This window comes from Microcaecilia unicolor, chromosome 11 (assembly GCF_901765095.1).
Source record: "Microcaecilia unicolor chromosome 11, aMicUni1.1, whole genome shotgun sequence".
Lineage (NCBI taxonomy): Eukaryota > Metazoa > Chordata > Amphibia > Gymnophiona > Siphonopidae > Microcaecilia > Microcaecilia unicolor.
In genome coordinates this window covers 170,799,739-170,943,917 of record NC_044041.1, presented here as the reverse complement: position 1 = coordinate 170,943,917, position 144,179 = coordinate 170,799,739, and the positions used below count along the sequence as shown (strand labels likewise).

The 144,179-nt window shown below is 43.7% G+C and overlaps 2 protein-coding genes across 2 annotated transcripts; both read right to left on the bottom strand.

The window, feature by feature from the left end:
* Window positions 1-36,609: 36,609 nt before the first annotated feature.
* Window positions 36,610-75,438, bottom strand: EGLN2 (egl-9 family hypoxia inducible factor 2). The gene is made up of 6 exons (XM_030218677.1): window positions 75,334-75,438; window positions 74,006-75,144; window positions 56,394-56,513; window positions 52,334-52,470; window positions 51,859-51,926; window positions 36,610-37,884 (listed from the first exon to the last, which is right to left on the bottom strand). Exons 2-6 carry the CDS (start codon window positions 74,996-74,998, stop codon window positions 37,805-37,807), a joined length of 1,398 nt encoding a protein of 465 aa, XP_030074537.1. The 5' UTR covers window positions 74,999-75,144; window positions 75,334-75,438; the 3' UTR covers window positions 36,610-37,804.
* A 9,811-nt stretch (window positions 75,439-85,249) lies between these two features.
* RAB4B (RAB4B, member RAS oncogene family) lies at window positions 85,250-137,487 on the bottom strand. The gene is made up of 8 exons (XM_030218216.1): window positions 137,355-137,487; window positions 112,838-112,918; window positions 112,384-112,498; window positions 109,454-109,516; window positions 105,943-106,097; window positions 104,421-104,516; window positions 88,860-89,021; window positions 85,250-88,394 (listed from the first exon to the last, which is right to left on the bottom strand). Exons 1-7 carry the CDS (start codon window positions 137,368-137,370, stop codon window positions 88,906-88,908), a joined length of 642 nt encoding a protein of 213 aa, XP_030074076.1. The 5' UTR covers window positions 137,371-137,487; the 3' UTR covers window positions 85,250-88,394; window positions 88,860-88,905.
* Window positions 137,488-144,179: the final 6,692 nt, after the last annotated feature.

The following is a 144,179-nucleotide window of genomic DNA, read 5'->3' as shown; positions in this document are numbered from 1 at the left end:
GCATATACTTTTGCATTCTGGAGGAGGGGAGGGGGAGGGAAGGCAGTTTTAGTTACCTGAGCAATCTTCTTTGAAAATTGCTCTCTTGCTGTAGCACAAACACACTACATTGTAAAACCGTTTACTCTTGGTTTGTCCTGATTTACCCAATCCTTGAGTCTAATCCAAAAGTTTCTTACAGCTAAGCCAATATACAGCAAATGTTTGGGAAAGGAAAACAAGTGAATAATGCTGGAATTATTACAGCTCTATTTCCTGGCCGTGTATCAGCTTGGATGCAGTTTACAGATTAATAGGAAACATAACATATCCGATGACATCAGCAGACTGAAAGTGGCTGTCGAGGTTGTAGCCCACGGAAGAATCAGCTCAAGAGAAACACAGAATGAACTGGTTGGTAAAGAATAGTGGATCACCTGGGCTGCTCATTATCCCTTCCTGTAGAACACTACAAAAATCTCCAACTTCACCTTCAGTTTTTGACTCTCAACTCAAAATCTTTTGTGCTTATCCTATGTATTCTTGAATTGCTTTACTGGCTTTGCTTCCAGTATTTTCTCTGGGAGGCTAGTCCATTCACCCAACTGTCTGGAATAATGAGACAAAGCCAACATGGATTTAGTGAAGGGAAATCTTGACTCACCAATCTATTACATTTCTTTGAAGGGGTGAATAAGCATGTGGATAAAGGTGAGCCGATATCTGGATTTTCAAAAGGCATTTGACAAAGTACCTCATGAAAAACTCCAGAGGAAATTGGAAAGTCATGGGATAGGAGGTAGTGTCCTATTGTGGATTAAAAACTGGTTAAAGGATAGAAAACAGAGAGTAAGGTTAAATGGTCAGTATTCTCAATAACGAAGGGTAGTGGGGTTCTCCAGGGGTCTGTACTGGGAATGCTGCTTTTTTACATATTTAGAAATGATCTAGAGATGGGAACAACTAGTAAGGTAATTAAATTTACTGACAACACAAAGTTATTCAAAGTTGTTAAACCACAAGAGGATTGTGAAAAATTACAAGAGGACCTTACGAGACTGGGAGACTGGGCATCTAAATGGCAGATGACGTTTAATGTGAGCAAGTGCAAAGTGATGCATGTGGGAAAGAGGAACCCGAATTATAGTTATGTGATGCAAGGCTCCACATTAGGAGTACCCAACCGGGAAAGGGATCTAGGCTCATCATTGATGATATGTTTACACCCTCCACTCAGTGTGCGGCCGCGGCTAAGAAAGCTAATAGAATGTTACGTATTATTAGGAAAGGAATGGAAAACAAAAGTGAGGACGTTATAATTCCTTTATATCGATCCATGGTGAGACTGCACCTCGAATATTGTGTTCAATTCTGGTCACCGCATCTCAAAAAAGATATAGTGGAGTTAGAAAAGCTACAGAGAAGGGCGACGAAAATGATAAAGGGGGTGGGACGGCTTCCCTATGAGGAAAGGCTAAACCGGCTAGGGCCCTTCAGCTTGGAGAAAAGACAGCTGATGGGATATATGATAAAGGTCTATAAAATAATGAGTGGAGTGGAACAGGTAGACGTGAATCACTTGTTTACTCTTTCCAAAAATAGTAGGACTAGGGGGCACGCAATGAAGCTACAAAGTAGTAAATTTAAAACGAATCAGAAAAAATATTTCTTCACTCAATGCATAATTAAATTCTGGAATTCATTGCCAGAGAATGTAGTAAAAGCGATTAGCTTAGCGGGATTTAAAAAAGGTTTGGATGGCTTCCATTGACCATTATTAAAATGGATTGAGGAAAATCCACTGCTTATTTCTAGAATAAGCTGCATAAAATGTATTGTACTCTTTTGGGATCTTGACAGGTACTTGTGACCTCGATTGGCCACTGTTGGAAACAGAATGCTGGGCTTGATGGACCTTCGGTCTGTCCCAGTATGGCTATACTTTTGTACTTATATCTGTGAAGAACTATTTCTAACAACAAAATATAATGTATACCAATGTATATTGGTATACTCAATATTCAATATAATGTGAAGGTGCTCAGTAAAAAGTGCTTGTTCAATCAAAAGAATTTTGATACTATCAGGCTTATTTTCGAAAGAGAAGGGCGCCCATCTTTAGACACAAATCGGGAGATGGGTGTCCTTCTCCCAGGGTCGCCCAAATCGGCACAATCGAAAGCCGATTTTGGGCGTCCTCAACTGCTTTCCATCGCGGGGATGACCAAAGTTCACGGGGGAGTGTCAGAAGCATAGCAAAGGCGGGAGTAGGGCGTACCTAACACATGGGCGTCCTCGACCGATAATGGAAAAAAGAAGGGCGTCCCTGACGAGCACTTGGCCGACTTTACTTGGTCCATTTTTTGTTACAACCAAGTCTCAAAAAGGTGCCCGAACTGACCAGATGACCTCCCCTTATTCCCCCAGTGGTCACCAACCCCCTCCCACCCTAAAAAAAACTTTTTAAATATATTTTGCCAGCCTCTATGCAGCCTCAAATGTCATACCCAGCTCCATGACAACAGTATGCAGGTCCCTGGAGTAGTTTTAGTGGGTGCAGTGCACTTCAGGCAGGCGGAGCCAGACCCATCCCCCCCCCCCCCCCCACCTATTACACTTGTGGTGGTAAATGTGAGCCCTTCAAAACCCACCACTGTACCCACATGTAGGTGCCCCCCTTCACCCCTTAGGGCTACGGTAGTGGTGTACAGTTGTGGAGAGAGGGGTTTGGGGGGGGGGGCTCAGCACACAAGGTAAGGGAGCTATGCACCTGGGAGCAATTTCTGAAGTCCACTGCAGTGCCCCCTAGGGTGCCCAGTTGGTGTCCTGGCATGTGAGGGGGATCAGTGCACTATGAATGCTGGCTCCTCCCACGACCAAATGGCTTGGATTTGGTCGTTTCTGAGATGGGCGTCCTCGGTTTCCATTATGGCCGAAAATGGGGGACGACCATCTCTAAGGTCGACCTAAATTTCATGATTTGGGCCTCCCCAACCATAATATTGAAACGAAAGATGGACGCCCATCTTGTTTCGATAATACAGGTTTCCCCGCCCCTTCGCCAGGACGTCCTGCAAGGACGTCCTCAGGAAAACTTGGGCACCCCTTTCGATTATGCCCCTCTTTGTGACCATCCTTGTCTCAGATAGAGGCATAACATAAATGGGTTGTAGAAGTTGCTCAAGCTTTGATTTGATATTCCCTGAATCCTTTACATGGAAGTCTTCTGTATTATACCAGTGCAACATACACTCTGTGAGCTATTTAGACATGGTTGTTTTAGCTATTGATATCCCAACCTGTTACCAGCACATGAGGCTTGTTCTCCCTGGTCCTAAGCTCGCCCACTATGAATCTACTAGGCATTGCGCCTTGTTCTTCTTGTCCCCCCACACTTGGAACAATCTTCCCCACCCCCTCTGTGCAGAATCCTCCCTTAAGATTTTCAAAGCTGAGCTAAAAGCATGTTGTTTAGGCAGGTGTTTGAAGTGCCTGATTAAGTGGTTTTCCACCAACTGGAGGTCCTCTACCTTTTCTTTCTTTCCTATCTCTCTCTCTCTCTCTCTCTCTCTCTCTCTCTCTCTGATTTCCTCCTGTGTGTTTCCTCACTCCTTTTCTTTGTATGAATGTTTATCTTTCCTCAGTGGCGTTCCTAGCGTGGATGGCACCCGGGGCAGATCGCCGATGCGCCCCCCCCCCCCCCCCCCACCTGCGAAATGACACCTTCCCCCCTCCCCGGCGAAATGACACCGCAGGAAGTAACCTGTTCCGGGGCAGAGGGAGCTACAGCGAATGAGTGAAGTTCGCGAAGTCGGAGCCCAAAGGCTCGCGCCGCGGCACCCCCCAGCGACGTGCACCCGGGGCGGACCGCCCCCCCCCCCCCCTTGGTACGCCACTGTCTTTCCTATTATTAATGGTGTTCCTTTCCTACTGCTTATTTGATTAGCCTGTACACTGCTTTGCTCTGTCATGGCAGCTTGAGCAGTCTAGAAAGTTAAAATAAACCAAACCAAACTACAACAGCACTTATCAAACTTTCTGTGACTGCGATCCCACTATCACAGACACAGATAGCACACAACCTCCAGAGCCTACCATTTCATCTGTGCTGTCGCTCCTGGCCCTCCTACATAGTAACATAGTATGACGGCAGATAAAGACCTGTACAGTCCATCCAGTCTACCCAACAACATAAACTCATTATATGTGATACTTTATATGTATACCTGACCTTGATTTGTCCTTGCCAATTACCGGTGTTGCCACCCAATGTCCTCTAAGCTTCTGAGGATCCATTCCTTCTGAACAGGTTTCCTTTGTATTTATCCCATGCATTTCTGAATTCTGTTACGTTTTCATCTCCACTACTTCCCGCAGGAGGGCATTCCACGTATCTACCACCCTTTCCGATAAATAATACTTCCTGACATTTTTCCTGAATCTACCCCCCTTCAACCTCAATTCATATCCTCTAGTTCTACCACTTTTCCGTCTCCAGAAAAGGTTTGTTTGCAGATTAATACCTTTCAAATATTTGAATGTCTGTATCATGTCACCCCTGTTTCTCCTTTCCTCCAGGGTATACATGTTCAGGTCAGTAAGTTTCTCCTCGTACGTCTTGTAATGCAAATCCCATATCATAAGTACATAAGTACATAAGTAGTGCCATACTGGGAAAGACCAAAGGTCCATCTAGCCCAGCATCCTGTCACCGACAGTGGCCAATCCAGGTCAAGGGCACCTGGCACGCTCCCCAAACGTAAAAACATTCCAGACAAGTTATACCTAAAAATGCGGAATTTTTCCAGTCCATTTAATAGCGGTCTATGGACTTGTCCTTTAGGAATCTATCTAACCCCTTTTTAAACTCCGTCAAGCTAACCGCCCGTACCACGTTCTCCGGCAACGAATTCCAGAGTCTAATTACACGTTGGGTGAAGAAAAATTTTCTCCGATTCGTTTTAAATTTACCACACTGTAGCTTCAACTCATGCCCTCTAGTCCTAGTATTTTTGGATAGCGTGAACAGTCGCTTCACATCCACCCGATCCATTCCACTCATTATTTTATACACTTCTATCATATCTCCCCTCAGCCGTCTCTTCTCCAAGCTAAAAAGCCCTAGCCTTCTCAGCCTCTCTTCATAGGAAAGTCGTCCCATCCCCACTATCATTTTCGTCGCCCTTCGCTGTACCTTTTCCATTTTTGTAGCTTTTCTTTGCACTGCTTCAAGTCTTTTTACATCCTTAGCAAGATACGGCCTCCAAAACTGAACACAATACTGCAGGTAGGGCCTCACCAACGACTTGTACAGGAGCATCACTGCGGTTGGCTGCTGAGGGAACATCTGGGAACGGAGTGGATATTGTGCCATTTACGGAAGAAATAGTTCATAAACAGCTGGAGAATCTGAAGGTGAACAAAGCTATGGGGCCGGATGGGATACATCCCAGAATACTGAAGGAGCTCAGAGAGGTCCTGGCAGGACCTCTTAAAGATTTATTTAATAGATCTTTAGAGACGGGAGAGGTTCTGCGAGATTGGAGATGAATGGATGTGGTCCCTCTTCACAAAAGTGGAGACAGGGAAGAAGCAGGAAACTACAGACCGGTAAGTCTCACGTAGGTGGTAGGAAAAATAATGGAGTCGCTGCTGAAAGGATAGTTAACTTTCTAGAAACCGACGGGTTACAGGACCCGAGGCAACATGGCTTTACCAAAGGAAAATCTTGCCAAACGAATCTTATTTTTGACTGGGTGACCAAAGAACTGGATGAGAGACATGAGCTAGATGTAATCTACTTGGACTTCAGCAAAGCCTTTGATACGGTCCCCCACAAAAGACTCATGAATAAGCTGAAAGGGTTGAACTTAGGACCGAAAGTGGTGAACTGGATAAGAAACTGGTTGACCGACAGGTGGCAGAGGGTGGTGGTATATGGAATCCGCTCGGAGGAAAGGAAAGTGAGCAGTGGAGTTCCTCAGGGGTCGGTGCTGGGGCCTATTCTGTTTAATATATTTGTGGGAGATATTGCTGAAGGGTTGGAAGGAAAGGTTATTACTATTAGCATTTGTATAGTTCTACCAGATGCACGCAGCACTGAACACCTGATACAAAGAGACAATCCCTGCTCTAAAGAGCTTATAATCTAAGTAATTCAGACAAACAAGACAGTTACGGGTGAGGGAAGTAATGGGTGAGAAGGGAGGAAGGGACAAGGGGAGGGCAATTTGGGCTAGGAGCTAAAAGCAGCAGTGAAAAGGTGGGTTTTCAGGTGTGCCTTTTTGTAGATGACACGAAAATAGCCAATAGAGTGGATACCCTGGAGGGAGTAAAAACGATGAGAAGGGATCTCCGAACGTTAGAAGAATGGTCGAGGGTCTGGCTTTTAAAATTTAATTGAATTCATTCAAAGTACTCCAAAATACCATCCATATATAGATATCATTTATTAAACATCATGTGTCCCATAGGCGGTCGGTGGCCCAACTGTTTGGGGAGGCTAAAGGGGGCGGGTTAGGGGTGGGGCCAGGGGTGGAGCTTAAATCCATAATTGTCTGATAACACACAGAAAAAATAAATAAATAAAAATAAAAGTCACAATTAATACCTTTTATTAAATTTAGATATTAGATATGTATCATATGTCAAAGAATAAAGTGGTTGCTCAAAGCATATACTAACCACAATCGTTCAACTGCAAAACACTATGCACAACTTTGTGCAAAAACACACTCAGAACCTTACTGTACCATAAATATTACAGTGGGCAGAACCTAATACACCAATATACCACCCATACGGAAAATGCAGACCGTCAACAGTTTGAAACAAGGGATCATAATATCACAATTCTCATGTAGAGCCACAAAACATCCTAATTCATGTTTAATGTGGGATAAAATGCCATACATAAGTAAATAAATATAAACATTTATTGTTGAGCACCTGATTCTCAAAGTGGACATATTCCAAGCACTATAATGAAAATAAAATTATCTTTTCTATCTTTGTTGTCTGGTGACTTTGTTTTTCTGATCATGCTGGCCCAGTATCCAATTCTGCTGCGATCTGTCCTCTTAACTCCATTTCCAGGGCTTCCTTTCCATTTATTTCTTTACTTTCTGCCTTTCTTCTTCATTTCTTGTCTTCGTTCCCCTGCCTCCCCTCCAGCCATCCATACCCACCCATTGATTCTCTCTGCTCCCCTGCCCCCCTCCAGCCATCCACACCCACCCACCCATTGATTTTCTCCTCTCCTCTCTGTTCCCGGGCAGATTTTCTAACAGGAGCTGCTCATCCAATCAGAGAGCTCTATTTGAATGCAGATTAACATACAGACACTCTAATGGGAATTTTTAGTCAAAAACACTAGCTAAACCCTTCATTTTTGGATCAAAGTTCACATTTTTGATCAGAGCCATGCCCTAACATTAAGGCTGTAAACATTTCCAACAATTTTTACCCATAAATATGCAAATGAGAACCTCCCAAAAACGGACTAATCTGCATATGGCTTGAGCAAATTTGAGTACTTGCATACCAATCCCACTTCCTAGCACCTAAATTCTGCAATTAGATTTAATGCAAATACTTTTAAAACTTATTTTTAGCACTTTTAAAATTTCAGGGGTCAGTGCAAGTCTCTTTGGTGTGAACTGCTCATGTGCAGGAATTCATGATCCTAGTTAAATATCTCCCTGGCAACCCAGGACACCTCCAGCCAACCCCCCTGCTCTGCTCTCCCAGCAGTAAGATGATCAAATTACAACTGGTTATACACAAGGCTAGAGACCGCTTTCACTGCAGTTGCTGCTGCTATTTAAACCCCCCAGAGCAGCAGGACTGGCAGGAGAACTACTACTAATACTATTTAGCATTTATATAGAAACAGCTGATCCATCCTGCTGTGGCTCTCCCCAAGCCTCTTATACCGGGCGCCTATGATGTGTCCATACGATAAGTTAACAAATACTTCGAAACTCACAACCACTCGCCCAACATCAATCATACCTGATATACTCTCTATGTGAATATATAATGACACTCACATTATTCTTAATCTAGACAAAAAACAAACTGCCTGTTCTCATATAGTCCATATTAGAAATAATTTATCTCAAAACCTCATGAAGCAAGATTCCTTCACTAATGCTTCATATAGCAGTGCTGTTATTGTCCATAATCTAATATTCCAGCACTCATGAATATGTCAATCGACCTTTTCACAAATTGTTCGGGTCTAACTCCAAGTAGAAACAATGTTCAGCCCAGGGAAGGCTATCGAAGAGATGTATTCACAGTAGATCAATGCAGCCGATTGTCTTTTAATCCTTGAGGACCACAACCGATTCTTTTGCCAGCTTCTTGCTTTTAAAATACCTAAAAAAAAATCTTGCTATGTGTTTTTGCCTCCAACGCAATCTTTTTCTCAAAGTCCCACTTTGCCTTCCTTATCAGCACTTTGCATTAGACTTGACATTCCTTATGCTGTTTCTTATTATTTTCAGCCGGTCCCTTCTTCTATTTTCTGAAGGATTTTCTTTTAGCTGTAATAGCTTCCTTCACCTCACTTTTTAACCATGCCGGCTGTCATTTGGTCTTCCTCCCTCCTTTTTTAATGCACGGAATGTTTGTGGCCTGGACTTCCAGGATGGTATTTTTGAACAGCATCCATGCCTGATGTAAATTTTCGACCCTCGACTCTAAATTAAATTTTCAAAAACAAATCTCTGTAGTAGTTTCAGCCAGTTTTCTTTCTCTCTGAAGTTTGTGCTACCTGCACAATTTTGTCAATTTTTCGGCATTACACATTCTTAAACAGGCTTTCCTGATATCCCAACTGGATTACTGCCATATATTCTATGCCAGTATTCCTTCCTATCAAGCCAAATGCTTTCAGATTCTCCAAAACAGGTCCCTTTGACTCCCTTGTCATGCTCGAAATTTTGTCCATCTCACTCCCCTTTACCTTAATCTTCATTGGCTTCCCTTTTACTTACCTAAACATTCTATCATGTAGGTGTCCCATTCTGTGTGTCCTCTTTGATTCTTCCTTATACCCCCACAAGGTCATTAAGATTGCTCGATTCTCATTGTCTTGTTCTGCCTGGACCTAGGTTAGCTCGCTATGAATCCAACAATCTGCTTTCTTTTTCCTGACCCCACAGCTCTGGAATGATCTCCCTCTGGATATCCATGAGGAACATTCATTCACAAAGTTCAAGACAGCTTTAAAAACAAATCCTCATTTTTTCCACAAGGCATTTGAGGTTGTGCCAGGGTGGCCAACCAGATGATTTATCTACTTGATTTGCACTCAATAATCTATTCTACTTCACGGCTGCTTTGCACCATTAATGACCAATGTATGGTGCTTCCTGGCTCTTGATTGGCTAGACATGAAGGCACCAGATGGAGTGCCTTTTACTTTTTGGCACCTGCAACTCGGAATTCTCTCCATTTTGAGATCCGCTGTGAATTGTCTCTTCGAAAATTTAAAAAGGCTATTAAGACCTGCTTTTCAAGTAGGCTTTCGAGGCTTTGTGATAGTGGTCCTACTTTTTTCCTTGCCTTTTTATACTTTTCCCTACCTTTTCCTCTTGTGCTCCCTCACATTTCCTTTCCTTTGGTTTGTCATGAATCAGTTTGTTTTTGCCTGCTTCCCTGCTTTCCTATCCAAAAATTGTAATTCTTTTTCTGATTTTTCTGTTAATTTATAAACCACTTGGTTCTATGTGTCAGTCAAAACAGTATAGTAAATGCAAATAAAGGATATTGTTCTTCGAGAGAACATTTGTGAAATCTTCCTATTTGTTAAGGATTTCCTTTCCAATTTTATGTATTGTGGTTTTTATTGTTAAACACGTTAACCCACCCATCAGACTTCGCAGTATACCAAATCTTGAATAAACTGTAAATTGCAGGCTGTAGATTGTAAACCAGTTTGTGCAGGGAAATAAATTGTGTACCTGAATATGAAACCAAGCTTGAGCACAAATTTTAGGTCATAAGAAACATAACATAAGAATAGCCATACTGGGTCAGACCAATGGTCCATCTAGCCCAGTATCCTGTTTCCAACAGTGACCAAGCCAGGTCACAAGTACCTGACAGAAACCCAAGTCATGGCAGCTTCCCCATGTCTGTCTCGACATTTTGGAAAGCAATAAATTCAAAGGGATCCACACCTTCTAACCATCCCACCAAAATAACACCAAATTGGTAAATCAGACAAAAAATAGCAAATTCCCACAGGGGTGACATAATACAGATGTTCAAATATTTGAATGGTATTAATCCGCAAACAAACCTTTTCCGGAGACGTGAAAGCAGTAGAACTAGAGGACATGAATTGAGGTTGAAGGGGGGCAGACTCAGGAGTAATGTCAGGAAGTATTTTTTCACAGAGAGGGTGGTGGATATGTGGAATGCCCTCCCGCGGGAGGTGGTGGAGATGAAGACTAATGGAATTCAAACATACGTGGGATAAACACAAAGGAATCCTGATTAGAAGGAATGGTTCCATGGAATCTTAGCGGAGATTAGGTGGCGACACCGGTAATTGGGAAACAAAACTGGTGCTGGGCAGACTTCTACGGTCTATGCCCTATCGTGACTGACTAGATAGGGATGGGCTGGAGTGTAAATGTTAAGGGGTTTCAACATTAACCTCAGAACTTAGTACAAGAACAGTGCTGGGCAGACTTCTACGATCTGTGCCCTGAGAATGGCAAGGACAAATCAAACTCGGGCATACATATAAAGTTATCACATACTATGTAAAATGAGTTTATCTTGTTGGGCAGACTGGATGGACCGTACAGGTCTGCTGTCATTTACTATGTTACTATGAAAGGCAATGCATAGCAACAATTCTTAAATTAAGATGTTCTGCAATACTGCCCTATGGCCAGAAGGTGGCAATATACTCCATGGTTTTATAACCATTCAAATGAAATAACTCACTATTAACTGCAGCATTTCTGGTACCTGAAAATTCACAGACAGTTCTTGCTCCACTGTAAAAAGTAGGACACTGCAGAGGGAAAACAGAATGCAAAGTTCAGGATCCATTGTCTTCTTAAAAAAAAAAAACATACAAAAGAAAAATGAACAGGAGCATGGCTGTCGGAGACAGGACAAAGAGCACAGGCCTAGATACTGTGGGGCCCATGCTGAAAACCTGTTGCGATACAGCTAGCTCAGCATGTGGCTTTACCACACCATTAGCTGCACTTCAAAAATACTGTGGCGTGCTATAAGCAATGACTATTTTTTTAACCCATGCTCTTCATGGAAGGCAGAAAAAAGTTGTGGCTCTTTATGCTCACAGTAAAGACATAAGTACATAAGTATTGCCATACTGGGAATGACCAAAGGTCCATCAAGCCCAGTATCCTGTTTCCAACAGTCGCCAATCCAGGTCCCAAATACCTGGCAAAATCCCCCAAAAGTACACAACATTCTATACTGCTTATCCCAGAAATAGTGGATTTTCCCCAAGTCCATTTAATAATGGTCTATAGACTTTTCCTTTCGGAAGCTGTCCAACCTTTTTTAAACTCCGCTAAGCTAACCACCTTTACCACATTCTCTGGCAATGAATTCTAGAGTTTAATTACACGTTGAGTGAAAAACGTGTTCTACGATTCATTTTAAATTTACTACATTGTAGCTTCATCGCATGCCCCCTAGTCCTAGTATTTTTGGAAAGCGTAAACAGACGCTTTCCCATCTACCCGTTCAACTCCACTGATTATTTTATAGACCACTATCATATCTCCCCTCAGCCGCCTTTTCTCCAAGCTGAAGAGCCCTAGCAGCTTTAGCCTTTCCTCATATGGAAGGCGTCCCATCCCCTTTATAATTTTCGTCGCCCTTCTCTATACCTTTTCTAATTCCACTATATCTTCTTTGAGATGCGGCGACCAGAATTGAACACAATATTCGAGGTGCGGTTGCACCATGGAGTGATACAAAGGCATTATAACGTCCTCATTTTTGCTTTCCATTCCTTTCCTAATAATGCCTAACATTCTATTTGCTTTCTTAGCCGCAGCAGCACACTGAGCAGAAGGTTTCAACGTATCATCAGTGATGACACCTAGATTCCTTTCTTGATCCATGACTCCTAATGTGGAACCTTGCATGACGTAGCTATAATTCGGGTTCCTCTTTCCCCACATGCATCACTTTGCACTTGCTCACATTAAACGTCATCTGCCATTTAGACGCCCAGTCTCCCAGTCTCGTCAGGTCCCTTGTAATTTTTCACAATCCTCCCACGATTTAACGACTTTAAATAACTTTGTGTCATCAGCAAATTTAATTACCTCACTAGTTACTCCCATCTCTAGGTCATTTATAAATATGTAAAAAAGCAGCAGTCCCAGCACAGACCCCTGGGGAACCCCACTAACTACCCTTCTCCATTGAGAATACTGACCATTTAACCCTACTCTCTGTTTTCTATCTTTTAACCAGTTTTTAATCCACAATAGAACACTACCTCCTATCCTATGACTCTCCATTTTCCTCTGGAGTCTTTATGAAAATCCAGATACACAATATCAACCGGCTCACCTTTATCCACATGTTTGTTCACCCCTTCAAAGAAATGTAGTAGATTGGTGAGGCAAGATTTCCCTTCACTAAATCCATGTTGACTTTGTCTCATTAATCCATGCTATTGAATATGCTCTGTAATTTTGTTCTTTATAAAATAGTCTCTACCATTTTGCCCGGCACCGACATCAGACTCACCGGTCTATAATTTCCCGGATCTCCTCAGGAACCTTTATTAAAAATTGGCGTTACATTGGCCACCCTCCAATCTTCCATTACCTTGCTCGATTTTAAGGATAAATTACATATTACTAACAATAGCTCCACAAGTTCATTTTTCAGTTCTATCAGTACTCTAGGATGAATACCATCCGGTCCAGGAGATTTGCTACTCTTCAGTTTGTAGAACTGCCCCATTACATCCTCCAGGTTTACAGAGAATTCATTAAGTTTCTCCGACTCGTCAGCTTCGAATACCATTTCTGGCACCAGTATCCCACCCAAATCTTCCTCAATGAAGACCGAAGCAAAGAATTCATTTAATCTCTCCGCTACGGCTTTCTCTTCCCTGATTGCCCCTTTTACCCCTCGGTCATCTAGCAGTCCAACCGATTCTTTTGCCGGCTTCCTGCTTTTAATAATCCTAAAAAAATTTTACTATGTATTTTTGCCTCCAACGCAATCTTTTTTTCAAAGTCCCTCTTAGCCTTCCTTATCAGCACTTTGCATTTGATTTGACATTGCTTATGTTGTTTCTTATTATTTTCAGTCGGTTCCTTCTTCCATTTTCTTAAGGATTTTCTTTTAGCTCTAATAGCTTCCTTCACCTCACTTTTTAACCATGCCGGTTGTCGTTTGGTCTTCCATCCACCTTTTTTAATACGCTGAATATAATTGGCCTGGGCTTCCAGGATGCTGTTTTTGAACAGCATCCACGCCTGATGTAAATTTTTTACCCTCGCAGCCGCTCCTCTAAGTTTCTTTTTCACCGTTCTTCTCATTTTATCGTTGTCTCCTTTTTTAATTTCCTATGTATACTTACATCAAAGCTAATATCAAATCCGGTCATATTATGATCACTGTTATCAAGCGGCCCCAGCACCATTACCTCCCGCACCAGATCATGCGCTCCACTTAGGACTAGGTCTAGAAGTTTTCCTTCTCTCGTCGGCTCCTGTACCAGCTGCTCCATAAAGCTGTCCTTGATTTCATCAAGGAATTTTTCCTCCCTAGCGTGCCCCGATGTTACATTTACCCAGTCAATATCAGGGTAATTGAAATCACCCATTATTATTGTGTTGCCCAGTTTGTTTGCGTCCCTAATTTCCTTTAACATTTCTGCATCCGTCTGTTCATCCTGGCCAAGCAGACGGTAGTACACTCCTATCACTATCCTTTTCCCCTTTACACGTGGAATTTCAATCCACAGTGATTCCAAGAAGTGTTTTGTTTCCTGCAGAATTTTCAATCTATTTGATTCAAGGCTCTCCTTAATATACAATGCTACCCCTCCACCAATTCAATCCACCCTATGACTACGATATCATTTGTACCCCGGTATGACAGTGTCCCACTGGTTATCCTCCTTCCACCAGGTCTCAGAGATGCCTATTATATCTAATTTTTAATTTAGTGCAATATATTCTAACTCTCACATCTTATTTCTCAGGCTCCTGGCATTCACATATAGACATTTCAAACTATGTTTGTTGTTCCTATTTACATCATGCTTAGTACTTGACAGTATTAATTTGCAATCTTTTGTCTGATTTTTATTTAAGGACACCTGATCTACTATGCTCTCTTTTGCAACCTCACTATCAGGATACCCTGTCTTCCCTGTTTTGGTGATATCTTTGAAAGATACCTTATCCCGAACTATGCGCTTTTGAGCGACTGTCGGCCTTCCCCCCGTTTCTAGTTTAAAAGCTGCTCTATCTCCTTTATAAATGCCGATGCCAGCAGCCTGGTCCCACCCTGGTTAAGGTGGAGCCCATCCTTTTGGAATAGGCTCCCCCTTCCCCAGAATGTTGCCCAGTTCCTAACAAATCTAAAACCCTCCTCTCTGCACCATCGTCTCATCCACGCATTGAGACTCCGGAGCTCTGCCTGACTCTTGGACCCTGCACTTGGAATGGGTAGCATTTCAGAAAATGCTACCCTAGAGGATCTGGATTTGAGCTTTCTACCTAAGAGCCTAAATTTGGCTTCCAGAACCTCTCTCCCACATTTTCCTATGTCATTGGTACCCACATGTACCAAGACAGCCGGCTCCTCCCCAGCACTATCTAAAATCCTATCTAGGTGATGCGTGAGGTCCGCCACCTTCGCACCAGGCAGGCAAGTCACAAGGCGATCCTCACATCCACCAGCCACCCAGCTATCTATATGCCTAATGTTCGAATCACCAACTACAACAGCTATCCTAACCCTTCCCTTCCAGGCAGCACTTGGAGTCATATCCTCGGTGCGAGAGGATAGTACATCCCCTGGTGGGCAGGTCCTAGCTACAGGAGTACTTCCTACTTCACCAGAGTGATACTCTCATTCTAGGAGATCTCCAAGGTAGCACAGGGAAACAAGGGAAAAGTAAAAGAAAATGGGATGGGATTTGATAGACCGCCTTTCTGTGGTTACAATCAAAGTGGTTCACATATGATATACAGATACATATTTTGTACCTGGCATGAAATACTCACTAGTGCTACCAAAAAACAAGCTGACCTTTTACTTGTTATATGTTCCCTTAGGCCTCCGCGGCTGGCGTCATGATTGTTGCAATTGTCCAAGTCTTGTCATGTCTGATTTAGCCATCATGCTGTGCCTTTCTTCAGGGTATGCTGAAGAAAGCCACAGCATGATGGCTGAAACATCAGTTCCATTTACTCAGACGCAGCAAGACCCAGAAAACTGCAACAGTCATAACCTTTTACTCCTTCTCAGACCCTGGCATTGCGCTCACTCTTTGTTTTCTGTGCACTTCTCTACATCTAATAGCTTCCTTAGCATGGATTTTATGCAGGGGTGGACTGACAGTGATCTGAGGCCCCAGGCAGAAAGGGTCATTGGGCCTTCCCCCAGGCCTCCACCACCATCTCCTTGTTTCCAGCACCCTCCTGTACACTACAAGCCCCAGACCTACCTTGAAGAGCCCTGGTAGTCAAGTGGCCTGTTCAGGAGGTAGGAAGGAAACCCATTCTTACCTGCCTGCCGCCGCTTCTTAATGGCTGCCAAGACTTCCTGCGACAGTCTCGCAGGTCTCGGCAGACATTTTGAAAATGCAGCAGTGCCAGACAGAGCAGTGTAGTGAGCAGGAAAGAGTACTATCCTGTCCCCGAAGAGGCTACTAGACCACCAGGGCCCTTCAAACTAGACTCAGGGCTATAGTGTGCAGGGGGGGGAGAGAGGCACTGGGCCCCCCAGAACCTCTGGGCCCTCAGACACTTCCTGGTTGCCCGTATGGTCAGTCCATCCCTGATTTTATGTGCTGTGTGCCAGGGGTGTAGCCAGACTTTGGCGGGAGGGGGGTCGAGCCCAGGTGAGGGGGCACATTTTAGCCCCCCCCCCCACCGACGACCCCCCCCCAGCCGCCGCTACCACCACCAACTTTGCCCCCCTGCCGACGACCCTCTCGACCCCCCCTCCCGCCGCCAACCCTCCCCCACCACCGCCATCGCCTACCTTTGCTGGCGAGGGACCCCAATCCCCGCCACCGAGGTCCTCTTGCTTCCCGTGCAAGGCTTCGTTCTGTTTCTGTGAGTCTGATGTCCTGCACATACAACGTGCAGGATGTCAGAAACAGACCGAAGCCTTGCGTGGGAAGCAAGAGGACCTCGGCTGGCAGGGGTTGGGGTCCCCCGCCAGCAAAAGTAGCCCACAGCGACGACGGGGGAGGGTTGGCGGCGGGAGGGGGGTCGAGAGGGTCGTCGGCAGGGGAGTCCAGGACCTAATCTATGGGGGACCAGGCCCCCGTGGCCCCACATAGCTATGCCCCTGCTATGTGCTAAGGCTTCGTGCATTTAGCGCATGTACCAGTTAAATAGCACTTAGCTGGCTAAGCGTTAGTTAATATTCAGCATGAGATAACCTGTTATGTCCACTGAATATAAGTATTTAGCGGCTAACCGGCTAGTCGTGAACAATCAGCACTTCACTAGCTAACTTTAGCAGCCAAATCTGACTGCCTAAATAACATCCTTATCTTTGACCACTATAAACTTAACTGAAAAATACTTCATGGAGAGAGTGGTGGATTCTTGGAATGACCTCCTGAGGGAGGTGGTGGAGATGAAAACGGTAACAGAATTCAAAAAAGCGTGGGATAAACATAAAGGAATCCTGTTCAGAAAAAATGGATCCTCAGAAGCTTAGCAGAGATTGGGTGACAGCACCGGTTGTTAGGAGGTGGGGCTAGTGCTGGGCAGACTTCCACGGTCTGTGCCCTGAAAATGGCAGATACAAATCAAGGTCAGGTAAAGTAGCACATATGAGTTTATCTTGTTGGGCAGACTGGATGGACCATACAGGTCTTTTTCTGCCATTACTTATTATGTAACTGTTTCGTTCCTCACCTGGTTCCAGGCCTGCACGGCTGATTCGCAGGCGAGGCGTGGTCCAGCAGACGACTATTTTGGATGTGGTTTCTCCAGGATACGTCTGTTTCTGTTTCCTATTTCTGGCAGCTGTCATCTTGGTTGGATCAAGGACAGTAGCCATCTTGGCTAGCTCAGGAGGGGGCAGCCATCTTGTATAAAAGAACAGGAAGGAAGCCCATATTTGGGCGTTGTGCTACTCTGCTGATGGGGGCAGCCATCTTGGATCAGCTGCACATGTTTGAGACTGATTCATACCCTTTTTTTTTGTTTTGTTACATTTGTACCCTGCGCTTTCCCACTCATGGCAGGCTCAATGCAGCTTATATGGGGCAATGGAGGGGTAAGTAACTTGCCCAGAGTCACAAGGAGCTGCCTGTGCCTGAAGTAGGAATTGAACTCAGTTCCTCAGTTCCCCAGTACCAAAGTCCACCACCCTAACCACTAGGCCACTCCACTCTTTGTGCCTCCAGTCCTTCATTGCTTTGGCCTCAATTGTGTTTGAGGTCCACACCGGTGCTTCTTATCTTCAGTTCCAGTGTTCCAGACCTCGGCTTGTTTCCCGGACCTCGCTTGTTTTGCTGCCTGCCTAGACCGTGGACTGTTTTTGACTACTCTTTGCCCTATGGATTTTCCTGGCTTTTGGACTGTGTCTGTTTGTTTGCCTGCCTGTCTGGTCAGTGGTCGTGCAAGCCCACCGGTTCCAGAAGTCCTGGTGGCCACCTGCAGCTGGGAGCTCAACTCCTGGTGAACGGTGGTCGCTTCCTAGGTGAAGCTAGGGGTTATCTGGCTGCCTGACCGAGTGCGTTGTCACTCCATCTCTGCCGTGCTCAGTCGGGGCACAGGGGCTCACTACTACCAGGTCATAAGAGTAACTGGCCAGTGCTGAGTATTAACTTGGCCAGTTAAGTTTAAGCCGGCCAAAAAAGAAACGGATATTCAATGCCGGTCACCAGAAACAGGCTAGCATTGAATATCCAGGCTCAGCACCGATCACTGAACTTAGCCAGCCTGCCTCCTCCTGGCTGAATATAGGTCGGCTTGTTTCTACAAAGGTCACACACAAAATTGTACACAAAAGCCATGCTAACCTATGTGCAAATCCTAAAACACTTTGCTGCATCAACCCCAGGTTCTGAGTGCTGCTGGCGTCCCCCTCACCACAAGAACAGATAGGACAGCTAGACATTTATAGGCAAGGGGGTTCTTCCAACAAAATGTATCAAGCATAAGGGAGGGGTAGCTCCAAGTGAGAAGATGTTCAAAGAAGAGTGACCAAAGTGATAAAGGGGATGGAACTCCTCTCATATGAGGAAAGGCTAAAGAGGTTAGGGCTCTTCAACTTGGAAAACAGACAACTGGGCGGGGGGGGGGGGGGGGCGGTTATGATAGAGGTCTACAAAATCCTGAGTGGTGTAGAATGAGTAAAAGTGAACAATTTTTTACTCTTTCAAAAAGTACAAAGACTAGGGGACACTCTTGGTAATACTTTTAAACAAATAGGATGAAATACATTTTCACTTAAACAGTTAAGCTCCTGAGCTCGTTGCCAGAGGTTGTGGTTACAGCCATAGGCATCGCTACGGGGTGGCAAGTGCCACTGAAAAAAATGGCTTGCCACCCGTTTTGCATGCAATCCAGCATTTCTCTCCACCCGCCCAGTTCAGTAGCTCTCTGTCTTTCCCTCCACTGCCTGATACAGTAGCTCTCCGTCTCTCCTCCCCCCACCCCTTCTTTCCCTCCTCCCTTGGCAGCAGGGCCGGTCTTAGGCAGAGGCGAACAAGGCGGCCACATAGGGCCCCGTGCGGCGCGCCTCAACTCTGCCTCGCCAACCGACTCCCACTCGGACTGCATCATGATTTGATCCCGCTCCCACCACCGTTCTGGTGCCCATCCCCCGCTAAGCCCGCCGTCAGTTCCCGCCTCCCCAGACCCCGACAGTTGCAGCGACGGCCCCGGCCCCCGACACACAGTTGCAGGCTTGCAGCGACGGCTCACCCCAGCTTTTCACTTCCCGCTCAATGTCCCGCCTTCTGATGATGAGGTATTTCCTGTTTCCACGAGGGCGGGCGGGAGTCACTGAGCGGGAAGGGAAAAGCCTGGTCGGAGGTGAGCCATCGCCATCCCATCGCTGGTGCGAGTGCGACGCACGCGAGTGCGACTTAAAATAAAGTGAAGTGGAGAAAATCAGCCTTTTATTTTTTAGCACCTTCTTTGTTGAATAACCTGCCCTCGGGACTTAGATCTGAGCTCTTCCTTCCATGTTTTAAAATCCTGTTGAAGACCAAGACCTATTACTTTCAACTGACTTTCAGTTGGCCTTCGGATTGAGCATTTTGTTGTCCCCCCTGTAATATAGAGCAATTGAAGCTTTGCTACTTATAATTTAAACTTATTGTATGATTGAATCACTTGTTGAATTTGTCTTTCCTATCCTAAAATGGAGTTGTTTTCCTTGCAATATTCTTATTATTGTTATTGTAAACCGCTTTGACCTTCTTAGACAAGTTGGTATATCAAGTACCAATTAAACATTAAACATTGTGGTCCCACAGGGAACTCAACTAGATTAGTGGGTCGCTGTAGAAAGGTTAAGCTAAGCAGAGCAAATCAGGGTGCACCCTTGTGCTGCAGCACCCCCCCCCCCCCTTGGGAGGTCGTTGAAATGATTGCTCCAAATTCTTTAATAACGAGACCCCCTTGTGAGAGTGGCATAAGTTCAAATGAGGGGCCCCACAAACAAAATGTTGTTAAGGCCCTCATGATGGTGGTGGTGTCAACAGGAATGCCACCTCCCAACCCCCACCCCACCCCAGTTCTTTATTCTCCTTTGTTATGAGAATTGGAACTACTAATTGTAGTGGACTTGAACTGAATAATTTCTGGGGGGGGGAGGGGGGTTCATGATAGCATTGTACTTATTGTTTCAATCAGTTTTTGTACAAGTTTAGCTTCATTTGTCTTTATTTGAAATTTCATAAATAATTTTCTAAAAATGGAATAATCTTTTCAATGGGGTGGAGCTAGGGTGGGGGTGGAGCTAGGGTGGGGCCCCACCAAATTGGTCTGCATAGAGCCCCGCACTTGCTATGACCGGCCCTGCTTGTCAGTGTTCCTGCAGACTTCCATCAGCATCAAAAAAGAAAACAACCTGCCTCCAACAGGCCTCAGAAGTGCCCTCTGCTTTGTCCTTCCTCCTCTGACAACTTCCTGTCAGGGTTGCCAGGTGGAAACTTTTTTTTTCCCACCCAAACCAGCCTAAATCCAGCCCAAAACCTCCCCCGTCATCGGCCCCGCCCAAAACATCACTAACCCCGCCCCCGCGGCCGAAAAAAAACACCCAAAAAACAGCCCAAAAGACCAAAAACCAGCCCAAAAAAATGCAACCCGCCGCGGGCAAAAATTTCCCGCGGCGGGTCGCGGAAAACCGCCCACCTGGCAACACTGCTTCTTGTGTCTGCACAGGCGGGACAAAGCAGATGGAACACTTTTGAGGCCGGTTGGAGACAGGTTGCTTTCTTTTTTTATGCTGCCTGCTGGAACACTGCCAAGGGGAAGAGGGAAAGACACCAGATCTACTGAACCGTGTGTGGGAGGATGGAAAGACAAGAGAGATAGTGAACAGGAGGGGGGAGGAAGGAAAGGAAGGCTAAAAGAGATGAACAAGGGAAGGAAGATGCCAGAATGTGGGGAAGGGATTCAGGGACAGAGATGATAGACCACGGAGGGAAGGACTGGACTGGAGAGAGTGTGGAAGGAAGAGAGCTCCAGTGAGAGGGATAGACACTGGACCCACAAAAGAGAGAAAGAGAGAGATGCAGTACCATGGGGCAGTGGACAGAGAGGGCGAAATACTGGCTTTGGGGTGGGGTGGGGTGGGGAGCAAAAGAAAGGGAAGAAGCTGTACACAAGGAGGAACAGGGACAAGAAGGGTGATACTGGACACAGGAGGAGGGATGGGGACACAGAGGGCAGATGGTGGACATGGGGAGGGATACAGAGACACAGAATGGAGGTGCTTTACAGGAAAGAGGAACACAGTGGGAATGATGGTGGACATGGGGAGAGAAAAAAATGTTGACTGGACAGAAGACCCTGGAAAGAGCAGAAGATGGATGGCACTTGGTGAGGGGGACAAAGCAAAAAAACAAATGGCACTTAGGGAGGGGGGCATGGGATAGAGCAGAAGATGGATGGCACTTGGGGGGGGGGGGGAGAACAGAGCAGAAAATGGATGGCACTTGGAGAGGGGGGAAAAACAGAACTGAAAATGGGACTGGGGAAAATAGAGCACAAGATGGATGGGACTAGGGGATGAAGGAGAAAGTGAACACAGCAAAAATGAGAAAGGGGCAAGGCAGTGGGTGTGAGAGAGAGAAGGGAAACCAAGCACAAGATGAATGTGACTAGGGGATGGGGAGGGAAGAAGGGGAACAGCAGAAAAGAGAAAGGGACTAGGGGGTGGTGGAAGGAGAAGGGAATCAGAGCAACTTGATTGAGTGGGAAAGCATTGGGGAGGCAGAGTTGGGAATTATGGATGAGAGAGATGGAGTGGGAATTTTGAGAGCAAAGTGAGGACTTGGCAATTGGTAGCTATGAGTGATGGTGTTTTGGTGGGTTGAGAGAATGAGTGAGGCTATGAAATGGGGGAGGGGTTAAGAGAAGGGAATAGCTTATAGTTTATTAAAATGCACTATATCTCTCAACTGACAGGCAGAGCAGAACAGTGTACAGGCTATAATATAAAGCAGGAAAGAACTCCAATTAAAGACAGGACAGTAAGTTCACTCACACAGAAAGAGCGCAGAAAGGAAAAGAAGGAAGTAGGGAGGGATAAGGGAAGGTTCTAGTGGTCCAATGCTAGACGATCCAAGAGTTCAGCAAGGGTATTATGGGCTTGTCATTCTTGAATAACATATTACCAGTAGTATTCCTTGGTCTGCTGCCACCCGAGGCAGATGGCCGCTGCGCCCTCCCCCCCAGGTGCAGCACCGTCCCTCCCTCCCAGGCATCGTCACCCCCTGGCGCATCACCTTTAATTCCCCCCCCCCCCCCCGGCCACAGGTGCATTGTTCTTACCTGCTGGGGTAACAGCAAAGGGAGCAGGGAACTGGCAGAGCCTACAGCCACGTGGCTGCTCCCTGCACCCCTCCTGCAGCGTGCACCCGGGGCAGACTGCACCCACTGCCCCACCCTCTGTACGCCGCTGCATATTACTACAGAGTGCAAGGCTGCCAGAAAATAAAAGGCAGAGTGCCTACTGGATTCAAATTGTGCCACTTTAGGGTAAAACTATGTGGTGGTCGTTAAGGGAACGAAGGGTCCTGCTAGGACAGTAGGGTATAGTTAGGTTAGATAAATAGTCTGGGGTCCCAGACCTAAAAGCCTTAAAGATAAGAACTGCAACTTTGAACATAATCCTCTGTTTAACTGGTAACTGGGGAAAATCTAGGGATGGTTATTAGACTTGGGAACCGCCTCTGTGCTAGTGATTTCTGAGAGCAAGATGACTTCCTTCCCATTTGTTAAAAGAACATAAGAGTAGCCATACTGGGTCAGACCAATGGTTCATCTAGCTCAGTTTCCTGCTTCCAAAAGTGGCCAAGCCAGGTCACAAGTACCTGGCAGAAACCCAACTAGTAGCAATATTCCATGTTACCGATCCCCGGGACAAGAAGGCTTTCCCCATGTCCATCTCAATAACAGACTATGGACTTTTCCTCCAAGAACTTGTCCAAACCTTTTTTTTTTTTTTTTTAACCCAGATATGCTAACTGCTGTAACCAATGATGTGTCTAGACAGAATTATTTGGGGTGGCAACAAGGGGGCATGCTAGTTATGGAGGGTGGCAAGCCAAAGCTGCATTTCTGCACATCACCCCCCACATACACACATGTATGCTTAAATTAACAATGGCCTTCTATACATTAAAAATCCTTCACCTCCAGCTAGTTTCAGCTACCAGGTACCTGTAAAACCACCATTATAACTGATAGCATCATTCAACAAATTCTGTATGGGAATGAAGTCTGGATTTTCTACAAAATTTGATAGAATCTCAATATAAAATCTGCACCTCCAGTTCTATATCACAAATTCCATATTCCCCATCAACATAGCTATCCCTCTTACATCATATAAAATATTCAGATTGTCATTATCACCTCAAGAAAAGCACACACTCCTTCCACTGCCAGATGCCTTGTTTAAAACGGATTTTTGTGTGCTTCTCATCGCAGTCAGTTTTGCAGGATATCCACAGTGCATATGCATGAGATTTGCATGCACTTCCTCCATGGTATGCAAACCTATTCAAGTATATGCATTGTGGATAACCTGAAAACCCAAGTGGCTGGTCTTTAGAATTTTTATTTTGGGTGGCAAGGTCCTGCTTTCAAATAGGGCCAAACACTTTCAAAAATAACACAAAAACCCAGCAAAAAGACACTCAAATTTAATTTGCAATGGGAACAATATCGATCCTGGAGATTACAAAATGGGATAGACTTAGATGCGCCTAAGATTATCCCAAGACTATGACTGCTATTACACAGACTTCACACTACGACACTCCACTAGTAACAAGGGGGGAGGGGGGTTTGCTGCAAGGGATAGGGGGGTAGGGATGAAGGGGGGATACGCTGTTCTCCGTTTTTGATGTTCTAACGTTCTGTACGTGATACATGACAGTTATGAGGATGTTGTCAATATGCTATTGTTTAAAAACTTCAATAAATACAATTAAAAAAAAAAAAAAAAAAACCTATACAGCAAACTTACCAATGCTAACAGCCCTAACCCACCTATGAAAAGATAGTGCTGTAAATATTACACTGGGCCCTAGAGCTCCAATATACCTACTACTGGGAAACTAGAACAAGCTGGACTGTTAAAGATTCCTACATAAATGCTACACACTAACACAGGGGTAGGCAACCTTGGTCTCAGGATGGCAATCCAGTCAGGTTTTCAGGATTTCCCCAGTAAATTCTTCTCTCTCGTCTTCTTCTTTTCCTTCTTCATGTCTGCCACTGATTTTTCTTTTTTTTTTTGTTTTACTTTTCTCTTCTATGTTTATATCTGTCCATTTGATTTTACCCTCATTCTCCCTTTCTCTCATCCTTGGTCTAGTCCTTAGTCTCCTTTTTATCTCACCTACCCACCAGCTTTTCCCATCTCCCTCTCATCTCCTCTACTTCATCCCTGTTGCCCCACCCCCATCTCTCTTCTTCCTCAGTCTTATCATCCCACCCTATCTTTACCCCACTCCCTAGTCACCCATTTCCATGCTGTGTACTCACCTTCTCATCTCCTCACCATCCCCAGCTCCATTCCTATCTTCCTTTCTTTCCTTCTCGTGCCTCCAGGCCATTCTTCTCTTACTCTCTACCCCATCTCCTATTACCTCTTTCACCATCTTTGTAACTCCATTTCTATCCTCACTCAACCCCTTCAGAGACTCATCCCCTTCCTCTTATACCCCTTCCCCAGTACCCCCATCCATTTTCAATGCCTCGCATCTCACCAGTCTTCCAGGTCATTCACACCATGTGTCAATCTTTCCCCTACTTCATCTTACTCAACCTGTTTTTGAGCCCCTTGCCTCACTTATTCAATCCTTCAGGAGCTCCTCTTTTTTTTTATGCTGATGATATCCTTCTGGTTTTTCCCATCATCCTTACCTACCTCCTCTCCAGGCCTACTTGCACAATGTGAACAAGTGGCTGCAGGAGGGTAGACTACTACTTATCAAGGACAAAAGAGTCGCTTGCTGGTTCACCGGCACCCAACCACAACCCTCCATTCCAGTAACACTGTTCGGTTCTTCTATTATCCCAGTTACTAGCTTTCGCTATCTTGGCGTCATTTGGGACTCCTCCCTATCATTCCTTCCCCAAATCTCTAATCTATCCAAATCCTGTTTCCTCACATCTTGTCAGCTATAAACAATTCGTCATCTCTTTACTCATAACTTTCATAAAGACATACTCTCATTTTTAATGACAAGAATATACTAGTGTAATATGGTTTATGCAGGTTTGCCTGGCTACACTTTAAAGAAGCTCCAAACACTTCAAAACATAGCTATTAGATTGCTCTGCCATGCCCGCTGCACAGATCATGACAGACATTTACTTAAAAATCATCACTGGTTAGCATGAGGTAATGTAGCTGTGCTGATAAGGGCTGCAACATCTACTCTCGGCCCCACTGACACACACTCAAAAATTTTTTTTTAAATATCTGTTACTGTGTGCTAATTTAGCAGTTACTGCAGGATACCTGAGCGCACCCCACAGTACACAATTTAAAGCTGCATTAGACGTGCGTTGCAGCTGTCAGTGCAAACTGAGGGGCAGCTTAGTGAAAGGGCCCCCAAGTTTGCACTGACCACGTATGAACACACCAGGCTTGATTCTAAAAAAATTGCCTAAAACTGCACGCGCAGATTTAGGCACAGCCCCAATTTGAATGCACAATAAAATATTGAGCCATTAATTGGCTTTTCAACAAGCAAATATTGGCACTGATTAGATTTAATTGGAACTTATGCACCTAAAATTTATGCGTAGCCCGAAAAAGGGGTTGCAGAAATGGGAGGGTTATAGGCATTGTAGGGTGGATTGGGGGCATGGTTTTGAGTTATACATATAATTATAGAATACTAGTAAAAAAGCCCCGTTTCTGATGCAAATGAAACGGGGGCTAGCAAGGTTTTCTTCAGAGTGTGCATGTGGGAGTGTGTGTCCCTCCCCTCTGCCCTCTCTCCCTCCCCCCTCCCCCCTTCGAGTCCAGTCCTTCAGTGTTAAGTTTCCTGCTGTTCTGTGTTTGTGTTACAGAGAGAGTGAGGGCATCTCTCTCCCCTCCCCCTCCGACTCCTTCACTGTTACAGAGAGAGGGATTTCGTGCTGTGCTGTTTTCCTTCACTCATGGGGAAACCGGATATCTCTGGCGCTTCACACTTCCGGCTGGAGGCTTCAGAACGTTGGTCTTGCCTTTTATATATATATAGATGGCTGCTCCACGTGTAAATTTAGGAGTGGGCATTTGCTCCACGTTTTCGTTGGTGCAAAAGGCGGTGCCTAAATTTATGCACACTCTTGACTTCTGCGTTATTCTTAGAAAGTTGACCGTGTGTTATGCCATGCAGCGTACATCGCGCCAGTGTTTTTTTTTCCCCCATTTACAAACTCTCAGAAACCGATTTATCTGGACTGCTATGACCCCTGAGAAAGGCGCTTAGCCGAAACACAGCCTATGTAGGGTCTCCTTGGGTTAGCTGACTTTCAGGCTCATTTTCGAAAAAGAAGGGCGCTCATCTTTCGACACAAATTGGGAGATGGGCGTCCTTCTCCAAGGGTCGCCCAAATCGGCATAATCGAAAGCCGATTTTGGGCGCCCTCAACTGCTTTCTGTCAGGAGGACGACCAAAGTTCCCGGGGGGCGTGTCAGAAGCATAGCGAAGGCAGGACTGGGGCGTGCTTAACACATGGGCATCCTCGGCTGATAATGGAAAAAAGAAGGGCGTCCCTGACGAGCACTTGGCCAACTTTACTTGGTCCATTTTTCTTGCGACCAAGCCTCAAAAAGGTGCCCAAACTGACCAGATGACCACCGTGGGGAATCAGGGATCACCTCCCCTTACTCCCCCAGTGGTCACTAATCCCCTCCCACCCTTAAAAAAAAAAAAAAAAAAAACCTTTAAAAATATTTTTTAGCAGCCTCAAATGTCATACCGAGCTCCATGACAGCATTATGCAGGTCCCTGGAGCAGTTTTAGTGGGTGCAGTGCACTTCAGGCAGGCAGACCCAGCCCCCCCCCCCCCCCCCCACACCTGTTACACTTGTGGTGGTAAATGTGAGCCTTTCAAAATCCACCAGAAACCCCCTGTGCCCACATGTAGGTGCCCCCCTTCACCCCTTAGGGCTATGGTAGTGGTGTACAGTTGTGGGTAGTGGGTTTTGGGGGGCTCAGCACACAAGGTAAGGGAGCTATGCACCTGGGAGAAGTCCACTGCAGTGCCCCCTAGGGTGCCCGGTTGGTGTCCTGGCATGTGAGGGGGACCAGTGCACTACGAATGCTGGCTACTCCCATGACCAAAGGGCTTGGATTTGGTCGTTTCTGAGATGGGCGTCCTCGGTTTCCATTATCGCCGAAAACCGGGGACGACCTAAATGTTGAGATTTGGGCATCCCCGACCGTATTATCGAAACGAAAGATGGCCGCCCATCTTGTTTCAATAATACGGGTTTCCACGCCCCTTCACTGGGACGTCCTGTGAGGACATCCTCAGGAAAACTTGGGCGCCCTGTTCGATTATGCCCCTCCACGGCGAATAAATTCTTGGATAGTCTTTCTCCTTGTTTGCCTCAGTTATTTGAAACACTCCTCAATTTCACCCATTTTTGCTTACTTGACTTCTTTTCGAAACTGTGAGGATCCCCTGTATTTTTTGTTTGGATAGCAATTCTACAAACCGCACCAAACTTTACGCGCAGCTTACAGAATACCGCTTGTTGAACAAAAGCATAAAAATGTTGAATAAAAGTATAAAAAATTGAAGTGGAATGCTTCAAAAAAACATGCAGAGCTAGCTGTTTCAACACTAAAACCTCCTGGGACATGATGGGGCCCACATTAGCCAAAGGCAGGCTCCAGAAAGTCTGTGGATAATGGGAACCAGATGCAGCATATGTTCTGCTATACATTAAGAATTTATGGTATGTTACAGCCTGCCTGCATACAGCCTGCAAGCACGTGATATCAGGAGAAGATTATAAGGAGAGGGAACAAAGAAATAAGTAAGCATTTTGAATTTCTCTTTGTCTGTGTATAGCATTTTGATTTGCCTTAAGCTTGCTGTATATTGCTTGTGTGTAGATATGCTTTGAGTACAGAAATGCTTCCTGACTACCCCTATTGATGGTAATCAGTTTGTACACTAAACAAATGAGTAAACTTTTTATATTAAATATTTGTTTAGCCTTTTCTTCAAAGTGGCGAGCCAGCCAGGAGTAGGAGTAGGCCGCAAACGGAAAAGAGAAGGCGAGACGAAGGACAAATTAAGTGTGTGTTGTTAATGAAGTTTTTTACAGGATTTTGAGAGAGCAAGCGTTGTTTACGCCTGATTACTGTGTACCACTGATGTGGGATTGATCAAACTACTGACGTGGACATACAGGTGATAACTCCTGGGCTTGCTAAAAAGAGAAATAAGAAGACGCGTGAGTAAGCTTACACTGTGGCCTTATATATTTGTTTAGTTTTGTAGTTTTCTGTTTTGTATATTTTCTTTGTTTAGGTGCAGTAGTATATTTTTGTAGGTTGTGGCTCTATAGGAGAAATTGTAATAGTCAGAATAAAATGAAAGGGAAAGGGGCAGATAAGAAAGAACAGCCTCCTGTATATGCTATGTATTTAGATTTAGATAGTTCAAAAAAAATGCTCCCCTTTGCAGCATGTCATAGAATTATTCCCATTAGAAAAAAAACAGATTGAAAAAATACATGAGAAATGGGTCAAATATGAAGGAAAAGATTCTGTTTTGAGCTGGTCTCAGGATGGATCGTTTGATCGTCCAAAATTATTATCTCTCCTGAGCTACTTACAAGAAAATAAAAATAAAACTAGGCAGAAGAAAAGCTTAGAGAAGCATCTTACAATTTGGAATTTATTTTCTTTAGCAGCAGATCTGTTTCATGCTGATGTAGATAGGATACAAAAAGAGGCAGAAAGAAATAATCCCCCGTCATATGAATCTAGCAGGGACACGTTGTGCCCCCTAAGGGCGACTGATAAAATGAAGGAATCAAAGGCAAAGCGCCCTGTGCCATGCGCTGGGTATTCGGCTCTTGATGACCCCCCCAGTGATTCAGAAGGTGAAAAGGGAGGGGATAATGAGGACAGTGATGTGGGGACTAGGGAACAGAAAAGGAAAAAAAACGGGTGAGACAGAAAGAAAAAGGAAAATCTAGTGCAGAATCAGGCACGTACCCTGATTTGAAAACCCTAATTACATCAGAACAATATGACCTGGCAACACAATTTGAAATTGAGGGACGGCTTCGGCTATGTACCGAGTCACCCCCTGAACCTTCCCTTAGAGTGGATCCTCAGACACCCACGTTTAAAATCAGGGAAACACCGCCCAAATTGACACCCAGACCGTCAAAGGCAATTTTTAAGGAAACCTATGTAGCTGCAGAACTTGTGAGATTGGATAAAACTAAATATGGGGCAGAATGGTGGGGAGTTACTAAGAACCTGTTGGAAGTTAAAGACCTCCTTTTCCCCTGTGATAAGGAAGGACCTACCTCACATGAGGATGTACAGAATTTGACAAAAGTAATAAATAAATATTGCCTCAAGGCGGGAAGCCTGGGCTTTATTAAAGAAGGGCTGGAGTACTGGGACGATTGGTTTTACAAAATGAAACAGGCTGAAGAAGAGGTGGAAGAGGAAGGTAAACAGGATATTTGTAGTGCTTTAGATAGTAGTGCTTTACACATGCCAGTTATGACGCGCTTGGACGCAGCTGGCAATCGAATACAACATTACAAGCCATACACCCCCGTAGATGTTACAACTTTAGTTGCAAAAATTCCCAGTATAGTGAAAGGAGCCCGCATGTGGTTAGAAGGGATAGAACAGGTCACAGCAGGCACTCTATTGACTATAGGTGATTTTAAAGCTTTGTGTGCAGCCTCGGGCATTAATATTTCTCAATTGGCAGTACAATGTGGATATCCGCGCCTGCCGTTATATACGGGCGACGGGGATATCTACGCGGGACAAATTAAGGCGCAGCTTTCTGCAGCGATGCATATTATGTACCCAACCCCAATTGATTTTTCAGCCATTACCGGTAGTAAGTGGGATCCAAAGACTGATTTTGCAGCCCACTTAACGCAGTGTTTGACCTTGTATAAAGCACAGACAGGGCAGGATGCGGATGTAGCTCATAATGTTGCCGTGTTTTTTGCATCTTTTTATGTCTACCTTGCCTGGTAATATGCGTAAAAATTTGGATGCTGTTATTGCTCTGTCTTCAAAACCATGGCCAGAAATAAGACAGACTTTGATGCATTTTAGTAATGTGCATCGTAAACTGATAGAGACCCCACAGAAAGAACAGGCAAAATTAACTTCTAAGTTAATGACTATGCAGTTAAAAGATTTGGAAAGCAAGGAACAGGATAGAAATAAAAAACAGGAAACAATGGTAATGCCCTCTGCCTCACCACAGGTCATTTACTATGTACAACTGGGATATAGCCGGCCGTACCAACCAAGGGGACGAGGCATGGTTAGAGGCAGGGGTAGAGGTCGAGGGATGCAAGGATCAGGACCATCACCTAATAGAAGGGCACATGTACAATGTTGGGGATGTCAGCAATTTGGTCACTATGCTTCAGAATGTTATCAGAATGCAGGAATGCCCCAAGTACAAATGCAGACGCAGCAAGGATTAATGCCACAAGTAGTAGGGATACCTGCGAGTGCCCCGCAGACTGCAATACAGCAGCCAGCGACGCAATCACAGGGACCAGGAGCGGCAGTACAGAGACAGGGTACTGTAAATGCTTTTCCAACTTGGCAGAATATTCCAGACCAATGCTATTGACTGGAAGCAAACCCGTGTCAGGAAGAGGGAATGATTTTCAGATTAGACACAAGGGAACCCTTTATTACATTGACAATTGGCAAATATGGAACTCCTGTGAGATTTTTGATAGATACAGGGGCGAGTACCTCTGTGTTGTGTGCAAAACCACTGGGAGTTAAGCTTTCAAATCAATATAGAACAACAGTGGGATTTACGGGGATAGAACAAAGAAAAAGGCTAACGGAACCGACTCTGGTGCGCTTGGAATGCCAACCGCACGGTTCAAGGGAGGCTGTGGTACCCTTCTTAGTGGCACCTGATTGCCCAGTAAATTTGTGTGGTAGAGACTTATTGTCTCAATTAGGATTGTGTTTAGATTTTGGAAATAAAGAAATACCAAGTTTGCTCACCATGGTTCAACAGTTGAATAATGAAAATAAAGTAAGGGTTATGGAAGAATTACCACAACATATTTGGAGTACAAGTGATTCACCATATGGACTAGCCATAAATGCAAAACCCCATAAGATAGAATTAATAGAAGGGGCAAAGGGGCCGAAGCAAGACCCTTACCCCATACGACCTAAATTAGTATCCAAAACCTTGGAACACATTGATAAATTATTGAAATGTGGTATTATTGAACCTTCAGTATCCCCGTACAATACCCCATTGTTTCCGGTCCCGAAAGGGGAAAACAATGTAAGGATAGTACATGATTTAAGAGAGCTAAATGAGATTACAAAAAATCAATTTCCGATTTGTGCAAATCCTGCTACTCTTTTGCATACCCAGAATATATATGCATATAACACTGTTATTGACTTGTCTAATGCATTCTTTTCAATACCTCTTCATCCAGAGTCTAGGGATTTGACGTCATTTATAGTACAGAATGAGGCATACAGGTGGACTAGGATGCCTCAAGGCTTTACTGATAGTCCATCGGTATTCTCAAAACAACTGATGATGGATTTAAAGGATTTCAGGAGTCAATTGCCTGACACGGTGTCATTGTTTGTCTATGTAGATGATATTCTACTGTCTGCTGAGACTGAAGCAGAATGCCTAGATTGGACTACAAAATTATTTGTGTTATTAGGAGAGTTAGGATATAAATGTAACAGGGAAAAATGTGTTATAGCTCAGTCTACTGTCACCTTTTTAGGACAAAATGTTTCAGCAGAACATAAGGTCATTATACCGGAAATTATATCTATTTTAAATGAAACCCCGGTACCGCAAACAGTTACCCAGTTACGTGCTGTTTTGGGAATGTTAAATTACTGCAGACAATGGATACCAAATTATACACAAAAAGTAATGAGACTTTATAAACATTTGAAACTGCCCGCAGCCACACCAAAGAATACATTAATTGTATTGGAAGAGCAGGATAAGATAATATTGGCTAAGATTGTGAGGGATTTATTATCTCCAGGACCGTTAGCAGTAATAGATATCCAATCACCTGTGCATCTGTGGGTAAAAGATATGGGAAATAGTTGGGCAGCTATGATTAATCAAAATAATGAAGTAAATGCACCAGTAGCTTTTTTGTCAGGCTCTTTTAATCATGTGGAAAAGGGAATGAAAGAAATACCAAAGTTACTGACAGCTATAGTGGCTGCAGTAGGTAAATGGAGAGCACAAATGCCTTTTGTTCCTATTGTAATACATACCAACCACACGATTAAAACACTGTTGAGCCCTAGCCAGACTGCATTGACAGCCACTAGATTTGGAAAATATCAAGCAGTACTTTTAGGACAAGATATAAGAATAATACCATTAACTAAAGAACAGAGAAATAAGATAGATCTGCTTTTTCCTGTCAATCTAGAGGGTGAGATCGATACTATAGAAATCCCTACATTTCACTGTCTTACTTTTGAACCCTTATCTGATGGATTAATATGGTTTACAGATGGAGCTTGTGAAAGGACTGTTGCAGGCTTTGCCTGCGTGCAGGTAGATGAGAATCTAAGAAAGATAATGCAAGTACAATATAAAACCCCTCCTGATCATACTGCACAGCATGCTGAACTTTTAGCCGTTATTACGGCCTTACAACACACTGATATGACTCAAAATGTCACTATATATACTGATAGTGGTTACGTTGCAAGTTCACTACAGTATCATATATTAAAATGGCAGCGTAGGGGGATGATAACCAGTGCAGGTAAAAATTTACAACATTACACATATTGGAAATTGCTGTTTGAAATTTTGGCAAGAAGGGAACGTGAAGGTAGAAAAACTGCAGTTGTGTGGACCCCGGCCCACACTGAAAAGTCAACCTTTGAGGCACTAGGTAATGCAATGGCTGATGCAGCAGCAACGGAGGTGGTTAAGCAAAGTGAAAAGATTTTGTATAATACTAGACAGACACAGGAAGGGCCACTTACGAATGTAGATAAGATTGAAATGTGGCAGCCAGAGGGACAGGAAAGTGAAAAATGGTTGAAGAGAGGATGTATGAAATTGGGAAGTGAATGGTTTAATGCAGAAGAAGGATTACCTTGCATGCCAATGAGCCAGGCGATTAAGGTATTGGCTGAGTGGCATGCAACCATGCATTGGAATAAGGAAACAATGAAGCAACAGTTTGAGCAAAGATTTTGGACTTTAAAAATTGATAACTTGATTCAACAGGTTGTGCAGAATTGCATGGTATGTAATATTAACATACCTAAACGAGGTCCTAAAATATCGCCTGGGACACTTCCAATACCAGAAGGCCCAGCAAAAGAATGGTATATTGATTTCACTGATATGATTATTCCAGTGCAGGGAAAAAGGTATTTGTTAGTTTGGGTGGATGCTTTTTCAAGATGGGTAGAAGCATTTCCATGTAAAAGGGAGACAGCACATGAAGTGGTACAATGCCTGGTAACTCATATTATGCCAAGGCATGGATGTCCATCTAGAATAATTTCTGATAACGGGACACATTTTAATAACAGTGTTTTGAAAGAAATGGAAACGATTATGGGTTTAACACACAGAAAAGTATCAGTGTATCGCCCCACCTCCAATGGTTTGGTGGAGCGCTACAATGGTATTTTAAAAACTAAATTGAGAGTATTACTGAAGGCTTTAAACAAGGAAACAGCAGGTAAACCATATACCTGGCTTGATTTGTTACCATTAGCTTTGATGGTTATAAGGGCCCAACCTAATGGGCGTACTAAATTGACCCCATTCCAAATTCAGACAGGACGTCATTTTTTCCCGATGCAGACAGCAAGTACTGATAGCACAGCTCAGTACTGGCAAAAGCTACAACCTATGTTGAACCTGACAAGTGATATGATCCGAACAAATGTAGTATCACAGGCAGGAACTACTAATGATGTTTGTGCTTTTAAAGTAGGTGACCTAGTGCTACGAAAGAACTTTACACATAAAACATGGAAGGATCCTGTGTATGTAGGACCTTTTGCTATCACGGCCCTTACTCAGACCGCTGCCTGTCTGGAAGGTCATACTTCTTGGATACATTTAGCAGATATTCGACGAATTAATAACATTGAAATGGACAAAGAATAAACAAACATCATGTCCCTAAACATGATGGTATTGGACTGTTGTTGTTTGTTAATGGACAATGAACACATATGATAATAGACTTGTTACAGTGGCCAAGATGTTGAATTTGACTGATTGTATCATATGTGCCCACTGACTGACATCATCCTTGTCCTTGCCAGCTATGATATATGGGACTACAATGATAAAATTGAGTGGGCACCATGACTGTGATCCCAATAATACCTGTGTAAGAGATGATGAAAACCTTCATTGGACAAATGAGACTATTTATAAGCAAGCCTTGCTTATGGACAAGTATCCACAGACATCATGTTGGTGTCTGATGAATAGTATGACAACTGAACACATTCCCCCGATAAAGTGCACTTACATGCAGAATGTTGTAACAACTGATTCAATGAATGTTATGCTTTTAATTTGTGTAATTTTTAATGCCACATTAATTAATGCAATTGGGCATTATCCTTATAATTGTTCTTATATGAAACATAAGAATGACAGTGTACTTCCCTTTGATGAAACTCACTGTCTGTATTCAAAAGAAATATAAATTTTGTACCCTAGTACAATTGAATCTGTTTAATGCAACATGTATTAGCATGTTTGCAAAGATGTGCCAGGATGCTTTTAAAATGATAATGGTAACTGAAATCCAGAATGAATAGAACTTTAATATGTCAACAGATTGAAAGATGTATGATAAAGATGATGAAAAGACAGAGCTTGCAGGCACAGCATATCATAAATAACAAGGGGGAGGAGATTTAGAAGGGAGGAAAGGAAACAGACTGGAGCTAAAACAGATGTTTGAGGCCTGAAACAATCAGTCCTCAAAAGGGAGGATTTGTTGAACAAAAGCATAAAAATGTTGAATAAAAGTATAAAAAATTGAAGTGGAATGCTTCAAAAAAACATGCAGAGCTAGCTGTTTCAACACTAAAACCTCCTGGGACATGATGGGGCCCACATTAGCCAAAGGCAGGCTCCAGAAAGTCTGTGGATAATGGGAACCAGATGCAGCATATGTTCTGCTATACATTAAGAATTTATGGTATGTTACAGCCTGCCTGCATACAGCCTGCAAGCACGTGATATCAGGAGAAGATTATAAGGAGAGGGAACAAAGAAATAAGTAAGCATTTTGAATTTCTCTTTGTCTGTGTATAGCATTTTGATTTGCCTTAAGCTTGCTGTATATTGCTTGTGTGTAGATATGCTTTGAGTACAGAAATGCTTCCTGACTACCCCTATTGATGGTAATCAGTTTGTACACTAAACAAATGAGTAAACTTTTTATATTAAATATTCGTTTAGCCTTTTCTTCACGCTTAAGCAGGTTTTTTTTCAGCGCCATTTATAGAATTCACCCGCAAATGTCTTAAAGCACCAGGCAAAGCCCAGCTCTGTGTATTCCTCTGCTAAAGTACTTTGACTGGTAGAGACCAACAACCGGTCTTTTTTTCATGGCTGGCTCTATCGCTTATGACGAAATCTCCCGCTCTGGTTTTCATTCCAAACCAGACTCCCTCCATTGCTGGAAAAAGGTTAAAAGCCCTATTTGTGTAAAAGCCTTTGATTTTGTGCTTCCACTTTATTTCTCTGTTTCATGCAGCTAGAGCAAACTGTGATCAAACCTTTTATATTCTTCCGTCATGTTTGCTTCAGTGTTTGGCAAACAAACGCAAAACTCAAGGGTAAAGGTAAAAACCCCTATATATAATCTAACACACGGGGTGGGCCAAAAATCTTGGCAACCAGAAGATGTAATAAACCTTATTCAACACAAACCATATATATGACCCAATACAGGGCCGTGTTTCGACAGGATACACCCATCTGCTTCAGGGGTCTTACACTTGAGTAGAAACACAAAAAGAGTCGATAAAGAACAATGAAACTTGTATTTGAAAAACCACTGACTCGCAGTGAATTTCAATTGGACGCTTCAAGCCTGCCCAAATAAGCTGGCTTGACGGCGTCCGATTGAAATTCACTGCCAGTCAGTAGTTTTTCAAATACAAGTTTCATTGTTTTGCACTGACCTTTTTTGTGTTTCTACTGCGAGTGTAAGACCCATGAAGCAGATGGGTATGTCCTATCGAAACACGGTCCCGTGTCGGGTCACATACACAAGTGGTGCTGAATAAAGATTTTTTTGGTCCACCCCTACTCTTTGGATTGTGCTTCAGTGTTTAGGACATTAAGCACAAGTTTTATATTTTATATTCCTTGTAATTTAAGAAAAACAAGTGAAGTAATGGCTATAAATCAGCTGAAGAGATAAAATAAAGTTGGGCAGGGAGGGTAGGCAGCAGAGTTATTTAATAAATTCTTTAATGACCGTAGCGCAAACACACATACACAGACTCATTTGGTGCATAATACGGCCCCAGTGATACTTGACAGAAGCTCTCTATCTCAGGCAGGATGCACACTCATGATGGCCACCTTACAAAGATTAAAGTTCACACATTTTAATTTTCTGTGAAAACTTGAAAAATTCAGGAGCATCATCCTACAGCAAGCTCTGTGCTTAGGAGAAAGTTTACTATGAAAGTAAAGCTGTCGGCATCTCATCTACATCCCTCTACAGAGGCTGGAAGGGATGTACCAGCTCCCAAAGCAGCTCTCTTACATATCCAGGAGAGCAGTCGCATACCTCCCCCAATTTTGGTGAAGCTAACCTCTAATTTAAAAGGTAGCTTCCTACTGCTAAGGACACACAATACCATACAGAATTACAAATGTTTGATGGCATATCATAACCCAATCAACTTTTGGTATAATCTAATCCAGCAGCGCTTCTTCAGTGCTGGCATCATCCTTACCTTGATTCAACTCATCTCTTACGCCTCAAACATTAGAAAATACTCACATACAGCCTCTCTCCCACTTACAGGAAAACATTTTTCCCACCCCAAAAACCCACATCACAGCAAGGATAAGAGAGGTTGGTGTCCTTTTATTTTTTCAATTACTTCATTACCCGGATTGTGGAGCCGAAATCCAGCTAGCAGCATGTTGGACAAGGGATACAGGGGTCTCTTCTAGTCGAGTAACCATGTATCCAAAGCACAAGGAAGGGCCCTGAGGCTCCCCCCTCCCCTACCCCAAAATCTGTAAGCCATTTTCGCATTCAGCGGCAACGTATTCTTCAATTTTCACAGTTGCTGTCTTCAGACGACAGAGAAGGACAGTACACAGCCCCTGTGCCATCAGGCATGCACTTGCTGCACCCTCCACCTCCCCCCACCCCACGAGAACCTGTTCATGAGGGTTACCCCCGTGCCGTTTCCAACTCTGGAGGGAGTGTGCTTCAAGCGACTGAAGAAATAGCACAGACTGCAAGCTCATCAACCAAATCTGCAAGCTCATCAGATGACTGACTGACAGACAGACGTGCCGTGGCGGATCAGAGCAATGGTCCATGAAGCCCACCATCCTGTCTTATCCAGGAGAAAAATGGCACCTAAGCAACACGGTTCAGTCTTTAATCCGCTTCAAACTTCTCTGCTGCTGTCAACTCGTGAAGAGGTGTTGGCTTGGGACACTGGCAGGTGGGCTTCTTTCTGGCCACCAGCTGTTGTGGTAAAAAGAAAAATTACACACAATCAGGTCAGAGGGAATCAACAACGCACCAAAGAACCGAAATGGGCCATGAAGTAGGAAAACGGAAGCAGATTTATTGAGAATTTATTGAGGATTGTGCCAATTCTGAGTTACCGCCTGGCTATCACGTGGCTCGTGGCGGTAATTTAATTTTTGACGAGTGTCAGAAAATATTTTTATTTTCTGGTGCGTGGGCGGTAATCGGCATTTTGATGTTAATTGGGCAGTAACGGTCAACAGACATGCGAGACTTTACCGCTAAGTCAGTGACTGGCGGTAAGGTGTCGGACCCAAAATGGATGCGCGCCAATTTTAATTTTTTCCACATGTCCATTTTCCCCCCCCCCCCCCCCAAAAAAGGCCTTTTTTTTTTTTACAGGTGCGCTGAAAAATGATCTTGTGCACGACCAAAACACGCGCCTATGCTACCTCAGCGCACCCATTATCTCTTGTAGGTTTGTTGTATTAGCTTCATTTTACTGCATTGGCGTCTGCCTCTGTGGTGCATTATAAGCCACATTGAGCCTGACACTGTTGGGAAACTGGGGGGTACAAATGAGATAATAAATAAATACATTTTAATGTAGTTCTTACATATGATACATTTTAAGTTTATTTTCTTGTTTTCATTGAGTATTGTGACATTTATACTATTTATTTATTTATACTTATATAATAAATTCACTGTGGTTTGCATATTTACAGATTTCTACTTTGTTTAGGTGTTACGCAGACACCTGACACAGGCAATATGCCAACATACGGTCCGTTGTCAGGTCCTCAAATCTGCTTCCATTTCCCTATTGTGTGGCTCACTTCACTTCTTCAGTGCATTACAGAAGAAAGATTACATCACATTTCACACCTCCACAATTTCCAGAAGTAGTGACCAGAGCAAGAATTCAAACACAAACAGTTAATATGAAAGAATGGGATGAGTCTATAGGAAGGTTTGCAGAACTGTGCTAGAGCCTAGCAGGAATTTTACTGGAGAAAGGGATAGAAGAGAGAGAGTGTCTCAGAGGCTGAAATGCCATAGGATACTCAAAAAAAAACAACAAAAAAACACATGGGAGCCTGACATTCAAAAAAAGCTGAGCTCCTAAATTTATACTCCTAAGGGCTCACACATAGGAGCATAACTATTTTCATAGTAAATGACGCAGATAAAGACCTGTATGGTCCATCCAGTCTGCCCAACAAGATAAACTCATTTACATGGTATATGATACTTTATATGTATACGAGAGTTTGATTTGTCCTTGCCTTTCTCAGGGCACAGACCGTAGAAGTCTACCCAGCACTGTTCTTGTACTAAGTTTATTTATTTATTTATTTGGATTTATTTACCGCTTTTTTGAAGGAATTCACTCAAGGTGGTGTACAGTAAGAATAGATCAAACATGAGCAATAGGCAATTAGAACAGTAAAAATATTCGAACAACAATACAAAGTATGGCATGGTATACTACTTGCAATGACAACACAATGAGGCATATTTTCAAAGCACTTTGGGAGGCTAAGTTCCATAGGTTTCTATGGAACTTTGGGAGGCTAAGTGCTTTGAAAATGAGCCTCAATATGTACTAGAACATTATAATTGGTAGTGAGGGGTAAGGCAAAGTTGTAACATATAGATGAGTAAGAAAGTAGGAAGAATTAGAAAGTAAGGTGATTGATTTGAAGAAAGTTGCACGTGTGGTCAGAGAGATGGTTAAATATTATCTCAGCTAGGGTAGGAGTGGATAAACATGTCCCGCTGCAGTATGTGCAGCCCGAGTCGATCCTTGTGTGTGTGAGTGAGACTAACAAGTTAGTTACTTCTTCCATTAAAGGCTTGGTTGAAGAGCCAAGCTTTCACCTGCTTCCTAAAGAAGAGGTAGTCTTGTGTTAAGCGGAGCCTTTCAGGCAATGCATTCCAGAGTGTGAAGGCTACTCCGGAGAAGGCTCGCTTGCGGGTAATCACATCATGTAATGTCTTTTGGAGAGGGTGTAGTTAGTGAAAGTCCTTGGGAGGACCTTCGTGTCCTTGGCAGTGTGTGGAGGATCATTTTATTCTTCAGATACTCGGGGCCATTTCCTTTCAGGGCCTTGATCAGAGTTTTAAATTTAGCCCTGTATTGTACTGGTAGCCAATGAAGTTTTTTTGCAAAAATGGTGTGATATGTTAACGTCGCTTGCAACCTTCTATGAGTCTTGCTGCTACATTCTGAATCAACTGGAGCTGGTGCAGGCCCTTTGTAGTCAGACCATTGTATAGTGCATTGCGGTAATCCAGTCTTAATGTTACCATGGCATGCACAACTGGGATAAGATTTACCTTCTCGATGTAAGGTGAGAGGCAGCGTAGCTGTCGCAAATAGTAGAAGCAGCTCTTGAAGCTTGCTTGGATTTGGGGAATCAGAGTAAGTGTTGAATCTAACTGTATTGCAAAGTTCCTGACGTGATTTGAGGAGGAGTTCATACTTCCCAAAAGGGATTTTGATGTTGGGTATGTATCCACATGTGTTAGGGACCCAGAGAAGCTCGGTCTTACTTGGGTTCAGGCAAAATTTGTTGTGTTTAGCCCATTCTTGAATTGATGTTAGACAAGTGATCAGTTTATTCAAGGATGTAGGTAAGTCAGGTTCAATGGGTATGAGTACCTGCACATCAGCTGCATACATGTAGAACTGAGTGTCCATTGACCGAATCAGCTCAGCTAGTGGTTTGAGGTAGGTATTGAACAGAATAGGTGACAGCATCGATCCATGTGGTACCCCGCAGGTCAGTGTCTATGGTGGTGATGAGTTGCTGCCAATCATTATGGATTGTTGCCTGTCTGATAGATAGGATCTGAACCAGGCAAGTACTGTTCCATTGATACCTGTTTCTGTCAGTCGTGCTAGCAAGGTATCATGATCCAGTGTCAAAAGCTGCTGAGAAATCTAGCAGTACTAACACCAAGGCAAATCCCTTGTCTCGGTTTCTGTGAAGATATCTAGCAGGGATACGAGGACTGTTTCTGTTCCATAACCAGGTCTGAATCCAGATTGACATGGATCTAGCCAGTCACTTTTTTCTAGCCATTCATTGAACACAGACTGTTTGTTCTAAGAGTTTCCCTAGAAATGGGATGTTGGATACTGGCCTGTAACTTTCAAGTTTGTCCTGGTCAAGGTTGTATTTCTTCAGCAGAGGGTGCACCACTGCCCTAATTAATGCTGTTGGTATTTGCCCATTAGAAAGAGAGGTGTTCACAATTTTTGTGGCGCCTTAAGGCCCATACTTGCCTGCTGCACTATCTTTGATGGGCAGGGATCAAGGGAGCAGGTAGTTGGTCGAAGGTCTCTTAGGATTTTGTCAAGGCTCTCCTCTGTCATTAGGTTAAAAATGTTCCATCTGTCTCTGTTAGGAGGGGGTGAGTTTGTGCACCCCTGGTTGACTGGTTGGGCACTGGGTGGGATTGCCTGTAAACCCTGCTGGAGACTTTTAATTTTGTTGGCAAAGTATGCAGCAAAATCATTGCAGTTCAGTTTAGACTGGGCAGGCTGTTGTTTTTTTTTTTTTTTGTTACATTTGTACCCCGCACTTTCCCACTCTTGGCAGGCTCAATGCGGCTTACATGGGGCAATGGAGGGTTAAGTGATTTGCCCAGAGTCACAAGGAGCTGCCTGTGCCTGAAGTGGGAATCAAACTCAGTTCCTCAGGACCAAAGTCCACCACCCTAACCACTAGGCTGCAGTAGGCTGTTTACTATACTGAACAGCTGTTTGGTTGAATTGGCAGCCTGTGCAATGCATTGAGAGAAATGCTGTTTTTTGGTTGCTGTTAAGGCTTGGCGGTACTTTGCCATGTGCTTCCTGCAGTTTAGCTTGTCTTCATCCAGGTGCTATTTGCGCCATCTCCTTTCTAGTTTTTGTCCTTCGCGTTTAAGGATTCGAAGTTCTGGAGAAAACCAAGGTGAGTGTTTGAGAGTGGGGCGTAAGACCTTTTTAGTGGTGCTGTTTTCTCTAAGGTCTTGGCTAGGTGTGTATTCCAGATGTCAACTTGTTCTGCCACTGATGTCTTTTCATCTACATGCGGATAGTCCAAGGCCTCTAGGAAATTCTCAGCGGTCAGCTTTTTTTTGTCTCTGATCTCCTTCCAAACTCTGGGAGGTGCCATTTGTTTCAGGTGGTCACTTAGGGAGAATTTAATTAGAAAATGGCCTGACCATGATAGGGGTGTTATTTCAATACTGTTATCCCAGAATTCTGGGATATCCACCCCTTTGTAGAATGCCAGGTCTAGTATGTGACCCTTTTCGTGGGTTGGAGAATTGATCACCTGTGTAATTCCTAGTGCTGTCATCATGTCCAGAAAGGCAGCTGTGGTGGTATCTGGGGTGTTGATGTGTTGATTGAAGTCTCTCATGATCACCAGCCTAAGGTAATTCAGGGTCACTTGAGTAATCATGTCCAGGAGTTCTTGCACAGATAATGTGTTGTTACGAGGTGCTCTGTAAATCATGAGCAGCCAGATTGGCTTCTCCTCTTCAAGTTGGATTAGAAGAGATTCTGATCCATGTAGCTGGAGGATGGATATTCTGCGCAGTTTGATTGTGTCCCGATCAATACTGCTACCCCTCCACCCTGTCTTCCTGGTCTTGGTTGATGTTGGATGTTGAAACCTGTTGGGCATAGTTCAGCCAGTGGTAAACTCCCACTTTCATCTAGCCAGGTTTCACTTATTCTTAGGATGTCAAGATGCTGTTCATTTATGGCATCATGAATCACTGAGGATTTCTTTGCAGCTGATCTGGCATTCACCAGTCCTATAGTTCCCAAGGGTGGTCTTGGAGTGCTGTGGGTAGCTTTGGTGTGACAATGAAGTGATCTTTTAAGTACTGTTATGTAGGTGTTTGACCTCTTGCACTTTTGCCTTCTCTTTAGTTTGTGGAGGTTATGGTTTCCTCTCCCACACACCAACTAGGGTGCTTGCATGACACTTTTTTGTGTCAGAAGCTAATTAGGCAAAATTTCACTGGGTGGTGCTGCAATAAACTCTTTGGAGTACACCCTGTAGATCAGCAGTCTTCCTAGCTGGCAATGCAGGGTTAAGGCTTTAATAGCTGAAAGAACAGACCTTTTAAAGTTGTAAATTCAGACCAGGCCTGTGAGATCAAAGTATTCCATCAAATAGAGAAACAAATGGCTGCACTTAGCACTTCTATGTGAAATTATTGGAGAGTTCTGAAGCTTACATCGAAGCCCCTTAAAATTTACACTCCAGCCCATCCCTATCTATTCAGTCACAATCAGGGCATAGACCGTAGAAGTCTGCCCAGCTCCCATTCTGTTTCACAATTACCGGCGTTGCCATCCAATCTCTGCTATGATTCCGCGGAACCATTCCTTCTAAACAGGATTCCTTTGTGTTTATTCCACGCACATTTGAATTCCATTACCGTTTTCTGCCACACTAATAAGCTTTTAACTGAAAATTCATCTTAATTTAGGCGCTTAAAAGTTGTTGCCCTTATTTTACAAGCTTTATTCTGGATTAATACATGCATAAACATCTTAAGTCCCTATTTGGCAAAGCCTGTAATATGAAAGTATTAGACTCGACATGCAGATGTAAAGGGGGTGGGGCAAGGCCATGGTAAATTCTTAGACATTTAGTCCCATTTCAGCCATACTGGTCCATCTAGCCCACTATCTTGCTTCCAATAGTTGCCAATCCAGGTCACAAGTACCTGGCAGAAACCAAGTTAGTAGCAACATTCCATACTACCAATCCTAGGGCAAGCAGTGGCTTCCCCCATGTCTATCAACGACGACTGTGGACCTTTCCTCCAGGAACTTGTCCAAAACTTTTTTTAAACCCAGATACGCTAACCACTGTTACCACATCCTCCAGCAGCAAAGTTCCATAAGTACATAAGTATTGCCATACTGGGAAAGACCAAAGGTCCATCAAGCCCAGCATCCTGTTTCCAACAGTGGCCAATCCAGGTCACAAATACCTGGCAAGATCCCAAAAATGTACAAAACATTTTATACTGCTTATCCCAGAAACAGTGGATTTTCCCTAAGTCAATTTAATAACGGTCTATGGACTTTTCCTTTAGGAAGCCAGCCAAACCTTTTTTAAACTCCGCTAAGCTAACTGCCTTTACCACATTCTCTGGCAACGAATTCCAGAGTTTAATTACACGTTGAGTGAAGAAAATGTTTCTCCGATTTGTTTTAAATTTACTACATTGTAGCTTCATCACATGTCCCCTAGTCCTAGTATTTTTGGAAAGCTTGAACAGACGCTTCACATCTACCCATTCAACTCCACTCATTATTTTATAGACCTCTATCTCCCCTCAGCCGCCTTTTCTCCAAGCTGAAGAGCCCTAGCCGCTTTAGCCTTTCCTCATAGGGAAGTCGTCCCATCCCCTTTATCATTTTCGTCGCCCTTCTCTGCACCTTTTCTAATTCCACTATATCTTTTTTGAGAAGCGGCGACCAGAATTGAACACAATATTCGAGGTGCGGTCGCACCATGGAGCGATACAAAGGCATTATAACATCCTCATTTTTGTTTTCCATTCCTTTCCTAATAATACCTAACATTCTATTTGCTTTCTTAGCCGCAGCAGCACACTGAGCAGAAGGTTTCAACATATCATCAACGACGACACCTAGATCCCTTTCTTGGTCCGTGACTACTAACATGGAACCTTGCATGACATAGCTATAATTCGGGTTCCTCTTTCCCACATGCATCACTTTGCACTTGCTCACATTAAACGTCATTTGCCATTTAGACGCCCAGTCTCCCAGTCTCGTAAGGTCCACTTGTAATTTTTCACAAATTTATTTTATTTATTGTGAACATTTATATCCCACATAATCCCACCAAGGCAGGCTCTATGTGGCTTACCTAACATTCTATTTGCTTTTTTAGACGCAGCAGAAAATGGAGCAGAAGGTTTCAACGTATCAACGAGGACACCTAGATCCCTTTCTTGGTCCGTAACTCCTAACGTGGAACTTTGCATGACGTAGCTATAATTCGGGTTCCTCTTTCCCACATGCATCACTTTGCACTTGCTCACATTAAACGTCATCTGCCATTTAGATGCCCAGTCTCGTAAGGTCCTCTTGTAATTTTTCACAATCCTCCCGCAATTTAACGACTTTGAATAACTTTGTGTTGTCAACAAATTTGATTACCTCACTAGTTTCTCCCATCTCTAGGTCATTTATAAATATGTTAAAAAGCAGCGGTCCCAGCACAGAGCCCTGGGGAACCCCTCTAACTACCCTTCTCCATTGAGAATACTGACCATTTAACCCTACTCTCCGTTTTCTATCTTTTAACCAGTTTTTAATCCACAATAGAACACTACCCCCTATCCCATGTCTTTCCAATTTCCTCTGGAGTCTTTCATGAGGTACTTTGTCAAACGCCTTCTAAAATCCAGATACATAATATCAACCGGCTCACCACATGTTTGTTCACCCCTTCAAAGAAATGTAGTAGATTGGTGAGGCAAGATTTTCCTTCACTAAATCCATGTTGACTTTGTGTCATTAATCCATGCTTTTGAATATGCTCTGTAATTTTGTTCTTAATAATAGTCTCTACCATTTTGCCCAGCACCGATGTCAGACTCACCAGTCTATAATTTCCCAGATCTCCTCTGGAACCTATTTTAAAAATCGGCGTTACATTGGCAACCCTCCAATCTACCGGTACCAAGCTCGATTTTAAGGATAAATTACATATTTCTAATAGTTCTGCAAGCTCATTTTTCAGTTCTATCAGTACTCTGGGATGAATACCATCCAGTCCAGGAGATTTGCTACTCTTCAGTTTGTAGACTGCCCTATTACATCCTCCAGGTTTACAAAGAATTCATTAAGTTTCTCTGACTTGTCAGCTTCGAATACCATTTCCGGCACCGGTATCCCACCCAAATCTTCCTCGGTGAAGACCGAAGCAAAGAATTAATTTAATCTTTCCGCTACGGCTTTGTCTTCCCTGATCGCCCTTTTTACTCCTCGGTCTTCTAGCGGTCCAACCGATTCTTTTGCCGGCTTCCTGCTTTTAATATACCTAAAAAAAAAAAAAAAAAAAAATTTACTATGTGTTTTTGCCTCCAACACAATCTTTTTTTCGAAGTTCCTCTTAGCCTTCCTTATCAGCGCTTTGCATTTGACTTTACATTCCTTATGCTGTTTCTTATTATTTTCAGTCGGTTCCGTCTTCCATTTTCTGAAGAATTTTCTTTTAGCTCTAATAGCTTCCTTCACCTCACTTTTTAACCACGCCAGCTGTCTGGTCTTCCATCCTCCTTTTTTAATGCACAGAATATAGTTGGTCTGGGCTTCCAGGATGGTGTTTTTGAACAGCATCCACGCCTGATGTAAATTTTTGACCCTCGCAGTTGTCCCATCCAAGTTTTTTTTTTCTCCATTCTCATTTTATCATAGTCTCCTTTTTTAAAGTTAAACGTTAACATATTTGATTACCTATGTATACTTACTTCAAAGCTAATATCAAATCCGATCATATTATGAGCACTGTTATCAAGTGGCCCCAGCACCATTACCTCCCGCACCGGATCATGCACTCCACTAAGGACTAGGTCTAGAATTTTTGCTTCTCTCATCGGCTCCTGTACCAGCTGCTCCATAAAGCAGTCCTTGATTTCAACAAGGAATTTTACCTCCCTAGCGTGCCCGGATGTTGCATTTACCCAGTCAATATCGGGGTAATTGAAATCACCCATTAATATTGCGTTGCCCAGTTTGTTTGCGTCCCTAGTTTCCTTTAACATTTCTGCATCCATCTGTTCATCCTAGCCAGGCGGACAGTAGTACACTCCTATCACTATCCTTTTCCCCTTTACACATGGAATTTCCAAGAAGTGTTTTGTTTCCTGTAGATTTTTCAATCTATTTGATTCAAGGCTCTCGTTAATATACAATGCTACCCCTCCACCAATTCGATCCATCCTATCAGCACGATATAATTTGTACCCCGGTATGACAGTGTCCCACTGGTTATCCTCCTTTCACCAGGTCTCAGAGATGCCTATTATATCTAAATTTTTCATTTAGTGCAATATATTCTAACTCTCCCATCTTACTTCTTAGGTTCCTGGTATTTGCATATAGACATTTCAAACTATGTTTGTTGTTCCTATTTACATCATGCTTAGTACTTGACAGTATTAATTTGCAATCTTTTGTCTGATTTTTATTTTTATTTAGGGACAAGCTGACCTACTACGGTCTCTTTTGCAACCTCACTATCAGGATACCCCAATCTTCCCTGTTTTGGTGATATCTTTGAAAGATACCTTATCCCGAACCATGCGCTTCTGAGCAACTGTCGGCCTCCCCCCCCCCCCCCCCCCCCCCGTTTCTAGTTTAAAAGCTGCTCTATCTCCTTTTTAAATGCTGATGCCAGAAGCCTGGTCCCACCCTGGTTAAGGTGTAGCCAATCCTTTCGGAATAGGCTCCCCCTTCCCCAGAATGTTGCCCAGTTCTTAACAACTCTGAAACCCTCCTCCCTGCACCATCGTCTCATCCACGCATTGAGACTCCGGAGCTCTACCTGTCTCTTGGGCCCTGCGCTTGGAACGGGTAGCATTACAGAAAATGCTACCCTAGAGGATCTAGATTTGAGCTTTCTCCCTAAGAGCCTAAATTTGGCTTCCAGAACCTCTCTCCCACATTTTCCTATGTCACTGGTACCACATCTACCAAGACAGACGGATCCTCCCCAGCACTATCTAAAATCCTATCTAGGTGATGCGTGAGCTCTGCCACCTTCGCACCAGGCAGGCGTCACCAGGCGATCCTCATGTCCACCAGCCACCCAGCTATCTATATACCTAATGATCAAATCACCAACTACAACAGCTGTCCTAACCCTTCCCTCCCGGGCAGCACTTGGAGACATATCCTCGGTGCGAGAGGATAGTACATCCGCTGGTGGGCAGGTCCTGGCTACAGGAGTACTTCCTACTTCACCAGGGTGATGCTCTCCTTCTAGGAGACCTCCCTCCCCCAAGGTAGCTCAGGGGCTACCAGACTGGAAGTGGGACCTCTCTACAACATCCCTGTAGGTCTCCTCTATGTACCTCTCTGTCTCCCTCAGCTCCACCAAGTCTGCAACTCTAGCCTCAAGAGAACGGACACGTTCTCCGAGAGCTAGGAGCTCTTTGCATCGGGCACAGACATATGACATCTCATCAACTGGGAGATAATCATACATGTGGCACTCAATGCAAAGACTGGATAGCACCCCTCTCGCTGTTGGACTGCTGACTCCATCTTAGTGTTTTTGAGTTTTTCAATAATTTAAAACTTGCTACAGTATTAAGGATATTAGCCTAATATAAATGTGTCTTTTAGTTTATATAGTATATTGTATGATTTATTTAGTGTTTCCTTCTTAGATAGTAATGAAATGTATTTAAAACTCTGTAAGAGCACTCCTTGCTTGTTACCCTAATTACAAAAACTGACTATAAATGAAGAGTTGTCCTAGAAGTGGGAAGACACATGGCAGAAAATTTTAGCATATTTTCTACAATTACACCTAGATCTTTTGCTCATGTGCTGACCCTAGCATCAGGTAACTATGATTCGGATTATTCTTCCAAATGTGCATCACTTTGTATTTGTCCACATTAAATTTCATCTGCCATTTGGAAGCCCAGTTTTCCAAGTGTCCTTAGTTCTTCCTGCAATTTTTCACAATCCGCATGCTTTTTGGCAGCTTTGAATAGTTTTGTGTCATCTGCAAATTTAATCACCTCACTCAGTGTTCCATTTTCCAGATCTTTTACAATTATGTTAAATACGACCAGTCGCAGTACAGATCCCTGTGGCACTCCACTATTCATTGAGAAAAATGGCCATTTAACCCTACCCCTCTGTTTTCTGTCCAATAACCAATTCCTAATCCATTACCACATGTTTATTTACACCTTCAAAGAAATGAAGCACATTAGTGAGGCAAGACTTCCCCTGGCTGAATCCATGCTGACTGTCCCATTAAACCATATTTGTCTATATGTTCAATGCTGTGGAAACCATTATAAAGAATAAAATTACAGAATTCAGGCTTACTGGTCTGTAATTTCCTGGATCACCCCAGAATTCTTTTTAAAAATTGGCATTACATTGGCCACCTTCCAGTCTTCTGGTACTACTTATGATTTTAAATGACAGGTTACAGATCACTAATATATCGGCAATTTCATGCTTGAGTTCTTTCAGTAGCCTGGGGTGTATGCCATCCAGTACAGGTGATTTATCATCTAACTTGTCATTTGGCTCAGTATATCTTCCAGGTTCACAGAGATTTCTTTCAGCTCCTCCACATCGTCACCCTTGAAAACCATATAGGTATAGGTAGATCTCTTACATCTTCTTCTGTAAAGACCGAAGCAAAGACTTTGTTCAATCTCTCTGCTGTGGCCTTGTCTTCCCCGAGTGCCCTTTTGCTCCTTCATAATCCAATGGTCCCACGGATTCCTTCACAGGCTTTCTGATGTACCTGAAAAAAAGGTGTTACTGTGAGTTTCTCTCTCCATAGCAAGTTTTCTTCATATTCTCTTTTAGACTTATCAATGCTTTGCATCGAGCTTGACACTTCTTAAGTTGCTTCTTATTTTCTTCATCTGGATCCTTTTTCCATTCTTTGAAGGATGCTCTTTTGCCTCTAATAGCCTGTTTCACTTCAGCTTTTAACCATGCTGGCTATTTGCTTTTCTTTCCACCTTTGTTAATACGTGGAGTTCATGTGGTCTGGGCTTCCACGATGGTATTTTTAAACATCCATGCACCTGATTTAAAGTCCTAACCTTTATGACCAACCCTTTCAGCTTCTTTTTAACCATTTTCCTCATTTTGGCACAGTCACCCTTTCGAAAATGAAATGCTGCTACAGTAGATTTCTTTATTAAATTCACTCCAGATATCAGCTCAAATCTGATCATGTTATGGTCACTGTTTCCCAGCGGATCCAACACCTCCTGTAAAATACCCTCCATTCCACTAAGGACTAGATCTCAAATAGCAACCCCTCTTGTTGGCTCTTGGACCAGTTGCTCCAAGAAGCAGTCATTTATTACATCTAAGAATTCTATCGGCCCAGCACTCCCTGTTCCACCCGTTTCCAAGCACACTTAGGATTTAGAGATCAATTGCTATTGAGCAGTATTCCACGGGGAGGAATTGCCCCCTTAATCCCCTCAGCAGTTTTTGACCCCCCCCCCCCCTCCCGTAAATGCCAAACCAGCAAGGTTAACAGGTCACTGTGACAGCATTGGGAACATAACTGGGTATGTTTCTAAGATCGCAAAGATAACTAGTTCTGTGTCGGCACATATTTATCTGTGCAATCTTAGTTATGTGCCAGCTTATTAAACCTCTAATCTACACATGCTTTTTTTCTTTTTAAATGGATGTTTATGCTGCACACACCCACCGCATAAACATCCATTTCCTTGTATTTTTGAAAAGGCTCTACGTCAGCAGATTCATTTCTAAAATACAAGTGAAAATTAAGATGCACTGATGGCTCTGCATGTGGCAGACCTAAATTTTATACTCAAGAGTTCACCGTGGCTGAAAGGACTTCATTGAAGTAGTCAGCGTTGTCAAGGGCAATAACAATGACTCGACACAGCTGCAGTTTAGCAAGGTCTGCCTGCATCAGGAGTATTACACTGTCCAACACACATCACAATGTCACTGTAATTATTACTATGAAGAGACAGTACATATAATTATTTTAATTTGTGTATGTGTCTTGGCATGAATGACAGTGCAGTTGACTTCTGTTCTTTAACTCTGGCGTTCTTTTCTTTGACAATTTTTGTGTTTTGTAAACCACTGTGACTTTTTAATAGTAACGGTGGTATATCAAGTAGAACAATAAACTTAAAACACAATTTACCTCATTTATGGGTCTAGTTTATTAATTTAGTGGTGAAAATCAGTGTTACGCTCTTAACATTTTTCCCCACCCTAAATTCAACCCTACTGCCATCCACTTTTTATGCTCCTAAATTTAGAAATTTAAGGCTTCTTTTACAAAGCCACGCTACCAATTCCCGTGCAGCAACCGAGAGAAAGCTCATAGGGACTGGACTTCCTCTCGTTGGCTGAGCAGGAATCGCTAGTACAACTTTGTAAAAGAAAGCAGTTAGTGCAATTTTAAACAAACGTTTAGGCCCAAAGCCCTAGTAAATTTTCAAAGAGGCCAATTTATAAGCTTAGCTATCAAAGTTTTGTTTTTTGTTATTTTAAATTTACATTTCCAAAATTTGCATCAAAGAAAATCAGCTCTCAAAGTTAGGAGCATAAATCCTTTTGAATATTGGACCCTCTTTTCACTTTGTGTGAGGAAACACAAGGTTCTTTCCTTTCTGTAGGATTCTTATCAAGGACTTTTGTGCTTTGGCTATAATTTGAGAGTCTCTCTCATGTCATTGCTCATTTAAACAAATGACCAAAGTTCACGGGCTCCTAGCAGAGCTCCGAGAGGAGGAAAAGCTTTCAAGGTTTTGCGGCCTGTTGCCAAAGGCTCAAATTTCTATCCAGCTCTCAACAGCGGCCTGTCCCACCCTCCCTGACACCTCCCACGTCATGCTCTTGTTCACAAAGAATATGCTGGCATCATATGCCCAGAGTGCTCCAATTTCTAGAAATATCAGGTCAAAGAGTTTACAAGCTGCACAGAGAAAGTAAAGGTGCAAGATGGAGATGGGGAAAACAGGCAGACAGAGTGCGGATGGGCAGTAAGGGAAGGTGAAATAGAGAAGGATGCCATAAAATTCAGCAGAAACAAGGCAGGAGGAAGTGACAAGAACAAGGGGATGAATAAGAAGCTAAAAAAAAGGTCAGAAAAAAAGAAAAACAAGCAAAAAGGGGTAAAAGAGAGGAGATGAAACCAAACTTACCCATCCGATACTTGTATTTAGCTTCTGATCTTTCTTTTGCATCAAAATACCAGACAGTAATGGCATACCTGCAGGAGAAAGGAACTGTACTGTGATGCTCAAGCTGTGGCAGCTTGTGCTGCAGTGCCCCCCCCCCCCAACCCAGTTTCTATCCTCTTTCCACCACCTCCCCTTTATAATTTATTCTAGGTTTCCATGCCTTCGACGCCACACAGGATGACCACAGATGCAGGGAAACAATTAACCCTAGTAATGGGCAAAAAAAAAAAAAAAAGAGTTCTAATGCCCCAGAGGGTTTACCACCTATGAATGGCAGAAACAGGAGTGGGACTGGCAGGAGTTAATATCAACACATCTGAAGAGGCATGTCCTCCTTGGGCAGGGCTTTTGTATTAGGGGAGCATGTGGCATAAGGGAGTGCGATAGCAAAATGGGATGGGGAGGCCCATAGTTAACCTCCAAGCTACCTCCCTACCTTGTGGCATAGGCTGGTTTCACTTCATGGGGATTTCGGCGATCAGACCAGAAGATCAACAGGCGATCAAACAAAGGCTCAATGTTAGCAACTAATGAACGGCCTTCTGGAAAAATCTGCAGCAGACCTCCATGGACCTTTAATAAAAAAAAGTTATACAAAGTTGAAATGTAACTTCAATGCAAATTCTGTTTTGCACCTCCCCCCCCCCCCCCCCCCCCACACACACATTACATACTGACTGGTCTCATCTTCCTATGATCACATGAATGAATAACCATATTCTGGCATGGCTCAGGTCATTCTTATTGTAGGAGCCCCAAGATCTGTGCCATTATCATCATGTCTGGCCCCACAACACCAAGATGGGGGCTAAAAGGCTTGAGGCACCACAATTCCTTGAGCAATGGCTGCTAAAGACTATCCTTTCCTTCTCAACTTCCTGTGCAGTTCGTATATCACTTCCTGTCTGTTAGGCTCACTGGCATCACTGGAGTCCCAAGAAAATTTCCAAACCAATCCAATTGTTCCACAGTATACCTAAGGAGGCCAATTGGCTCCATCACTTCTAATCTGTTTTTTATCCCCACTTCGTACAAGGGCTGGCAATTCTATATTTCTTTAGGAAATTAAGATAAGAGCATAAAGTGGAGGAGTGGCCTAGTGGTTAGGGTGGTGGACTTTGGTCCTGGGGAACTGAGGAACTGAGTTTGATTCCCACTTCAGGCACAGGCAGCTCCTTGTGACTCTGGCGCAAGTCACTTAACCCTCCATTGCCCCATGTAAGCCGCATTGAGCCTGCCATGAGTAGGAAAGCGCGGGGTACAAATGTAACAAAAAAAAAAAAAGTTCACTATATGTACTGAAGGTAAAAACCAGTTCAGAATCAATAATGCAGCCCAGATAACTGTATAACTAGCATGTTAACTTTATGCTAGTTACCCAAATACCTCACAGAGCCATCTTTTTCACAGTCAGTTATTGTAATGTTGTATTATAGGGCCACAGCCCCTCTCTCATGCACCCAAGCTGGTAACTATACCACTGCATCCCAAGAGGTTATTCTCCCCCCCCCCCCCAAGGCTGACCACAAAGGCAGTCAATCTGATTGGCTCCCATGATATGCAGGCAGTCTGAAGAAGAGCAGGGAGACACAAAAAAAAAAAAAGATGGGTTGATCTCCTGAGTGTCTTCCATGAGTTTTCAGTGGGATGTTGTCAAAAGAATTCATAAAACCAGGAGATGCCCCACCCTCCGCCATCCAAGTTACTCGCTTTAACGTCGTCCTTTAATCTCCAACTATGCTCCACCTCCCCCACTCATCAAAATGGTCACTGTCTTGATCTCATCTTCTCCTCCAACTGTTCACCTTCTAGTTTCCTTGCCTCTGATCATCCCTCCTCTGATCACCATCTTATAACTTTCACACTTAAATCTCCTCTCTCCCAGTCCCGTCCTATCCTATCTAATTTATCTAGGAATCTTCACGATATTGACCCTTCATCTCTATCCTCCCATGTTTCAAACCTCCTCTCTACTGTGGCACCATCCACGTCTGTCAACGAGGCTGTTTCTTCTTACAACAATACTCTATCCTCTGCCTTAGACACTCTTGCACCTTTGATGACCCGCCCTGTAAGGCGTACAAAACCCCAACCTTGGCTGAATTCTAATATCTGCTACCTACGTTCCTGTACCCGCTCCGCCGAACGCCTCTGGCGGAAATCTCGGGCCCTTGCTGATTTCTTACACTTTAAGTTCATGCTGACCTCCTTCCAATCTGCTCTTTTACGTGCCAAACAGGATTATTATATCCAACTGACCAACTCTCTTGGCTCTAATCCTCGACTTCTCTTCACCACATTGAACTCTCTCCTCAAGGTGCCCCCTCCCCCAACTCCCCCTTCATTATCTCCTCAGACCCTTAGTGAATTCTTTCACAACAAGGTTCAAAAAATAAACCTTGCTTTCTCTACCTCACCAGCTCTCCCTCCACTAGTCCATTCCCCTCTCTCTCCTTCCCCTCATTCCCTTTCCTCCTTTCCTGAAGTTACTATTGAGGAAACTACACTTCTCCTTTCTTCCTCAAAATGTACCACCTGTTCCTCTGATCCCATTCCCACCCACCTTCTTAATGCCATCTCTCCTACTCTTATTCCTTTTATCTGTCACATTCTCAATCTCTCACTTTCCACTGCGACTGTCCCTGCTGCCTTTAAACATGCTGTGGTCACACCTCTCCTTAAGAAGCCTTCACTTGACCCTACTTGTCCCTCTAATTACCGACCCATCTCCCTCCTTCCTTTTCTCTCCAAATTACTTGAGCGTGCTGTTCACCGCCGCTGCCTTGATTTTCTCTCCTCACATGCTATTCTTGACCCATTACAATCTGGTTTTCGCCCTCTCCACTCAACCGAAACTGCGCTTACTAAAGTCTCCAATGACCTATTACTGGCTAAATCCAGAGGTCAATATTCCATCCTCATTGTTCTTGATCTTTCCGCTGCTTTTGACACTGTCGATCACAACATACTTCTCGATACCCTGTCCTCACTTGGATTCCAGGGCTCTGTCCTTTCCTGGTTCTCTTCCTACCTCTCCCTCCGCACCTTTAGTGTTCACTCTGGTGGATCCTCTTCTACTTCTATTCCTCTGCCTGTCGGCGTACCTCAGGGTTCTGTTCTTGGTCCCCTCCTCTTTTCTATCTACACTTCTTCCCTTGGTTCATTAATCTCATCCCATGGCTTTTCCTACCATCTCTATGCTGATGACTCCCAAATCTACCTTTCTACCCCTGATATCTCACCTTGCATCCAAACCAAAGTTTCAGCGTGCTTGTCTGACATTGCTGTCTGGATGTCTCAACGCCACCTGAAATTAAATATGACCAAAACCGAGCTTCTCATTTTCCCCCCCAAACCCACCTCCCCGCTCCCCCCGTTTTCTATTTCTGTTGATGGCTCTCTCATTCTCCCTGTCTCCTCAGCTCGAAACCTTGGGGTCATCTTTGACTCTTCTCTCTCCTTCTCTGCTCATATCCAGCAGACCGCCAAGACCTGTCGTTTCTTTCTTTACAACATCCGTAAAATCCGCCCCTTTCTTTCCGAGCACTCTACCAAAACCCTCATCCACACCCTTGTCACCTCTCGTTTAGACTACTGCAATCTGCTTCTTGCTGGCCTCCCACTTAGTCACCTCTCCTCTCTCCAGTCGGTTCAAAACTCTGCTGCCCGTCTCATCTTCCGCCAGGGTCGCTTTACTCATACTACCCCTCTCCTCAAGACCCTTCACTGGCTCCCTATCCGTTTTCGCATCCTGTTCAAACTTCTTCTACTAACCTATAAATGTATTCACTCTGCTGCTCCCCAGTATCTCTCCACACTCGTCCTTCCCTACACCCCTTCCCGTGCACTCCGCTCCATGGATAATCCTACTTATCTGTTCCCTTCTCCACTACTGCCAACTCCAGACTTCGCGCCTTCTGTCTCGCTGCACCCTACGCCTGGAATAAACTTCCTGAGCCCCTACGTCTTGCCCCATCCTTGGCCACCTTTAAATCTAGACTGAAAACCCACCTCTTTAACATTGCTTTTGACTCGTAACCACTTGTAACCACTCGCCTCCACCTACCCTCCTCTCTTCCTTCCCGTTCACATTAATTGATTTGATTTGCTTACTTTATTTATTTTTTGTCTATTAGATTGTAAGCTCTTTGAGCAGGGACTGTCTTTCTTCTATGTTTGTACAGCGCTGCGTATGCCTTGTAGCGCTATAGAAATGCTAAATAGTAGTAGTAGTAGTAGTAGTAGAACAAACTTGCCCTGGGGGGTTCCCGGCTGCTAGGCCACAGAACCATTTCTTGACTCCCACTGAAGTCAATTTAAACAAACCCAATGCCCGTGCCACCCTTAAGTCAGGCCAGACTATCTATCTTAACAGCAAATCAGCAGGAAGTGGCCATAAGACCTCCAAGCATGGACAAAAGCGGGTCTATTGCTCTGGCAGATATGTCACAGGTTGTCCCTACCCCCCACCCCTCTGATTGGCTTGGAAGACATACCTTGATATCCCAGTTCCGGTTCAAGTAATATATACAGGTAATGCAGCGTCCATCTCCATTGGGGTTATCCACGTGTCGCACATACCCCATGCCGTTTCCAGGGTAACATGCCACCATAGCCTATGGAGAGGGAAAGTTGGGTGAAAATAGGATTAAGGACAGGATGCAAGAGACTTTGCGCTCACTCGCTCACTGCTACAGATGTTATGAGAGAAAAACCAAAAGAATTCAAGTGCAGAATAGGTCTCTCAGTTACAACAGAGCCTCCCAGTAATTACTAACATCCTCATAATACAAGGCATCATCTTGATAAAATTAAACAGGGCCAGCATTAGAGGGGTGCAAACAGGGCAACTGCCCTGGACCCCATAATAAGGGGACTTCCAAGTCTGCTTAAAACTGAAGGAGATGAAGCCTGCTGGTTGTTTTTGACCCCCTCCTCCACCAAAAAAAAAAAAAAAAAAAAAAAATTCTAACCTGGCCCCAACATGTATATAACACCAGTCCTGTGAAAACATTTATATATAAAAAAAAGGTGATTCCCCTGTACCTTCCCTCCTCTCTGACAATCAAATCAGGGAAAGGGGACACAGAAGTTCACACTCAGTCTCACTACAGCTGCTGCTCCTCCTCCTCCTCCTCATTATGTATATCCTGGTTACAAGGAGGAAGGCCCAGTTGAAAGGACAGGGTTCATATGGTCACCATGTCCTATCCCTGTCCTGCAGGCTTGTGTCACTCTTCTGCCTATGCACCTGTGCATAAAAAGACAGAAGAAATGGATGGCGGGGAGTACAGACAGGAATCCAGCAGCAGGAGGGAGATGGAGAGGATGCTGGTAGAGAAGACAAGAGTAAAATCTTGTGAAAGGAAGCAGATGGTGGTATTTTAAGAGGAATGGGAGATAGAGAGGAGGCTGAACAGTGATATAGTAGGGGGTTGGTGAAGAGGGACCCGGACAAAACCAAAGGGAGGGGGGAAAAAAGGAGCAGGAAGTAAAACTATAGGCTTGATATTAAAAAAAAAAATTATACGGTCAGCAGCACCCATGCCAATCACAGTTCTTTTTAATAAAAAATGGTTATGCATTAACCTGAAGGTGAAATTAAGAGCAGATTGGAGTCCTGCCAAAAGGTACATGCAGAACAGTGAAATTCAGCTGCTTGCCGCATGACTTCAATGCATAAATTAGGCCAACAAAACGCAGGCTTATCTTATGCATTACACAGAGACAACTGCTGCATAAACATACATTCAGGAGTGCTACTTAACATGTGGTGAAACTGAATAGCACAACGCACTGCTGAACCAGGCCTTACAGATCCTGCATTTAATGACATGTGTCTAAACTAGCAGTACTCGGGGGGGGGGGGGGGGGGGGGGGGGGCACCAGAGGTCAGATATTCCTAAAGAATATGTAAGAGATTTGGATGCAAACCTCTCATGCATATTAGGGATGATATGAAAACTTGCCCCCTTGGCAGCCCTCAAGGGCTGGGAGTGAAGACCACTGTTCTAAACTGTTCTTGTGTGCTATATCTGAATAAAGAAAGAAGAATAAATATGGGAAAGGACTTTTTTTTTTTTTTTTTAAATCATAGATCTGCTCATATGTGTTAGGTATGAAATTCAGTCACAGAGCCAGAGCTGATACATGGACAGATTTGTCCAGTCATTCTTGTCGATGTAGCCAAGGATGCATCTCAGGTACAGAGTGACCACCTACACAGTAACTGTCCTTATGCATGACAGCTTGTCTGCTTCCTCACCACCTGGGGAAGAGAGCATATGAGATCCCATACTTAATCCAGCCACCACCACCCCCCCTCCCACACACAATTTCTGGGGATGATCCGAACAGCTACCAAAAGCTGAAAGCCTGTTGCCTAGGTCCATACTGGACAGGCACAAGCCACCGCTTACCTGGAAGATTTCTGGGAAGCTGCGAGCACCAACCCAGCTACACTGCCCCCCCCCCCCCCCCCATGGCCTGCAGTATGCTTATGTAACAAACACAGTGAAGCTGACACCAAAGGAGGAATAGTCTAGATGATATGCGTGTGTGTGTTACACACGAATATATATATAAAAAATAAACACAATTTATTAAAAACATCCAAACACTCGACATGAATCGTGTTTCCCTCAGGAGTCTCCAAAATGGATGTCTCTATGCCTCCAATATGACGCAGGAAATAAATACACCTTTAAACCAACAAACGCTATCGCGTTGGTAATCGTCTCTACTACTTGGTCATGTCTCCTTTAATTCTCCCCCCCAAAAAAGGGTCTGTCTTTGTCACAGATGTCTCTGCTCCTGGTTGCAGTGCTGTAACCTACCAATCCTCCTACCACTGTCACAGAATGAGAACAGATAAGCACTGTTAGACCTATCTAGAATGCCTACCCTCATTCCTGGTGCCATACCACGGCCAATTTTTTTGCAATTCTTTATTGACAGCGATCTGCTGTGGTTATCTCTGGTTACTTTTTTTTTTTTGTCTCAACCACATCCTCTAGAAATCCATTTCATGTATCCACCACCCTGCCTCTGAAGGAGTATTTTCATAGCTTGCTCATGAGGTTACTATCATCCTTCCTGCACCCCAGAGATTCATATCCTCTAATAGATTCACGTTTTGTACCCCAATTAATAACCTCTGAGGTATCTTAATGTCTCTCAGTCAAATTTCTTTGTGTATGAAAAACAGGACAGTAGAGCAGTCTTAACAGTTAGGCAGCAGACCGAGAACCAGAGAAGCTTGGTTCAAATTCCACAGACACTGCTTGTGATCTTGGGCAAGTCACTTAATGTTCTACCGCCTCGGGTACAAAATTTAGATTGTGAGCCCTTCAGGAACAGAAAGATACTTTGTGTACCTGAATGTAATTCACCTTGAAGTACAACTGAAAAAGGCGTGAGCTAAATCCAAAATCCCTTCCCCGATTTGTTTAAGCTGGACACAGAATTGCTTATCGTTGATTAAATTTGTTATACCGCCTAGCTTTTACAATTTAAGACGGTTTACAAAACTATAATAAAAAATATTAAGAAAAGAACTCCATAAATGAGGAAAGACCTAAACGCAAACATACAAGAGAGCAAGCTACACAAAACATTCCTGTTATCAGGAAGGACATCTTGAAGCTCTCCCTGTAACACAAATTTGTTGTATCCATAATCCAACAACTGGTGATAAAAAGAAATAAAGCAAAAAGGAAATGAAAATAAGACGATACCATTTTTTATTGGACTAATTTGATACATTTTTTGGCACGCTTTCAAAGGCGGAACCTTTTTATTCAGGTTTGATTAAGCAAACACAGCTGGTGGAATTCAGACCCTTGTCACAGACCTGTGCATACACAGTGCCAGCTTCATTTCAGCGGTTTGCATATCACTTGCTTCCATCTCCAGCAAGGATTTTGTACACCTGCCCTCGTCCCTCCCCAACCATCATTCGCTCGGGTCACACACAAACAGAAAACTGCTTTAAACCTACCCTAACCCAGCCACAGGCAGTACCTCTCCATGCCCTATCACCTAGTAAATCTCAGTTGGATACCAGCACAGTGGAGGCTGCCTGTTCTACCTGCTTCCCAGTGAAAGGTCAGGCTCCGGGTGCAGCTGTACAACAAGGTGTGAAGGTAAAACCAGCTTAATGTTTCTTTCACAAGCTATTTGGGGCTATTTATCCGTCCAGGTCCAAACAGCTAAGGTCAGGCCATTCTAAGGAAAACCTTGTTTCACACACAGAAACAACAAACCTAGGCCATGTGTTCCCACTAAACAGGTCCCAGTTGCGAGGCCAGGGAACCTATGATTAAGGTCTGTTCCCCCCACCAACCCCATAACTGTTATCCAGCTGGCAACAGACAGCATTTTTTTGCATGCTGCTAGGGCTAACAGCAACAATTCAATACTAGATCTATCCAGCCTGGAACAGAATAAAAATGGGCCTAGGGGGGTGAAGTTGGATTCTAAACCCCAAACAGATTTTGAAGCACCAACTGCCCGAACCGACTGTTGCGTCGGGTATCCTGCTGCAGGCAGTAATGAGATGCGAATGTGTGGACAGATGACCACGTCGCAGCCTTGCAGATCTCTTCAATAGTGGCTGACTTCAAGTGGGCCACTGACGCTGCCATGGCTCTAATATTATGAACCGTGACATGACCCTCAAGAGCCAGCCCAGCCTGGGCATAAGTGAAGGAAATGCAGTCTGCTAGCCAATTCGATAAGGTGCGTTTCCCCACAGCCACTTCCCTCCTGTTGGGATCAAAAGAAACAAACATTTGGGCGGACTGTCTGTTGGGCTGTGTCCGCTCCAGATAGAAGGCCAATGCTCTTTTGCAGTCCAATGTGTGCAGCTGACGTTCAGCAGGGCAGGAATGCGGACGGGGAAAGAATGTTGGCAAGACAATTGACTGGTTCAGATGGAACTCCGACACCACCTTCGGCAAGAACTTAGGGTGAGTGCGGAGGACTACTCTATTATGATGAAATTTGGTGTAAGGAGCATGGGCTACCAGGGCCTGAAGCTCACTGACTCTAAGAGCTGAAGTTACTGCCACCAAGAAAATGAGGGACCTTGTGGTTGGCTTGAGATGCGAAGAGATCCACCAAGGGGGTGCCCCACACTTGGAAGATCTGGCGCACTACTCTGGAGTTGAGCGACCACTCGTGAGGTTGCATAATCCTTGCTCAGCCTGTCGGCCAGACTGTTGTTTACTCCTGCCAGGTATGTGGCTTGGAGAAACATGCCGTAACGGCGAGCCCACAGCCACATGCTGACGGCTTCCTGACACAGGGGGTGAGATCCGGTGCCCCCCTGCTTGTTGATGTAATACATGGCAACCTGGTTGTCTGTCTGAATTTGGATAATTTGGTGGGACAGCCGATCTCTGAAAGCCTTCAGAGCGTTCCAGACCGCTCGCAACTCCAGGAGATTGATCTGTAGACCTTGTTCCTGGAGGGACCAGCTTCCCTGGGTGTGAAGCCCATCGACATGAGCTCCCCACCCCAGGAGAGACGCATCCGTAGTCAGCACTTTTTGCGGCTGAGGAATTTGGAAAGGGCGTCCCAGAGTCAAATTGGACCAAATCGTCCACCATTGCAGGGATTCGAGAAAACTCGTGGACAGGTGGATCACGTCCTCTAGATCCCCAGCAGCCTGAAACCACTGGGAAGCTAGGGTCCATTGAGCAGATCGCATGCGAAGACGAGCCATGGGAGTCACGTGAACTGTGGAGGCCATGTGGCCAAGCAATCTCAACATTTGCCGAGCTGTGATCTGCTGGGATGCTCACACCCGGGAGACGAGGGACAACAGATTGTTGGCCCTTGTCTCCGGAAGATAGGCACGAGCCGTCCGAGAATCCAGCAGAGCTCCTATGAATTCGAGTCTCTGTACTGGGAGAAGATGGGACTTTGGATAATTTATCACAAACCCCAGTAGCTCCAGGAGGCGAATAGTCATCTGCATGGACTGTAGAGCTCCTGCCTCGGATGTGTTCTTCACCAGCCAATCGTCGAGATAAGGGAACACGTGCACTCCAAGTCTGCAGAGCGCTGCTGCTACCACAGCCAGGCACTTCGTGAACACCCTGGGCGCAGAGGCGAGCCCAAAGGGTAGCACACAGTACTGGAACTGACGTGTTCCCAGACAGAATCGGAGATACTGTCTGTGAGCTGGCAGTATCGGAATATGCGTGTAAGCATCCTTTAAGTCCAGAGAGCATAGCCAATCTTTTTCCTGAATCATGGGAAGAAGGGTGCCCAGGAAAAGCATCCTGAACTTTTCCTTGACCAGATATTTGTTCAGGGCACTTAGGTCTAGGATGGGACGCATCCCCCCTGTTTTCTTTTCCACAAGGAAGTACCTGGAATAGAATCCCAGCCCTTCTTGCCCCGGTGGCACGGGCTCGACCGCATTGGCGCTGAGAAGGGCGGAGAGTTCCTCTGCAAGTACCTGCTTGTGCTGGAAGCTGAAAGACTGAGCTTCCGGTGGGCAATTTGGAGGCATGGAGGCCAAATTGAGGGCGTATCCTTGCTGGACTATTTGAAGAACCCAACGGTCAGAGGTTATAAGAGGCCAGCTTTGGTGAAAAACTTTCAACCTCCCCCCGACCGGCAGATCGTCCAGCACTGACACTTTGGTCTCGGCTATGCTCTGCTGGAGCCAGTCAAAAGCTCGCTCCCTGCTTTTGCTGGGGAGCTGTGGGGCCTTGCTGAGGCGCACGCTGCTGACGAGAGCGAGCACGCTGGGGCTTTGCCTGGGCCGCAGGCTGTCGAGAGGGAGGATTGTACCTACGCTTACCAGAAGAGTAGGGAACGGCCCTCCTTCTCCCATAAAAACGTCTACCTGATGAGGTAGATGCTGAAGGCTGCCGGCGGGAGAATTTGTCAAAAGCATTATCCCGCTGGTGGAGCTGTTCTACCACCTGTTCGACTTTTTCCCCAAAAATGTTATCCGCTCCGCAAGGGAAGTCCGCAATCCGCTGCTGGATCCTATTCTCCAGGTCGGAGGCACGCAGCCATGAGAGTCTGCGCATCACCACACCTTGAGCAGCGGCCCTGGACGCAACATCAAAGGTATCAAATACCCCTCTGGCCAGGAATTTTCTACATGCCTTCAGCTGCCTGACCACCTCCTGAAACGGCTTGGCTTGCTCAGAACGGAGCTGGTCCACCAAGTCCGCCAGCTTCCGCACATTATTCCGCATATGGATGCTCGTGTAGAGCTGGTATGATTGAATCTTGGCCACGAGCATGGAAGAATGATAGGCCTTCCTCCCAAAGGAGTCTAAGGTTCTGGAGTCTTTGCCCGGGGGCGCCGAAGCATGTTCCCTAGAACTCTTAGCCTTCTTCAGGGCCAGATCCACCACACCAGAGTCGTGAGGCAACTGAGTGCGCATCAGCTCTGGGTCCCCATGGATCCGATACTGGGACTCTATCTTCTTGGGAATGTGGGGATTAGTTAGTGGCTTGGTCCAGTTCGCCAGCAATGTCTTTTTTAGGACATGATGCATGGGTACTGTGGACGCTTCCTTAGGTGGAGAAGGATAGTCCAAGACCTCAAACATTTCAGCCCTCGGCTCATCCTCCACGACCACTAGGAAGGGGATGGCCGTAGACATCTCCCGGACAAAGGCCGAGAAAGACAGACTCTCGGGAGGAGAAAGCTGCCTTTCAGGGGAGGGAGTGGGGTCAGAAGGAAGACCATCAGACTCCTCGTCAGAGAAATATCTGATGTCCTCCTCTTCCTCCCACGAGGCCTCGTCATCAGTATCAGACACAAGTTCACGAAACTGCGTCTGAAGCCGCACCCGTCTCGACTCCGTGGGAACCCGGCCATGGTGGGAGCGTCGAGAGGTGGACTCCCTGGCCGGCAGCAGCGAAGCGCCCTCCCCCGACGTCGTCAGGGAGTCCACTTGGGAGGCAGCCGAAGCCGGTGCCGCCGGGGACCTCACCCCGGGCAAAGGGCCAGCTGTCGCCTCACTCGATGGCACCGGTGGCGCAGGCACCCCCGGTACCAGAGAAGGGCGCAACAGCTCTTCCAGGATGCCAGGAAGAACGGCCCGGAGACTCTCGTGCAGAACGGCTGTGGAGAAAGGCTGAGAAGCTGGTGCAGGCGTCGAAGTCAAAACCTGTTCCGGGCACGGAGGCGGTACCGGGCTGTCCGGGATAGAGCGCATCGACACCTCCTGGATGGTGAGCAGTCCTCCCGGTGCCGATGCCTGCTGGGTGCCGACTCCCTCGGCGACCCAGAGCTCCCGGTACCAAGTCGGGAAGGTGACCGGTGACCATGCTTCTTCGACTTCTTCGAGCGAAGCACGTCACCGGAGCTCCCCGGTACCGATGAGGAGGATGTAGAATCCAGATGTCGCTTGCTCGGGGCCGGGGCCGAAGAAGGTCGATCCCGGGGGGGGGGGCTGTACCGCAGGAGCCCTCAGGGCAGGAGGAGACCTACCCGAAGGCTCACCATCACCAGCAGGGGAATGGACAGCCCTCACCTGCACTCCAGACGAAGCACCACCATCCGACGACATCAACACCAGCGGGGGTCCCGGTACTGCCGACGCACTCTTCCGAAGTCTCGGTACCGTCGATGCAGGAGGAATACACCTCGATGCTGTCGACGCCGATGCACTCCCCGAAGACTTCGGTGCTGCCGATGCCGATGCACTTGACGAATCCCGGGATGCTGAGGCTGTCGAAGCACCAGAGAACAGAACGTTCCACTGGGCTAATCTCGCTACCCGAGTCCTCTTCTGTAGAACAGCACAAAGACTACAGGCCTGCGGGCGGTGCCCAGCCCCCAGACACTGAAGACACGAAGCGTGCCTATCAGTGAGCGAGATTATCCGGGCGCACTGGGTGCACTTCTTGAAGCCGCTGGAAGGCTTTGATGACATGGGCGGAAAAATCGCGCTAGCGAAATCAAAGTTTGCGATGATGACAAGAGGCACCAAGAAAAAGGGGAGAAAAAACCCGTACGGGCGGCCAACAAGGCCACTACCCGAAAGCGAAAGGAAACTTACGCTGGGGAAAAGGAAACTAGAAATACGGGAAAAGGCCTTTTTTTTTTTTTTAAACACAGAAAATTAGAAAACTCGAAAGACGCGCGAGGTCTTCTGAGGGGCACGAAACGGCGGCAAAACACGACCGTCCCGAGCGCGGACAAAAGAAGACTGACGAACACGAGCCAGTTCGGGAGGGAAGACGGTCGCGCATGCGCGGTTGGGCGCGCGAGGGCTAGCAAACGTCTTTGCTAGTGAAGATTCCGATTGGAGGGGGATGCCGTGGACGTCACCCATCAGTGAGAACAAGCAGCCTGCTTGTCCTCGGAGAAATATATATATATATATATATATATATATATATATATATATATATATATACACACATACATACATATCTCTCTATATAAAAGGCAACCCCAACGTTCTGAAGCCTCCACGGAAGTTGAGGCGCCCGAGATATCCGGTGTGCCCTGAAGTGTCTGCACCACCCTTGCGTCAAAACGTCATGACGTCGAGGGCGGAGCTATGACACTCCAGGGCCCAAACGGAAACGCCACAGCAAACAAGGCAAGTAGCTCGGAGGGACGGAGGGAGGGGGCCCCTTGCTAGCGCCCGTTTCATTGCGCTCAGAAACGGGCATTTTTTCCTAGTATATATATATATATATATATATATATACACAGTGGTGGAAATAAGTATTTGATCCCTTGCTGATTTTGTAAGTTTGCCCACTGACAAAGACATGAGCAGCCCATAATTGAAGGGTAGGTTATTGGTAACAGTGAGAGATAGCACATCACAAATTAAATCCGGAAAATCACATTGTGGAAAGTATATGAATTTATTTGCATCTGCAGAGGGAAATAAGTATTTAATCCCTCTGGCAAACAAGACCTAATACTTGGTGGCAAAACCCTTGTTGGCAAGCACAGCGGTCAGACGTCTTCTGTAGTTGATGATGAGGTTTGCACACATGTCAGGAGGAATTTTGGTCCACTCCTCTTTGCAGATCATCTCTAAATCATTAAGAGTTCTGGGCTGTCGCTTGGCAACTCGCAGCTTCAGCTCCCTCCATAAGTTTTCAATGGGATTAAGGTCTGGTGACTGGCTAGGCCACTCCATGACCCTAATGTGCTTCTTCCTGAGCCACTCCTTTGTTGCCTTGGCTGTATGTTTTGGGTCATTGTCGTGCTGGAAGACCCAGCCACGACCCATTTTTAAGGCCCTGGCGGAGGGAAGGAGGTTGTCACTCAGAATTGTACGGTACATGGTCCCATCCATTCTCCCATTGATGCGGTGAAGTAGTCCTGTGCCCTTAGAAGAGAAACACCCCCAAAACATAACATTTCCACCTCCATGCTTGACAGTGGGGACGGTGTTCTTTGGGTCATAGGCAGCATTTCTCTTCCTCCAAACACGGCGAGTTGAGTTCATGCCAAAGAGCTCAATTTTTGTCTCATCTGACCACAGCACCTTCTCCCAATCACTCTCGGCATCATCCAGGTGTTCACTGGCAAACTTCAGACGGGCCGTCACATGTGCCTTCCGGAGCAGGGGGACCTTGCGGGCACTGCAGGATTGCAATCCGTTATGTCGTAATGTGTTACCAATGGTTTTCGTGGTGACAGTGGTCCCAGCTGCCTTGAGATCATTGACAAGTTCCCCCCTTGTAGTTGTAGGCTGATTTCTAACCTTCCTCATGATCAAGGATACCCCACGAGGTGAGATTTTGCGTGGAGCCCCAGATCTTTGTCGATTGACAGTCATTTTGTACTTCTTCCATTTTCTTACTATGGCACCAACAGTTGTCTCCTTCTCGCCCAGCGTCTTACTGATGGTTTTGTAGCCCATTCCAGCCTTGTGCAGGTGTATGATCTTGTCCCTGACATCCTTAGACAGCTCCTTGCTCTTGGCCATTTTGTAGAGGTTAGAGTCTGACTGATTCACTGAGTCTGTGGACAGGTGTCTTTCATACAGGTGACCATTGCCGACAGCTGTCTGTCATGCAGGTAACGAGTTGATTTGGAGCATCTACCTGGTCTGTAGGGGCCAGATCTCTTACTGGTTGGTGGCGGATCAAATACTTATTTCCCTCTGCAGAAAGCAAATAAATTCATATACTTTCCACAATGTGATTTTCCGGATTTAATTTGTGATGTGCTATCTCTCACTGTTACCAATAACCTACCCTTCAATTATGGGCTGCTCATGTCTTTGTCAGTGGGCAAACTTACAAAATCAGCAAGGGATCAAATACTTATTTCCACCACTGTATATACACACATATATACATATATATATATATATATATATACACATATATACATATATATATATATATATATATAATCTGACCACAGCAGGCAGAATTAGACCACGATATTCAATACCAGGCCACATCAAGGCATCAACATTGATACTCGAGGCTGCTGGGATTCATGCAGGTTCTGGGACAATATTCAGCCAGGACTGGCATAAAGTTATCTGGCAGGCTCCCCCCCCCCCCCCCACCTTTTCCCCCGTTCCAATGCCACCTCTCTGCCATCAACCCCTCTCCCTGTACCAAAGTGTCTCCCTCCCACCTCCCTGAAGAGCACTGGAATGGGGGTTCCAATTCCCCCTCCTGCCCATCCCTGTCCACAAGAACAGGGGTCCCCCCCCAATGATCTATAATCTAACAGGTGGGAGCAATGCCCACTCGCTCCTGCCCATCACAACTGACTTCAAAGTGGCTGTCATCAACTCTAGTGTCTGTCTCATGGCGCTAGTGGTACATGTTTTTATCATAAAGCAGGAGAGAGGTCTGGGAATTAGAATGGAGGGTTGGGGGGATCCAATTGGCTATCCAGAGGTTGGCCAATATTCAGTGGCAAAAGTTAGGACAGTTTCTTATGCAGCTTAGCTACATGTGCATGGAACTGAATATAGCCTGTGCCCACGTAACTGCCAGCTCCTCACCAACTCTGGCCCCAGACTGCACATCAGTAGTCTCTGAAAATATTCAGCAGCGCTCAGTTAACAGGCATTGAATACCCATAGATGGAAACATAGTAAATGACAGCAGATAGAGACCTGAGCGGTCCATGCAGTCTGCCTAACAATCACACTCATTATCAAGTCATGATTAAACCAACACTGAATGTGATATCAAATACTTGATTATTGTCTCTTTGGCATTTCTGGGACACAGATCATAGAAGTCTGCCCGGTTCTGCCCTTCGGATCCTGTTACTGAAGTTGCCGTTGAAGCTCAATCCAGTCCATTCTAATCCGGATTGCCAGACCGTATAAAGCTTTCCCAGCACCAGCCTTAGTTCTTTACAACCAGAGTCACTATCTAAGCGCCACTCAACATGCAAACACATATACAATCATTTAAGTTTTTTTTTATTCCATTCATTTTCTAATTAAAGATCCTCTGTGTTCATCCCCCAGTGTACAATCTAAGCAGGCAGGTACCCTTTTTGTCCCCTTCAATCATTAGCGACCCCCACTGAGTTAGGAATAGACCAGCTGGGGCTCCCTCCCTTAGCGAGGAAAGTCTGTTCATTGTATCACAGCATCCACCAAGGATGAATCATTCACCCCCACAACACATAAATCCTCATATAACAATGCCTTACACTAGTAATTCCCAAACCTGTCCTGGGGGAACCCCAGCCAGTCAGGTTTTCAGGATATCCACAATAAATATTCATGAGATCGATTTGCATGAACTGCCTCCTTGGTATATAAACCTCTGATTCATTTCCATTGTGGATACCCTGACAACCTGACTGGCTGATGTTCCCCTAGGACAGGTTTGGGATCCCCTGCACTACACTTTAAAAGTTAAGCATGGTGGACCCCCTGCAGCACCTTCCCTAGCCTGGACTTTTAAATAAAGGGCATTCACATGGGCTCCCTATTAGCCTGGCTCCTGGGTTTGCATCTCCCAGTGCACAGTGAAACATGAAGCACTACTGCTTCTGTTGGCAATGAAATTTCATACATATCACATATGGCAGGTTGAGAATTTTTAAGGGTATAGAGGTGAGAAACCATGAGCATGATGGGAGAATAGTATCTTACATTTTTTTGGGGAGGTGGGGGTGAGTTACAAGGTTGCATGTTTGTTTTTACTGTCTCCTGCTTTGTACATATGAGTTTATCTTGTTGGGCAGACTGGATGGACCATGCAGGTCTTTTTCTGCCGTCATTTACTATGTTACTGTGTTACTTTCAAATGAAGCATATCCAGGCTGGGTTCCAGCCACCATAAGCTTTTGCCAGCAAGCATAGATTTTTTTTTTCCCTTGTATGCCTTTCCCCTCCCCCACAAACCTAGTCTGGTCACTGGCCCTGGGCTGGAACCCATTTACCAGGGCTCTCCCCAGAAACCCTGCTATTAGAGGCCCTGGATCCAGACCCCAGTTTAACTTTCAATTTATGACCAGGACTCCCCTCCCCCAACCTTGGTGTTTCCAGGCCAAAACTCACCACAGGAACAAAATCTGATTTGGGGGGGGGGGGGGGGGTGTGGAACCAGGGACCTTCTGCAAGGAAATGCATAGCACATGCCACCTGAGCCACAAGACTAGCCTCTCATCTGCTCTCCCCCTCTCCTATGTGCATTTTCCAGGTTCCTCTGCATCTGCTTCCTTCATTTCCCCTGGAGGACGAAGAGTCAAAAAGTTAAGTCTATGTCCATGAACCGGATCATTGAGCAACTCTGGGCAGTCCCTTAAAAAAGTCAAAAAGTTTGCTGAGTCACCATGTGTCACCACATTCACACACAGCATTCGGGGTCCGATCAGCAGCACGCTGACCTGCCAAGGCCAAGGCTAGAGACACATGCCAAAAAGAGCCCTGGTGGCCTCCTATTACCATGCAAAGCGGAAGCAAGAAGAGTATCGTGTGCACGTCGCCAGGAAGAGAACATTGCAAAGCTCTCAGCCTAAGTATAACCAGGGAGGAGAAGGCTCAGGGGTGCTCCGAGTTTCCTGACATTTCCAGAGTGCTCACAAAAGGCTTTTTAGCTTTGAAGAAATGCTCAAACACCCACACAATCTACAGGTTCCAAAAACAAAATGGGATGGGGAACAGTTCCTACTGACTATACACTAAATGGACCCAAAACCCAGTTCCCACCTGAGGTGGGCCCTACTGCACAATGGCTTTAAAGTGACCACTGGGGGGGGGGAGGGGAGGTGTTGTACGTCTGAGTCTTTTTCCAAAGCTTAAAAGCACTTTATGAGACTAAAGTGGCTTTTAGAGTGTACTCTAGAAATCTCACAAACCTCCCTTCCCTGGCTACACTTGGAGCACTCTCTTTATGCCTATATGCATTATGTCTGCTGCTTCTTCTATACAGGTGCTACCATTCTAAGCCACTGGAAGAAGTAGGGGGAGTCACACATCTGGACATCCAGCTCTAGAACAGGTTGTACTACTACGTGGAACATTCACACATCAGTCATGCAGCCAGCCATACTGGGAATTTAAACACCTGCCTCTCTGCCACCCCTCCCGCCTTTCATCTTTTTCAGCCCATGTACATTTTTTCCGAGCTAGCATGCGTTACTGATTTATGCCAGTACAGTCTATTAGGAAACCTGGCCAGTCAGCTGCTAAGGCAAACAGCACCTTCCCCCATCACACAAGGATCATTTTTCTCTGTCCACTGGCCCCCTGCCGGGAACACATCATCCCTCCACTGCTGACTTCATGGCACTGGGAGTTCCAGGCCTTCACACCCATGAGGCAGGATCAAAACAACTACAAGCTCACAGAAACTGTGGGGGAAGGGGGGAGAGGAAAAAGGGGGCAAGGGTCAGACTATTCCCAATAACCTAGAAGCTGTGGAGAGAGTGCTTAAATGATAAAAGGGATGGAACACCTCTCCAATGAGGAAAGGCTGAAGAGGTTAGGGTTCTTCAACCTGGAAAAGAGAGATGAGGGGAGATTTGATGGCGGTCTACAAAATCCTGAGTGGTGTACAACGAGTAGAAGTAAATCGATTTGTTACTCATTCCCAAAAGTACAAAGACTAGTGGACACTTGAGGAAGTTACACGGAAATACTTTTAAAACAAACAGGAGGCAATAGCTATTCGTTGAGTGAAAAAATAAGCTCTGGAATTCTGCCAGAGGATGTGGTAACAGCAGTTAGCGTATCTGGGTTTAAAAAAGGTTTGGACAAATTCTCGGAGGAAAAGTCCATAGTTTGCTATGAAACACACATGGGAAGCACCTGCTTGCCCTGGGATTTGTAGTATGGAGTGTTACCACGATTTGGGTTTCTACCAGGTACTTGTGACCTGGCTTGGCCACTGTCTGAAAAACAGTATTGGGCTAGATGGACCAGTATGGCTACTCTTATGTTCTTATGTTATGCTCTTATGTTCTTTAACTTGGCCCTGTGGAATGGAGTGTAGGGTCAGAGAGCGCAGCATGTGGAGAGAGGTACTTCACTCTCTCCACCTGCAAGCTTCCAGAATATGTACATACACTGATGATCACCTTTATTCCCTTTAACCCATACTACAGGCTGGTATCTCCTTCACAAACCCGAAAAGGAAGGGGGGCGCTCCACTTTTTAACCCATTCCTACCCAGACACTACTGCAGATACCAATCTCCCTCCCTAATCTAAAGAATGACAGTTTCAGCATCTTCTAAAATCTGAAAATGCAAAAACATCCCAAGCTCCTTTAAGACAAGCAGTCACAACCTCAGCTCTACCTACATTTCTGTCTGCTGGAACCAGTGTTGCTCATGTGCAGCAGAAAACATTAAGTGCCTCAAAGCTGAGAGACACAGTCATAAAATACACAAGCACAGCTCCAAAGTCTCCCTTCTGATCTAGTGACTTTTAGCACAGAGAATTGGGGAGTGGGGATGTGGAGGTGGACAAGGTTCTTCCCACTGCAATAGCTTCATCTATAATTCTGCTGCACCTCATGTTTTGGCAATTTGCAGGGCCCAGTATTCCCTATAACCTATGGGCAGAGGAAACAATCCTGAGGATTGCACATAGATATCCAGGCTTATCTGTACAGTGCTGTGTACATCTAAAAAAGTACTATAAAAAGGTTAAGCAATCCTCATTGTAAGCTCTCCTCCTATCCCTCTCAGAGAAGGGTAATTTAATAAGGCTTTAGCTGATCTATGCAGAGATCCTGGGAAAGTGACAGGGTGAAGTTTAAAATTAAAAAAAAAGGAAAACCACACACAACATTTTCAGCAATACTGAATGCAAACAAGGAAAAAAAAGAGAACCGACACCGACCACTTACAACATGCTTACAGCCAGAACACCAGCTAAGGTAAAAACACATCCTGAGTTTTGTATCCCATTGCCACTCTGCAGGAATCAAATAATTAAATACAAACAAAATATTGGACACAACACAAGCAATATTGGGTCAGAACCAGGGCGGAGCGATGGAGGCGGACACCCAGGGTGGAGCAGTGGAGGCGGACCGCCCCAGGTGCAGGCAGCATGGGGATGCGCTCAGCAGACGTGTGGTTGTCGGCTTTGCCAGTCCCCTGCCCCCACCGCTGTCAACGTCCCGTTTCGGAGCAAGGGACCAACAGAGCCAACAGCCAAGCGACTGCTCAGAACACCCCCTTACTCGGAGGAGGGAGGACGGGAGAGGAGGGATGGTTCTCTCTCAGGTTGTAACCAATCTAGGTATGCTACTGGTCAGACCAAAGAACCTACCTAGCCCGGTATCCTGCTTCTAACAGTAACCAAGCCACGTCACTAAGAACTGACAGAATACTAAAAAATAGTAGCATTCAATGCTACCTACCTCTGGGGACAAGCAGTGGCTTTCCACGGGTCTACCTTAATAGCTTATGGACTTTACCTCCAGGAATTAAAAAATAAATACACATTACAAGCAAAAAAAAAAAAAACAGGTAAGAGCTGCAGGTATGTATGCAAAGGCACTATGCCAGAGGAACAGGCTGTTTATTTTGTGGCCAGCAGGCGCTGTCGCCATGACCTGACAGACACAGAACACTTCAGTATGCTAGAAAGCATTTTGTAATATCATCAAGACAACTTCCGACCATACCAGGGCACAGTTCCAAGTGTCATCTGGACTTTTCAGATTTACTGCTCCCCCAAAGCAAAAAAATGCTTCCACCACTCACATTTCTGGAGTAAATCCCCCAATGCAGCATCCCATCCTCCTTCCAACTTAATCCGATATGATCAGTTCATTTTCTAATTTGGCACATGTAACTCTCTCTCCAGTTAAGGCACAGCCCTTTTCCCTGTGAGCAGCATCTCCAAATGAGTTAGTTTTGTGCACATCATGTCAGGAATGAGTCACACTCATGCATCAGGGTATGCTAGGCATAACCTCAATTTCTGAAATTTACTGTTAGCGATTGCTTTCATACTTGCATAGTGCCAAACAGCTACTGGATTACTCTAGTGCAGGTACAGCGCAGTGTCATATGTATGTCACAGGTGCTCTCCCATGCTGTCACAGCGAGAACATTCTGCCTGACCCATGCTGAAGCCAGGACTGGGAGACCTTGATACACAGCATAATAGAACCTCTTTTTAGTCTGTGATTCAGAGCCAATGTAAGTTAGACACAAGCACAGTTGAACTCCCACATGCAAGATTCAAAGTGGCTCTTAGCCCTGCCAGTTTCAACAGCCCACACAGCTGGATAAGATGGCTTTTATGCCATCATAAACCTCTAACTAGCCTTGCTGCCATTGACAGCAGCTAAGCAATAATAATACTGTGCAAGCACTCTGATCCATGGTGGAAGGCAAAGACAGGATGATAGAATGCAGCAGAAAAGTTATCTATGAGTGCTTCAGCAGCAGCATGAAGTTTCATGAATTTAACTTTAGACCAGATGCCTAACCTCATAGCTCTGGTGGGAAGAATACAGCAGTAGAGTTCAGAAGATCACTAGTTCAAATTTTGGCTTAGCTAGTACATAAAAAAATAAAAGCTGGACTATGAAGCCACCTTGAATTCTGAGCACAGGTTTCCCCTTTTTAACTCTGCAGCTTCTGAAAGAATCTGCCCCGAGTCAATGGCTACAAAACTTTGCGCGAGTCACCCCCGGCTTACCTTAGTTCTCCCATTGATGACATACTTGTCCAGCTTGGGGGCACAGTGCAGGATCACCTCATCAATCTTGGACATCAGCGTGCCAATGTTTTCACAGCCTGGCTCTTTACCCTCCACCCAGGCAATCTGGTCGCCCCGGATGTTCTTGGAAGGAACAGTTCTCTGGTTCACTAGCTGTCCATCCCGGAACTTCCCACTGTGATTCAAGACCTCCACCTCACCCAAGACCTTGCTCCCAAGCTCCTCTCCTAGGAAATGGTCCTTCACACAGATGCCATAACTGTTCAAACAAGGGACAACATAGTCCATGGCAATTCTCTGGGGCGGTAAGAACTGGTGCCCATTTTGAAATGGCCTGGAGGGTACCTGTCCATGGCTTCTTCCATTGATTCCCTGCTCTGGAAGGATTATACCATCCTCCTGTACTCGCCTTCTCTTCAAATCCTTGGGCATTAAGTCGGTGCCTGGCACTGACAAAATCCTATTACTAGCTTCAGAAGGTAGTATGTCAGTTCTTTTTTTCTTTGCCGATGGAAGGCCATCGGACCTCCCAGTCAATGTCAGTATCTGGTGGTCCCTCAGCCACACAGCCTCCTCCCCAGTCAATCCCCAGTCCTTGGAGACAGCAGAATCCTGCTGCAGGAAGGGCTCAAGCCTGGCCCCATCAACATCCCTTTGCAGAGCCACACAGTAGCCAGGTGCACGGTACAGGGGGGCTCCCTGATCCCTCTCGTCGACAACACCAAAGGTTACCTTGCGGGGGCCGGCTGGAGTGGGGACCTGCCCGCCACCCGGCAAAAGCCAGGCAGCTGAAGCTGAGGATGCTCTAGCAGGGTGCTTCATATAACTCTCTACCCCCATCCTGGTACAAGAACCCCTTCCTCCTGCAAATGCCTTCTTCTGTCCTGGCTTCCCTTCTTCCTGCTGCTGAGTAGGCAGCCGTGGCTGCTGCAGACTGGGGCTCAGAACGCCCCGTCTGTGCAAGTTCTCCATCTCAGCTTTCTCATCGTGTCCTGTGCACGTACCACACGTCTCGCTGCCATGTTGCCAGCCCGTGCCTCTCCCCGCCTGTCGCTGAGTCCCCGCTGCTCTGGCATCCACTGGCACCAACCCCTAGCAGAAGGCTCTCATCTGTCATCCTGCAAAATAAACAAAGCAAAAGCTGAACGATTTCCAACCCCCGCCCTCCTGGGTTATATAGGAGCACAAGCGACAGACCAAGTGGTCACATGCGTTAGGATGTCCTCACACGCACCGAGCACTCCTCTTCACATAGAGGTGGAGACCCCCCCTCTCGCCCACTCCCTCACTCTCCAAACCGTCCCTACCTTCAACTTGCCTTCCAGGTCGCCGCACCAGCAACAATTTCTACACGTTCCTTCCCGCGGCAGCCAGAGTCCCTCTGCCGCGTCCCGCCCCAACGGGAACAGGAAGTTGCGTCAGAGGGGCAACTCCGAGAGGTCGGTCGCGCGAGCAAGCAACCCGTAAGAATTGGGTGGTGCGGCGACCTCCAATTCGAAGGTAGCCAGGGGAGGAGGTCATTTGTTGACCTTCTACCTCGTTGATGTGGTTGTTGGGGAGCTGCGGGGAAGAAGGGCGCAGTTGGTCAGGGGCCCCTTGCCTAACGGTTAGCGTGAGAACCTGGAGAACTGGGCTCGATTCCCGCTGTAGCTCCTTGTGACCTTGGGCAAGTCACTTAACCGTCCATTGCTCCAGATACAAAATAAGTACCGGTATCTAATATGTGAACAGCTTTGATTGTAACCTTGTAAAGAAGTATCTCGTAAACCTGTAGTTGTAGTCGAGCTTACTCTGTGCATGGCATGTACTGTACTCTCCCAGACTTTTCTATGCCCGGTAGCATCATTTTTTTTTATTCTTGCGATTTTGAAAATGAATTTTCCTTTTAATCGCTTTGAAGATAATTTTATAAAGAAATATCTTTACGAGTCATGTGCTACAGGTGGAAATGGCTTTATAAAATGTAAATGCATATGCAAGTGAAAGTACACGTAAGAGTATGTGTATTTTTAAGAGATCTGCATTTGGGTGAAGTTGCTGTTTACCTTTTTTTTTTTTTTTTTTTAACTAAAATAGGCATGTACATGTACATAGTTGCACTTTCCTTGAATCAGGTGTAACCAGTGTTGTAGCAGATGCACCCTCTGTCAGACTCAGCCCCCCCCCCCCTTAAAATCTTCTCATCATCTTCACACAGTGCCACTCAGGCTGCAGAGTGGGGGTGGTAGTGGCAGCGAGGACAGGGGGAGACGCAAGTTCCTGGCTACACCACTGGGAGTAACATTTTTGTGTAAAGAGTATTTGAGTACTGCTATGGATTATTGTAGGAAGCCATCATATAAAGGCAAACACTTAACTTCTCTGTACCTGTTCTGATTCTAATATATCTTTTTTGAGATTCGGTGACCAGAATTGCACACAGTAGTCAAGGTACGGTCGCACCATTGCTCAATACAAAGGTTTCCATTCCTTTCCTAATAATACCTAGCATGCTATTTGCTTTCTTAGCTGCCACCACATACTAAGCAGAGGATTTCAACGTATCATCAACGATGACACCTAGATCCCTTTCTTGGTCGGTGACTCCTAATGTGGAACCTTGCATTGCGTATCTATAGTTCGGGTTCCTCTTTCCCACATGCATCACTTTGCACTTGCTCACATGAAACGTCATCTGCCATTTGGATGCCCAGGCTCCCAGTCGCATAAGGTTTGCTTGTAATTTTTCACAATCCTCTTGTGGTTTAACAACTTTGAATAACTTTGCATCATCAGCAAATTTAATTACCTCACTAGTTACTCCCATCTCTAAATCATTTGTAAATATTTTAAAAAGCTGCAGTCCCAGCACAGATCCCTGGGGAACCCCACTATCTACCCTTCTCCATTAAGAATACTGACCATTTAACCCTACGCTCTGTTTCCTATCTTTTAACCAGTTTTTAATCCACAGTAGAATACTATCTCTTATCCCATGACTCTCCAATTTCCTTTCATGAGATACTTTGTCAAATGCCTTTTGACAATCCAGATACACAATATTGACCAGCTCACCTTTGTCCACGTTTGTTCACCCCTTCAAAGAAATGTAATAGATTGGTGAGGCAAGCTTTCCCTTGACTAAATCCATGTTGGCTTTATTAATCCATGCTTTTGAATATGTTCTGTAATTTTGTTCTCTATAATAGCCTCTACATTTTGCCCAGCACCAATGTCAGGCTCATCAGTCCATAATGTTCCAGATCACCTCAGGACCCTTTTTAAAAAAAAAAAAAAATTGGCGTTACATTAGCCACCCTCCAATCTTCTGGTACCATGCTTGTTTTTAAAGATAAATTATATATTACTAACAATAGTTCTGTAAGTTCATTTTTCAATTCTGTCAGTAGTCTGAGATGAATACCATCTGGTCCAGGCGATTTGCTACTCTTTAATTTGTCAAATTGCATCATTACAACTTCCAGGTTTATAGAGACTCAGTTTCTCTGACTCATCAGCTTTGAATACCATTTCTGGCACCGGTATCTCTCTCAAATCTTCCTTGATGAAGACTGAAGCAAAGAATTTGTTTAATCTCTCCATTATGGCTTTGTCTTCCTTGAGTGCCCCTTTTATCTCTCGGTCATCTAGCAGTCCAACTGATTCTAAAAAAGTTTTTACTATGTGTTTTTGCCTCCAACGCAATCTTTTTTTCAAAGTCCCTCTTCGCCTTCCTTATCAGCACTTTGCATTTGACTTGCCATTCCTTATGCTGTTATTATTTTCTTTCGGATCCTTCTTCCATTTTCTGAAGTTTTCTTTTAGCTCTAATAGCTTCCTTCGCCTCACTTTTTAACCATACCAGCTGTCATTTGGTCTTCCTTCCTTCTTTTTTTAATCCATGGAATATATTTGGCCTGGGCTTCCAGGATGGTGTTTTTGAACAACATCCACAATTTTGACCTTCGCAGCTGCTCCTCTAAGAGTTTCTTTCACTGTTTTTCTCATTTTATCATAAGTTTGCTTTTTGAGAGTTAAATGCTAATGTATTGGATTTTCTATGTGTACTTACTCCAAAGCCAGTATGAAATCTGATAATACGATGAGCACTGTTATCAAGCAGCCCCAGCACCATTACCTCCTTCACCAGATCATGCGCTCCACTAAGGCTTAAAGTCCAGATGCACTAAACCCTAACGAGCCAGCAATGTGATTTTATACCAGTTCTAGCCAGTTTAGCGAGCAAGAAGTACAAGGAAACATGCACAAAATGGTTCTCCGAGCTCTTGTCATATCACGGTAGCAGCTAACGAAAACGGAATGCAAAGCTGCAGTTTTGCAAACAATGCACAGAAGCAGCCCCTACCGTTAGTGATGAAATTTTAACAGAAGGTTTGGAACACACAGTCCTGACAGTTCTTGCTAGTACTCCACAGCTGCAGAAGATATTAAAGCAAAGCGCTATATAACTCCCTAGCAGATGTCAGCAAAGGCTGCAACACATTATTGTAAGAGCCTAGCATCTGTACCTACAGCATATTTTGAAAAGCAAGGGAAAGAGGGAGAGAGGAGAGAAGAAAAGTCTCTAGAGTGACCACCACTGAACCCCACCCCCTGCGGCACTTCTCTCCTAGACCTTGTTTCTGTGTGCTCTAGAACTGGCCAGCAAAACATTCAGGGGTTAGAAGTGTGAACCAGCTGTATTGCTGCTGCTGAGCTTGCACAGAGGTGGGGAGGAAGTGAAGGCCTGATAGAGGCAGAGCTGTTCCTCTTGTCACTGCTCTATAGGGAGGACAGGGTCAGAGAATGTTGCCCGTCCTCTCCCCTTCTGGTGTTGTCCATTCCTTGTGCTGAAGGTAAGATCTAGTAAAAGAAGAAAACAAAAAAAAGCCAAAACTTCTTTCACACATGCAGCTTGTCTGCGTGAATGAAGACGTTTGAAGCATGCGCAGAGCAGTCATGCTTAGCGATTGTCTTTTCTGCACATGCTCAACTGACTGGCTGGCTTTCCCCTATTGCATGCAAATAAGCCCTATTCTCAAAAGCAGCGAGCAGCTCTTTTACATACAATTCTCTTTGGGGAATCCCTCGGTATTTCCAAATCCGTAATACAGACAGGTCCTTAACGGGGACCTTTGTGTATCTGGGCCTAAGGCTAGAATTTATCCTCCTTTGGTTGGCTTCGGTACCAGCTGCTCCATAAAGCAGTCCTTGATTTCGCCAAGGAATTTTATCTCCCTAGCATGCCCTGATGATACATTTACCCAGTCAATATTGGGGTAATTGAAATCACCCATTATTGTTGTGTTGCCCAGTTTGTTAGCCTCCCTAATTTCTGGTAACATTTCTACATCTGTCTGTTCATCCTGGCCAGGTGGACGGTAGTACACTCCTATCACTATTCTTTTCCCCTTTACATGTAGAATTTCAATCCATAGGGATTCCAAGATGTGTTTTGTTTCCTGTAGAATTTTCAATCTCTTTGATTCAAGGCCCTCCTTAACATACCTTCTCTTAGTGGTTACAATCAAAGCGGTTTATATACAGGTACTCATTTACTTATGTAAGTTTTATTTTATAAACTTCACACCATTTGAAAAAAAAGAACACTATGGGACATTTCATGGAAAAATATAATTTCCCATTTGTGCAAACAGGTCATGGGACTCGTAATTATAACACTTCATCTGCAAACACGTTGATGAAGTAAACCCAAAACAGAATGTAAATGAATAGAAATTGGAAAGGGCCATGGACGCACTTCACTTAGATGACATTTTACATGAAAATAACTCCTCCACCTTCATCAAATTATAATACAAATATGGCAAGAATAACAGTATAAAGCTATTAAAACCAGCTTAAATTTGTAAGCCAAATATTTAAAAAGAAGCTGAATTTGGCATTTAATAGTAATGTCTGTAGTTAGAATAGGAAGGGCCACTTTTACCAAGGGACAGCTGCCCCAGGCCCATATATAAATGGGGCCCAGTTGCCCATTGGTAAATTTAATCCTGAGTCCAATCTCTTTATTTTCCCCTCCATTCCCTGGTCCCCCTCCCACATATCTAGCATATCTCTCACTCCCCCTCCCCCTAAACTTACCTTGGTCTGTGGCTAGCATCAGGGATTAAATCAGGCTATCTCTAGCTGGCCACATCCCACCCATGTGGAAAAAGGAAGAGGAGTGGGACAAGGGTCTTACAGAGAGAGGGAAGAAGGAAGGAAGGAGAAAGAAGCCAGACCACAAGGGAGGCAGGGGGGAGAGAGATGCTGGTCCCAGAGTGGGGGGTGCAGGAAGAGAGGGGAGGGATGCAGAAGGGCAGTGCTGGATGGGAATAGGGACAGTGGAACACTGAGGGGTAAAACTGCACACTGGGAGGGATAAGAACAGAGAGGGGCAAATTGGAAGATGTCAGCTTTTGGAAATGTGCATCTCTGATATCTTTCATTTCAGTTTCTTTAATATTGCTGTATATGCACAGTCTGACTTCTTGAGGTTTCCAATTCAGGTTTTTGCCTTCATATCTCTATTGCTCTGTAATCCCTTGTTTCAAAGTTATTGAGGGTTTGTTTATATTTTGCATGTGACCAAGGTGCAGTATTCTGCTGACACAGGGATGGGCAACCTTTATACACAGAGGGTTGCATGAATGTCAGTACTATTCCTAGCAGGCCGCAACATTATACAATGTTGAAATCGGAAATACACAGAGCTGTGATAAATAACTGATTGAAACAAACTGCTAGCGTGGCTATTCTGAAAATAGTTGTGAAATACTGCATTAAAATTGCCAGAACTCTGGTTAATGATGTTTTCTGTATGTACTTGAGCCATATAAAATTTGGTGGCAGGACACAGGTTGCCACCCTTGTTCTAGTATGTAGGTTTCTGTGTAGAAATCTTATAGATGGCCCATTTGTTTTCCCACTAGGTGGTGTATTGGTGTTTTAGGACCTGGTGTATTGATTACAGTTCCGCATTTTCATAGATAAGTTGTTGCTCTGAGTCCTGGGACATAGTGCTGTTATGGTATGATAAGGATCTGAATGTGTTTTTGCATAATTTGCAGTGGTGGGGGAAAGCACCGTGGGAAGAGGCAGAGAGTTGAGAGGTCCCTCTGGTGCTGTTTCCCACTCTCCACGTTCCCCTCAAACCATACTCCTCTGTCCATGTCCCCCAACGTTCACCCCTTCTGATCCCAATTAGTTCCCCCCTCCCCCAAATCTCAGAAGGACAGAAGGGCTGTATGCTGCTGTTTCTGCTCCTGTTCTCAGGTAAAAAGCAACACATAGAATGAAGTGAAAACGAGGAGAAGCTAGCTTAGGGAGCAGCAGGCTGCTCTCCAGCCTAGCCAGTGGAGTTAACTATGTACCCATGGTAGGGCTTACCATACACCAACTACTGTCTCTCAAATCTCATTCAGCAGCGAACAGCTTCCTGCTCCAGACCCTCTTCTTCCCTCATAGGTAGTGGTAGGGAACAGGAGAGATTGAGGTAAGTTAGGGACAAATATTGGACAGTGCTGCACACAACTTGGGGCTCACACTGCCATAGCCATCTGGTATGTGCTCTGGGGAATGAGGGGCCTGCATTTTGGGTGGCAGCTGATTCAGCGACGGGCTTCTATAGTCATTGTGCTGTCTTTTTCACTTGCTCCCTTGTCGTGTTGTATACTTTGGATAGGGGTTCAATTCCCACAGATGATTTTTCAACTAGCTGGGTTTTTTTTCTGCCTTCCACACGTGCTTCAATGTGCAAGGCAGCTTTAGGTGACATGAAGTATGTTTTGATTTAGCTCACTTGAGGTGTGAAGTCCCAAAGTCCCCCTCCCCCCTTGCCATGTCATTTCATAGTTTTGTGTTTGAATGCAACACATTGTTGTGGGCACACTATGATGATGGTAGCTGCATACTCAGATCTTACTAAAAAACAAAAAAAAAAAAAAAAAAACCTGTTATGGATATGCCTGTTATGGATATGCAATGTTATTGGTACTTACGTTGGGCTCTGAGGTGCTTCCCTCATGCGCTGGATCAGGCCTGGGTTTTCCTGCCGTATTCGGCAATACCAGCACCAGAGCTCCTCCTGATGGATCTTAAAGCGCCTTTAACACACAATAGGATGGGGACAGGGTTTGGGTGATGGCCTTTTTTGCCTTGACAGACCAGCTTTCCCATCGACATGTGCATTGCTTCACACATAGGCAAGAGGGGGGGGGGGGCACTTGCTGGAGTGGGGACAGGGTTTGGGTGATGGCCTTTTTTGCCTTGACAGACCAGCCTTCCCATCGACATGTGTACTGCTCCACAGGCAAGAAGGGGGGGGGGGACTTGCTGGAGGGTGGAGGAAGGGTATGGGCATTAGGCCAGGATAGGTGCCTCTAAATTTGAGAGTTACTGTTAACATTCTCTTTGCTATCTTGTGCCGGTCCAGCAGGCTTGGGGGTGGGGGGAATAAATGCATCCCCTCATTTATGCTATGGTGGGGGGGCATGTTCAACAGATGTGACGTAGGTACAGGGGAGGGAGCCTGCTGATCTTACCCTGCCTATGCATAGTGCTTGCACATGCCTGAGGCCAGAGCTCCTTAGGACACTGTGGAATGGCAGATGGTAGTGGTACTTGAAAATCCCAAGTGCTCAGTGTGTGTGCAGGTTGTTGATGTGTCTTTTTTTGTTTTGTTTTTTGCTTGGGGGTTGGGGGATGTGCTGTGCTATGCTGGCAAAGTGGGTTGGATTGGTGTGTGGCTTTGAGGGTGTGTTTCTGTTGTATTGTGTGTGTGTGGTTTTGTCTGTCAAGGAAGTTTGTGGAGGGGGGTCTTTCTGTTGGTGAAATGTAAATGTGGTTGTAGGGGGGGGGGGTCAGCCTTTGTTGAATGTTTTTTTTTTTTTGAGTTGTGCTGAGGCAGCAGTGTTGTTTTAGATGGGCGGAAGGTAGAGGAGCACGTTCTTTGTCTGTCGGTATTTTTTGGCCATTTCAGGGCTGCTGTAGGGGAATGCTGGAAGAGAAATGTCCTGTTGGAAGCAGCGCCATCTTTTTCCATTGGGCTGGGGTTCTGGGCATCCTGGAGGTGGGTGACGGCTTGCCTGAGGACGGGGGTGGTTGTTTTAAGTTGGCGGAAGGGAGAAGAGCACGGTCTCGGGCCGTCGGGGGGTGATCCAGTATGTTTGGTCCATTTCAGGCCGGCTGCAGGGGAATGTTGGAACATTTATGCGCTGCAGGAATCAGCGCCGTCTTTTTCCGGGTGCTCGGGGAATCCCCGAGGTGGGAGACAGCTTGGCTGGGGATGGTTGGGCACGTCCTTAGCCGCTTCGGCAGAAGAGGAAGGGGATGGGGAGTTACCTGCAGCCGCCTGAGAAACCATGTATTCTTTGTTTGTTTTGTATTTTTAGTTTGCATTTCTGTTGAAGAAAGAGTGGATGCCTTTCGAATTATGGAGGTGGTGCGTCGGTGTGCGGTTGTTTCGTTAGTTTGGCAGCCAGTCTCCAGCGATTCCTAGGCAGGGAAGGAGTACTCCTCCCCCTTCCTTGGTCGCTGTTTGCTGCTGGCTGGGTCACGGGTAATCTTTCCAGCTGGGCCGCAGCTTGTCCTGTTCGCCCACGTCCCAGATGGTGACGGGCACGTTGTTTTCCGGCTCCTCTGACTCCATGTCAAGCAATCCCAAATATAGACTGTGCTATAGGCCCTCTGGCACTAAAAATCCCCCCCCGGTCTATTTTTGCACATACCCACAGCAGGAATATTCTTCTCTCGTTCCAGCGGTGTTTCTGTGCTCTCCGTGCTGCACAGATAATGAGCCATTCTGCTGGGGAATGCTCTTCCCTTATTGTAACGTAGTTTCCTCTGATTGGTCCGTGTTACGTTGCCTAGTGTTGCCTGGGAACGGTGTTGCGATGGTCCTTTGTGTTTCAGAATGTTGAGGGTGTTTATTCTGATTGGTCCGTCATGCGAGGGCGGGGCAGAGAGACATGGTCAGTGTGTGGCTTCACCACCATGAATCCATGAACCCTTCAGTGAGTGACTTCAGAACGTTGAGGGTGAGTTTTATTATAGTAGATATTTTTTTTAATTGTGTATTAACCAATAGTTAAGTGATTGTGTTGTACTGGGTATATTGATGTATGATTTGTATGTTTTATTACTATAACATTGTCATTGTGCTAAAAGGGCATTTTTAAAGATCACAGACATTGTAAATGGTAATAAAGGACTCTTTGCTTGATTTCAAACACCCTCTTAATAGATAGATGAAATCAAACAGGACATTACACATTTGGTCTACTGGCCAAATCTGAGCACTAGTCAACCTTTATGTAAAGCAGAGGAGTAGCTGGTCATAGCAGCCTCGGTACAAACTGCTCTCAGGGTATGGGGCTCCCACTCATTGCCAAAAGGAGAAATATCTGTGTGTGTGGTTTGAGGGCGGAGAACAGTGTCTTCCATATGCTTTATTAAAGAGGACAAATACTGTTATGGCAGGTTAACCCATCTCAGGACAGAGCTGTGAAACTAAAACAGCACTGCTGGCCTCTGGAATGTTAGATGAGCAGTGTGCATGGTGACAGACATTACACAGTAGGTAGTTATCCAATTTCTGCATAATAACATTGCAAAAATAACCTATGAATATTCATTGCCAGCACCGAAGAAAAACTGAGTTGACTGCAGGCAACACTTGCTGGATGGGCGTTTCTCTCTCCTGCTTCCACATCTATAAATATCTAACCTCTGCTTTGGATAAATAATACACTATGGGGCCCTTTTACTAAGTGCACTAAGCAGTAAACATGGGAATTGGCATGTGTTAACTGTTTCTATACAAGCACGGTAGTTGTTACTGTGGTGACATGGTGATTAGCACACACGTTAACTCCACATTGCATTACTGAGTGGGAATTAGGCAGGACTTGGCCATAGAATGAGTTTGGACTGCATAGTACAGTTAGCACATGGTAAGTAGAACACGCTAACCATCACTTTTGCAGGTAGGCAGGTTCACTTTAGTGCCACGCTAAGTGCATCCATGCTAATTGCAACCAGGTTTATGCACACTAGTGCAGTTTTCATTGCCATAATTGATGAGAACATGCTAAGCACACTCCCAATAATTACCACACAGCCTTTGCATTTAGTGTGTTTTAACATCCAACAACTACAGATGTAAACTTCTCAGCCCTATAGACTGGAGCTAAGTACATGAAATAGCAGCAAATTTTACCCAAGAAATGCATAAAATCATTTATTGATATTTTTATTAAAGAGCAGAGAAGCACATCCTTCTGGAAGTTTTTTAAGTCTCCATCCAACAATCTTTCCAAAAGTCCATACACACAGCATTACATTTTAACCATTTTTATTTTTTTTAAATCAAGACAGGGCATGCCTTAGTAAGAGCAGCCTCAGCCCTCTCCAGACTGACAAATGTGGGGTTTGCTCCCAGAATTCAGCAATCAAAAGCCTGCAAGTGAGAGTCCAGGGGCCATTCCCAGCCCTGCCAGCCGAGGAGTCCAATAATCAGCTCACATTCGCTATAAGTAAAGCGAGTCTCTCTCCTCTGCTGATTTAATTACAGGGAGCTCACGCTAAATGCCCAACTTTAGTCAGACACTGTACCGATCATACATAACCACAATAGAGGTACCTCATAGGTACACTATGGGAAAATTTAGGGCAATAATTACATTCTGTAACACTGCATCCTGTAAAACTAGATTGCACATAGTCTGAAAATACTCCATATAGTACTCACACTGCTATGCTCCACAGAAATTATTCACAAATACTCTCTCACTCTTCTCAGAGCTGCCTGTAATGCAGGTAACAGTATATACACCTGTATTCGTAGTAGTATTCGGAGGTACACCTCCAATTTCTCTTTGGTGCTCACAGCTAAAGCACTTAGCAAGATTTTAAACCAGAATATTCCAAAAATGAGACCTTGGGGAAATCTGCCCCCTCTTCATTTTTATATCATATTGTACCGACTGGTAATAAAATGACCTAAGCCACATTTGCCATAAGTGAGTCGGATATGCTTCCAAACAGGTCAACTTCCAGGGAGGACCTGCTGTCTTCCCATGTAGAATAACACTCTTGCATAAGACCTGTGACTCAAGCTTCTCTGCAAGGCATTTTAAGCTAGAAGTGAAAATTTCACAGAAAGATGAGGATTGGGTAGAGGCTGAGGGGACTCACATGATGATTGGCCAAACCAGTTATAGTCCAGACTGTTCAGAAATCAGTGTTGTTCTGGCAGAAGGAATAAGGATCTACCTTACTGATCTCAGTATCCATGACCTACCCTTGGGCAGAACAGGATCCCCATGATGTGCAGCTCACATATACAGGTTAAGTCAGAGTACTATGAGGGGACACCACCTCCCTCCCCATTTTCTTCTACACTAAGACTGTGAATGTGACATAGCTAGACATGTAATGGCATGGTTGGGGGGGGGGGGGGGGGGGAAAGAAGGTATGCAGAGATGTTTTAAAATCAACCTCAACATTATAAACGACAGATAAGAAAAGTACCAGCAGCTTTCTACAAAGGCCTGAGGAAAGCTGCAACTCTTATGTTGTTATAAAAGCTGCCTCTCTGAAGTTTGGTGCTATTAGTCACACAGTTCCATAGAGGGGAAGGAAGGAGAAAGAGGAACTGTAGAAGAGAAGGACCTTAACTCCATAAATAAATACTACTTACAAATCCAAAACATTGCTTCTAAAAAGGAGTATATAGAATGCTGCTGCCCCTGCTTTCCCCCAGCCCCTGTAATCTATCACAAAACCTTGCCCCGTCATCTGAATGTTCTTCCCAATATTTTCCATTAGTGCAGTTCTACAGATTTCTACTCTGGGCTCTTTAGAACCACTGCCACTTTTTAATCTTCACTCCCTCCCTCCATCCTTCCTTCCTTGTTCAAATGTGATCTACCTGATATAGAAACACAGCCAGAAACTGTTTGTACCAAAAGCATATTTTAAATAAATGATTCTGAGCAGCAGAGACTTGTATGTGGTTCCCACATTTAAACAGCAAAGATTATCAGGAAAGGCAAACTGTGAAGTTTCCAGAACACTTCATTAGTTCTGAATGCCTGCCCCACCAGAAACCAGAGCCAAATGACTTTTCCAGGGAATGAAGCTTTTTGCAAGGTCATCCTGGAGCACCCCTGCTCGTCAGTTACAGGAAATGGTGATGCTGGGGGGATAAAAACATCTCATACTGACACAGCATGCTCTCAAACTAAAGGAAAAAAAAATCAAAATATGCAGCCAACCCCAAAGACTTACAGTAAGCCAACACACCCATACAGTTAATCAGTTCGCAGATTTTAGACAGATATTAACATGAACATTTCCTTTCCAAAGAAGTGAGACTCTGCATAGCCAATTCTTAGTCTGTGCCCTTGTGCTGTTTTTGGAGGCAGTAAGATCCAGAGCTTTCTCCCCAAATTTTAAGTTCAAAGAGCCAGTACTAAAGAGTAGAGTCTTGATGTGAAAGCTCCTGAAGATCTGAAATTAAGTGTTTGGGGGGGGGGGGGGGAGGGGAGGGGCTATGCAAAACAAACAGCAGGTTACAGACAGGTACTCACAGCTACCTAAAACTGAGCAGAGGAATCAAAATCTTATCCTGGAGTCTGAAGAGGAGAACTTATTTCTTGCAAGAAGTGGGGTCTGGTGCTCACTCTAAGAACTCTTGAGTTCAAATCCCAACTGTCCCCAAGCAACGTCCCTCACATTACTCCATCACTTTGGGAGCTTGAGATCAGAAGCTACTGCAGAAAATTATGTGAATATGGAATTCCCTGAACTGCTCTCCCCACCCATAAATAGGGGTATGGCCCAGGGCCATCTCAGTTGGACTTGGGCTGGATCTGATGCATAAAGGGGATAACCCCCACCTCCACAACCTTGTCCAGGCTCTCCCAGGACTTCATCTCCTTCACAGATCTCTCCAGGTAAATACCCTAAATTCTGTTTCAGTGGTAGCCTAAAACATACACCTGCCAAGTGCTCCCTGCTGCACACGTAGCCATCAAAAACTTCACAGTGGATTAATACCCAACTGCTCTTATACCACACAGTGAAAACAAAGGATGGTATTCACACTCCATGCAGAAGAAAAGGCATCAGCAGAAGAGTAGTGTCAGAGCATGGGAAATGTTTCAGACTATTCCATGGACTCCCAGATTTCTCTTTGTCCTGTCTTGGTGGGTCGCAGACTTCAATAGAATGCAAAGAGGGTGGGGCATCCATACTAAAAAAAAAAAAGTTGGAGAAGGTGGGGAGGGGTAACTGCAACGCTCAGGATCCAGGGAGTCGGGACACAACGAAATGCAAAAGTGCTTCACACCCCCTTGGTCCAAAACCAGCTTGAGATACGACACTAAATGGGGGGGAAAAAAAAGCAACATGAAAGATTCTCCTTGGCATCAAACATTACCTAATCTCAACTAGAGGACCAAAGCCCAAGAACCTGAACAGTACCAAATTCCTGGGGGTAGGGGCTCTCACCATGGGGAAACATACCTCCACCCCCACCTGAGGATGACCCAGAACATGGAGTCTAACTCCAGGTTGTACAGAACTAGCAGGGAGAGAAGGGATGAAATACTGCAAACTATACTCACCCCCAACTTCATCCCCCTCCCCACCAAAACACACTGCAGAAATCAACTCTTCCTCAAGCTCCAATGATAGAAGTGAAGAAAGCCATGGATACTGAATTCAAGCCTCATGAAAACAAAATACCAAGGACACCTGTGTTAGGCATCCTGGTGCCTCTCTCAGATGTTAATGCTAGCAGAATAGCAGGGAAAATGCCAGTTTTACAGGTGAAGTGCCTGCTTACCTTTGCCAGGGATTCTTGAATGGCAGAGACAACGTTCCCATGGTTTCTAGCAGCTACACTGCTGCTTGGTCTGTGACTGCGTTCCTCGTGGCTGCCGAAGCTGGCGTAGGGAGGCGTCGCCATACTGTATACCTGAACCCATTCTCTCTGGATCTAGCTCACCTTCCAAACAAAACAGCACAAGCAGTTAGAGCAGATATAAATCACACTTGCCTCCAATTGCTGGTTTCCCTATCTTATTCTCGTCCATGTTGGCATGAAAGATACTTTTAGGTATCCCATAAACATATCAAAAGTCACTTCATGGCTCTGGGAGAAAGGGTGAAGCAGATAAGAGCACAAGTGATGCTCATCAATCCCCCTGTTGAGGGTAAAGGCCAAAGCAGAAAAAGCTCACTTCCTGAAGATGTCATTGAGAGTGTTTCAGCTTCTTGGACCATGGGATGATTTTTCATGGGATGCTGAACAGAGATTGTGTCCATCTTCTGCAGCAGAATGGCTAACCTAGTGAAGAGGGCTTTAAACTAGAATCATTGGGGATAGGTGAACAAAGGCCTCAGGTAAAGAAAAATAAAACCTTAAGTAAAACACTACATACCTCTACAGAAATGGGGAAAGGGGCAACATCTAGAATGTTGTGTATACTAATACCTGTAGTATGGAAAATAAAGTTCCGGATCTAGAGGTTGTGTTAGTGAGGCTGACTTGGATTTAGTGGTGGTCACGGAGAATCACTATTGGGATATAGTTATACCAGGCTATAATCTATTCAGGAAGGATAGAGTAGGGAAAAAAAGAGAGAGGAAGAATGATTTATAACCTGGTTTGAAACAGGATGCTAGGCTTGATGGCTCTTCGGTCTGTTCCAGTAGGACATACTTAAGTATAATATTAAGCAACAGAAATGCAGGACTTACAGGGTAAGGAAGAGACAGTAGGTTAATCTGGAAACAGGGAATGGAAAAATCTATTTATGCTGGGTGATATACAGACCTCCTTCAGAGGCAGAAGTGGACAGAGGTTTAACTGAAGACATTCACAATACAGAAGCCTGAGCCACCAGCAGCACACCCTCTGAGAAGAGTCAGGAAGCCAAGATGGCCACCGTTCCCATGTTTTCTAAGGAAACTACTTGGGCTGCACTACCCAACAGTGAAATGTCACCCTGAAGTGGCAAATCACATATAGAGACAATCAGAGCCTTTTCCCCTGAGGGCTCTGTATTCAGAGTGTGCTGAAGCCATGGAGAAACAACATGTGGAGCGGTGCTCCAATGTAGCACAGCACACTCCACACCACAAGCAGCGTTTAACTTCCTCAGTCAGTGCTACCATACTGAGGGCACAAGAGGAAAGTTGTCTGGGGTCGCAAGGGAAGAAACTGCAGGAGACGCGTGTTAAGGAAGGCAATTAAATAACAAAATGGCACAGAACTCAAAGAGAGCAAACTGTGCCCTCCAGGAGTTCATGGGGTGCAGGGGTGAGCCAACATTGAGATGCTTACTGTAGCTGTCTTCTCATCCCGAAGATAAAAATCTCTCTCCCCAGAAGGATTGTGCTCTTACTCAGTTCTCTCTCTCTCTCTGACATATTTTCTTTCAGCACTGGAATGGACAGCTAATTAACTGGTTCAGAAGCAGGCCTCAATGACCAATCCAGGCACTGCACTGCAGGACCACCTTCTACCTGCTGCAGACAGAGAAACACTGAAGTGTGCTCTGTCCTATAACAAGGGACACTGCAGCTCCAGCACTTCAGCGCCAGCTGAGGGACATAAGACCCGCAAATTCCAGGCTGATCTAGCGAGTACACTAAGGAAAAAAGAGGTTAGCATTCATAATCTACAAGAGAATGCAGAAAGAAGAAGACAGGCATCAATATAAGGAAAAGCTACGAGAAACTACTAAAGTAGGTTGGGGAAGCAAAGATGCAAATAGAAGAAATAAATATAGTTATACGGTAAAATGGGAGGACAAGAGTTGTTTTAGAAATGTTAGTGATAGGAAGAAGTGCAAAAGTAGCATTGTGAGCTTCCAAGGTTGAAAGGGAGGAATACGTAGAAGCTAATTAACATATTTCTGTTCTGTAAGAGCTCAGAGTAGGACTTTAGAACACAAATAGGAATGGAAGTAAGATATGTTACGTTATCTGAGATTTATCTCTCGCCAATTCTCCAATTTAGGATTCAAGGCAAGTTACAGGAATGTAACAATAAGAAGCTGATAAACATCAGGAAGTGCAGAGAATAAAACTTCAAACATAATGTTCTAATAATTATTATGTTTTTGTTTTTTCTAAAACCCTATGGGTCCAGTAAATATGGTTTTAAAACTTTACGAAACTGAAGATAATTCCTCATTAGACGTATCTCTCTAGGTAAACTGTTCCAATAGCTAGGAAAAAATGATTGGGTAAACATTGCTTTAAATCAAACTTTTTTAGAAGGAAAACCAAGTAGTAAATAATTACATCTTCTAGTGGCTGCCCTCGAGTTCAAGACATTTACCAATTGAAACCTATTGTTAGGACATAAGCCATTCAGAAACTTAAATACTAGACCACCTTAAAAACAACTCGAAATTTCACAGGTAACCAGTGCATTGTGTTCGTGGCCTCACATGATCTACTGTAAATGAGTCTTCCGAAATATCATCCTAACTGCTGAGTTCTGTATCATCGGAAGTCTAAGAACTTTTTTAGATGAGACACAAATATAAAGAACTTCCATAATCTAATAAAGACATGATTGTTAATTGTACAATAATTTTAAAATGATCTTCGAGAAAATAAGAACGCAACAAATGCAGTTGTTTTAATTTAAAATAAGCTTTTCTAACTAACTTAACCTGAGGTTCCAACATCAGAGATGAATCCAAGAACTTCAGAAATTCTTTTACATTCAACTGAAAACCATCATCATTATCTATAATCACCTTGGGAACTTTAGTAAGATCCTTTCAAAACCACAGTATCTTGGTTTTGTCAGCATTAAATTTTAATTTAGACTTGACAGACCAAACTTATCTTATTTATACAATCACTGATTTTGGATGAAACAGTCTCTGTAACTTAATAGGAACTAGAAGGAAAATATTGTCTACCTGAAAATATTGTCTACCTAAGACTTTGAACGATTTTCAGAAGACTGTATTCATGAGAAACTAACTAAACTAAAAGTTAGACAAAGAGATAGGGCCGGATAGTATACATTTGAGTGTACTGAAGGAATATAGGGAAGTTCTGGCAGCTCCGCTGACATTTTCAAAACTTCTTTACAGTTGAGAGTAGTCTGAGAGGCCTAGAGAAAGGTAGATGCAGTTCTTTTCCACAAAAGTCTTGGAAGTAAGGAGGAGGCTGGGAACTGCAGGCCAGTTACTCTGAACTCTGTAGTAAGCAAATTAATGGAAATGCTTCTGAAACAAGGAGCGTTTCTGGAATCCAATGGACAGCAGGACTGGAGGCAGCACGTTTTACCAGAGGAAGGTCTTGTCGGATTAATGCTTTTGACTGGGTGACCAAAGAACTGGGTCCAGGGAGAGCACAAATTGAGGTGTGCTTAGATTTTTAGTAGGACCAGCTCTGCCTACAGATCAGGAAAGGCTCTGGTCCAGGGTGCAGACACTAAAGGGCATCAAACGCACAAGCCCGTGACGTCAGTCACCTGGCCCATAAAGTACCAAAGTTTCTCTTCACAATGGTCCTGATTCCAAAGAGGCATGGGAGCCCCGGGTGGCGCTGCCTTTAGTATTTCTCTTCTCCCTCCTTGGCTCAGTCCTCCCTCCGCTAAACGCTAACCAACAACTCCTCCCAGGCCCTCCCCCTTCTCAGCAGCTGATAGTTGAACATCGAACCCCCCCCCCCCCCCCTTCGGAAGACATGCTACTTGTAGCTTGCAAGGCATGCTGGGATTGTTTGACCAACATCCATTCCCAACGTTCCTTGCAAGAAAGCACGGAACAGTGAAGCATTTAAGCTGCTTCAGTGTCTACCATGTTTTTGGGTGTTTTTTCAGCCTGCTGCCTCTGCTCAGTCTGATCTGCTGCCTGTGTGCCGACCGCTGACTGACCAGTGAGTGCCTGCCGACTGCTTGCTTCTGCTGTCTGGACAGCCCAATGCCCGCTTGTGCTGCCTGCGCCCGGAGACAGACGATGCCACACCTCTGCTGTGGCACTGCCTGTTCGAGTGCCGACGAGTCACAACTGCTGCCCGCCGTGTTTCTCTCTCTCTCTGCTGGGCTTGCTGCTTCTACTCTGCTCTGCTGCTGCTGCCACCCAGGGGCTAGTCTTGTAATGCTTTTAATCCGGGAGAGGGGATGGAATGTGATGTGGAACGGTAGAAGTTGAAATTGCTGTTAGTGGGGGAGGGGGAGAGGGGATGAAATATGGAATGGAACAGTGAATCATGGAAGAAGGTGGTGGTGGGGGGGAGGGCGATATTCTGTAAGTTGCTGTTGGCAGGGTTTCTAGAGAGAAAAGGGCTGGGCAAGGACAGTTGTTGAAAGGAAAAGGACATTCAGAACATTGGTGCGGCAGAAGAAAAGCTGTGAAAAATAAAGGAGAAAGTTGAGGGGGGCTAGGGCTTTACAACTAGAAAAACAGGAATAAAATATTCATGGGGACAAAAGCTAGAGGGAAAAAAATAGTATTCAGGAGGCTGGAGGGAAAAAATCTGATAAAAAAAAAAAAAAAAAAAAAAAAAAAAAAAGAGGAAAACAATTTGGGAGTGAGGAAGAAAAGCTGGAGAAAGTGGCAGGACAAAGAATGTTGCTAGAGAGGACAGGAGAATTTATTTGTAGCATTTATGTCCCACATTTTCCCACCAATTTGCAGGCTCAATGTGGCTTACAGTTGCCGTAATGGTGGTTGCCATTTCCGGTTAACAGAATTACAAGTGGTATTGCGTTAAGGTGTGAACATACATGGTATATTCATGGAACATAACATATAAGGAACAGCTCTTGGTGTATATATATATATATATATATATATATATATATATATATATATATATATATATACACCATGTATATACATACATGGTAAAAAAGAATACATTATGGTATGGCATGAAGGATCCTGAATAATAAGTTGGATTGTAACATACATTAGGTCGTCAACTATAGAGAGATCCTATTCGGTATAAGGTTTAAAGTGGTAGTGCTTGATTATTCATAGCAAGGAGATTAATCAGTCATGTGATAAGAGTTCGGTTTTGTATAGATCGTGTATAATATTATTTAGTGTTTAAAGATGGATGTTTATGGTATGCCTTCTTGAAAAGATCGGCTTTCAGTAATCTTCGGAAGATGGTTAGGTCTTGCGTTGTTTTTATGGCCTTCGGTAGTGCATTCCATAACTGCGTGCAGATGTATGAGAAACTGGTCACATATGTGGATTTATATTTTAGCCCTTTACAGTTAGGATAGTGGAGATTGAGGAATGTGCGTGATGATCTTTTTGCGTTCCTAATAGGCAAGTCTATAAGATCTGACATGTAAGTCGGGGCTTCCCCGTAGACGATTGACCAGGGTGCAGACTTTGAACGTAATTCGTTCTTTTAGTGGGAGCCAGTGTAGTTTTTCTCTTAGGGGTTTGGCGCTTTCGTATTTCGCTTTTCCAAATATGAGTCTGGCTGCTGTGTTTTGTGCAGGGAGGACAGGAAATGTCCTATTGTGGAATAAAAACTGGCTGAAGGATAGGAAACAGAGAGTGGGATTAAATGGGCAGTATTCGCAATGGAGAAGGGTAGTTAGTGGGGTTCGTTAGGGGTCTGTGCTAGGACCGCTGCTTTTTAATATATTTATAAATCAATTAGAGATGGGAGTAACTAGTGAGGTAATTAAATTTGCTGATGACACAAACGGGCTCATTTTCAAAGCACTTAGCCTCCCAAAGTTCCATAGAAACCTATGGAACTTAGCCTCCCAAAGTGCTTTGAAAATATGCCTCAAAGTTATTCAAAGTCGTTAACTCACGACAGGATTGTGAAAAATTACAGAAGGACCTTACGAGACTGGGAGGCTAAATGGCAGATGACGTTTAATGTGAGCAAGTGCAAGGTGATGCATGTGGGGAAAAAGAACCCAAATTAAAGCTACGTCATGCAAGGTTCCACGTTAGGCGTTACGGACCAAGAAAGGGATCTGGGTGTCTTCGTCGATAATACACTGAAACCTTCTGCTCAGTGTGCTGCTGCGGCTAGGAAAGCTAATAGAATGTTGGGTATTATTAGGAAAGGTATGGAAAACAGGTGTGAGGATGTTATAATGCCGTTGTATCGCTCCATGGTGCGACCGCACCTTGAGTATTGTGTTCAATTCTGGTCACCGCATCTCAAGAAAGATATAATAGAATTGGAAATGGTGCAGTGAAGGGCGACTAAAATGATAGCAGGGATGGGACGACTTCCCTATGAAGAAAGACTAAGGAGGCTAGGGCTTTTCAGTTTGGAGAAGAGACGGCTGAGGGGAGACATGATAGAGGCATATAAAATAATGAGTGGAGTGGAACAGGTGGATGTGAAGCGTCTGTTCACGCTTCCAAAAATACTAGGACTAGGGGGCATGCGATGAAACTACAGTGTAATAAATTTAAAACATATCAGAGAAAATATTTCTTCACCCAACTCATAATTAAACTCTGGAATTCGTTGCCGGAGAACGTGGTGAAGGTGGTTAGCTTGGCAGAGTTTAAAAAGGGGTTAGACGGTTTCCTAAAGGACAAGTCTATAAGCCACTACTAAATGGACTTGGGAAAAATCCACAATTCCAAGAATAACATGTATAGAATGTTTGTACGTTTGGGAAGCTTGCCAGGTGCCTTGGCCTGGATTGGCCGCTGTCATGGACAGGATGCTGGGCTCGATGCACCCTTGGTCTTTTCCCAGTGTGGCATTACTTATGTACTATGGACTTATGACAAGAGGGTGATGCTGGGGAGGACAGGAGAATGACAGAGGGTGATGCTGTATCACATTGTGGGGAGATTTTTTTTTTTTACCCAACAGAGGAATGGATGCTGTTATCAGGTTGTGGGGGTGATATTTCAATTCCAATCCACTTCCTTACCTTGTCCCTGGGACACAGATTGTGAGGTTTGTATTTAATATTTGGGTTTTTTTGAGTTTTTGAAATTGGTGGCTGTGTGGTGCTGGGGGATGAATAATGTCAGGTGTGGGGGGGAGGGAGCAATGTTTCCCTTCTGATCTCCTGACACTGACCAGTCCAGTTTTCTGGATATCCTCAGCGAGTCCACATGAAAGGTTTGCATGCATTGACTTTGTTATATCCAACCTCCCATGTGTACTCACATAAGAAAAGCAAAGCATGCAAACCGTTCATGTGGACTCACTGTGGATATCCAGAAAACTGGATTGGTCAGGGTCTAAAGGACTAGCAGCCAGATGATCAGAAGCCCTGCACTGTTCCAAACAGCGCTCTAAAAACAGGGCTATACCGCCCCTATGAGGAAACCCAGATCTAAAGCAGATCAGAATGGAAACTCTCCCCTGCCCCTGACATTCGTTCCTTATCTCCCAGCACAGAACAGCCACCAAGAACTCAAAAACCAAATGCAAATACAAAACCACAATCTTCAAAATAGGAACAAAGTCTAATACAATTCAATAATTTAAATGTGTTTCTCAACCCAGTCCTCAGGACATACCTTGGCATTCTGGTGTTCTGGACATCCATCATAAATGTACATGAGGTTTTCTGCGCATCAATCCATTCATGATGGATGCCCAGAAAGCCAGAATATCAAGCTATGTCCTAGGTACTGGGCCACGATACACATGGTTGAACTGAATTGTATTTGGTTTGGCTCCTGTTTTGAAATTTTTGATTTTGGCTTTTACATTTGGTTTTTGAGTTCTTGAAATTGCTGTTCTGTGCTGGGGATGAAGATGTCGTGGGTGGGGGGATGGATATGATGTTTCCTCACCTAATCCTTGGGACATCGACCAATCCAGTTTTCTGAACATCCACAGTGAGTCCACATGGGAGGTTCACATGCATTGCCTTTGTTCTATGCAAACCTCCCATGTACATTCATGATGCATGTCCAGAAAACCTGAATGCCAAGATGTGTCCTGGAGACTGGGTTGTGGACCTCTCTATCTCTGCCCCAGTCAGCAATTGCTCAGTGCAACTCACCTCACTGATGATGGTGTCCAAAATTTTAAAGTCCATTTATTCAACACAATCATCTAAAGGATAGATTTGAATTGATCGTTAAACATAAACATAATTATGAGTTCCAATTTATATATGATTTGAATCATGCTGCAGAAATGAGTGATGAGCTATGTAAGAAAGAACTGTATGGATTTGGAAATCTTACTTGCAGATGGCAATCAGAAAGACATCTCTGGGATAGGCTTGTTTGATACATTAACATATTTGTGAAACCATTTAGAAGAAGTTAAAGGCACCTATTCACCTGTGAGAATTTTAGAGTTCATGTGCTCAAACAATTTCACCACCTCACTGCCAAATCTTTTTGTGGAACTGAGAATTTTCCTAACATTGCCAGTATCAGTGGCCAGCGCAGAACAGAGCTTCTCGATGTTAAAAAAAAAAAAAAAAAAAAAAAAAACTTCTCTCTTTACAACGACAACACAGATTAGATGGGTTGGCAACTTTATCAATTGAAAATGCCGTTGCAAAGAACTTGAATCAAGAAGAAATGATACAGCAATCTGCAGTTAAAGCTCGAAAAGTTACTTTCTGAAGCAAAATCTGTATGTTTCAAATAGAACATATTATGCTTCTAATTTGAATTGGACTGCTGAATTTAAACACAAATCGAGCAATGAGTCCTGAAAATTCAATTGAATGTCAAAGGTGATGAGACTTCAGCGAGCTTACAACTGGAAGAAATGTTCTCAAGCATAATATATAGTCTTAAAGCAATCAAGTCAAATTGTCAATTCCTATGTGTTTGGTTATAGTAATTTTTCAGCTGGAAAAGGTGCCTCATACTAGCTTTGAAGGAAAATATTAGTTATACCGTGGAGTGCTTTTCATTGCTGCATTGGTGGAATGAACGGTGTAAAGCCTAATGGAATGTTGGTGTCGTGCTTCTTTGAAAAGGTAAATGGGAAACCAGTTCTTTAAAAAAAGACTTTTCCTGCAATGCATAATGAATGGGAAACTAAGCATCAGAGGAAAAGTGTTCATGAAATAATGCAGTATTGACAAACTATATAAATCAAGTCTAATTTACTGTACAAAGTAGAGCAACAGAGCATATCACAAAAAAAAAATCAATAATGAATCACTGGAGATTAACAGAGTACAGCAAGCAAGCAATGTCTGGAATGCCTAGTCTTATAAAGTCCTTGTCGTAATTTTTGCTCTCTTAGATATACATTCGTGTATAGGCAGCAATTCTGGATGTGGGGAGTAGGAGATTTTAGCTTGAAGACCCTGCTTGTTTCTTAGTTGACTTGTTGGATGTAAGCTTATATTGTTTCTTGATATGTATTTCCAACATTGCTGTCTTTATTTTGTTTGAGGTGCTTCTTGCTGCATAAATGCTTTAATAAAGATTTGTGTTACAAAAAGAAAATTCTCCAAGTCACACATTTTAAAACAGCTGTTTGCATGGATTCAAAAGGAGCAGCCATAAGAGCATTCAGCACTAGGTTGAGAACCTAAGCTACAAATGGAGGTCATACTGGGGGCTGCAGATGCAAAAGGCCTTGCATAAAATGATTTGTAACCAGATGCCAACAATTGTAACATTATCAATGGAATCCTAAAACAAAGAAAATGCAGCTAAGTGAACTTTCACAGATGAATACAATAATCCACTGTTAGAGAGATGTAATAAATAATCTAACAGCTCAGAGACAGTACAGGTGATGGGGTTGACAAGGCATGCCGAACACCACATGGAAAGCCGGTGCCTCTTTGAAGTCATAAGAACAGTAAGCCCCTCTGAAGAAAAAAATCATATCTGTTTTGATAAGTCAACGGCAAGGTTGATTGTTCGAAGATCCGGATGGAGAAGGTTTCCTTGGTGCTGTGTTATGAGATCCGGCACCGTTGGTAAGAAAAAAATCGGTTGGCATTTATAGTTATCAAAAACACTAGCGTGGCCAATATGGAGCTACGAGAATCATGTGTGCCGACTGCTTTCAGAAGTCTTTGCTATCAGAGGAATTGGAGGGTAGGCATACAGAAATTCTCAATCCCCTGGCAATAGGAATGCATCCAAAGCTACTCTGTTCCGACTGGGCCACCTTAAGCAGTATTTGTGACATTTCATATTTCATGAGGACATGACGAGATCTATGGAGGGATGATCCCACTTCCTGAAAAGGGATTGTATAATTGTGGTCTTGACTGACCATTTGTGCAGTCTCAATTTTCTGCTCAAGGAGTCCACCAGAGTGTTGAGGCAGCCTGGCAAGTAAGTCACCATGATGGTTGATCCTGTACTTAGGACAAGGTTCCAAAGTTGAACAGCTTCTTGACCTAGGAGGCGTAAGCCTGTACTCCCCCACCTTCACTTGTTGACATAATACATGGCCACTTGATTTCTCCGATTCGTTTTAAATTTACTACATTGTAGCTTCATCGCATGCCCCCTAGTTCTAGTATTTTTGGAATGCTTGAACAGACGCTTCACATCTACCCGTTCAACTCCACTCATTATTTTATAGACCTCTATCTCCCCTCAGCCGCCTTTTCTCCAAGCTGAAGAGCCCTAGCCGCTTTAGCCTTTCCTCATAGGGAAGTCGTCCCATCCCCTTTATCATTTTCGTCGCCCTTCTCTGCACCTTTTCTAATTCCACTATATCTTTTTTGAGGTGTGGCGACCAGAATTGAACACAATATTCGAGGTGCGGTCACACCATAGAGCGATACAAAGGCATTATAACATCCAAATTTTTGTTTTCCATTCCTTTCCTAATACCTAACATTCTATTTGCTTTCTTAGCTGCAGCAGCACACTGAGCAGAAGGTTTCAACGTATCAACGACAACACCTAGATCCCTTTCTTGGTCCGTGACTCCTAATGTGGAACCTTGCATGACATAGCTATAATTCGAGTTCCTCTTTCCCACATGCATCACTTTGCACTTGCTCACATTAAACGTCATCTGCCATTTAGACGCCCAGTCTCATAAGGTTCTCTTGTAATTTTTTACAATCCTCCCGCTATTTAACGACTTTGAATAACTGTGTCATCAGCAAATTTAATTACCTCACTAGTTACTCCCATCTCTAAATCATTTATAAATATATTGAAAAGCAGCGGTCCCAGCACAGAGCCCTGGGGAACCCCACTAACTACCCTTCTCCATTGAGAATACTGTCCATTTAACCCTACTCTGTTTTCTATCTTTTAACCAGTTTTTAATCCAAAATAGAACACTACCTCCTATCCCATGACTCTCCAATTTCCTCTGGAGTCTTTCATGAGGTACTTTGTCAAACGCCTTCTAAAAATCCAGATACACAATATCAACCGGCTCCCCTTTATCCACATGTTTGTTCACCCCCTTCAAAAAAATGTAGTACATTGGTGAGGCAAGATTTCCCTTCACTAAATCCATGTTGACTGTCTCATTAATCCATGCGTTTATTAAGAACAAAATTACAGAGCATATTCAGTCTCTACCATTTTGCCCGGCACCAACGTCAGACTCATTGGTCTAAAATTTCCCGGATCTCCTCTGGAACCTTTTTTAAAAATCGGTGTTACATTGGCCACCCTCCAATCTTCCGGTACCACACTCGATTTTAAGGATATATTACATATTACTAACAATAGTTCCGCAAGTTAATTTTTCAGTTCTATCAGTATTCTGGGATGAATACCATCCGGTCCAGGAGATTTGCTACTATTCAGTTTGTAGAACTGCCCCATTACATCCTCCAGGTTTACAGAGAATTCATTAAGTTTCTCCGACTCATCAGCTTCGAATACCATTTCCGGCACCCCACCCAAATCTTCCTCGGTGAAGACCAAAGCAAAGAATTCATTTAATCTCTCCGTTACGGCTTTGTCTTCCCTGATCGCCCCTTTTACTCCTTGGTCATCTAGCGGTCCAACTGATTCTTTTGCCGGCTTCCTGCTTTTAATATACCTAAAAAAAAAAATTTTACTATATGTTTTTACCTCCAACGCAATCTTTTTTTTGAAGTCCCTCTTAGCTTTCCTTATCAGCGCTTTGCATTTGACTTGACATTCCTTATGCTGTTTCTTCTTATTTTCAGTTGGTTCCTTCTTCCATTTTCTGAAGGATTTTCTTTTAGCTCTAATAGCTTCCTTCACCTCACTATTTAACCACGCCGGCTATCGTTTGGTCTTTCGTCCTCCTTTTTTAATATGCAGAATATATTTGGCCTGGGCTTCCAGGATGGTGTTTTTGAACAGCATCCACGCCTGATGTAAATTTTTGACCCTTGCAGTCGCTCCTCTAAGTTTTCTTTTCACCATTCTTCTCATTTTATCATAGTCTCCTTTTTTAAAGTTAAACGCTAACGTATTTGATTTCCTATGTATACTTACTTTAAAGCTAATATCAAATCCGATCATATTATGATTACTGTTATCAAGCGGCCCCAGCACCATTACCTCCCGCACCAGATCATGCGCTCCACTAAGGACTAGGTCTAGAATTTTTCCTTTTCTCGTCGGTTCCTGTACCAGCTGCTCCATAAAGCTGTCCTTGATTTCATCAAGGAATTTTACCTCCCTAGTATGTCCCGATGTTACATTTACCCAGTCAATATTGGGGTAATTAAAATCACCCATTAATATTGTGTTGCCCAGTTTGTTTGCATCCCTAATTTCCTTTAACATTTCTGCATCCGTCTGTTCATCCTCACCAGGCGGACGGTAGTACACTCTTATCATTATCCTTTTCCCCTTTACACATGGCATTTCAATCCACAGCTTGATAATTCCTAAGCATACGCATCTCTAAAGGTAGAAAGAGTTCCATAATGAAACAGTCTGACAGTGAAGAGAAGAACTGAACTTCTTGGATCTTATACAACAGACTGTTGGGAAATTTAGCAACATACGATCATGGGTTTTCCTATTAATAGGGTACTATGAAAGAGCTCCACCAGTTCATATAGGTAAAACAGTACAACACCACAAATGACCTTAAACGTAATTGCATACAGTTTAAACTTAACCCTGGCTTCAACCAGGAGCCAGTGCAATCTCACAAGTAAAGGAGTTGCTGATAAATCTGGCAGCTGGGAAAAAAAATAAAAATCAAATCAGCCATGCTGCTGTATTTTGAGTAAATTGCAAACGCTTACCAAGTGTCTTTGAGCAACCATTATAAATGCTGTTACAATAATCCATTCTAGGCAGGGTCTGAGCCTGAACCAATAATCTAAACTTATCAGTATCAAAGTAGTTTTGAATTGTTCTAATTTTCCTTCTACCCATCATATCCATGCATTTAAGGTCTTTAGTAGGTGAAGTGCACTCTTTGCCTGTCTTATTTTTCCACATGGCAGATTTAACCACCACAGAATTATGTGGAAGCTGTTGAATGCCGTGACCTAAAATTTCCTTAACACGGTATTTGTTGTCAAGGCTACGTTTTTTGGGCGTATGGAGTTGCCCAAATCTGCTTATGTTGCTCATGGGGAGCACAATAGTCTACTTATCTTAAGCTAAACATTTCAAAACTAAATGTTTGGAGACTACTTTTATCAGAAGACTGTAATACTACTGGCAACTCCAAAGCTTGTGCCACTTTCAGGAGAAACTTGGGATACGAAGAATCTTCCTGTGAGTGTTGCTCTTCCTTTTTGTCAGAGGAGCTGGTATGAGGCGTTTCACCACACGATTTTGTAGCCGAAGAAGCCAGAGAAGCCGGAGATGGAGATCTAGTAGGGTGCCGAGAAATATCTTTGTATGGCACCATCCATCTATTGTGAAGTTGTAGTGGACACTGACCAAGCCCATTTTTCAGATCTAGGTATAGCTATATGTGACCCATGAGCAACCTGCTGTGCTAGCGCTGGAATGGAGGTTGGCTGCTGAACAGCAGGAGGTGGAAGATTAAGTTGCTGAGCAGGTGGAAACTGCTGCTGATGTTGTAATAATTTGAGACAATGGAAGCAAACTTCCAGAAGAAACTGGATCTGCCTGGGTGCTATGCTGCAAAGGACCAGACTGTATAGATAGTGACTGAGGTGATGACGAACATGCTGAAGACATCAAAGACTTGTCAGATCTTCTTGAATGGGTAGTCCTAGACGACATGCCACGGGATGATGGATGTCTATGACGCTGGTGGTGTGAGTGAGAGGCTCAGAGGACATTTCGATGCAGACATCAGGAACCTGAACAGCTCTGAGTTCAACTGTGGTGTGACTCAGAGGAATGCCACTAACATCAGGAATCTAACAATCTCCAAGATCTACTGTGAGAACTGTCACATGATGTAGAGGAAGAAGCACTCATCCTGCTTCTGCCAGATGCTGAGGATTTGTGATGCTAGTCCGACATTAAAAAAAAAAAAAAAAAAAAAAAAAAAAAAATCGGCAGTATGGTCTCACTGGCATGCACAGTAGCGGCATCCTCTCAAGCAGGCTGCACATCCTGCATGGCTCCACTAGCCTCGACATTGATGGAAAGTATGGCACCAAATGTGCTCTGCAGTGCATTTTGGACCTGATCCTGACCCCTGGGCAGCATTGCAAGAACAGAATCAGTCGCACTACCCAGCTGCTGCTCCTCTACTACAGACACCTCCATTTGTTTAAGGTGAGATGTCTTAGGTTTCTTTTGGGCAGAAGCTGATTTTTGATCTTTGGTTACTTTGGACTGGATATAATTCTTCAATTTTAAAATCCGAATTTCAAGTGTTTTAGCAGACATCTTTTTACAATCCGGACATTTCTCAGAAGTATGCTGCTGTATGAGATACCTCAGGCACTGAATCTGAGGGCCTGTAGTAGACATCTTACAAACACAAGACAGTCTTTGAAGCCCGGCTTCTGTGATATGGGAAAAAATTAAAGCTGCAAAATTAAATTCTGTAATGATGACAAACTAACTGAATAAAGAAAGAAAATGAAAATATTTGTGAAGAAATAAAAATGTGAAGGGACCTGAAGGCTTAGCAGGTCTTATCTCTACTACAAATAAACTAAAGCTGAGGTGGTAGGGATGTGTACATTAACTACAGTACCTGTCAGTAGTGGGAATATAGGGGCATGTGCGGAAGGCTCTTCTAGAGTTTTCCGTGCTTTGAAAAGGCCAGGTCAGTAGCATCACTTCTGCTGTGTGGGTAGATGATCTCATTGTCCATGGAGAACCCCAGGGGTGCCAGGGTTCAAATCCCATTTCTGCTGGGGACCCTGGGCAAGTCACTATCTCCCAACATTACCTTAGGTACCCACTTAGACTGTAAACTCTCTGGGACAGAGACATATTATACCTGAATATGTATCACCACTGCACTATATATGTCCAGTTGCACTATAAAAATTTTAAGTGCTATCACACAGAACCAGCTTTAAAAACTATAAAAAAATATTGTTAGCTTTAAAAAAAAAAGTAAACAGTATTACCTGAGTCAATTTTATTTAATATGATTCGTGCGCACTTTAGGAAAGCCTCTTCCACATTCTCTCCTGTCAGGGCACTGGTTTCTAAAAACATCAATTCTGCAACAAAACATATAAATTATATTTTATATCTTTCTTTCATTCATTCATTCATTCATTAAAACCGCCAAAATTCATGCAATCATGGGAATGCGATCTAAATGCCCAACTAGATGAAAAAAACTTGGGAAAAATTTTGGTTTAAAATTACTCATACCACCAAATCAGCGTCCATTTCACAATCTATGTTCTACTTAGCACACAGAGCCCTATGGACTCCTGCTAAACTCGCCAAATTGAACACAATAAAACCAAAAAACAGTGCGAATAAATGCTGGACCTGTGAAAAAGATGTTGGAAATCTTAAACATATCTATTCAAGAATATTGGAATTCTGTATGGGACACAATATCTTCCACCTTGAATATTCAAGATGTTTTATCATATAATATAGTTATATATATATATATGTGGATCACTAATGTTTCAATCATCAATAGACAAATATCAAGCACAATTACTGGATTTAATGTTACATCAAGCCCTTAGAACACTTTTCTTTTGTTGGAAAGATCTTGACAAAGTAACTTATTTATCATGGTGGAATTCTGTGTGTATTTTAGCTAAATATGAATATGCTGCGGCTGAAAAACATAACTCACTTGTTAAGTACAACAAAATATGGTCTCCTTTACTAAACTCACTACGTAATAACCTTTGTCAGAATTGAAATTATGTATTACTTCTGTGACTTATGATTATGATCTGTTATCGAAATAATCCCGGACTTGCCCTAACTTGAACATGTATGCTGATGCTTGTTACTGTTAACTTGTTAAGCTGGCTAATTGCTTTATTTTAGTCATTTGTTATCATTTATAAAACACAATAAAAATATTGGAACTAAAAAAAAAAATGCCAAAATAATAAAACAGAACAAATAAGAAAGAAGCTGACACCTGTTGTAATTCAGTGGAGGACCCTGAGTATTTTCTATCCCCCTCCCTTGCCCAATCCTAGCATTATTTTTCTTTTCCTAGCAGTGAAGCAGCCACTGCGCAGCTGTTGGCTTCTGAAGCGAAACAGCTTGCCTGTTTCATTACCTCTGAGATGCATAGCTATGCTGCATTCAGTGCCATGCTGCCTTGACCATCTCCCCCCACTGTCCTGTTCCAGCCTTCTGGCTCCAGCCCATACAAAAATAGTACATTCAGGGAAAGCCTCTTGGCCTGCCTATATGCAATGGGCATCTCTGCTAACTCCAACGGACTTTACGAGGTCTATGAAGACTGACAGACAGTTCATAAATATGCAGAGAGAAAGAGAAACAGACACAGACAGAGAAAAACAGAGAAATGGAAGAGAGACTGGACAAACTACATGTACTCCAGGATACTGTAAAGCCCACTGATTTTAGGGAGCTCTCTGGTGTCACCTGCTGCACATGTTATACAACTACAGACTATGTGACTCTCCTCCCTTTTACCATTTTCTTGTGCAAATCGGGAGGCCTCCAGGAATGTTACTTCTCGGTCTGCATCCAGGTCCTTCTTGTTCCCACACAGAATTATTACTATGTTGGGGCTCGCAAGGGTTCTGGCATCTGTCAACCAGTTGGTCAGGGTATTGTATGTTTCACGGCTTCAACACAATAAAAACAGACATAGTGAGTTTGTGCTATTATCATTTCTTTCACTGCATGTGCAAGAGTCTTTGCTGCCCATTTATTGCACAATGCAATATTGTTATAATACTGATCATGCCAGTTTTGAATTTCAAGTTTATTTAGATCTGATATACCACCCTAGAGGGACCCTGCAGGGCCTTTTACAATAAATGACTGTTCTCTGTTTTTTTTATGATCAGCAAGTAAAGAACAGGCCATTATTGTTCTTGTCTGAAGTTAATCAGAGGAATGTCAATTTTTTAGTATTCATTTCCTGTATAAGACTTTAATGAAACCTCCATCATGATTAAAAATATATACACATTATTAGGGCTGCACAATAATCATGATTAATAATTAAATCAATTGCTGCACACCTTCTCCTTCCTCCTCCCCCCCCCCCCCCCCCACCCCACGTGTAGCTGTTCAAAAGCAATCAAGTCCTGCAGTGCTAGTGGCAGCCATACTCACAGGATGCATTCAATTTATTCTGGGCCTTTTCTTCTGACCCATGCTGCCCCAACCCTTCTGATGCAACTTCCTTTCAGAAGGTAAGATGGGTCAGAGGGAAAGGCCCTGTGTACTCTGCAGGCAGCCTGCAAGTACAGCTGCAGCCGATGCTGCAGGACCAAAGACTTGCTTTCGAACAGGCACAAAGGGGAGGGGGAAGAGAAGGATGGAGGGAAGAAAGAGAAAGATGCTGGACAGAGGGCTGGGAGAATGAGAGAGGGATGAGAAAGCAAGATATAAATAAATAATAAAAACAACAACCTGGGGGTGGAGGGGAGGGAGGGACAGTTGAACCTGGGGGCAGGAGAGGGGAAAATATTAGGCCTTTAAAAATCAGTGGTGTAGCCCATGGGAAGGGGAGGCCTTGAGGACCTGTCAAAGCTGCAGTACTTGTTCAATGACTAGTGGAATACCCGAAGCCCTGCCAGCTGAAGAAATCCACTGCCTCAGTCACCCCTTTCCTTCTTGTACTGCCTCAGGAACAAGGACGTTAGCGCTGTTCCTCCAGTCGCCGACACTAGCCCTTCCCAAACATATTCAGTTCATGCACGAACTGAGTATGCTCGGGAAGTGCCAGCTTTGGCAGCTAGAAGCACAGTGCTGCCTTCCTCATTCCTGAAGCAGCTCTGGCAGTGAATTTCTTTGGCTGGAGGGGCTTTGGCATGCCCACCAGCAAAGGTACGATACCTAATGTGGGAATGGGAGGGGAGGGGGGAGGCAAGAGGAAATGCATGGCCCCCCTAGTCCACCTCTGAGCCCCCCTGTCTACCCTTGTGGCCCTCCCCCAACAAACTGCTTGCTATGCCTTTGCCTTTTAAATTTTTAATCAAAATGCAGCCCTAATCTATCTATATACAGCTCAACCCCATTATAACGTGGTGCTTGGGGTTTAAGGAATCACATCGCAGTATAAGCGGATCACGTGAGAAACGTCAATCCATTTTTCTGCATTCAACTTATACAGTACCTGCTATCTGTTTTGCATGCGCATGACAATTGAAGTACGAGAACAATAATGTATATAAACCATGTTTCAATCTTTTATTGAAAAGGGAAAACAGTCTCTTCATTGCTGTCACTGGCTACCTGCGAGTAATCAAGGACTATACTAGCACCAGTTAGTTTTCTCCAACATTTGGAAATGCAAAATTTTTGTGATCGCATCCCAGGCTTCACTACCAATGTAAAACTCTTTTTAGGTTTAGCTTCTTTAAAAATGCAGTGACTGAATCCTTACTAATGATTATTTGCTGTATTAGCGTCTTTCGGAAGTTCATCTTGAACACTGATATACCACCTTGACTGAGTGGCTGTACTTTAGATGATGTGTTTTTGAGCAAGTAGCTGACTCCAATTTTGCCATTTCTGCTTATTAGGTTTTCAGCATACAGGTAGACAGGGCAGTTATCTAGCAACAACAGAACTTTGGCATTGAACCCTTGTTGCCGCACGTGTTTACGTACCTCGAGTACAACCTGATGATGAAATCAGTTCTTCAAAAATGTTGGAAGTCATCCATATATTTTGCAAAACTCATAGGAAAAAGGTATAGAGCTCATGTTCACATGGTGAAAGCACCTTGGTGATTTAAACTTGCCTAAACAAAGTGGCTTCAGTTTGCGATTTCCTGTTTGGTTAACACATAAGAGAACAGTCACTCTGTCCCTCATTTACTTGAAGCCTTGCTTTCTATGATTGTCATTTTTGCAAGCCAGAGTGATATTCAGGTTATAGACCTGTTCTGTGGTATAACCACCCTCTCTAATTATCTTTTGAAGCTGGGGAGGGTATGAGCATGTGGCCTTGTCAGTTGACGTCTCTCTTCAGAAATAGTGGCTTTGGTTATCCAATGTCACTTTGCAATTTAGTCATCCACTACTTGCTATAACTGACATCGACCCATTTCCGCGAAGTTCTTTGTGAACTTTTTTGGCTTGCATTTGCAGATGGGGTCCAGAGGAATGCCTTCGGATTTTTCTTGGACAAACCACTAAACACAGCTTTATCCAACTGGCTGTCTTTAGGTTGCCGCAAACGTTTTTGTTTCAGGCCATCATCCGTTTCTATGGACTCAGCTGCATCACAAAGTTTCTCCTCCAGCTTTTTTCTTCTAAACTATACTTTTCATGTTTGTTTGAGGTTTCAGACATTTCTTTGACCCAAGGAGGTATGATTGAGGTACGAGACGATGCTCTGCTGTGAGTGGGTGGAAACATCAGCGTTACGACGTCACGCTGTTTCCTGTCAATCAAACCGGGAGCCACGAATGAATCACGTCATAACAGGGTTGAGCTGTATATCTAACACATTATAGTAACATGTATGATTTAATGATGATTTATATATTTTAGCAGAGAGAAACAATTACTTAATTTTGCAACCACAGCCCAGTATGGTGTGTTCAGTTCCGAATCACACTAGTGTTTTGAATATTCACCTCACTCACCCCTTCTTGTGAAGTGAAGGTAGTTTTCCAATTACTTTCCATCCAAGGGCACAAAATTTCCCATTATTGCTTTTTCCAAACACACTGACCTAGAGAAAGGGTTTTGAAAGCAAACTAATCTGGGAAGGCACTAACCTCTCAAGATCCCAGCTGACTCAGTCTTACCATTGAGCTTTTGTTCCCATTTCAGATCATACTACTTTATCCCAGACGGTCCTTCTTTGTTAGATTGTACAGCGCTGCGTAACCCTGGTAGCGCTTTAGAAATGTTAAATAGTAGTAGTAGTAAGGCCTTTACTGCCTAAGAGCATGCAATTCACACTTTTTCATGGTGACATATTTGGCTCCCATCACATCACAAGATAAAACACCCACCTGGTAATGTCATAAACTAGAAGGGCTCCTGCTGCTCCCCGATAGTAACTTCGAGTTACAGATCTAGTGTAGGGCAAATGAGAGAAAGCAGAACAAAGAAAGAATATTACATTTATAATCCACCTATATCTAAGCATGAATACACCCAAAACATTCATAATTATAAAATACACAACACACAGTGCACACACCATAATAACAAATACAATTATAAATACATGCCATCCTACAATTCACAAAAACCCGTGACAGGGGATCTGTCTCGATACTAGTGTTGCTTAATTTCTCAGATGACTGACACCATGGATCATATCATGCTTACAAAACTGGCAGAAACAGGTTATCAGTGGCACAGTATTTACCTGGTTCAAATCCTATTTGTCAGATAAACAACAATCAGTTCTGTTCAGCAAAAGCACATCATTACCTTGGGCACTGAACTGTGGGTGCCACAGGGATCCATACTGTCTCCCATTTTATTTAATATCTACCTCAAGCCTCTGGCTGAGCTGCTCCAGTCAATGGACACAAAATTCTACATCTATGCTGATGATGTGCAACTAATCATACCCATTGAACCAGATCTACTCACAGCTCTGAGTAACCCGACTGCCTACCTAACCGCAGCTCAGGAATAGGCGAACAACAAACTTTGCCTGAAACCAAATAAACAGAGAATCTTTGGATACCAAACACAAGTAGAGAAATACCCGACTTCAAAATACATTTTGGGAAGTATGAACTCCCCCTAAAATCACAGGTCAGGAATTTTGGGATACTGCTAGACATCACTAACTCTGATCCTACAAATTCAAACAACCTTCAAAAATTGTCTCTATCACCTACAGCAGCTACAAAATCTCTCTCCATATATTGAAAAGACGAGGCTTGCCACAGTGGCCCTGCCATGATAACATCACAACTAGACTACTGTAATGCCCTGTACACTGGCCAAACCAGAGTCTAGACTACTGTAATGCTCTGTACACTGGCCAAACCAGAGTCTGTACCAGCTCCAGCTAATTCAGAACGGTGTAGCACAACTGATAGAAGGCTATAATAGGCGTGAGCACATCACACCCTTCCTGCAAAAGTTACACTGAATACCAGTATCTTACAGGGCTAAATTTAAAACACGATGTTTGATTTTCAAGGTCATCAGACAAAATGGGCCAGAGTACTTAAAAGAATAAGCTAGCCCTTTACACACCCTTGACCTCTAAGGTCCTCTCAAGGATCATCACTATCTGTTCCCTCATCAAAAGAAATTGTACGATGTGATACCCTGCCAGTGAACCTTCTCAGTAATAACCCCCACGCTCTAGAATTTACTCACAGAGGGGCTACGTGTAACTCGAGACTACCTCTACTTCTGGAAGCAGGTAAAAGTCTGGCTCTTCTCCCAAGCCTTTAATACATAGGGTGATTGACTATACGCTCATTCTGCACCTGGACTAGCTTGCTACACACACTAACTTAGATCAGTTCTTTATCGCTTGCTTAACTATATAAAAAATGTGCCTTGAGTTTAGCTAACAATCAAATTATCCCAATTGGCTCTGTATCACACATCTTGTTTCCATCATGCATCTGCTCTTAGTCCCACAGCTATATGGTAAGCCATACTGTAGAAAATCTTTAGCATCATATCTATATTAGTTGAATGTTCTAATGCATGCTTATTATTATATTATATCTCTGGCATTTGAATTCCAGTGGTGTTAAATATGTATATTTTTGATGCTGTTTCACAGTAGTTCTGTTATTAGGTTTCAATTTACTGTTTTGAAGTTTACCTCATTTATTGTATTTATGTTTATTCTTGGTTATTTTACTATTGTTATGCTGTTAACAAAATTATAAGTTTTATGTTAAATTTACTGTACACCGCCATGGGTGTATCTCTTCATAAAGGCGGTTAATAAATCTCCCCCCCCCAAAAAAAAAAAAAAAAAATGAAAAATAAAAATAGATAAATAAAATTCAGTCCCCCATCTAAAACCTATAAAACAATTGGAATATAACTATTCTATAAAACAATTGGAATGTAACTATTAACACATCTGAACCATATGCTTGCAGCCTAGCTACCGTGTCCCCAAGTCACAGTCGCTGCACATATCCATTACTCATCAGCTACCTTGACCTTGAAGTTGCCCTCCCCATCCCTTTAATGGCTGCAAGGTATACCAGAGCTAGAATAAAATCTCACATTTAAAGGGGAAATAGTCCCTAGACACAGCAGTAGGGCTACAGCCTCCTGCCCCTTCCCCCCTTTTTAGATTTGGAAAGATAGGTAATTAAATCTAAAAATGCAGCCTAAAATCCAAATCCTTTTTACCAAATCTGAACCTGTTCCTAGCCACACATCAGCCAATCAACACAGAATTAGCACTAAAAAATTGGCTTTGGAATACACAAGTTGATGCCTCTACCACCCTACCAAATTAGAAAGGAGGAAGAAGGAACCCAGCAACAGCTAGTTCTCTAGTCAGAGCCAAAAAATTAATTTTAAAATTGTGTGTCATATTAAAAATAGAAGCAATGTCATTCTAATCAAACCAATAGTCCATTAAGTCTAGTGTCACGTTTCCAGGATGTAACAGGCAGATCCCATTGGACCAATTCATTCCATATTGCTCACTCCTAGATGTAAGATGTGGAGACACCTATCTAGCTAATACTCTATGGACATGTCTTCCAGAAATTGTAGCAAACTTTTAAAAACAGCTCTTTTACTAGCCTTGGATGTTATCATTACTTGTTTACAATCTCTCTTTGATAGATCTGCCAAAAGGACCACAATAGGGAATGGAACTCAACATTTGAAGAGCCCAGAGATGGAGGCACAATGTCGGGAATCTCTACCTGATCAGGGGCAAAAATCTGGAGCATGATCCATGAGGCAGGGGTGGTTTTCTCCTCCATACCTGAAACGTTCCTGTCCTGCTGTATCCCAGATCTGCAGCTTCACTGTCTTCCCACCCACATTGACAACCCTGGATCCAAATTCAACACCGATCGTATGATTCGAATCCTGTTTAACTGGGGAGGGGGGGAGGGGACAGGGAGAGAACAAGAGAGAGAGATGAACACAAACAGCTTGGGACAGGATATATGGAGGCATAGGCCATAGGCACAGTGTGCTTTTTGAAACACTAAAAGAAGGTTATTAAACCAACTATAAAAACAAAAACTTTAAAAACTTTAAAAAGTTTCTCCCCAAATTTCCAATCCACTTTGGTGCTTTACAATTTGGTATTAATAAAATGCCATGATTATAAAAGAAAGACAAAGAAAATAAAATTTATACCACTATGAAAATAAACACTCTTTACAGGCAGAAGAAGGGAGGTTTAAGGGCAGTACTTAACCCCTACTTACATTTATTCTCAATGAACTGATGAAGAAGACAGGACTTCCCTGTCCCTGCACTCCCGATCACAAGGAACTTAAAAAGGAAGTCTTTTTTTTTTTGGGGGGGGGGGGGAAGAGAGAGAGAGAGAGAAACAAGAATATTGATATTAGTTACTAGGCAAACATTTTAACACTAATCACATAAAGCTGGCTCTTATCTTTCTACAGCTGTGACCCCAAATTGCACTGCCATGGAAAGTGCAGGACCCGCCTAGGTCATGACCCAAAATGCAGGTTTCATGATCCCTTTCGGGGTCCTGACCCACAGTTTGGGAAACTCTTAAGTTAGGGAAAAGAAATCTTCAGTGGCCCTTTCAGTCTTGCTGAAAAGAAATTTAGTGGCAAAGGGGAACTGTGTTCCTGGTGTCAAATTTGAAATATACATCCTGTAAACAGAACCAAAAGCAGAACAGCATCTTGCTGACAGGGGCAAAGCATACAATGCGATGGAAGAAAAGATCAACCAGCTACTCCATCTAATCTTCCCAGTATCTCTTATTCACATTGCCAAGGATATATATATCCTAGCTGTCAGCCGTACAGCAGATCCAGGACAGTTTGTTATCTTCCATTGTATTCCCCCTCCATTCCTTAGTAGCTCAATATGCAAGATCCGCAAGACCCCCTTAGAGCTCACACCTAGCACCATTCCCCTCCCATATCCAACAACCTGGTCCCACAATAAACCAACAGCCATTTACATGTATGGATTTGGATTTTATGTGCCTTTTATCTGAGTTCAAGGAGAGTTACATCCAGATTAGATGTGTGCACAGGGACATAATCCCCACCTGTCCCCAGTCAATTCTATTCCATCCCCATACTGATACCATCCCTTCACCACCCTAGTCAATTCTTTTCTGTCCCCGCCCCATCCCCATCATATTGGTTCCATCCTCGCACCATTTCGCACAGATTTTTCTCTCATCCCTGTACCCAACCCACATTTAAAAGATCTTGTAAAATCAAGCAAAGCATTAAAAACATAGTATAACTTATTAAAATTTAACACAAAACAATAGGCATAACTTTATTAAATATGCAATTAAAAAAAAACTTTATTAACATGGACTGTGAGAAAACAATCGTTTCAAACTTTGTAAAAAAAATAAGCCATCTATAGAGCCAGAGTTTGGTTCAATTTTACATTCCTCGATTATTTGTCCTGAAACTGAAAAGAACGTTCTGATGTGCTGGTGACAGGAGTTCCAAGCAGGGAGCACCCAACATAATGTCTGTTTCAGCCACATATGGGACCCTCTGTTGCTAGTAGGTAGTACGAACAAGCAGAACTCCTTGTCCGAGCTTGATATATATGTATCCATTTCAATCACAGAAGCCGTTTCATAGCTCTTGAATAAGTCTCAAAAAAAATTTTTTTTTTTTTTTTTTTTTTTAATATGCCTTGGAGTCTACTCATTTTGCAAGTTTTGTTGGTTTGGCAATTGGCTGCACCTTGACTACAGCTTGATCTGCTGTCACTGTTCACAGTCTGCTTATGGCACTGTTAATACCCTTCTTTTTAACTGGAGTCCATGAGTGCAATGACCCGAGAACCTATCCAGACCTCACCTTGAAATGCTTTCATTTTAGCTGCATTATCACTCAGAGATGAAAAGACTAGATATTATATTCTGCTAAAACACTTGAAACAAAGCGATGAATATTCGCCAGTCTCCCTTGTTGCCAAAATTACAGGGCACATGCATCAATTTTCATCAAGGTGAGCTCCTCTTTCAAAAATTTTTTTTAAGCTGAAGTGTTGGTGTCAAGTTTCCGAGTCAAAGGTGCGCACAGGGACATAATCTGGTCCCATCCCCATTTCATCCGTCCCCGCTGTAGTAATGACTTCTTTGCCCCCATCCCCATGCATTTCTTTGAGTTTCCCGTTGTCCCCATCCCTGTGCAAACCTCTATCCAGATACACAGGTACTTCATTGCCACTAATGGGCTCACAATCTAAGTTACACACAAGATAACGGAGGGTAAACTGACTTGCAAGGTCACAAAAAGAGTGTCAACAAGAGAAGCAGGATTTGAACCCTAGCTTCCTGATTTTCAACCTGCTTCTCCAACCACTCAGGAACTGTTCCAGTTGTAATTGAAACAAACATACCGAGTCCTAGGCTACCGTGGCCTTTCTGGACAGTCTCCGGTCACCAAATTTGCTACACTGACTCAGTTGAGACAAGGCACACAAGGTCTGCTAAACAGACCTGCCTATTTGAGTCAAACTAGTATTGTAGGGAAGACCAAAGGTAAGCAGCAGAGCTGATTAGATTTATATAAAGGCACAAAACAGCCATTAATATCTGTTCACGTATTAATTTCACACACACTAATTCTCTAAACTACTGATAAAGACAGACAGGATGTCTCCTTCACCAAGGTGCTCCAATAATCTCGTCTCTCTAGTGGTTTAGCTCAACCCTGCTTTGTATCTCAGAGACTTTCCTACTGAGCAATTACAACTGCATAGGACAAGGATTGAAAATATATATGCAGCCGGCAGCCCTTCCCCATCAATTTAATAGCATTCCAGACCACATTCTTCCATCCCTACCAATCACACAAGGATAAAGAAGGCCTCAGCTCCAGGTGGCACGCAAAGATAATGCTAGGGAAATGCTGGGCACTTCTGGAGGTCATAAAAGAGAGCATGATTTGCAGGACAGAACCAAAACTGCACACATTCATTGAATGAGAGTCTGGGTGAGAGTGTGTCCATCCTTTACCAAAAATTATTATTATTATTACATTTTTATCCCACATTTTCCCACCTTGCAGGCTCAATGTGGCTTACATATACCGTTAACGGCGTTACAGATTATGGTCTGAATACATGGTATGAATGAATACAAACTGATATTGTAGTAGCATGAGGTACATGTATGGTAGGTACAGTTGGGGGGAACTTAAGAGGAAAAGGGGGAAGAAGAGTCAGGTAATGTTCGTTACGGTCTTTGGTTGCATTGTGTCGCAAGTGAACAGGCATTTTTATGTTGGGTCGGTGGGGTATGCTCTTCTGAATAGGTCTGTCTTTAGTGCTGTCCAAAAATTTAGGTGGTCGAGCGCAGTTTTTAACTGCTTTTGGCAATGCGTTCCATAGTGTGCGCTTAGGTAGGAAAAGCTGGTTCCATAGGTGGATTTGTATTTCAGTCCTTTGCTGCTTGGGTAGTGGAGATTTAGGTATGATCGTGCAGATTTTGTGGTGTTTCTGGTTGGCAGGTCAATGAGGTCTGTCATGTATCCCGGTGCCTCGTCGTAAATAATTTTATGAACAGTCGTGCAGATTTTGAAAGTGATACGTCTTTGATTGGTAGCCAGTGCAATTTTTCTCTGAGTGGTCTGGCGCTGTCAAAACGTGTTTTTCAAATATAAGCCTGGCTGCTGTGTTTGGGCGGTCCTGAAGTTTCTTTATGATTTGATCCTTGCATCCCGCATAGATTCCATTACAGTAATCTGCGTGGCTTAGTACCATGGACTGTACCAGGTTACGAAATATTTTCCTCGGGAAGAATGGTTTTATGCGTTTGAATTTCCACATTGAGAGAAACATTTTCTTTATGGTGGATTTCGCTTGGGTCTCTAGTGATAGGTTCCAGTCTATTGTTACTCCGAGAATTTTCAGGCTGTCTAATATACTGGGGTGTTAATGTTTGTGGGTTTGTATGTATTGTATTGGGATGAGATGATGAGACAGTGTGTTTTTTCTGTATTGAATGCATTTGCCCATGAGTTCATGATGTTTAAGCTTAGCTTGATTTCGTTGGTGATTTCCGCCAGATCATGTTTGTATGGGATGTATAATGTAAATGGGTTGAGGCCTTGGGTGGATAGGGTCAGCAGGATAGGCAAAGGGCCACAGGCATAAGCTAGTTTTTTTTTTTTTTTTAAGTTAGATTCTTTCTCTCTGCAAAGCAGCTTTTGAAAGTGCATACAGAGAAACACTTGCACTTACACCTATTTAGAGCAGTTGTGTTTAAATGCTCCTTTTACAGAACTTGTACATTGCTATCTCGCTGAAGTCCCATGAGCCCCTTGGAGCAGCATCCCAAAGTGGCTTGTCCAAGGAGCTTTTATAACAAGAGATGGCATGAGCCTATCTAGCCCATTATGTGGACTGAAGCTAGTGGGCGGAGCTTGCCACTATATGGCGTTACCCCAAACATTCTTAGATGCTAATGAAAACAATAGGAAACTTGTGAGGTGTGGGTCTGTGTGTGTGCACGCACTTTACTTTGACAGCTTTTTTATTTATTATATGTAACCTGAGTTTGTTTTGTTTGTTTCTTAACCTCTGTGGGGAGCTGGTCCCGGGGAGTGAGTCAATCGTGGGCTGTCTGGAGCAGCAGACTTGCTTTTGGAGCCGTGGGAATACCCACAACTTGGCCCCAAGGCTAAGGCTGACCGGGCCTCTCTTAAAGCTGCCCCCTACAAAAAAAATTTTTTTAATTAAAACCTTTTAAAAATTGAGTCTCCCGCTGCTCCAAAAAACAAGTCTACTGCTCAGGAGCACACACCATCGGTGGGACCACAGTTCAACTCCCAGGACACCCTCCACCTCCCCCCCCCCCCCCCCCCAAAAAAAAAGTATTAAAAAAAACACTTGGGTTACATATGGGAAGCTTTAAAGTAAATTAAAAAGTTGTCAAATAATGTTTGGGGGGGGGGGGGGGGGTCACACAATATGGCAGCTGCGTGGGGGAGAAGGCTTCAACTTTGATGTATTGCCATCGCCTCTTATAAAACCTCCTTGGCCTTGTCTGTATCAGCGATGACTTAGACCAGGGTCTTGATTGGCTCGTGCAGTTCAATTATGAGGTCATTCACAATACTGTTCCAAACATAGCCGCTTCCATAGAGGAATCTGAGCACAGAAGGATGACCTAAGGACACAATATTTGGAAGTTTCCAAAAAAGAAATTCACTATTAAAAAATAGTTGTGTGGTTATCAATCCACTTGAATGCACAGAAATAACAATTAAACAAACAAATCTAATCAGAAGCAAACCAAATATGAGAATAGCACAAAGTCTGCAGCATGATACAGCACATAGCACAGTTCACCACACAAGACAGACATTAAACAAAGGGCTCCTACTCATTCTAATGTTATGGAAAAATTAGTTTACCTGATAATTTTCTTTCCTTTAGTCCCAACAGATCAATCCAGAGATGAATAGGTTATGTCCCTCTACCAGCAGGTGGAGACAGAGAGAACACCAGAGTTCTGCCAAAAAGGATACTGTGCAAACAGCCTTTCAGTATGTTCAATACCAAAGCAGTAATAAGAGCATAAGCCCACAAAAAAAGGGGGGGGGGGGGGGGGGGGGAGAACAAGTGGACACTGTACTCCTCCGCATCCTCAATCCAGTGAAAACTGCTTCTGCAATCACAAACTAAACTCTGCAAAAGGAAATCCACATACACACCACAGCCTGGAGCAACAGAAGTCAAGCACGGGCCTCTGGATTAATCTGTTGGGATTAAAGGACAAAAAATCATCAGGTAAGAACTAATTTTTCCTTCCATACGTCCCCATAGATCACTCCAGGGACAAATGGGACGTACCAAAGCAGTCCACAAGCGGGGTGGGGACATGGCAATAACATCCTCTCTGGTCCACACAGCCCAAGACGCCTCAGAAAAGAGAGCAGAAGGGCAACATGCGGAGCAGCACCTGATGGCCACAGAAAAAAAAAAAAGTGACTACGCCCAGCAAGTAGCCCCAGGCAAAGAAGTAGCTCAAGCACCAAAGCAAGCACCTAGAAATCGAAAACAGACATCGAAGCAACAGAGCCAGAGAGCCACCCAGCAATTGTAGCTTGGAGGCCTGTTGCCAACCCTGGGAGATGTACAGCATGCCGGGCCACACTGATGCCCTTCAAGCACATACACCAGAATCCCATAGATAAGCAAACAATGAAGCATGCAAGCCTCGACCTGACAGGCTAAGCGATTGAGACGAAAAGCTGGAACCCCCTTAGGATCGAGGGATACAGCCACTCCCAATGGCACCCACTTCCAAAAATTGCAGAAAAGAGCCTGGCAAGACAGTGTCCGCAACTCCATCACCCACCTCAACGAGGGAAGGAGATTAAAACGGGTGCCATCCGGTGGGCAATCTGGTGGAAGGAGGATAGCTAACAGGACACTGATACCAAGCTATAAATTATATCAAAATGAAAGGGTGGATGTTATGACCCGGTAGTCTTATATAACCTCCCCATCAACCCACTCATTACTTTTACCTCACCCATTTCTATTCTTCTATCACCTTCTCCCACTACTCCAACCAGAGTTACACCTAATCACACTGACCACCCTGCAACATCTTCAGTCCTTCTGTAACTGTTCTCTTGTGCTTGACTGCTTAAATATTAAATGCTTTACTTTTTGTCTATTTAGATTGTAAGCTCTTTGAGCAGGGACTGTCTTTCTTCTGTGTTTGTACAGCGCTGCGTACACTTTGTAGCGCTCTAGAAATGTTAAATAGTAGTAGTAGTAGTGGTGAGCCCCTGTGCCCCGACTGAGCACAGCAGAGATGGAGTGACACCGCACTCGGTCAGGCAGCCAGACAACCCCTAGCTTCAACTGGGAAGCGACCACTGTTCACCGGGAGTTGAGCCCCCAGCTGCAGGCGGACACCAGGACTTCAGGAACCGGCGGAGATGCACAGCCGCTGACCAGGATAGCAGGAAACAGACACTGTCCAGAACCAGTACTCCAACAGGCAAAGAAATAGTCAAATCAGTCCAGAGTCAAGGCAGGCAGCAAACAAGCGAAATCCGAAATAACTAGCCAAGGTCTGGTACACAGGAAAAACCAGAAGGAAGTCGGTGAACAGCACTCCGACAGCAACTCCTCAGAACAAATGAGGCCGAAGCAATGAAGGCCTGGAGGCAGTGCTTTAAATAGTGAGGAAATCTGAGCAAACCACACTCAGGTGAAGCCAACATTGCTGCCCCCATAGGAGATCCTCCCAAGACCAAATATGGAGTTCCTTACATAAGTACATAAGTAGTGCCATACTGGGAAAGACCAAAGGTCCATCTAGCCCAGTATCCTGTCACCGACAGTGGCCAATCCAGGTCAAGGGCACCTGGCACGCTCCCCAAACGTAAAAACATTCCAGACAAGTTATACCTAAAAATGCGGAATTTTTCCAAGTCCATTTAATAGCGGTCTATGGACTTGTCCTTTAGGAATCTATCTAACCCCTTTTTAAACTCCGTCAAGCTAACCGCCCATACCACGTTCTCCGGCAACGAAGTCCAGAGTCTAATTACACGTTGGGTGAAGAAAAATTTTCTCCGATTCGTTTTAAATTTACCACACTGTAGCTTCAACTCATGCCCTCTAGTCCTAGTATTTTTGGATAGCGTGAACAGTCCGCTTCACATCCACCCGATCCATTCCACCTCATTATTTTATACACTTCTATCATATCTCCCTCAGCCGTCTCTTCTCCAAGCTGAAAAAGCCCTAGCCTTCTCAGCCTCTCTTCATAGGAAAGTCGTCCCATCCCCACTATCATTTTCGTCGCCCTTTGCTGTACCTTTTCCAATTCTACTATATCTTTTTTGAGATACGGAGACCAGTACTGAACACAATACTCCAGGTGCGGTCGCACCATGGAGCGATACAACGGCATTATAACATCCGCACACCTGGACTCCATACCCTTCCTAATAACACCCAACATTCTATTCGCTTCCTAGCCGCAGCAGCACACTGAGCAGAAGGTTTCAGCGTATCATCGACGACGACACCCAGATCCCTTTCTTGATCCGTAACTCCTAACGCGGAACCTTGCAAGATGTAGCTATAATTCGGGTTCCTCTTACCCACATGCATCACTTTGCACTTGTCAACATTGAACTTCATCTGCCACTTGCACGCCCATTCTCCCAGTCTCGCAAGGTCCTCCTGTAATCGTTCACATTCCCTCCTGCGACTTGACGACCCTGATAATTTTGTGTCATCGGCGAATTTAATTACCTCACTAGTTATTCCCATCTCTAGGTCATTTATAAATACATTAAAAAGCAACGGACCTAGCACAGACCCCTGCGGGACCCCACTAACTACCCTCCTCCACTGAGAATACTGGCCACGCAATCCTACTCTCTGCTTCCTATCTTTCAACCAGTTCTTAATCCATAATAATACCCTACCTCCGATTCCATGACTCTGCAATTTCTTCAGGAGTCTTTCGTGCGGCACTTTGTCAAACGCCTTCTGAAGATCCAGATTTACAATATCAACCGGCTCCCCATTGTCCACATGTTTGCTTACCCCCTCAAAAAAATGCATTAGATTGGTGAGGCAAGACTTCCCTTCACTAAATCCGTGCTGACTTTGTCTCATCAGTCCATGTTTTGTATATGCTCTGCAATTTTATTCTTAATAATAGCCTCCACCATCTTGCCCGGCACCGACGTCAGACTCACCGGTCTATAATTTCCCGGATCTCCTCTGGAACCCTTCTTAAAAATCGGAGTAACATTGGCTACCCTCCAGTCTTCCGGTACTACACTCGATTTTAGGGACAGATTGCATATTCTAACAGTAGCTCCGCAAGTTCATTTTTTAGTTCTATTAATACTCTGGATGAATACCATCAGGTCCCGGTGATTTACTACTCTTCAGCTTGCTGAACTGACCCATTACATCCTCCAAGGTTACAGAGAATTTGTTTAGTTTCTCCGACTCCCCCGCTTCAAATATTCTTTCCGGCACCGGTGTCCCCCCAAATCCTCCTCGGTGAAGACCGAAGCAAAGAATTCATTTAATTTCTCCGCTACGGCTTTTGTCCTCCTTGATCGCCCCTTTAACACCATTTTCGTCCAGCGGCCCAACCGACTCTTTGGCTGGTTTCCTGCTTTTAATGTATCTAAAAAATTTTTACTATGTATTTTTGCTTCCAACGCTAATTCTTCTCAAAGTCCTTTTTTGCCCTCCTTATCTCCGCTTTGCATTTGGCTTGGCATTCCTTATGATCTATCCTGTTACTTTCAGTTGGTTCTCTTCTCCACTTTCTGAAGGATTGTTTTTTGGCTCTAATGATTTCCTTTATCTTACTGTTTAGCCACGCCGGCTGACGTTTAGTCTTTTTTTCCCTTTTTTCTAATACGTGGAATATATTTGTCCTGAACCTCCAGGATGGTGTTTTTAAACAGCATCCACGCCTGATGCAAGTTTTTTACTCTGCGAGCTGCTCCTTTCAGTCTTTTTTTCACCATTTTTCTCATTTTGTCGTAATCACCTTTTCTATAGTTAAACGCTAGCGTACTTGATTTCCTAGTTTCACTTCCTTCAATGCAATATCAAAACCGATCATATTATGATCACTGTTATCAAGCGGGCCCTCGTATCGTTACCCCCTGCACTAGATCATGAGCACCACTAAGGACTAAGTCTAGTATTTTTCCTTCTCTTGTCGGCTCCTGAACTAGCTGTTCCATGAAGCTGTCCTTGATTTCATCAAGAAATCCTATGTCCCTTGCGTGTACAGATGTTACATTAACCCAGTCTGATCTCGTTTATACAAGATGGCCACCCCCTCCTGAGCTAGCCAAGATGGCCACTGCCTGTGCTCTATGCCGGATGACGGCTTCCAGACTTGGGAAACTGAAACTGACCCATCCTGGAGAAACGTCAAAAAGCCGGCTAGCTCTGCCGGACCACACCTCGCCGGCGAATCAGACGCGCAGGCCTGGAATCAGGTGAGGAACGTAACAGTGGATCAAATTGAAGGGGAAATAAAGATTGCATGAATAGAAATTCTATGTGTGAAGGGATAGAAAATGCTGATGGGGCTATACTACCATATGCCTGGCCAGAATGAACAGAGATGATGAAATGTTAACAACAACAGAAACATTAAATTTGATAACACTATATAATAATGAGCAAATTCAATTACCTCAATATTTACTGAATAAATGTTATGTCAGGAAATGTTAAGGAGGTAAAGTTCCTAGATAAAACAAATGACTGCTAAATGGAGCACCTGGTTCGGGAACCAACAAGAAGGGAACTAGTCTAGATGTAATGTAACAGGATTGCAAAACGGTATGAAAGGTAAAAGTGTTGGGTCCAATTGGCAATAATGATCATAACATGATCAAATTTGAGTTCGTAACTGGAGTGAAACATTGTGAAAATCTTCTGCATCAGTATTCTGCTTTCAAAAGAGCAGCTATGATAAAGGTTAAATCAGGCATCGATGTTGTTTAAAAACACCATCTTGCAAACCCAGACCGTATGTATTTCATGTATTAGAACACAGTAGAAGAAAGACCAAAACGACAGCCAGTATAGTTAAAGAAAGAGGAGAAATGCGCTATTAGAGTTAAAAAAAAAAAAAAAATCTTTCAAAAAAATGGAAAAGATCTCAATGAAAAAAAAAACAGGAAGCAGCATAAGCACAGTCATATTAGATGCAAAGCACTGATAAGCAAAGCTAAAAAATTTGAAAAAAAAAAGCTTGCTGTAGAGGCAAACGTTCATAGTAAAATCTCTTTCAGGTACTTTCAAAGCAGAAAGGCCGAGTCACAGTTGGACCATTAGATCAAAGGAGTAAAAAGATGCACTCAAGAAGGACAAGACCACAGAAGAGAGACAAGGGCTCCCTTTACAAAGTGGCAGTATACATTCCTCTGCTTTTGCACGTGCCAATCCAGCACTACAAGTAGGCTACCTCAGTAGCCCAGCAGTAGTGCCTGCCCCCAACTCGCAACATTTCCGGCACTGAAAAAGGTTTTGTTTTTTTAGCGCCAGGGCCTTACCCAGTGGCAATCGGGAAGCTCCACATGCTGCCCGGTTATCGCTGGGTTAGTGTGGGAGCCCTTACCACCTCCAAAATAGGTGGTAAGGGTTCCCCTGGAAATGGCCATGCTGCAAATGTTGTACTTACTGCAGCGCCATTTCCATTAACAACAACAACAAAAAAGTCCTTTTACCCGCTGCAATAAAAGGGGGCCTCAATGTGTGGTAAAAAGATGCACTGACGCAACCGCAGGGCCACTTTTACTGCAGCTTTGTAAAATGGAACCTAAATAAGTTATTTGCTTCAGTCTTTATTGAGAATGCAAGGGAGCTACCCAAGCGAAAAATAGTATTAAAAGATGACACTATCACCTGAAAGTGATGTGTTCTTGATGTAGAGGCTCATTTTCAAAGCACATAGAATTACAAAGTTACATAGGTTACTATATAAGACTTTGTGCTTTGAAAACGAACATCTTAATGTGCTTATTACAATATCAAATTTTAAATTTATTTTAACAGTACATAAGAACATGAGAACTTAAGTATTGCCATACTAGGACAAACTGAAGGTCCATCAAGCCCAGCATCCTGTTTCCAACAATGGCCAATCCAGATTTCAAGTACCTAGGAAAATCCCAAAACAGTACATTTTATGCTGCTTATCTAAGTACTGGATTTTCCCCAAGTCCATCTTAATGGCTTATGGACTTTTCTTTTAGGAAGCTATCCAAACCTTTTTAAACCCCCGCTAAGCTAACTACTTTTACTACATTCTCTGGCAAAGAATTCCAGAGTTTAAATTACACGTCAAGTGAAGAAATATTTTCTCAGATTCGTTTTAAATTTACTACTTTGTAGCTTCATTGCATCCCCCCTAGTCCTAGTATTTTTGGAAAGAATAAATAAGTGATTCACATCTACCCATTCCACTCTACTCATTTTATAGACCTCTATCATATCTCCCCTCAGCAGTCTTTTCTCCAAGCTGAAGAGCCCCAGCCGCTTTGGCCTTTTCTCTTAAGGAAGTCAGCTCATCCCCTTTATCCATAGTGTATCTGGATTTTCATAATGCTTTTAAGGAAGTCCCTCATGAGAGACTCCTCATGAAATTAAAAAGCCATGGGATCGGAAGCAATGTCCTGTATGGATTGGGAACTAAAAAATAGAAGATAAAAAATAAAATGGCCAGATCTCTCAATGGAGAAAGGTGAATAATGGCATACCATAGGGATTTACCCTGGGACTGGTGCTTAACATTTACAAATAAAATGGGAATGATGTGTTATTCAAAGCTGTTAAATTGCATAAAGACTGAGAAAATGCAGGAGGATCTTGGGAAACTAGAATAGGCAACCAAATTGCTTGCAGAGAGATTTAATGTGGACAAATGTACAGTGATGCACATTATTTTTGTGTTTATTGGGATTTATAAACTGCCTTTATGAAGGGATTTGCCCATTAGGACGAACAACCCAAATTATAACTATGCAATGCTAGGTTCAACATTAGGAGTCACTACCCAGGAAAGAGATCTAGGTGTCATTGTGGATACTATGTTGAAATCTTCTGCTCAGTGCGCAATGATAGTTTTTTTTTTTTAATAAGGAATTATTAGGCAAGATATAGAGAATAAAACAAAAAATATCATAACACCTCTATATCTCTCCATAGTGCAACAGCACCTTGAGTACTGTATGCAATTCTGGTTGTTGCAACTGAAAAAAAAAGACATAGCTGAATTAGAAAAGTTACAGAGAAGGGTGATCAAAATGACAAAGGGGGATGGAATGACTCTCTGAAGAGGTTAGCAGGGTCAGCATCGGAAGGCAGCAACCCCTGCCACAATGGGCCCTAAAGTTGAAGGAGGCACAACCTTACAGTGGGCTTTATTTGGATTTTGCTCACATCTTTTTCAGTAGTAGCTCAAGGCGAGTTGCATTCAGGTACACTGAGTATTTCCCTGTCCCTGGAGAGCTTTGTATCTGAGGCAATGGAGGGTTAAGTGACTTGCCTAAGATCACAAGGAGCAGCAGTGGGATTTGAACCAGACACTTCTGGATGTCAAGACCAGTGCTGTAACCACTAGGCCACTCCTTCACTCCTTTAGGGTCACCTTTTGAATTTCTGCCCTGGGCCCTGACATACTAACACTGGTCATGGAGGTTAGTGCTCTTATGATAGAGGTCTACAAAATCTGAGGGAAGTGAAACAGACTAATATGAATTGTTTGTTAACTCATTCAAAAGAGACTAAAGTTTCGTATTAATATATTTAAAACTAATAGAATAAAATATTTTTTTCACTCAATACACAATTAAGCTCTGGAACTCATTGCTGTAAAACATGGTAACAGCAGTTAATATAGTTGTTTAAACAAGGTTTGGACAGATTTCTGGAGGTGAAGTCCATAAAGTACATAAGTACATAAGTAATGCCATACTGGGAAAAGACCAAGGGTCCATCGAGCCCAGCATCCTGTCCACGACAGCGGCCAATCCAGGCCAAGGGCACCTGGCAAGCTTCCCAAACATACAAACATTCTATACATGTTATTCCTGGAATTTTGGAGTTTTCCAAGTCCGTTTAGTAGCGGTTTATGGACTTGTCCTTTAGGAAACCGTCCAACCCCTTTTTAAACTCTGCTAAGCTAACCGCCTTCACCACTTTCTCCGGCAATGAATTCCAGAGTTTAATTACACTTTGGGTGAAGAAAAATTTTCTCCGATTTGTTTTAAATTTACTACACTGTAGTTTCATCGCATGCCCCCTAGTCCTAGTATTTTTGGAAAGCGTGAACAGACGCTTCACATCCACCTGTTCCACTCCACTCATTATTTATATACCTCTATCATGTCTCCCCTCAGCCGTCTCTTCTCCAAGCTGTATAGCCCTAGCCTCCTTAGTCTTTCTTCATAGGGAAGTCGTCCCATCCCCGCTATCATTTTAGTCGCCCTTCGCTGCACCTTTTCCAATTCTACTATATCTTTCTTGAGATGCGGCGACCAGAATTGAACACAATACTCAAGGTGCGGTCGCACCATGGAGCAATACAACGGCATTATAACATCCTCACACCTGTTTTCCATACCTTTCCTGATATACCCAACATTCTATTCGCTTTCTTAGCCGCAGCAGCACACTGAGCAGAAGGTTTCAGTGTGTTATCGACGACGACACCAGATCCCTTTCTTGGTCCGTAACTCCTAACGTGGAACCTTGCATGACGTAGCTATAATTCGGGTTCTTTTTTTTCCCCACATGCATCACCTTGCACTTGCTCACATTAAACATCATCTGCCATTTAGCCGCCCAGTCTCCCAGTCTCGTAAGGTCCTCTTGTAATTTTTCACCAATCCTGTCGTGATCTAACGACTTTGAATAACTTTGTGTCATCAGCAAATTTAATTACCTCGCTAGTTACTCCCATCTCTAAATCATTATAAATATATTAAAAGCAGCGGTCCTAGCACGGACCCCTGAGGAACCCCACTAACTACCCTTCTCCATTGTGAATACTGCCCATTTAACCCCACTCTCTGTTTCCTATCCTTCAACCAGTTTTTAATCCACAATAGGACATTTCCTCCTATCCCATGACCCTCCAATTTCCTCTGTAGCCTTTCATGAGGTACCTTGTCAAAAGCCTTTTTTTTTTTAATTTTAATATTTATTAATTTTAAATGATAATACAAACAAATCCAGTTTGTAAGGCAATACAGAGAATTATTTAAGGAAAATCAAAATATATATAATACTTTCCATTCTAACATATATGTCAAAAATATTTAACTTAATTCTCTTCCTTAGACCACCAAAAAAAAGAAAGGGGGAGGAGTCAAACAGACTTAAGGAGATTTGTCACTCTAAAAAGAGAAAGGAAAAGAAAACTTGACAAAAATTGGCATAGTCCTGATCTTATTTTCCATTAACTTATATTTGCTGATATCAAATGTTCTTCTTACTCAGCTAGTTGGATTTTTGCATCCAGAAATATTTTCAATTGAGAGGGGCTCAAAAAACATATTTAATGCCAGACATTCGAATTATGCATTTACATGGGTATGCTAAGGTAAATATTGCACCCAACGCTTTAACTTCTTCTCTAAGTATAAGAAATTGTTTTCGTCTCTGCTGCGTTATCTTGGTAACATCGGGGTAGACCCATATTTTCTGTCCACAAAACAGGGCTGACGATATTTAAAGTATTTTTTCATAATCATATTCAAGTCCTGTTCGAATACCATTGATATTATAAGAGTTCCTCTTGAAGTTATTTCTATCATAGAATCTTCTAGTAGTGCTGTTAAATTCTGAATATCTATTACTGGAGGTTGACAGTCTTCTCCTTGTTTTTCACATTAGGTAAATAATAAACTTTATTGCAGGGTGGAATGTCAGCAGGGGAAAATTTCAAAGTCTCCTGTAGATATTTTTTCAGAAAATCTCGAGGAGTTAAAGCAGGTGAAATAGGAAAATTCAACATCCTAAGCGTGAGGCGTCGATTATAATTTTCTATCTGCTCTAGTTTGCGAGCAGTGAAAAGTTTATCATTAACCAGAGAATCTACTGTTGTCTTAACAGTTTTAATTTCTTCTTTTACTGTAGCAAATTGAATAGCAGATTCTCTTTTAATTTCTTCATAAGATTCTGACATCAAAGTCAACTTACTAGCAACTGTAGAAATTTCTCTCGTAGATTTGGCAACTTCAGTAGTCAGTCTCTGGAGCGCAGTCCAAATAGCTTCCATTGTAACCTCCTGGGGCTTTTCCAGCTCCAGCACACTCTCAACCGCTGTTCCAGGGGAGAAACCGCCAAATAAGGATAAGTCGTTACTCTCCTCGGAGTCCGCTCGATCCTCTAACTCAACTCTGGCACCTGCGGGACAAGGAGGCGGGTTCAGCGTCGGCGGCGACAAGGTGGTATCGAGGCCCCTAGCCGACGTCGCTCCTTCGTTGTCGGCCAACGCGGGGCTCGCCAAACCGGAACCGAAAGGTAGGCTTCTCACGAAGCGGTCTAATGTCTGCTGGTTAGGGGACGACGTTAGTGCAGTTGGCGGTTGCACTTTTGTCGTCCCCTTTCTTTTAGTATGGGGCATAATAGAAATCGAGGAAAAGATAAAAATTGCCAACAAACAATTCGGCAGCTTCCGTGAGCACAGCTAGGACGCCATCTTGCTCCTCCCCGCCCTTGTCAAAAGCCTTTTGAAAATCCAGATACACAATATCAACCGACTCCCCTTTGTCCACATGTTTGGTCACTCCTTCAAAGAATTGAAGTAAATTGGTCAGGCAAGATTTCCCCACACAAAAGCCATGCTGACTTGGTCTCAGTAATCCATGTCCTCGTATGTGCTCTGTAATTTTGTTTTTGATAATAGCCTCTACCATTTTCCCCGGCACCGACGTCAGACTCACCGGTCTATAATTTCCCGGATCTCCCCTGGAGCCTTTTTTAAAAATGGGCGTTACATTGGCCACCCTCCAATCTTCCGGTACCACGCTCGATTTTAAGGATAAGTTGCATATCACTAGCAGTAGCTCCGCAAGCTCATTTTTCAGTTCTATCAGTACTCTAGGATGAATACCATCCGGTCCAGGAGATTTGCTACTCTTCAGTTTGCCGAACTTCCCCATTACGTCCTCCAGGTTTACCGTGAGGTCAGTAAGTTTCTCCGACTCGTCCGCTTGAAATACCATTTCCGACACCGGTATCCCACCCAAATCTTCCTCGGTGAAGACCGAAGCAAAGAATTCATTCAGTCTCTCCGCTACGTCTTTGTCTTCCTTGATCGCCCCTTTTACCCCTCGGTCATCCAGCGGCCCAACCGATTCTTTTGCGGCTTCCTGCTTTTAATATACCGAAAAAAAATTTACTATGTTTTTTTTGCCTCTAATGCTATCTTTTTTTCATACTCCCTCTTGGCCTTCTTAATCTGCGCCTTGCATTTGCTTTGACATTCCTTATGCTGTTTCTTGTTATTTTCAGACGGTTCCTTCTTCCATTTCTGAAGGCGTTTCTTTAGCCCTAATAGCTTCCTTCACCTCACTTTTCAACCAGGCCGGGTGTCTTTTGGACTTCCGTCTTTCTTTTCTAATTCGCGGAATATGTATGGCCTGGGCCTCCAGGATGGTATTTTTGAACAGCGTCCACGCCTGTTGTACAGTTTTTACTCTCTCAGTTGCCCCCTAAGTTTTTTTTTTTACCGTTCTTCTCATTTTATCATAGTCTCCTTTTTTAAAGTTAAACGCTAACGTATTTGACTTTGTGTACAGTTACTTCAAGGTTGATGTCAAAACTGATCATATTATGGTCACTGTTATCAAGCGGCCCCAGTACCATAACGTCCCTCACCAGATCATGCGCTCCACTAAGGACCAAGTCTAGAATTTTTCCTTCTCTCGTCGGCTCCTGCACCAGTTGCTCCATAAAGCTGTCCTTGATTTCATCAAGGAATTGTATCTCTGTAGCGTGTCCCGATGTTACATTTACCCAGTCTATATTTGGATAATTGAAGTCACCCATTATTATCACATTGCCCATTTTGTTCGCGTCTCTGATTTCTTTTATCATTTCTGTGTCTACCTGCTCATCCTGGCGAGGTGGACGGTAGTACACTCCTATCACCATTTTTTTCCATTTTATAAATGGAATTTCAACCCACAGTGATTCAAAGGTGTGATTTGTGTCCTGCTGAATTTGTAATCTATCTGAGTCAAGGCTCTCTTTAATATACAATGCTACCCCCTCCACCAGTCCGGTCTACCCTATCATTACGATATACTTTGTACCCCGGTATGACAGTGTCCCACTGGTTATCCTCCTTCCACCAGGTCTCAGTAATGCCTATTGTATCCAATTTTTCATTTAGTGCAATATATTCCAACTCTCCCATCTTATTAGGTAGACCTGGAGAAAGCCCTGGGGTTTAGCAGCATGGAACCTTGCTGCCATTAGAGATTCTTCCAGGAACCCGTGACCTAGATCGGCCTCCGTTAAAAGCAGGACACTGAATTAGATGGACCTTTGGTCTGACCCAATATGGTAATTCTTTAACGAAGTTATTGGTGAGCTGAAGTAGTTTGAATTTCTGCACGAGACATCATTCTCATTTGAGTTGAACAGATGTTAAATTTGTGAAATCTGCAAAAATAAAAATTAAAACACAGGCCCCGATTCTACTCACTAGATGTCACCCTTAAACAATGCTTAACTCCTCCTCACCCCTTCCCAGCCGACCAAGAGAGCAGAAGTCATGTCTCAGATGTTCAGCTGGGGGGGGGGGGGGGGGGGGGCCTTCAACAGAGCAGTACACACCACTTGCCACCTGAGCCAGCTCGGACCTGAGGAAGGGAACATTAACTTCCAAAATCTAGACAAGAAATGCATATAGTCCAATAAAAAGGTATATATATAGAGTGTGTATGTGTGTAGCTAACAAGAATAACAAATGCATATGTGTTTTTAGATGCACAAAAATAAAACAGAATTTACTAGGAAAGAATTAAAAACGGAAGAAAGCCTTGCAACTGTGAAGTTTGCTTTTACACTGTACTGATGGCAGCAGTAAATCAGCTTGTGTCATATCACACCACTTAGAACCACAAGGCTGTCTTACAGCGAGACCTGGCAGTGCATGCCACCGCTGCCGTCACCACCAGTATCAAAATGAAACAAGGGAGAGCAAGGACAAACAGCTTCATACAATGACACAGAAAGAGGTCAAATAAGATACTCTACAGGGTGGTTTTATAATTTGGAAAGAATAAAGAAAATAAAAGGGTTTTGCTTGTTGGAGTTCTCTTCTCTCTCTTTTTTTTTTTTTTTTAATCTCCCATAAGTCCCATTTTCACTTTTCTTTGTGCAAGAGTATAGCAGCACATGGGGCTCATATTTCCTCCGCCAATGCATCTGTGGCAATAGACTGTGGTCCTTCCACAGCTTGCCAGATGATACCGGTGTCTAAAAGAGGTCCCTTAGAACAACCTATATATTGTTATTACAAGGCTTGGAGACAACCTAGGGACGTAGATAAAAGCAGCAGGCTGGGATGAAGGATGAAGACCAAAGGAAACAATTTTTCAAAAGAACTGGGGGGGGGGGGGGGGGGGGGGGGGGGGGGGGGGGGGGGGGGGAAGGGGGGCACTTCAATACCTACAGAGCTATGATCAAGAAAGTACCCATTTAGGAAGTCCAGCATCTTCCACCCCCCCCCCCCCCCCCTCCATCTTCCCGTTGCCTCAGAGCAAAGGCCCTGATGCTGGCAGAGGGATGCCTGTGTGGGTCACTGCTGGTAGGGCAGTACAGCTAGTAGAGACCCTAAGAAGTCAGGGGGGGAGAGGGGGGTTAAACAGAGCAGGACTCAGAGGGAGTGGGGAGAAAGGGAGTGAGCCAGAGCAAGTGTAAAAAAACAGTATAGCGCTCACACATATATTGCATTGGAGGGGGGGGGGTCACCCAGGATGCAAAACTACATATGTGAACGTTATATGCATAAAAATATGGTAATACTTTAAACCTGGATTATTATCTCCTATTTATAAGTGATAAGAAGAGCTGGGATTGGTACAAGAGGGACAGAATTTTGAGGACTCCACCTTGTTGTCCTTTGAGATGTTAGCATGTGTTCTCCCAAACACACTATTAAACCTATCTTCAACTAGCCCACTTTTTGACCAGTAAACCAGTTAAAGATCACTCAGTGGGAGAAACTACTTTGTCAGAACAGCCTTGTGAAGAGTTCCAGGTCCCTAAACATTTGGTGTGTATAATTCGCAGGTACCTTAGAGATATGAAGCCAGCAGAGTTGCAACATAGAATTAAATGGAACAAGAACTTGGAATCATGTATGATCCTTCTGAGTGGCAAATTATGTAGGTTCCTTGGCAAAAATAGCAATTAGAGAGTTGCACAGGGACAGACATTTCACCCATGCCCACCTGTCCCCAAAGGAATCTAACACATACCCTCTAAAATCCATTCCATCCCCACACATACATGAAGAGTCAATGCTATTATTTACACTCTCACCGCGTTCCAAGACAACATCAAGACTGGATTACTGTAATGCACTCTACGCTGGTCTGACTACAAAGGGTCTGCACCAGCTCAAATTGATTCAGAATGCTGCAGCAAGACTAATAGAAGGTTGCAAGTGACGTGCCAACATCTCACCATTTTGCAAAAACTTCACTGGCTACCAGTACAATACAGGGCTAAATTTAAAAAAGTCTATGTCTGATCTTCAAGGCCCTTAAAGGAAATGGCCCTTCCAAAATCCAAGATTACAAAGTCGTATGAACAAGATCACCCTCTACATACCTCCAATGACACTAAGGTCCTCCCAAGGAGTATCCCTAACCACACCCTCTCCAAAAGACATTACACAATGTGGTACTTGCAAGCGAGCCTTCTTCAGAGTAGCCCCCATATGCTAACATAAGACTATCTCTACTTCACTTGGCTCTTCAACCAGGCCTTTAATGGAAGAAGTAACTAACCTGTTAGTCCCACAGACACATACGAGTGACATGGGCTGCATATATTGCAGCAGGAAATGTTTATCCACTCCTACACAGAAAATATTTAATCAACTCTCTGACCTCATGTGCAACTTCCTTTAAATCAGTCCTATTATTTTCTAACTCCTCTTACCCTCTTACCTATCTATTCTATCTTTGCTGATACCCTACACCGTCTATTAAAATGTTTTATTACATACTGTGTTGACATTGTAAGTAGTATACTATGCTGAATATTTCTACTGCTGCAATCATCTATTGCTTGTTTGATTTATGCGTACTGTACACTGCCTTGAGTGAATTCCTTCAAAAAGGCAGTAAATAAATAAATTTCCTCCTAACCCCAACAGCCTCCAGCAGTTTTTTGGGCTGTATTCACTATTCAACCAATGACTGTTCCAAGCCTCAGTCTGGTGTTCTGGCTGCCTCCCTGGGAATTCCAAACCTCATTCTGGCGTTTGCCAGAGGTTTTAACTACATTCCCGTAGGAATCCTGTGGCCACTGATTCCATACCCACAGGAATCCCATGTGTTCTGTGGGATTCCCGTGATCTCCATTCCCATGTAGCTGTCTAATAGCAATAGCCCCTCACTACCTTTCTACCCTCATCTCCCCTTACGTTCCCGCCCGAAACCTCCGTTCACAGGACAAATCCCTCCTCTCAGTACCCTTCTCCACCACCGCCAACTCCAGGCTCCGCTCATTCTGCCTCGCCTCACCCTATGCTTGGAACAACCTTCCTGAGCCCATACGCCAAGCCCCCTCCCTGCCCATCTTCAAATCTTTGCTTAAAACCCACCTCTTCATTGCTGCGTTCGGCACCTAACTCTTACCGTTCAGTAAATCCAGACTGCCCCAATTTGACTGCCCCTATCTGACTGACCTGTTCACTTGTCTTCTAGATTGTAAGCTCTTTGAGCAGGGACTGTCCCTCTATGTAAATTGTACAGCGCTGCATAACCCTAGTAGCACTTTAGAAATGTTAAGTAGTAGTAATAGCAACCAATGTTCAAGAGAAAAATGCTAAGATAATGTATCATAGGTATTCAACACCAGAACGTTTGAGTCACTGGTACCCTCAGACCACCTAATCAACCTGTTGGTGAAAGTATGGAGAAAACTGTGCTTCTCATCCCAGTCCTCTGGGCACACCTATCCAGTCGGGTTTTCAGGATATCCACAATGAATATGCATAAGATAAATTTGCAAGCACTGCTTGCTTAGTATGCAAATCTATCATACATATTTATTATGGATATCCTGAAAACCTGACTGGCCCCGAGGACTGGGTTGAGAAGAACTGCCCTGGGCCACATTTGATGGACCTGTCCAAAAGCCACAGCATTCCACTCCAGATAAGCTGGATAACTCAAATATGAATTCCCTGGGACCCAGGAGTCTATTAAAAAAAAAAAAAAACCATTGGTTAGACACTGCTTAAAAGACAACAAAATGTATTTTGCTGCTATTTGGAGGTTTCCTGCTTTTGGTGTTATGCTTCTGTATTGAATTAAAACCATATTCTTGAATTATTAAGTATGATACTGTAATACGACTGTAATCTTGGTGTTTGGAATAAAGAGCTCCTTACATTAAAAAAAAAATTGCTTGACCACGTCCTTTCTAGACTGATGCTTGTTAAAAGTAAAAAGGTGCTTCAGAGACAGCATTTGCTCTGCCTCAGTGCATCTAATAGTAGCCACAGCCTCATGTTCAGTTCTCACCTTCTCCTACCGGAACATTTTTTTCGATCAATTAATGCTCACTCAGCTTGTCAGTTAGCACTTGTAATCTATTGCATAACTGAATTATAATTATAAAAAAAGCATGGGTTCTATAAACCACAAGTCGGACTGACAATACAAATTTAGTTTAGTTTTATTTCTAGACTACCTTTCCAATTTTAAGCTTGAGGCAGTTTACAACATTTTCAGATGCAAGCCTGTGGCTAAGGGAATTTGGTCAACCCCACTGTCCACTAGAAGGTGACTTGCCCAAGGTCACAAGAAAGGTCAGTGGAAAAGTAGTATTGGAACCCTGGTTCACAGACCATTGCTCTAACTACTAGGCCACTTAAGAGAATACTTAACATCACAGTCCCAGCAATGCAAGTCTCTGAACTGGTAAAACCCCTAAAATAAAACTGTGTGAGTGTATCTATGCATATTTTCTTTACAAAGGAGAACGGCAAACACAGAAGAAAGCGGACCTGCGCAATGGAAAAAAACAAGAAAAGAACACAGCGAAGGTGACAAGATGGATGACGCCAAACAAACTTCTACTGGACTCAGAAAAAAGTTCACAGCAAGAGTTTATTCTTAAAAAACTGGACTCGATACGAGTCGTGTTTCGGCCATTCAGGCCTGCCTCAGGAGTCCCTGTGTGGCTAAGTGCTATTGGTTCTCATAAGGAGAGTCTTGTGCAAACACGATTTCTCTAACACTTAGGAAAATGGAGAAAAAAAACTTCTGAGCTTCTTGATGAGAGTGTGAGCGTCACTATTCTCGAAGCATACAGGGACTAAATTATGCACATTTTCACATGTGTGACCATCCCTGATAAAAGGTGACTAAAGTCTCAGATCCAAAATGCTGATAATGGCTTTTTCATGTCATAGGTCCATAAGCAGTCTACAAAAGTTACATTTGAACTTCCATAATTTTTTATTTTCACACAAAAGGATGGGGTCTGGAATGTTGTATTACAAATTGTTTGCTGTAGCAGAATATATTAAATCCTTGGGTTTTTTGTTTTTTTTTCCTGGTGACTTTAAGTCACCTTTTCCCAGAAATTGTCACATTTCACCAAAGGTGCAGTTGCTTCCTATTATCTGGTCCTGAGCTTTCATCCCTTGCCACCACAGAAAATAGCACAGCTTTAAGAAACAGATTCAGTACTCCACACCCTGAACACCAAAGATAAGGAAACAGTGCCTATGGGCAGTTTATCAACATTCCTTGACAAGCACAATCACTGATTCTGGCAAGACAAGTTTACCCAACTTGGTTAATAAATACTTCTGCATGTCACGCATTCCAATAATGTCTGCAGATATGTGGTGTGCTAAAATATGCCATTAAATTGAATGAAAAACATAGGCTTAACCATAGTTTTCTAACACTATTCCACATCTTTAGCAAGTATTAACCAATTACACAATCAAAAAAAATGTTATTTGAATTTAGCTCAGGCCTTTTCAGTAGTAGCTCACGGCGAGTTACATTCAGGTATGTCCCCAGAGGGATTACAATCAAAGTTTGTACCTGAGAGCAATGGGAAAGTTAAATGGCTTGTCCAAGGTCACAAGCAGCAGCCAGACAACCTACCTCCACTACTTATCCGATCTATGCACTTCCCTTAACTCGGCACTTACATCATTATTAATGGCAAAAGCATTAAGATAATTAATAGCATAATGATCCACTAGGCTGGGTAGAATTATACAAGTGCTTGCAGGTGAAGAGCACAGAAGCTTACACAAGACACACTGGACCACATCAATGCACAGGATAAAAACACAATAGAAACTATCAAGAATGGGCAGCCTTATGGTTTAATACAAGCGCAGGGCCTTGGTTAAATTTCGAGAATCTGTACCCTTGGTCATCTCGGGATGCTATAGAGGCAAGGATCAATGTCCCTGGTGGGAGTTGCTAATACCAGCACTTAGGAGCTATACTCTGGGTGCACGTTAGCCAGCTTCCAGCAGAATTCTGTGACTCCTGGCAGGGGGCTAGAAAACCAAGGAAAACACACCAAATACTTTGCAAATGAAGGCCAGTGGTACCACATACCAACAGAGACTGGTAATGACTGAGACGGAAGCCCGAAAAAAAAAGAAGGATTGAACTACTAGATGGAAAGGAAATAACCAAGAATTCCGTAAGAAATGTTCAAGTAGTGTGGTCGAAATCTACTGGAGTCTTGTCCAACGTATTCAGCCCGATCATCCGCTACTCGACTAGACTATCGGAACTCCTGACTAGGCTGTGAGAACGTGTCACCCCCGAAACCCAACCAAACGATGACAAACACCCCCATCCCCAAGAAGGAGACACTGGGAGAAAGGCTAAGGTTCTAAAGCAGCCCATAAACCCTCGCTTCACTGCCCAGCAGCGGCCCGGCCACACTGGAGAAGAGCGCGGTCTAACGGACAAACCGGGCGTGAGAGGCTAAAACACTCACCGTAAGTCTCAGACATATCTGCAAGTGCAAACGCGCCGGCTCCCCTCTTCCTCAGCACCACTTCCGCTTCCGCCTAGCGGTTCTTCCCTCACAACGCCCCTTCCATCAAGGAGGTTTAATGACAGGAGCTGACGAGAGCCTATGTCGCCCATTATCTGGGCTGAACGCAGTGGGCGGGGCTTGCCGCCATATTGGTCAGAACAAAAGTTACTAACTATCGCCATTGAAAACAATAGCAAACTTGTGAGGTTTTAGTAAACGTCCTTGGTTTTGCACTCCCTCTGTCAGGACTCAGGAGGGATTCGGGGTGGGGGATGTAAGGGGAGTTGAGGAGTTTGAGAGGGGTCTGTGAAGGCGGGGACGGTTATATTCAAAATGTATTTGTCAGTGCTCTACAGCCTGCATTGTTATTTGCAATACTATATTGTGGATTTCAGTGTTGTGCTATATGCCTGTTCTGTTGCTTATGATGACTATAAATATATTTCTATATAAAAACACTAGCAAACGCTTATCACTGCCTATGTGTGCTTTTTTTTTTATTTGAAAGCTTCCCACGTGTAGATACATATCATGAAAAAAAAATTGAAAATCACTAAAACAGCATTAAAAAATATATTGTACCTGGTAGAAACAGCAGTGTTTTGTGCTCATTTTTCTACACTGTTCTATAGAATACAGTAATACATGGCCAAATCTCAGAGTATGTTTACTAAGGCACGTTAGCGTTTTTAACGCACCTTTAAAGTTAAGGCGCGTTAAACGCTAATGCGTATATTTCCTATGGGCACATTAGTGTTTAACACGTGTCAACCCATTATTGGCTATAATTGGTGTTGATTGGTGCCGATTGGCACTAATTAGCAATTATGCATGTAATTGCCATTATTTGAATACATGATAAATGAAACAATAAATGGCCTAGTGGTTAGGGTGGTGGACTTTGGTCCTGAGGAACTGAGTTTGATTCTTACTTCAGGCACAGGCAGCTCCTTGTGACTCTGGGCAAGTCACTTAACCCTCCATTGCCCCGCATTGAGCCTGCCATGAGTGGGAAAGCGCGGGGTACAAATGTAACAAAAATAAATAAATAAACCGTTAACACACCTATAGCACACCTTAGTGAACATACCCCTCAGTGAGGATATCCTGTTTCCTGATGGGTTCATCTTAACTGTTGCAATCTGCCTTGGGAAGCCTGGTGTTATAAAGATGAAATATATTGAAATTAAATGGGAAAAAAATTAAACGCTGCTTTCATTGGGGCATATGGAATCACATTTTCATTTCTTTTGTAGAATTTTACATTTTAGATACACAAATGGATTATTCCATTTTTGAGCATGTTTCAGGGACAAGTGATTTTATAAGTCCAAATAGTAAAAATAAATATTTGCTCTCATGCAGATCTCTCATTTGTTGAAACATAACTAAATGGGCTATAATACAGTTCATTGTTTTTCTGGTATTTTGTTCTTGCGATGACTTGTACTGTGCCAAAACTGAAAACTCTTATCTCTTCTTTCTGGATGATAATAATATCATGGGAGCAAGTCGATGGATATGTCTAAAACATTTAACAAAGTTGAGATTAGTGGAGGGGGGAAACAAGATGGCGTCTTGAGGAGAACGTAGTGAGGCGGCTCTCCACCCGATTTCCTCTAACATTGACATTTTTTTTACCTGCTTTCATGCCGAACAGGAGGGGTAAACAGCGTGTTGGCCCCGCTACACCTGTGAGACCATCAGGACCGATGGACCGCTTTGCCATGCCTGGAAGTCTTTCGGGGCTAAATACCTCGCTGCTGGAGGGAGCGATGGGAGGTGTCTTTCTTCCCCAACTTGAGGCTGAGATCTCTTTCAGCCCCAACGAGCGGAGGCCTCTGATAATGTCAGCGATGGAGCTGCAACAAGGGCGGGAAACCCCTTGTACTACTGATCAAGGAGTGCTTCCTCCAGCGGGGTCAGATTGCAGCGTGGATCCGTTGGATATCATCAATGAAGGAAAGGCATTGGGGAGAGCCAGTGTTTTGGCAGTCTCCAGAGCAGTAGAAGAGAAGCAGCCACCAGGTGGAATTTCAACTGAATTTACTTCACTTAGTAAGTCTTTTCTGCCTGAAAAAACAACTATTATTACCTTAGACTCAATTTGGGAAGCTCTCATGAGCTTAGAAACTTCTTTCTCACAGAAATTGATACTGGTGACTCAAACTACTAAATTACCTTTAGAAAAAATTTCAATCTTGGAAACAAGAACTTTAAACATTGAAGAAACAATAGAAATGAATAATGATAATATAAAATCTCTTCCAAATAATGATAATATAAAATCTCTTCCAACAAACCCAGCTCAACTTGATTAAGGAAAATATGTTACTACATTATAAAATTGAAAACCTAGAAAATCAACTAAGAGCTAAAACTCTAAGGTTGATTAATTTTCCTAAAACTACATCTATTGCTTCTTTAAATAACCTTTAAGAAATATCTATCAGAGATACTGAAGATTCCTGAACAGGCCTATCCGCCAGTTTCTAAGAATATTATTTGCCACCATATAAAAAGAAAAGTATTAATCAAGTTGAACAAGGAGCAGAAGTTTCATTTGACATATTGAACATTACACAAATAATTCAAGATGATGAGATGGGTACTACACCAGCAACTTTAATAGTGACTTTTGTATTGGAACCGGACCGTGACTGCATTTTGAGACAAATTTTCTGTCATAGGGATGAACTCTTTATGAACTATAAGATAAGAATATTTCCAGACATTGCAAGAGCAACTCAAAAGAGGCGTCAATTATTTCTAAATCTTTGCCCCCGGGTCGTACAATTGGGTGGTTTGTTTTGGCTTAATTTTTTCCCTGCAAATGTGTATTGAAAGTTAATTCAGTTAAATCTGTTTTCTATGACCCTACTCATTTGAGTTCTTTTTTAGATTTGAGGGCTGCTATAGCTCCTACTCTACAGCCAGCAGTATTATCATCATCCACTCCGTAATTATTATTGATATGGCACATTAGGGTTTCTCTTCTCTTTCCTAGCTTTAATTAGTGGAATATATATTTCATGGAATTGTACCTTGTTTCCTCTCCTAAATTGTGGACTTGAGATGGAGGGAAAAATAATATATTTCTTATTATTAGTATATCCGTGTAATTTGAATTTACATTACCTATGTTCCTCTGTCTTTCATATCAAGAATTTTTCCTTGAAATATTGTGAATACTTAAAAAATAAAATTTAAAAAAAACCGAAGTTGAGATTAGCATATACTCCAAAACTGGTATTTAAAAGTCTGTCCTTTCATGATGCCGCATATTCAGAAATCAAAGCCATGAGTATAAACACTTATGCAAATATCACATGCACACACCAGGACCAGGTATCCAAACACACATTGCAAAAGTAAACAACAACTTCAACATCCAAAATTTTTTTTTTTCCTCTTTTCCATGTTCCAAAATACCAGACATCAGATGTACAGATCAGTAGGACCCAAAGCAGTCCAAAACAAATAGAGGCATATTTTCAAAGCACTTAGACTTACAAAGTTCCATAGGTTACCACGGAACTTTGTAAGTCTAAGTGCATTGAAAATACACCTCATAGTCAGAAAAAACACAGTTTATACCTAATTGTTCAAAGTCAATTAGGGCCTTGTTTACTAAGCCCTGGTCTGGAGGGCCTCGTCGGTTGGGACTATGGAGAAGGAATGTTTGAGTCTGCGTCGCTGTAGATCGCTCTCCGTGGCATCTGGATCGTCGGTTGCAGTCCAGCGGCTCCTGTCTTGCCCACAATCTTTCATAGCTAAACCAGCAGCAGCCACTTCGCCGACACGATCAGCTGGGTCTGCGTTGCAACTTCGCCTTGCCGTGAACTGCTCGAGACACTCTGGTCCATCTCAGCGTCTGGATTTCCACTGTCCATCTTGTCTCTCTTCCCATTTCCTTTCCTTTCTTATCCTGTTCTTTCTCCCCTATCTAATGTAATTGTAACTGATTCTTCTGTGCATTGTAAGCCACTTTGAGTCTCTTCAAGTGGAAAAAAGTGGGGTATAAATGTTTATAAATAAATAAGCCACACTAGAGGCAGGTTAGTATGTATAGGATGCACTAAGCATTAGTGCGTGCTAACCGTGTAGATGCCCATAATATTCCTGGGCATCTACATGGTTAGCGTGCGCTAATTTTTAGCGCATACCTAAAAACACTAGCGCACCTTAGTAAACAGGACCCTTAACCTTCCATTGCCTCAGGTACAAAATTAGATTGTGATCCCTCCAGGGACAGAAAAAATACGTGGAGGGGCATAATCAAACGCGAACGCCCATCTCCATGGACGTCTATGTCCGAGAACGAGTATGTGAAGGGGTGGGACAGACCGTATTTTCGAAAAAAAATTGGCGTCCATCTTTTGTTTCAAAAATACGGTTTGTACGGACCAAAATGCCATGGATTTAGTCGTTTGTGAGCTGGGCATTTGTTTTTTTTAGCGATAATGGAAAATAAAAACGCCCAGCTCAGAAACGTCCTAATCCAAGCCATTTGGTCGTGGGAGGGGCCAGGATTCGTAGTACACTCGCCCCCCTGACATGCCAGGACACCAACTGGACACCCTAGAGGTCAGTGCGGTGGACTTCAGAAAACGCTCCCACATGCATAGCTCCCTTACCACGGGTGCTGAGCCCCCAACCCCCCTCCCCCAAAACCCACAAATGTACAACACTACCATAGCTCTTAGGGGTGAATGGAGCACCTATATGTGGGTACAGTGGGTTTTGGAGGCCTCCCATTTACCAGCACAAGTGTTACAGGTAGGGGGATGGGCCTGGGTCCGCCTACCTGAAGTGCACTGTGGTACCCACTAAAAGTGCTCCAGGGACCTGCATACACGCAGGCCTCTAGGTCAGGACTTGTTGCTGCTGTATAACCTTGGCACACCAGTTGACACCTTACACCCCAGAGTACAGAAAGAACTCAAACATTAAACTGCTGATCTGCTGTTAGTGATCTGAAACTTGTCGTTAAAATCATCCATAGTACCTGAAGATTGGAGGGTGGTCAATGTAACACCGATTTTTTAAAAGGGCTCTGGGGTGATCTGGGAAATTACAAACTGGTAAGCCTGACGCCAGTGCCAGCAAGATAGTGGAAACTATTATAAAGAATAAAATTAAAACTTGCCCCTCACGTTCCATCACAGGCACATCAGGGACACAGTTACCGAACTAGACTATGCCAAGTTACTGGCTGCCTGGAAACGAGATATCCCCATGGCCCTTACATTGCCTCAGTTCAAGTCCCATGTGCTTACAATGCGCAAAACAATGAACATGACGCAGCACTGGGAGCTACAATACAAATTTGCTCTTTGACTCTACTTTTCTCCCAGAAGAGCCTTTCACATGGGACTCTCGCCTTGGGGAGAGTGCCTCAAATGCAGGGATCCAGGGGCCACCCTCGGGCACATGTTTTGGTCCTGCAAGGGCATAGTCCGATTTTGGAAGGAGCTAGTACAATATGTTTCTGAGATGTGGAAGGCGGGCTGGAAGTATGACTCTGCGCTGCTCCTGGGTCATCTTATTCTCATACACCCTGTCCCATCAGGATTTACCGCTTTTGTACGCAAAGCTATTGTAGTGGCTAAACAAGCAATACTCTCAGAATGGCTTACATACAACTACCCTACAGTATCGCAGTGGCGTGTGCGTATGATAACATTACTGCGGGTAGAGAGAGTGGGAATTACAGATTTTAAAACGAAGACTGGAGTGCGTTTCCAACTCACTTGGACTCCCTTTTGGAATACTCTGACTGTTAAACTTCTAGATATTGCTCTGTACCCTGCGTTATTATGTTCATTTGATGCCATAGCAAAGGAAAAAAGGGGGGTGGGAGGGGAAGGGAAGGGGAGGGAAGGTTAAGTTCTATTTGTTGGGGTAGAAGTACTATGTGTTAGTTTAGCCACATGGGGGGAAAATATCAGACGTTCATACATGATGATGTTAACTTTTCTTCTTAAGTTTTGAATAAAAATGATTGAAACATAAAGAATAAAATTATAGAGCATGTAGACAAACATGGTTTAACGGAACAGAGTCAGCATGGGTTCAGCCAAGGGAAGTCTTGCCTCACCAATTTGCTTTATTTCTTTGAGGGCGTGAATAACTATATTGTATCTAGATTTTCAGAAAGCTTTTCACAAAGTACCTCATGATAGACTTCTGAGAAAATTAAAAAGTCATGGGATAGAAGGCAATGTCCTTCTATGGATAAGGAATTGGTTATTGGACAGAAAACAGAGGGTAGGGTTAAATGGCCATTTTTCTCAATGGAGGAGGGTGAATAGTGGAGTGCCGCAAGGATCGGGACCGGTGCTATTTAACATATCCTATATAATAATTTGCACCTCCAACGTTCCATGTCTGGCTGCCTGGGTTCGTAACATCTCCTGACGTCAGCCAGCCTCCAGTGTTCCATTCCCCCTCACTGTCCTGCCCTCGCGTCAAGACGTAATGACGTCAGAGGGCAGAACAGTGAGAGGGAATGGAACGCTGGAGGCTGGCTGACGTCAGGAGATGTTACGAATGGAACGGAAGCCAGCGCCAGCCAACCAGAGAACGTTCATGTACAAATCGAGGGGAGGAGAGAATCACGGGACATCGAGGGGAGGGAGGGAGGAAGGGAAGGGGAGGTCAGGGCAGAGGAGAATTGATGGACATGGATGGGATGGGAGGACAGTAGAGGAGAGAATCACGGGACACGGATGGGAGGGCAGGGAAGAGGAGAATCGCTGGACATGGAGGGGAGGGCAGGGC

What these genes read in the sequence shown, in the direction of transcription:
- RAB4B (XM_030218216.1), bottom strand. An exon ending in TCAGTTCATTGAGAATAAAT is followed by an intron (nt 112,499 to 112,837) that starts GTAAGTAGGGGT and finishes CCCCCTCCCCAG; the next exon opens with TTAAACAGGATTCGAATCAT. An exon ending in GCAGGACAGGAACGTTTCAG is followed by an intron (nt 109,517 to 112,383) that starts GTATGGAGGAGA and finishes GCCCTACACTAG; the next exon opens with ATCTGTAACTCGAAGTTACT.
- EGLN2 (XM_030218677.1), bottom strand. Translation starts at nt 74,998, where the DNA reads ATGGAGAACTTGCACAGACGGGGCGTTCTGAGCCCCAGTCTGCAGCAG. An exon ending in TCATCAATGGGAGAACTAAG is followed by an intron (nt 56,514 to 74,005) that starts GTAAGCCGGGGG and finishes CCCTCTCCATAG; the next exon opens with GCTATGGTGGCATGTTACCC. An exon ending in ACCGGAACTGGGATATCAAG is followed by an intron (nt 52,471 to 56,393) that starts GTATGTCTTCCA and finishes TTTTTATTAAAG; the next exon opens with GTCCATGGAGGTCTGCTGCA.